Source organism: Homarus americanus, unplaced genomic scaffold, assembly GCF_018991925.1.
Source record: "Homarus americanus isolate GMGI-L3 unplaced genomic scaffold, GMGI_Hamer_2.0 scaffold18547, whole genome shotgun sequence".
Taxonomy (NCBI): domain Eukaryota; kingdom Metazoa; phylum Arthropoda; class Malacostraca; order Decapoda; family Nephropidae; genus Homarus; species Homarus americanus.
The window spans coordinates 1,004-145,182 of NW_024725521.1; the positions used below are offsets into that span (position 1 = coordinate 1,004).

The window sequence follows — 144,179 nt, forward strand, 5'->3', positions numbered from 1 at the left end:
TTTTCATGAACCTAACTTCTGTGGTTGGCAAGAGACTATTGATTTAATTAATTTGTTGATTTGTTTGAACTGTTTAATGATCTTTGTGTTTTGAATTGCAGGAATGGTGTTCCAGGTTGTTCCAGAATTTATTAAATTGTCTTTGTCGTATATTCTAATGCTGTACTGTATATATTGTATCTGCTGACAACTTAGTACTGGTGGTGGAGAGGCTATGGAGAAATTAAAATAGAAGGTTGAAATGGAGTCAAAGGGTTTTAAAATGAATGGCAAAAGAAAAAGTATTGATTAACGAAATAGGTGAGAGACCTATGATGGAAAGTGGAAAAGGGCCATGTGCTGTCTGTATGAAAGGTGTTGGCAGTTACTCAATAATGTACAGCTAGTGTAGAAGATCATGGATACACAACAGGTGCAGGGTGTCAATGGCTGACTTTTAAGTACAGGAGTGTATTTAATATTTGCATGTGGACTTATACCAAGGCTGCAGAAATGTCTTTCCAGAGTGAATTACCATAAGTTGCTCAAGGGTGGTTTTCTATATACAGGTATCTTATTTTACCTGTTTCATCCCCATACAAACCAGGAATGTAGTAATGTTTATGAATAATTTAAGAAATATCCACCTAGTGCCACAATAAAACATGACCTAATCTTGTGTGTGTCCACCAGGTTGGAGGGTCAGTCTTACATTCAATATCGGGCACTCCTCATCTCGCTTGGCCTCCACCTCTTTCTACTCATGTTTGGTAGTACTTGCTGCGGACAATTTGGAAAACCAGCGCCATGCCTGGGTTTCTGTCTTTGCTCCACTCATCCTCATTTCAATTGTGTCCATTGCAGCATGTATTTGGGCTGTGAAACATGATCGTTCTTTTGAGGTAAGTGTAAAGATATGTCTACACTTCTGTAAGATGGTTTGAGTTAACTATTGGCCAGGCATCATTAATATCAATAATTCAGCTGTACTTTACAGCACAGTATTAGAAAACAGTACAGTGGTCCCTCGGTTAAAGAACGGTTCGATTAACGAATTGGTTTACTTAATTAGCTCCATAAGGATCTTCAATTCGGTTAATGAACAAAATTTCGATTAACGAAATCCTTACAACAAAACACGCTTGTTGTGAGCATCAGCTGATCACCGATCGCTAGTCCGCCATCACAGTAATCTGGGATCTTAAACCCAACTTAACAGCACGCTTTTAAGCTTTATCTTATATACATCATAGACCAAAGTAGAGAATATAATTTGCATTGCTGGAACTTGCAAGACAAGTAATAATTTGGAATATAAACATCATATATTATGCAAAAAGATAAAAATTTTAGCACACTAGTGTACTGTAGTACATTTTAATGTATAGCTCCTCCCCACTTACGACGGGTTAGGGATCCAAATCCAGGTTGTAAGTTGAAATGGTCTAAGTCTAAAATACTTAAATAATACATACAGCAGAAAAATCTAAAATGGGTGTCTTTTTCTTCTCAGCACCACAAAACTCTCACTTTTAAGCTTGCCAGCCATTTTAAAGTGAATTTCAACAAAATTTGTCAGTACACAAGCCAATCACTGACGTTGGGACAAAAATAATGATTTGACAAAATTTTGGTACGACTGCGCGGTCGATGTCCGGGTGATCGAAGTCGGGAGGAGCTGTACAGTTTTCAACTGTATTTTTTGGGTAGTTTTACATAAATTTCTACATTTATTTTTATTCATTTACATGCACACCATACTAAAAAGAGACGAAAAGAACTAAATGACCTATGCAAAACTCTGTACTTATATACTAAATGATTACGGTACTAAAATTTTAAGGTCTATTGCAAATTATAGCTTGTTTATATTCAAATTAATCAATATCTTACAAGAATACAGCAATAAATTAAATTCCCAGGTCATTTAACTGGCATTTTATAAGAGAAAAGCCTAGTCACTCTAAGGACTGATACAAACACACATGAGACCTTCGCTCCAACTGTCAAACATATCACCACTTCCCCCATCTGCCCAGCCAGTTTTAGGCTTACAGTTTGTATCTTATATAATATCATTTGCATTGCTGGAATCCTTGCAAGACAACGAATAATTTGAATATAAACGTCATATATTTTGCACAAGAGATAAGAATTAATCACCTGTATCACATTACAGTTTAAAGAGTTCTAGTGTATATGTATATATATATATATATATATATATATATATATATATATATATATATATATATATATATATATATATATATATATATATATATATATATATATATATATATATATATATATATATATATATATATATATATATATATATATATATATATATATATATATATATATATATATATATATATATATATATATATATATATATATATATATATATATATATATATATATATATATATATATATATACTGTATAGTGATTTAAGGGCAATTTAGGGGAATTTTAGGAGTGTTTCTGACTTTATGCATTTTTTGGCTTTACTTTGTATGTACTTTTCTGTGAGCTGGAACCAATTACCCAATACCCCATTGAAATAATGGATTCGGTTAACGAATGACTCTGTTGAACGAATTGTGTTCGTTAACTGAGGGACCACTGTACAGTAGTATAAAAGTACAAGTACTCATGATACACATTATATTGTCATTGAGTGACCTATGAGGCATCTACCAGAACACCCCATGCCAGTGCCTACCATGGTTAGGAGGCTTTACATGTTTCATTGGCAGGCTGCACCATCCATTTTTTTTTTTTTCACATATCTCCATTTGCCAGATCTACACTTATTCTAGTTGATCATTCTTGAAATAATTAGTGTTTCTGCACACTTGGTTTATATCATAAGGTAAATGTAATCTGTTTGTGACAATGAAGTGAGAGACCAAGATAATGTTTTGGTGGGTGAATCATTTTTATCTTCAAGTCAGACTTCAACTTGTTACTGATCATATGAGGTGTGGATATAGCGATGACCTTGTCATGCATGTGAAAGTCTGTTTTCTTTGGTAACAATATCTTCAGAGTCTGTAGAAGAGAATGAACAATATAGTATCCCAAGATGCCAGGCCATCATCAGTACTGTAAAATTAGATTTACATTATTTGAAGGGATATATATTGGATGAGTACTGGTGGTCTTAGTGTTGGTTGGCCAGATATCAGTTTTGACCTGGGGAGGTAGCTGGAACAATCAGCGTAGCGTGGGCCCTATGTCAGCCAAACTTTCTTTCCTTCTCTCCCACATCTAGTCCAGTAAACATTGCACATCATTTTGAAGACTGCTCTTCACATGCTTCATTATTTATGCAGATTGATTATTACTTTATAGTGATCTTGTTCATTCTCTTCTACAGACTCTGGGGGCATTATTACCACAGAAAATGAGTTTTCACATACACTTAGAGATCGTCAATGACATCCACAGTGCCTTATATTAGCTGATGTTAATGTTTTGTGTTCCACCATAAACTCCTGTTTATTATTTTTTCAGCTTGAGCTCTTCTGCTCGGTGAATCTGTTACAATTCATTTTCATCGCTCTTCGGCTGGATGAATACATCAGATGGCCATGGGAGGTGAGTTTTCATGATATTTGTTTAACTCAATAAGTTTGTTTGGAATGCCCTCATCATTACAGTTTAGGGTAATTTAAGTCCGCTTTGTTATATATTTTTGTAGTAATTGTGGGAAGTAATTTCCACCTTTATCCTCCAGGTCCTTGAAGTATCGTAGTAGTCGATCTTGTGTGTTACCGGACTTGGAATATCAATCCAATGTGGTATATGTAAATACCCGTAAGTTGATAATTAATTAATGATTTAATTAACTAGTTAGGTTAGGGAAATAATTACACGGAGTGTACAAAAATTAGTGGTAAAAACACTATTTGGCACCCGCAAGACGGATTACTTCACGGGAAGTAGTGCTGTATTCCTCTTTCTCTGTGGATCACATTAATATTGTTTAATTTACACGATATCGGTGGTAGTAGTTAACTAAAAAATGTAAATATGTATTTCTATTAAAAAATAGTATTTTAAAGAAAAATAATAATTAATATTTAGTTCTTGTTTATGTATCACCGCACGAATTATTATTATTATTATTATTATTATTATTATTATTATTATTACAATTACCCCCCAGGCCTCAATGTGGGTCAGTGACTTGTGCCTGTGGCTAAAAAAAAAACATTCTGAAAACCGAAAAATTCCGAAATGCCTCTGGTCCCAAGGATTTCGGATAAGGGATTGTCAACCTGTAATAATAATCATAATAATAATAATAATAATAATAATAATAATAATAATAATAATAATAATAATAATAATAAAGAACCATAAGAAATACAAAAATGAAAAAAAAGATCAAAAGTGAGAAACAATATACTGTACTGTATGTATGTTGTGTTGTCAACAGTAAGAGAAACAATTGAGACCCTGCAATTGTATGTAAATGAGGCAGAAAGTCAGATCAGCAACCTGGGACTTGGTCACAATTTACCTACATCTAATTTTTTTAAAATAACATTAAAAATAAAGATTCAAGGCAATGAACTCTTTAATGTTTTCAATATTGCACTCTACTAGGAAGCTCCCCAAAGAGAGAGTGGCCATAACAAAAGAACTTCTAGGCTGATCAAATCTTTACATACAGTATCTCTCAATTTCTCTCAGGCCCTTCTTCTCTTATCACCCTCTACCATTCTTCCCCTTTTTTTTCCTATTACTGTATTCTTCCCAGTGCATCTACTAAATTATCTCCTGATATCCTTTTCATGTGCCCATACCATCTCTGAGAAGCTCACTTTACCCATTCCACTCTGCAGTTTACATCATCTGTCCTCTTGGCTATTCCAGAGAACCCATACATTTCTTTACTTTTCATCCTTTCCGATCTGTTAACTCTTGATGCATTCTTCAGGTAACTCATTTCTGTATCTTGAAAGGCTGGTAAATAGATATAATGTATATAGTACCTGAGGTTTGTACGTCTTTTATCTAAATGGTTTCACCATTTACCTTTCATTCTGAGTCCCACAGAGTATTACAGTTCTGTATTTTATAATATTCAGTACAATACAAATACAAAATGTTATACTCTCTTTAAAGCTAGTCATTTCTGTCTCAATTTTTCAGATAGTGTTTGTCCCAGCATGGATCCTGATGTGTGTGTCTGTGGTTGCAGTGCTTTACTCCATCATATTTGCGGGACTCCTGCTGAGAATGCCTGATGTCAACCCAGATCGTCGTCGCACTTCCATGAACTCTGCAATTGGTTACACCTGCTTGGTTGCACCACTTCTTATTTTTCTTGTGAGAAATTTAAAAAAAGTTTTAGAAGATAAACATATAGTACAAGATACAGTATACAGTATACTGTACTGTATATACATGAGTACAGTTCAAGTTTTTATGATCAAATTTTTATGCAAAAAGTAGGGGGCTGAACTATATACGCATTATATTTTTAAGGGGTTAAAATTCATGTACAGTGTTTCCATTGCTCATTTACAGTGAACCATAGCTACCAGTAAGCTCCTTGATCTTGTGCTTGCCTACCATATCCCAAGAATCTTTCTTTATGTTGCTGCATGAAGAGCAGAACCTCAGGCACTATATATGCCACTTTAAACCTACAAATACTCATCACTAGCCACATCCCTCCAGTCCTGTAGTTACCAGGCTGAGCTGTGATGTATTATGGTTATTTTTCAACTGACAATAGTTTTGTCCTTTTTCATGCATCCAGAATTTGATTTCCAGTCAAACCCCTTGTGATTTACCTAATATTTGGAAGGTACATTTAATTACAATATATATAAAACAAATAACTCGAAATATAGCTTCATTTGTCAAATACTTAATAGTTTTGTTTATTGTGTCACCATTAAGCACATGTAATACAGTACACTTAATACGGCATTTGTCAATTTCATTATTTGTTTCAGTACAGATTTGCAAACACTGAAATATGCAGAGATGGTATTTTTATATACTGTACTAATTTTATACTCCATCTTTCAGATCACACTGGCCAGCAAGATGAATGGTAACACATCAGCAACATACACATCAGTGGTGTCACCCCTCTACATATCTTATGTCACACTAATATTAATGTCTTTCACCACCAAACGTGCCAACCAATGTAAGTATTGATGTGAGCTGCAGGTCATGTATGTAAGCACTTGAGAGTGGAAGATTATTATGAGACATTTTGAAGTACAAATGAGGCGCTCCGCATTACAAGGGGGAAAAGCGCCACCTCGGGCAAAATTCGTTTTTTTATGGATATCACTATTTTCACCCTTCCTCTACATGTTGGTGTTGGGTGTAACCCCCAAGGTAGACTAGAAATATGGTTGAAAGTCATTCAAAAATAGGGTGTTTGTTTTTGGTGATCATTAACTTGTTTTACAGTATTAGCTCACAATAATAAGAAAATTTTGCAGAAAAACGTGATTATTGTTGGTTTGAAGATCAAACGACCATACATGACGGGTAGTTATTCTCATTCAACTCGCGATAAAATAATAACTATTCACAGTACTAACTTCTAGTTTTTACTGTTCACTAGGAGAGGGATTGAGCTGCACGAAAAATAACTGAACTTCCGAACTTAAAAAACAACAAAGTTATGATTGTTTGAACTTCGAAAAACTTTAAACGCGTTTTTCTCCGCTTTTTAAAATTGGCTCTTCACCCCTTTGTAATGTGTAGCGCCTCAATTGATTCACAAAAATTCATGAGGTCAGGGACTGAACAATACTTGTACTACAAATATGCAAAATTTCAAATTCCTAAATTAAAGATTTATGGAGAAATTTGGTTATGGACCAGAAGGTTTAAAATTATCACGTGAACCTTCCCAAGCCATATTAAACACCAAAAATTCTGGGAAATGATTAAATGATTGAATAAAAATGAATTAGATATAAAGCCATGCTCTATTGAACATAAGGGCATTTTAGTAAGCCCTTGATTTACAATATGGTAAAGAACGTTTTTACAATTTGTATACAGTGTTATCTTCATTAACTGGAACTATTGGTGCAAAACACTTCCAGGATTGAGAGATTTCTGGGTAACGAGACGACTCTCAAAGCCGGAAAAAATCCCTCATCTCCAGAATTTTCCGGGTACCAAGAAATTTTTTTCTGAAATTCCAGAAATTGCTCATTACATTATCTTTGGAACCCAGAAAGAAATCTTCCAACCTCGGAATTTTCTCGTAATTTTCCAGAATGTTACATTATTTCATCTTTCAAATAGGAAAAAATCCCCCATCCCTGGTATTTTTCAGAAATTTCCGGGTAGAGTAGAATGTCGATTTAACGCGATTCAAATTAAGATTATTGGTTTAAAGTGACACCCACAATTAAGGACAATGCTTTAATTTAAAGCGAATCTTTCCTATTTTGCACGAGTCAATCTGACGCATCATATTTTAAAATTTGCGCCTAATGTTTCTCTGGGCACGCTACACTGTCCTAAGGGCAAAGCTGTACTGTACATGTAATCAAAATAATGTACTAAATTATTGCAAAAATTTTTGTCTAGTGCAAACTATAGCATGGTTACTTTCAAATTAATCACTATCTTATAAGTATTCCAGTAATGGAAATTATATTCTCCCCAGTCACTTCTATGACATTTTATAAGCAAAAAACAAAAACTCAATCTAAAGGACATAAATAAACAAATAAATACTTCACTAGACCTTCGGTGCCAACTGTCAAACATATCACTTTTTTCTCCCTTCCCTTCCTCCCTCCTCCCAGCCAGGGTTTGGTGGTTATACAGTACGCTTTAAGCTTTTATCTTATATAATATCATAGACTAAAGTTAGGAGAATATAATTTGGATTGCTAGAATCCTTGCAAGACAGCAAATAATTTTAATATAAACATCATAAATTTTGCACAAAAGATAAAAATTTTAGCCATTTGTAATTAGAACTAAAATTTGTATGTCTAATGCAAACTATAGCATGTATATATTCAAACTAATCACTAACTTATAAGAATTGCGTTATATCGACATTCTACTGTTCCGGAATATTTTTCTCAGAATTCCGGAAAATGACCCTGATTTTCATCTCTCAAACCCAGAAAAAAAATCCCCCATCCCTAGAATTTTCCAGGTACTGGGAAAGTTTTCTCAGAATTTTCCAGAAAATGTGCCCTTCAAAAAATTATTCCCAAAGCTGTAATTTTCCGGAAAGTTTCGGCTTTGGGAACGATTTTCTGGGAAAATTTCAATTCCAGCTGTCATGGAGTTCAGGTTAAGAGGGATTCTAGCTAATGGAAATATTATATTTAGGGTTCATTATGAAAAAAAAATTATGAAAAAATTATAATGTAATTGATATAAATTTAATATATTTAACCCCGATCAACAAAATTTACAAGAAATTGTTATAGAGAATATTGTACATTCACTGGAGGTTTTTATACAGTAGTCCTGCTTCAGTGTGATACTATCTTTCAACTCCCATATAGCTTCATGTCTTACTGAGTGGAACTTGACCATCACAGTTTGTTATTTCATAGTAGCAAAGGAAAATTTTATATACTTCAGCAGGTTGTATGGTTTGTATGTCTGTGGCAGGTTGACAAAGACCAGGCACTTACCGAGTAACAGATGTTTTAGCCATAGCTACTGCTGTCCATTTATTATAAGTACAACAAAACTTCCCAAGGTTAGACTATGTATACTGTATAGGGATTAAGCCAGTCCTATTTCACCAAAAGTCCGACTTAGTGATAATAACCTCTCTTGGTGCCCCTAATGTCAAACACAAAAACACAACCACACAACACAGCCATACACAAAAAAAAAAACACTTCTACAAAACTCAACCATAAAACACAAGGAACTAAACATATATGATAAGGTACCGGGTATATACAAGATCATGCCCAAAGCAAGAAATACTGTACAGTAATAAGTTTTGTTTTTATTTTAGTCTTAGAAGCTTATATTGGTACTTTTATGTACAAAATTTTATGCAAAGTAAATGCCACGAGAAATGTTTTTAGATAAAAGAAAATAGTTCACTCTTAAGATTTACAGGTACAGTATTTCATCATAATGGTTGGAATCAAGACCAGGCACATTTAATCATTCTTTCACAAAAATACTCCTAAAACTTCACATAACCTACTGCAGTGTATAGGTAGTTGTTTTGAATATTTGTGTTATATGGTTGTGTAGTTTGGTTGTTTTTTGTGTATTGTTGTGTTTTATGTGTATTGGTTGAGTTTTGAGTATTGTAGTGTTGTGTGCTTGTTTTGAGTATTGTAGTGTTGTGTGCTTGTTTTGAGTATTGTAGTGTTGTGTGCTTGTTTTGAGTATGGTTGTATTTTTTGTAACTGTGTTTTGTGGCTGTTTTATATGTATGGTTGTGTTTTATGTGTACCTTTATGGTTGAGTTTTGTAAAGGTGTTTGTGTATGTATGGCTGTGTTGTGTAGTTATCCATACCTGTACAGTAAATGGAAAAGGAATTCCATATCTGTATTTTCTTTTGATTCTTTCCACTTTACAATAAGCAAGAAAAGGCTTGAAAAAAGAGAACAAAATTCTTTGGTTCTACTTTTCTTTTCTCTGTTATGTGTTTAAACTCTCACTTTCGCCTCAACTGTAATACCTGTACCTGAACCAATTGTTTTTCAACAGGGTGGTTTGGTCTAAGGAAAGACCTGTGCCAGTTTCTCCTGGGAGTGTGTCCATTGCTCCAGGAGTATGCCAACATCTCGTACAGTATACCTCACATGGAGGAGGGTCAGACAGATGGTCGCACTTCACAGTCAACAGAGACTGGAGTCATCACCTCAGAAAAGAGGGATGTTGTAGCTTCCTCTCGCAGGCTTGAACATCGTGTAGTTGTGCCGGCCGTCAGTCTGGAGGTACCAGATTAGATGAAAGGATCCTCCAATTTTTAGTATGACAAAGTAATTGATGAGTCTCACTTTATAATTCAATTTTTGTGTTAGTATATACAGTACAGTAGTAATATTAAATATGGCTTATATGTTCACAGAAATATGTGCAATTTAAGTTTTATGAACAGTAATTCAATTTTATTTAATAGAAACTACATGTACAGTACTCATTTTTAAAGGTAAGAAATAATTCAATGATATATATATATATATATATATATATATATATATATATATATATATATATATATATATATATATATATATATATATATATATATATATATATATATATATATATATATATATATATATATATATAATGATTAATCTTCATTATTATTTATGGATGGTCAATCCATAATCAAGTTTTGTGTCTGTTTATCAGTAAATAGGGATAACATGGATGAAATGACACTTCTCAGGTTAAGATAAGGTGTACAGTAGTCAACTGATTATCTGTCTTGACAGTGTACATCATTTAACACACTACTGTAGCATGAATATGGAGGAAGGACACCACCAAGACTTTTTCTCAGCACATTCATTGCACATCTTAGCATGATATCAACACACTGAATCATTGACATAAAAAATTCTTCAGGTTTAATTAATATCATTAAACCAACACCTTTTATTGCACTTGAAGAAATAGAGTTAACATTCTAGTCACCATCTCTGACATTTGCTTTGGATGGCATCCTGGGTTGAGAATAATGACCATAGTGTTGGATTTAATATCTTAATATTACAGTGGCCACCTGGCCTTCTCTGTGGACTAACATACTGCTCCACCAACTTTGCCTTGCTGTGAGATCAAGCTTGTAGGTCAGTGAGTTAATGGAAATCTATATTTTTATGATGAGGATGCCAAGATAAACATCTGTCAACACAGGGCAGACATATTCAGCCCTCAGTTTTATGTAACATGTTGACCTGACTTTCTCTCCCTGCAATCAGAACTTCAGTTCCACATTTACAGCTCAATAACTTATGAAATATCTTCCCAACTTTGACCAGTTGTCATCTCAGTTTTTGCATTTTAACTATTCATTTTTTTTATATCAACCCTTTTAATTGAGAGTAGAGGAAGGTTGATAGATTACCAGTAATAGATACATTGTATAGATGGATTGACAGATTACCAGATTAATAGGGGATATTACACTATTAGGACCACACAGAAATAAGCTCAAACATTGACCTTTTGGCAGTTACAGTATAAAGGAAGGTGGTGGTCACAACAAACTAAATTATGCCTAACCCTCTCAGCAGCAGGTCTCTCTACATTCTTGTGTAACTCTTAAAACATTGAAAAATTTTATCTATGGTTTAAATGTGACAAGTGAAAGTGTCTGGTCATTACTTTTTACTTGTTAACTAATACAGTCTATTTATACATTTGTTAATAGCAGGGGAAATTTTTACTATAACTTCTAATTATGCAACTTGGTTCTGAAGTCAACACTGATACTGTAATTGAAAACTGCAGATATTAGATGGAAAATATTTGAAACTTAGATAGAGGAAGGTCTTTATCAGCTTCAGGAGCCATCAAAGTAATGGATGCTTAGATTTGATGTTGCAAGTTGCAAGAGGCTACACCTTATTGTAACAATTGTAGGGAAGCACACCACAAATCCTAACACAGTGGCAACACCTCATAAACTGAAACTAGTCTTGAGAAAGATATGGGCATTTATGTTGACAATGAATTGAACTTCTTGGATCAGATGTAAATTAACTTGAAGGACCTATACAAAGATCTTGCTTATACTTTGACAGTCAGTCTTGGCTTTTGAAAAGTGTAGTGCTTTCTCACTTGGGGTACTTTCATTCCCTGAGAAACACTAAAGACTGCCAATTGATTGAGAACATCCAAAAAGGGGCCACTAAATAGGTGCCAATACTCATATACCTCACGTACCAAGAGAGAGTAGAATGTCTTCAGTTGACTAGTTTATAGAAGAGCAAGGGGCAATTTGATAGGAAATTATATGCCCTTGAAATGGCATTATTCAGACACATGTACATATCTGGAGTTAGTGGATGGCCACCCCAGTGGAGGTCTCAGTCTCAGGTTATTGAAGTTATAAGTACATAAAATTGTCAGAGCTAACTTCTAAAGGATAAGAGTTGTAAACTTTTGGAACACTGTCAGAGTGTATTGTGACAGTATGAAGTGTGAGCTCCTTTAAGTCCAGACTTGACCAGTGGCACGTGTTCATGTATACTCAAGCGCCAGTACATGCCTAGTACTTCCCAACATTGTGTAACAGAGAATTAACCTACTGCCTGACCAACTAGAAAGCAGACAAGTTGCGAAGAAAATAAAGTTAAGTGAGGTCCTCAGGACTCGGTGTTTGGTCTCTGCCTTGGGGATTTGTCTTGTAGACTTTGTTTCAATATGTATCAAAACCTTATTATTTTTGTTTAAAATCTGAGCTTACATGTGTTTATTTGAATTAATCTTATATAAGAGGATGCATCATTTTTGATAACCATTAAACCTCATAATTGTACAAACACTCATGTAAGGTCACCAAGAGCTTATCCGATAACATTTTGCAAGATGTACTGTCTCGTTCAAGATTCTTCGAACACTGCTGAAAACAGCTGGCAACTCAAGGCCGTTTGTTTACTATAGTACGTAGTATAATATAGTAATATGAAACAACAAAGCCCAACCATTAATTAAGCAACGGGGAACTAAGTAAACGATCACCGATCACTTTTACATTTATTCACAATTTTTACTACGTATTGTACTGTACTACATATAGTAAACAAACATCCTTGAGTTGCCAGCTGTCTCCAGCAGTGTTCGAAGAATTTTGAACAAGACTGTACCTTGTGTTTCACTGTTAGTAAGTTAAAGTTTTCATTTCAGACTTAATTTCATATTTGTTGGTTTAAATTTGTTTTTCAGAATCATTTATTTCATATGTGTATTCAATTATCTCTTTTCATTTATACACATACTGCTTCTCTGTTATTTAGTTATGTAGATATTTTGAAAGTAGGATTTTGTACAGTAAAGTGTGTGTCAACCAAAAATCTTCATGAAGTACAGTAAGCTATGTTATTGTTCAAATTGTAATTTTGGTTAGATATACATAAGTTCTTTTTTTATAATTACTCATATATATGCACACATAATCATTCATACAAAATTTGCCCAAAAATTTAAATAAAAAATTAATTGTCATAAAGGTAAAAAATATACAGGGAATAAACATTTCTTCGTGCCAGCTCTGGACTGTTATGGTTATTTTTCAACATAATTTTGGGTAGAGATATTAATTTTGTTTTGTTTTTAAATCTGTTACTTACACACACAATCATTCATACAGAAAGTTAAAAAATAATATAAAATAATAATAAACAATTATCATAAAGTAAAAAATATAAAGGAAATGAAAATTTCTTACATGCACGGGAGATAGCCCACAGAGTGGGGGAGGTGAAGCAGCGAGGTGGATTCTTCAGCTGTCTGTCTCGTATCCCATGAAACAATTGCCAGTACACAGTACAGTACTGTATACACATGACACAGTTCAGTCGGGCAGCCACCAAGCTGACTCAAGAGACATACAGTATGTGGCTACTGCCTGTATGCCAAGACTTTACATGAGGGGAGGGAGAGTATGGTTGGCCACAGTTACAGCTCACTGCCTTAATACATATGTTCACTTCCCACACATACTGTACACACCCATGCTCTTTATTTTTCTTATCTTTATAGTTTTATATTATATTTTCTTTATTTCTAAGCCACATTAGAGTATTGTAATGATGTGCACTTGGGGCACAGTAATGATGTGCATTTGGGGCACAGTAATGATGTGCTCTTGAGGCACAGTAATGATGTGCACTTGAAGCACAGAAGCCCCAGTTTTTCCGACTTCCCTCCCAAATTTTTCCCAGGGAGTCAAACATCATTAAACTAAAAATTGACCATTGTTAAACAAGAAAGGATGATAGAAATTGTATATCGCTAAACCGAAATATTGCTAAGTGAATGATCGTTCAACGGGGGATACCTGTAATCTTTTTTATTAAAAATGTGAGCATCCTTTATATGAAATTTTAAGAATACTGTACCTGCATAGAATAATTTTCTTTAATATATTTAATTTTCCACTACGAATGAGATTAAATGAGCAGAAATTGGACAATCAGGCAACTGGCTGAGTGTCTGTGTGTGTGGTGGTGTGAGTGACAAGTTTACTTGTCATCCTGTGAGTAAGGAGTAAGTTATATGGTGAGTGTAAAAGAATGATGACACTTAACATAGAGAGTGTAAGAGAATAATGAAGAAGTTAGTGTACAGGTACGTATTTGTAGAAACTAATGATATAACCAAGTGACACAAGTTTGTACTATGGTTTATTACATTATCAACTTTATCTAATTATCCAATTACAGAAGTCTCTTGGTTCCAAACTTTTTGGTTGACAGATACTTTGCTGAAGTTAATACAGTAATTAGAAATTTGTAAACTAGTTTTCCATATCTATTTAAAATGACAATGTGAATTAAAAGATATTCAAAGACAAAAGTATGCAAAGCAATGCCTTTGTCAAAACATTTTACAAATGATCTAATAAAAGTTTTGTGTACAATACGATGTAGTATTTTTATTTATTACTTTTATAAGATATACTGTACTGTACATGTACAGTACTGTATTCTTATTTTCTAACTAAATTTATAGAGATTTGAATACAGTAAGCATCCATTAAAGTAGAATAACTGGGAGGAAGGTTGGTAAACATGTAAAACTGGATTTTCTGAGGAATGTCACCCAGCACTGTATACAGTATAGTATACTGTAGTATTATGACTATTTAACAAAAATTTAATCTACTTTGCATTCATATTAGATTATACATGAAAAAGAAATGTATTTATGAAACTTTACCTTCAGGTGAAAAACAAAATGAAAATGATGAGCTACAATGAGTGAAGTCACAGCCTCCGTAATTTACCAGAAATGCTTGAATGCTTGTCTTGAGTACTCCTTTTGGCCTTCCATCATCATTATTTTTATTTATGTTCATGATGATGATGAAATAGGGAGTACAGTACTGTACTGTACATATTATTGTACTACACACACACACACACACACACACACGTCACAAATAGTTCCACTATACTCAACCTTTAGACTGCAGTGATTCCCAAACTGTATTTCACAGAAGCCATTGGTTCTGCAAAGGGTTACCAAGGATTTTGCTGGACAGCACACCCAAGAACCGGATCATGAGTGGCAAACTACAAATACTGTAGATGAATTGGGGAATACAGGTGTAATATTTTTTTATTAGTTTTTGGTGATATCTCATAAAAAAATATATATATTTCTTGATTTATTTATCATTTCACCAAATACCAGCTTACTAGCCATTTGGGCAGTTGGTCTATCCAGCATTAAAACAGGAGGCAACTGAAGTCTGGTCAACCTGTGATGCTTGGTAGGGTCACACTGGATACACCCTTCTCATGTCTCCAGGCAAAGCAAGACTCAAACCTTTGACATCTTTGTGAGAGATACGCACATTACCCACATTACCGCTGTACCACTAACACTGGCATGATTAATATTTTTTTTAATAAAATTCAATTCAATTAACTTGGCATCACTGGTCACCCACATGGTGACACTGCAACGATCAGTGTAGCCATAGGCTTAGTATTACACACTGCAGTCTGTAGTATAAGAACACAGGTTTTCCTGTGTCCGGTGTCCTGCTGTTCTAATACTGGACAATGAAGGATAAACTGATCAAGAACAATTTGGGAATTAAACAAGCCACCAGCTTCCTGTCCCTTAAATTAACTTTACCTTACTTTATGCTCTTTGCCACTGATGGGCCTGCATGTGTATCTTCATATGCAACAGTTTGTTGACTGAAATAAAGTTTAAATTAATTAAAAGACCAGAACAATGATGGATATATGCACAAAATTATTGTTTTTGCTTGAAATTTGAAGAGAATGGTGAGTCCTATTGGCTAGAGATAGATTTGACAAAAGAGAGAACAGGAAAGGAGACTGGCTTAGCAATATTCAGCCTAATTCAATAACTCTGTGATCTCTTATCTCAAACCATTCCCGTGATTTACATAATACGTACAACGATAACAGTCATGTCATAAATAGAGATAATACAGAACAGTACTTTGTTTCAGCTTTAGATAAACCTTATGCAAGTGTTGGGCATACAAGTGCAGTGCTACTGTACTGTATTGCGTTTTATATCTACACAAACTTATTACTTAATTAAATCCATTGCCATTATGTGTAATTTAATATATGTAAGCCATCATATTGATCTTTACCAATATTTAATTTTATATACATCTTCATACTGTTCATACGCGCAAGATAGCATGAACCACATGGACGAATGGTGATGAAATTAACATATCTGAGTCATAAGAGTAGTAAAAGACGAAAGCGTATATATTTAATACGTATTGCAGATAGATTAATGTATAAATGTTGATCTTGGTTAAATTTAGAAGTATGAGTCATTATATTATATAAAAACCGTCGGAGTAACATATTTGCTTCAATTGAGTATTTTCTCCCATGACAAACGAAGGTACTGGTAAGCTTCCACCACATGCATTAGGAGTAAAAAAATAAAACATGAACATAATTAAAAAATGTGAAATATTAGTTTAGTTTTGTTATGGAGATATGAATCGTCAATATTTTGTAAGGTTAGTGATATCGTTGTTTAGTATAGAAAAAAAAGTTTGGAAGGGAACCCAGGCTGATGCAACACCGTATTCCTCCGCCATGGCCAACGCCTGTTTAAAATATATACAATTTCTTATTTAATACTTAATTTAACTTATATCCTAAGAGTTAATAATTAAAACTTATTAAAATACTAATTATCAGGAAAATATTAATAAATGTTGGGGTATTCTAAAACAAATTTGGAGAACTAGTTGTAGGCGCGGAGTGTGGGGTGATTAGGCTAATGTAAAGATGACGGACTACAGTTAAGACTATCAGCGTTAAAATGGCTCCTAAACCAAGTATTTCTTTCCTTCTCAGTGGCTACAGGATGTCCAATATAGTGATTGAAGATATTCACGCTTGTCAGTGTTATAATAAGGTGAAATATTATCAATTTTGGCACAAGAACTGTGAGGAGTGTGGTGCAAGAGGAAGGGAGGAGATTAATATAATATTTTCTCGTGAGTGTGACGGCTGGCCTCCTCAACCTACCACTAATATCATTAAAACGGGTAAGGCTTAGATGTATATACACAATAATTCCCATTTTGTCGACTGGTTAATTGTCACTTCATTCGTCAACTCCAGAAGGATTTTATGGAATTGCACTAAATTTTTCAGATGTTGTTTGGATGATAGTATTAAAATCAAAACGACAATATTTTAGTTATTTTTTCTTCGTTTTAGCTTATCCTTCTATCATAAATTACTTGATAGTGGGCAGGGCATGAAAGAAGAGAGAAATAATGAGGGGTAAGTATTCGTCCATTGGCTGTCTTCAGGTTTTGATATATTTTTTTTTTCGAGGTGTATTAAGCTTTGTTTTACTCAAATCTGACCTTTATTTCTAGTGCAATTTAGTGACAAACCAACCAAACCTAACAACCATTTTATGAGCTTACCTGTTACTGGTGGAGTATACAGCTGGGCGATCAGGTACGCTCATGGTGGTAATTATATAGGACTAACCCGCGAGCGAAATTGATTGAAAACAATCATAAAAACGCCGGATTTTCATTGTTATATTATAGTGGACATTTGTAGTTTGTGGAAATATGTTAAAAAAAAGAAACGCTACTTAACATTTGTGGCTATGAAGAACAGACCTAACCAACCAAACCAAACAAACCTACCTAACCTTACTTAACTTCCCCGTTATATTAAACAGAAATTAGAGGAATTTCTGGACGTGAGATGATACGGCTGCATTGGTGCTATGCAGCCCCGGTGGGTTAGTCCTATATATTAACTTTTATGGTTATATACAAAAGAATTTCTGTCCTTTCTTAAAAGTAAACAAAGGACACAGTCCTAATGCTGGTAGGACACCATGATCTTGTAATATTTGGATTGCTCCATAGTCGTTCTCATAAACTCACAGAATAACAGCGAGATAAGGGAGAGAACACATATCACACGCCATCACGAGCCTTCAAAATTCGAAATTGTGTGGTGGAAGGCTGCTTCAAAATAATTGGCCAGCCAAGTCACATGGCACAATATTTGTAGGTCATGTCGCAACGGTGCTGGACAACTCATACTCAAGCAAATCGTACCCATCAGAACATGTCGAGTCGTACCCAATTACAAGATAACTCATACCCAATTTATATATATATATATATATATATATATATATATATATATATATATATATATATATATATATATATATATATATATATATATATATATATATATATATATATATATATATATATATATATATATATATATATATATATATATATATCAGGTACCATTTCTGGTTCCAACACGTGTCGGTGGTACAAGGTGACTCCTGCATATGCTGCAGGCATTGGAGCATCTACTGAAGAGTTACAAGGCTATTGTGCTCCACATGCAACAGATAGAGAACCCTGATGATCCCTCATACCACAAGGATTCATCCAGAAAAGCCTTGGGGGGGCCTCTCAGAGCTGTTCCAGCATGGTCAAACCAATATTTCTGCTATCGTGAATGAAATTCAGACTGCAGTTGATGTACTTAACAAATATTTGACTTGGCCAGTACCCAGCCTGAGAAGGATTATGGAAGGTGACACGACCAACTGTTCCAAGGAGAGAAGCTGAGTGGTAAAAGCAACGCCTTCAAGACTGTAAGGCGTGACATGCTGACATCACTGATTTCAAGTCTAAACAAAAGATTTATTGATATGGCCAGTATGATTCTCCAGAACACATGGATTCTGAATTTCAAATTGTGGGAATGAAGATTTGGGGGATAGCGCTGTGCAAGAGTTGGCCCAGGCTCTTGAGAAAACACTGATGGAGGCAGAGGTGAATCCTACTTTGGTAGAGGATGAATGGACTGTGCTCAAAAGTTACATTTACATGAGTAAGGCATCACTTGTTTCAAGAATGTCTTGGCAGCAAATCAACCACTCATACAGTGAAATGTGTGCCTCATTTCTCCATCTGGTTGACCTACTGCTTTCCATTCCAGCTAGCTCGGCTGATGCTGAACGTGGTTTTAGCCAGGTCAAACTCATTAAGACAGACTGGCGCAGTCGTCTCACTGATGACCACCTGACGGATCTCATGGTGGTTCAGTTGCAAACAGAGTGTGTTGGCAACTTCAATCCGGACAAAGCCATTGCCAGATTCCTAATAACTGGGGCCCACTGTGTGGATGGCTACACTCACACTGCTGGCTGCAGCACAGTGGAAGATCTGGACGACAACAATGAGTTGAACGAGGAGCATGTACAGGAAATGCTTGTTCAAATGCAATGAAAAATCTGTGCTCCATGCAATTAATTTAGTTATTCCAGTGTTGGTTTATGATTTCTACTGCTAAATAAATGTCACACAGTAAAGATGTGCTCCATGCAATTATTTTAGTTAATACCGGTATGTGAATATTCAGTGTTCACACTGTAAATCCGTGCTTCATGTTAATAATTTAGTTAATATGTGATTATTCCAGTGTTGGTTTATGATTTAACATGGTTTCTGCTACTAAATAAATGTCACAGTAAATAGAACTTTGTCTAAACCCGATAAGTGCCAATGTTTAAGTGTTATTAAAAATTTATAAGGACTAGTAAATTTTCAAATCTACTAGTCCTGCTAACGACTATGAAAAAATGGTGAATTTCTACCCCTGACTACAGTAGTTTGTTATGAGGTATATCTACATAGTTTACAAGATACAGTACACATTATCAGGACCTACTCTTTGGAATCTTGGATAAATCTGTGCATTTTAAGGTGTATCCAATTAATGCATGCATCACAGCCAGTACTTAGCATTATCATTCAAAGACAACTTGCATACACTGCAAAACCAGAGGAGAGGCTTTCATCGCTACACTGATTTCATTAGTGGTTACATGAGAGGTATATCTGGACCTTTCACAACTTATTGCCACTGATGACAACCGGACAGATAACTAACACCAGGTTGTGCTCGCTGTTTGTCCGACAACTGGACAAATTTCCACAGCATAGTTACTGTAATACTATAAAAGGTGTGCAAAACAAAATATATTTAAAAAGGGTCCCCTGACAGTTACAACTTGGATACCCAGTTGTGTTGACTTGTATATAACTTTCATGATGCAGTGTTGTGCTGCAATGTGTATCTTGTTGGCATATTGGCTCTTTAAGTGAATTATTGTAAATAATGCATTTTTATATGTTTTTAATTTCTTTGATTCATTGTAATCTGAGATCATTATGTAATCTTTTTCTTTGACTGGTTTTTACTTGAATTTTGCTCAATACCTAGGAACTGCAAGTCAAGATGAGTATGTGGATGGGGTCGCAGGCTGGTGGTTGGCCAGGAAGCACCAGGATGAACTATCACAGCAAAGTTCCCATTGTGCCACAGGTTAAGTTACAACTTGATGTTCATCCCCCAGTATTGGACACAGGTCAGAAGCAAATGCCAACAAAGACCTTTGGTAAGTCAAGTAAGATTATGTCTATTTGTTAACTAAGCCTAATGACATTGATTTTAAATTAGGGATATACTGTACTGTAATCTCGGTTGTTTCCTTCATATATTTACATATCTATTTTTAGAAAGAGATTAAACCTAGTAGACTCAAGGCTTTCAAATATACAGTATACTTAAATATTTACAAAAATGTACAGTCTCGTTCAAGATTCTTTGAACACTGCTGGAAACTCAAGGCCGTTTGTTTACTATAGTATGTAGTATAATATAATACGAAACAACAAGGCCTAACCATTAATTGAGCAACAGGGAACTAAGTAACCAATCACCAATAACCTTTTACATTCATTCATAATTTTTACTACATACTATTGTAAACAAACAGCCTCGAGTTGCCAGCTGTCTCCAGCAGTGTTTGAAGGATCTTGAATGACACTGTACAGTACAGTACATATACAGTACTGTACTGTGTTTCCCTTTGTTCAACACCCATTGTGGCTCTGCCACACAACACATTTCAACACATTCCTTATCATAGTACAGTAAATTAAGGGCCCATTATGAATGGTCCCCCAAGCTTATTGGTATATTGAAATTAGGTCTTAAGTTGTCATATTCCATTGACATTGGGTCTGTCTAGGACAGTATAGGGCTGTTGTATAGTAAAACACTGGACTGTACCACTGCAATTGAGCATTTTCATTCACTTGGCCAATTGCTTCTAGAGCTAATGGGTGTAGAAAAGCACACATTCTTGCCTTAATACATGTGTACATGCCTTCCAAGGAATTCAAAACTGATTTGTGTAAAAAGGGGATAACTTGATCATTGAGGTGCAACAAAACAAGTTTGTCAAAAGGATGTTTTCCATAAAAAAGAGTACAGCATAAGGTGAGTAACCCCCCAGACAGGTTAAAACTGGGAAAGCCTGATTTTTTTCTTTTTATTACAGGTGGAGGAATAGGAAAGCAAATACAAGGGGGAAGTGGTGGTCAGTTCTGGAAGTCTTTCCGCACCATGTATGAATCCCTGTGTTCCGGGACCCCTTTGACCTGGGTCAACCCAGATGCAGTTGGTCAACAACATCCTCCATATCAACTTTATCCTCAGGTCCAGTACCAGTGCAATGTGCAACCAGACATCATGTATGAGGACAGTAGTGGCCTGTGGTACCCAGCACCGCCTGCAGGTTCACGGATAGATTACATGGACCCTCTCATTATCTGGCAAGAGAGCCCTTGTCCTCTGTTCAACTTTCTACCTGAGTTTAATGGCACACAACTGCCACAAAAGGTAGAAGATAAAAAAGTGTGTCGGCCCCTGAACCCAGAGGCCAAGGAGTGGATACCCAAAGAGTACATTAAGGACTGTGAAGCATCAACCTCTTCCCCTAGAAAAGAAACCTCAGATGCAGATTGTTTTGAGACTAAATTGCCTTATATTCCAAATGGACTGCAGTACCCTGCTAATGAAGACGGGTTGTCTGATTTCTGTGAGATCACAGACACTGAAGTTTATGCTGTCCGAATAGGTGAAAGTGACAGTTTTAACAGTGTTCCAAAGGGAAGGGTGCCTCAGGTTACGAAGAAAAAACTAGGGGCAGAGAAGGAGGGATTTAAAGAAAAGACAGTCGCTATCCCTGTTCCTTCAGTAATAAAAGATGTACCTCCAGCTGAGGATCCATCCTCTTATGGCTGTAGGGATGTAGAGATTCATGTCTGTGATAATTTAGTTAAGGATAATAGACCTTCAAGCTATGCTAGTATTGTTGGTGGAACTGCAGCCTCACCAACACCCCAAACACATGTGTGTGGACATTCATTTGAGAAGAACTCAGCCAGCAGAATCAGTAGAGCAGCCTATACCTAAGATCTTTTTGAAAGACAAGAAATACCCCAAAGAAAAGGCTGCACCCTGTGTTGATGAAAAAAATATCTCTCCATTTAAAACTGCGACAAAAAATCAAAAGAGATGTAGTAGAAATTTTTTGAGAGAATTAAAAGAACTAAGTCCAATCAGAATTCAAGACAAAGAGTCCATGGGCAGTGAACCTAGCTTGGGATCACCCAACCCTGAACATTCATCACCTCCAAAAATTTATTCTACAAGGTCACCATTGTTGATGGACTCTCCACCAAAGGCTTCTCACAAGGGTAATCCTCCATGTCCTTTTGGTTCACCTCTACCAACCAACTTAAAGGCACAACGCTCTATAAGTGAGAGCAGTTCAGGCAGCTCCCGTGTTCGGACTGCAAGTGAATCGAGTATCACCAGTGTAGAAAGTGTAGATATTGAATTTGTAAGTGAAGATGAAGTGGACAGAAAATGTACTGGACTTAATGGGAATGTCTTAGCAGAAAATAGTGAACCCAATTGTGTTGCAAGTCCAAAGTATTCCAATAGTGTTCTTGCTCTTATTCTTGGCTGTGATGATTCAGAGAGTGAAGAATCTGATGATGAGTTAGAGGATTCAGATAGTGACTGGGATGATGTGTGTGTGGATAGTGCTGATAACATTATCCTTGATGATACCTGGGAAACATTTGGACTAGGTCTCACAATTTCAGAAGCTGGAAAAACACAAAAATCAAATGCAGCCTCTGAGCTAGAATGTACCATTCGTTCTCCTGTAAAGCCAATCTGTGATACTGCAAATGAAGAGGATCCTACATTTACAGGAGTTACTTTAGAAGACATTAACAAAAGATGGGAGGAGGAAATAGAGAAAGATGTTTTGGGTACTAGTTCGAGGAAGGTGAACTTTGGAGAAGCTATTGTTCACCCCATGATTGTCTGGTCCTATGCATACAAAACATCAAGAATGGGACCTTGGGAAATGTATGCCCGTGATAGAATGCGTTTCAGCCATCGCATTGCAGCCCTGGAATCAGTGATTTCTCCTGTATTGCAGGCAGACCACAGAGAGGCATTTTACCAGAAGCAGCGAGGCCTGGCATGTTGCCTCAGCTAACAGTACCTTATATCTAGTCCAAACAGATATTTAGATTATTCTTTGTTAGGGAAATGAGGATGGAGTTTTGGACTGGCAAAGTTTGATAGTTACTGATTTTATTCAGGAAAAGTAGTACAAGACAAATAACTGATAAACTAACTCAGTTGAATTGAGAGGATTTTGTTAATGCTACCTGGTATTAACTAGTTTACAACATGTTTTTTGTAGATGTGGTTGGTAATTATTTTAATGATGAAAATAATAGTTGGAGTCTTTCAAGTTCACATGAGACAGAACATACAAATTTATGATGTAATATGTGTAGGTGTTCCCATGGTTACAGCTGTGTTATCAGGGAAATCAACAGTTATCTTATTTTTACTGCCTGTATCTGTTGGAGTTGCTGTGTATGGGTGATCATGTGTCTGGTTTTCAGTTTCATCTGCAGTTTAAACAGAAGCTGATTTATACTTTAAAAGGTTTTTTTAGTCGAAACTATTTTGATAATTATTATTTCTCTTTTTTTGCAAATGAAACTTCTAGACAAATTCTCCCACTCAGGTTGGGATATAATGACTACCGAGTATATTTTAAAGGTATTCACATGAAACAACCTCATTATAAGATCCCAAAGGTTACCTGCAGGATTGTATTACTAATTTTGAGAATTTAGAGCATTTAACCCTCTAATTCTCCTGGCCATGATCGGAAACCTCACCCCCTTTCAGTCTTTCAACGCAGGTTGTGTCGGTAACAGGAATGGTTTTGCATTTTAATAAACATTAGGTAGAGCGATCCAGACCCAAATTGTACCCTTAAGAGATGCATCTACCAGCCCACAAGGCCAGTGGGAGGAACTTAGGTGGTTAAGAGGGCTGGTCCACTGTTCCAGCATTTATGCTTAAGGGGGAGGGGGGGTTCTCGGTGTGAGATTATGGCTGGGTGGGCCATGTCGGGCCAGCCCTGGCACACACTACATCGGAAGACCATGAAAGGGTTAAGTGTCTGAGGATACAGAGCGAAAGCTATTTATTGATTATAATTTTGGCATGAAGTGTAGTATTTTGTCTGTTGATGTACCCAGGATATATTTGTTATATTGTATGAGTGATTGTGTTGCTGATCTGGAGTAGAAGTTTTGATTGAATAATGAAAATTGGGTTTTGATGTGTTCGATCAGTCATTCTTCAAGAGATTTATTATGAATTATCATTCACTTCCTCATTTTAATTTAGAACACTGAAACTTGATAATGATATTGAAGTATCCATCCGAGTAACGTTAAAACCCACGTTTGATGTGTAATATTTTGGCAGTGTCATGGCAAACCTATGTATATGGACAGATTTTTAACAGGATTTAGATGCACTGTACAGATATATGTTCTAAAGAGGTAGGGGTGAATGTAATAAAACTAGTGAATCATTTAATTATTAGTTGAAAAGGAGCTAGAAATTTAAAATGCATTAGGCCTCCAACCTAGAAGTTTGACAGTGTAATAATGGGTTTTCTATTACTGTATTCGTCAAAGATTAAATCAATACTTCAGTTAACTTTCCCATACCTGAGTGGAGCTCTTGTTGTATGTCATTTGTCAAAATGACTCATTTGCTTTCAGTTAGCATTGTATTAATTCAGAGACATTTTTATTAGGTTATACAGTATATATATGGTATACCCTATATGAAGGTGTGCTTGGTATCTTTATCATTGTATGGCTGCAAATGATTATGTTATTGAGATTTATTTATGTTAATGCATTGGAGTACATCAGTTAGACTTTTACTTATTTATTTTAACAATTTATTAATTTTATCAGGTGCAGCAATTTTAATGAAAACTGCAGCGTCCACTGTATTTGCAAGACATTCATTTCCTTGATCTTTGTTTTTGTGAGAAGTTATATTTGTAAAGCTATATTTACTTTAAATTATTATTTGGTGGAAAAGGGTGAATGATTAAATTTGTCATGTATGAAACCATTCATGTGGGGGTAGTTTTGTTAAGTTCATTGAATGTTGAAAATGGTAGTTGTTACTTGTCAAGAAGACCCTGGGTAGTATTACACTGTGGGAGGCTCACTTCATAAGCATCTTTGATGGCAAGCTAAACAAGTCCCAGTCTTCACCTAACTTTTATCATAGGAGCCACTAGGACTGGGACTCACATGATCAGTTATTGTGCAGTCCAAAAATTATTGGGAATCTGGATTCAATATAGTTATTAAACTGATTTAGACCTTTTGTTTACTTAATTGAAATGATAACAGATTTGGCTTTTTGAGAATTTGGAACAATGCGAGGGAATATATCTCGTGGTGCTCTTTGAAGGTGGACTCCTCTCAGGGTAAACTCTTGGCCTTGGTCCATTCTCCATCCTCATGTGGGTTAAGTGAAGTTTTATCACAATGTTTCCACTGTATTTATGCTCTCAGGAAAACTACAACCTTTGGATAAGAGAGTAAATAAAACATTTTATATATGAAAGTATTTGACCGAATATTGGTATTTGTTAATAAAATTTAGACATCTTTTATGTATTTTGTATATTCCATTACGTACTGCATAAGCTTGTTCATGTGAAGAACCTGAAATCTTCATAAATCCATATTTTATAATTTGACATTCATTAGTTCGAATATTTTTGGAGATTTCAAACCTCAATGATATACTGTACTGTACAATATTTTGAATTACAGAGTATGAAAAATAACTTATGAAACATGCTACATGGTGTGTAGTGTCTTCTTGCCATGATGCTGGTAGTCAGCCTCCATCAACTAGCAGGAGTACAGTCCATCTCTCTTGACAACTTTTTTTCTCCTTTGGAAGCCGTAAGTGTATAATATTGTAATGTCTCCTAACAAAGGTCCTAGCACATATAGCTGTTAAGAAAATTGTATCAAAACCAAAATGAAAAAAAAAGTTAATCCATACTAAGTTGAAAGTGCTGGCTGCTCACTCCACAAAATGTGATGAGTTCAAGATAAGCACAAGTACTTCATGTAACCTACCTTAATGGCTGAATTAACCCTTTAGGGGCCAGCAGTGCACTTAGGTACAGAATTTTATTCAATTGAGAAAAACCCATGTCGTCTAAAGGGTTAAAACTTATCTTGATTAATCATTGTTGTTAAGCACTAATACTGCATGCAAAGCACTTGATAAAAATAGGTACTGTACAGTAAATTTTGCACTGACTTTGTCAGCTGTGTCATACACAATTGATCAATATTTGGAATTTGCCTTTAATTGGGGCTCTAATTACTCTGAATTATGGAGGTAATTTTGGGGCAACAATATTGTTCTCACAAAATGTTTGTACTGTACAGTACTGGGCATAGGATCTATATAATATTGTATGCTGATTAAAGATTTGGCATCAGATTATTTCATGGTTAAAAAAACTCCTAACAGTCTGGCAGACATGTAACAGACATTGATCCTACACTAATTAAATTATAACAAAAACAATACTCACCACATTAATAATAAGCCACTTAACTATGTCCAACTTCATCTCCAGAGAAACAGTCTTCCTCAAAGCCTTGCCGAGCCATTTTTAAAGTTGCAGTTACTTTACACTGATCACTTACGTCACCAAAACATAGCAAAATCTGAGCGATAATGTTTTCCTCTCCCCAATAACAGCAAAGTATCACAGCGATCACAAGGTTACGCAACAATTAAAAACGATAACATTTGTTACATGAGCTAGGGCAGATGCGATCACCTTGAAAAAAAAAAAACGTGAGACAGTAGGTCACATGGATTTTGCGTAACGTAAATCGCGATGGGGTGCTAAAACCAAAATGTAAATTAGACTATCGTAAATCGGGGATACCTGTATTAAGATTTTGTCTATACAGCTGCTCCTCGACTTACGATGGGGTTAGGGACCCAAATCTAGGTCGTAAGTCGAAAATGCTTAAATAATACATAGAAAATCTAAATGGGTCTCTTTTTCTTCTCGACACCACAAAAATCTCACTTTTAAGCTTGCCAGCCATTTTATAGTGAATTACAAACGAAAATTTTGTCAGTACACAGCGCAATCGCTAACGTTGGGACTCAAAAATACGTAATTTGACAAAATTTGGGTATGACTGAGGCGGTTGTGTGTCCGGGTGGTCGTAGGTCGAGGATGTCGAGGAGTAGCTCTACTGACATAGATAAACTGGTGCTAGAACAGAAGGCAGCAAGTGTTCAAACTTGGCTGAGACTGCCAAGTTCCCGAGCCTAAGACAATGTACGCATGCAGTGACGTTATGTTTCACACTGCCTTTTTTATTAACAGATGTTACACTTGTTATTGTGCTCACCATTGATGCATGTTTTCTTGCCCCTTTGAGATATTCCAAGTCTACAGATAATGATAATTAATCAACCATGTTTTGTATATCATTACAGTAATATGCTGAGAATTTCTAAATCAACCAATTACAATGAGAGCTGAGCTACATCCTCATCTGGCAGAATTTTCACCTTTAAACTACAGTACTTCAATAGTGTGTCTGTGTACAAAAGTTGTTTAATAGTGTGTATATACTGTACAGTATATGTGTATAGAGATGTTAATAGTGTGTGTATGTGTGTACAAAAGATGTTAGTAGTGTGAACAGAGATGTTAATTGTGCGTGTGTACAAAAGACATTAATAGTGTGTACAGGCATGCTTACATATTTCACAAACTTATTTTATTATTCTCTATCTGACAATGTGGCATCATTCTCCCAAAATCATCACATAACTTACTCCTCAGTCTTACTGGGGACCGGTAGACTCATCTCCACTGTACAGTATTCTGTATTCTTAAGTTTCATGTGGTAATTCTGTTCAATAAAGGTGTCGAGTTGAAGAAAAGTTTGGAGGTGTGGATATTGCCGGCAACACAGAGCGAGAGTGTAACGTCATCTGATTGAGAGCAGCATTTGCACAATGGAAACAAAGCAGCGGGATTTTAGGATGGCACAGTAACTCATCAGAGGTAGTGTGAGTGGTATTTTTTTCATAAAAAACATATGTACAATTATACTGTATATGAACATACAGTTTGCTTATTAAACAATGCTTCTTGTACTGTATTGCAAATGAATCAAAACCCATAATATGGGTTTCAATTCCAACAATATGATTCTCATTATTTATAAAATGAATAGGTTTAAGAACCTATTGCGTGGAAAGAAACAAATATGTAGAATGTGCACAGGTCATAGACCCATGACTGGATAGTAAAGGTTAAAAAAATGACATTGAAGCCTATATTTAAGGTACTAAAATCCCCGATATGAGGCTCCGTTGTTTATTGACAATTTAAGCGAGACTGGTATTAGATTTTATTTGTTTACACATGCCGACAGGCCAGAATTGTCGATTGAATATTTATAATAAATATTAAATTTCTTTGCATACAAAGCACATAGAAATTGATTGTTATATGCTATTTTTTATTAACCTCACCTTTCATGCCCTGTAGATAGAGATAAAGGAAAAATAAAATACTTAGTAAAATAAAGTCATATCGCTTTTATTAGTTAATATCATCCAAAAACTGTGTGGAAAGGTATTATTGCTGTTTCGGCCAATACACAGCCGACTGTTTTAACCATACCCCCACCCTTTAGATCTCCTTATTTGGAGTATTTCAACCATGGGACAAAAAATAATAATGTCAGAAATGAGTTTTAAAGTTTTTCCATACTTTTTATTTAGGGGGGGGGGAGTAACTCTAAAACGGGTACTTTACCCTGGAAATAAAGGTCAAATTCGATTAAATCACATCAAAATACACAGGATAAACTAATTTCTAAACTACTAGGGCATATTGGCCGAAACTGCAATTTTACCGTGGAAAATATGAACAAAATATATAAACACATTCGGTTGCTAATTGTCTGCTCCATTTTACCCTCAGTTGGCTTACTTACCTCTCAGCAGCCGCTATCTGCTTCTCTCTGTACCTCTGATTCATCCAACATTTCCTCAGTTCCTCGACCGTCCTAGGCACCAATACTATCCTTGTTTCAGCATTAAACAATAAAGTAATCCTCTCCCAAGATTTTCTCTTTTCGTCCAGACTGTGTGCCTTAATATCTCGACACTTCAACACATTTCTATCCCTGTCAATAAGCGAAAAAAGCAAAATTTTCTCGTGTTCACTGAAATTCCGCCTCTTGGATACGTTGGACCTCATGTCGGCCATTGTTTGTTTACAAATTGTCAGCTGTACACATTGTTTTGGTCTTTCGAGACGCTGATTGGCTAGCGGGAAAGACAGTGGATAGTGATTGGCTGATGGGGGAGATAGCTTGGATGGTGTTTGCGTGATGCTCTGACGTGGGAATATGTTTAAATTTTTTTATTATTAATTATCAATTTAGTAGCCGTTCGGGCGGTTGGTCTGTTCGTTACTGTGTTATGAACTTTATTGTCTTGTGATAGTACAGAAGGAAACCTGCAATGTTTGGTAGGGTATGTGTCCCGGACTTGTGAACCCAGGACTTTAAATGAAAGATACCTGTTACCGCTGTTGCTATACCTACACTTATCAGTTTACTAGCCACTCGGGGAGTTTTTTTTTTTATATATATACAACCAGGGGCGGATCTAGGAATATCAAAAGAGGGAGGATCCAAGAAGTTGTGGGTGTGGGTGGAGGAACATGGTGAGCGCAGCAAGCCCTCCCAGTTGGGAGGTTTTTGGGGGGCGCTGTAAGCCCCCCACCCCCAGATCTTTATTATATTTTTTTTTTAAATTGACCAATATCATGGGGATTTTGAAGCCATGCGCACTTGATATCAGGAGATATTGTGAGGTCAATAGAAAATTGTGACCAAGTCCCAGGTTACTGTGTTTTGTGTTTTATCCTCTTCGCCACTGATCGGCTTGTTAGCCGCCTGGGCGATCGGTCACGTCTCTGATTACTTTTCCTTTTCATATATCTTCTTCACCAAAAGATCGGCTCGCTCGCCACCCGGGCGATCGGTCATGTCCCTGTCACGCACTGTTGGCAAATACTGGGCATGCACCGGCTCCTGAATGTACCTGAACCCACTCCAGTGTTGGTCAAGTCTTCTCTTGAAAGAGCTTGTAGTGGACTTCTCCCCTACAACTGCGTAGCCGCAGCCACCAGCTGCTACCATCTTCCCTAGCAACCAAACTAGCGGCCCAGGCAGCGGCGTCACCAGATGCCGCAGTATCTTAGCAACGGAACCAAAGACCGGCGACTTTCTCGGGTTTTCCCAACATGACTCATAGATGACTCACGGCTGCTGGGTATATAAGCTCTGTCTCTCCATTGAGATTCATTCTGGCCAAACTTCCTGAACAAGCAACACCTCCTCCTTCGCCGCTGCCTGGCGGCCCTCGCCTGCCTGGCGGTCCTCGCTCCCGCCAGCGAGCATGGCGACCCACCAGCTGTCCTTCTCTGAGCGTCCTCACCAACCAGCCCTTTCATTCTGGCCCATCTTCCTGAACACGCAACACCTACTCCAGCAAGCTCCTCGCTGTCCAGCATTCATTCAACCAGGAGGCCAGCAACAGGCAACATCTTCTCTAACAAAGCTCCTGCACATCTACCTCCTTCAACACGCTACTCACCGAACGTCTCAACTGAGCAGCTCCTCACCACACGGCACCTCCAGCACCAGACTGTCTATCATATAACTTATATTATATAAGAAAACCACCTTAGAGTTTCCATCCATCCTGAGTGCTAGACAACATTATACCATGAACACCTACAAGCTCACACTCGGTGCCGTCACAACACTCTCTGGTAGATTGTTCCAAGAGTTTACGACCCTCACTCCGAAAAAGTTTGCCCACACAGTTTTCTGGACTTTCGGCTTCTTCAATCTTGAGCTGTGACCCCTTGTGGGGCGAGCGTCCGCCAGCTCCAAGTAAGGACACTCAATTGAGTAGTGCCCTCTGAGATGCTTATACACCTCAACTAGGTCCCCCCCTTGCCCGTCTGAAGTATAAGCTAGGCAAGTTCAGGCGCTCCAATCTCTCAGGGTAGCTGAGGTGCCGAAGTGCAGGCACCAGTCTGGTGGCCCTGCTTTGAACATTTTCAACCAACTGACAGTCCCTAGCATATCTCGGGGACCAGATGGGGTGACAGTACTCCCGATGGGGAAGCACTTCACTCCTGAAGATCGTTACGAGGGACGGACCGCCTAGATATCTGAACGACCTTCTTATAAGACCCAATGATTTATTTGCCTGATGTACCTTCCGCTCGCTGACCTGACTTTCTGCCTCATTTACACACAATTGCAGGGTCTCAATTGTTTCTCAGACTTTGACAGCACTACTTATATCTATTGCTTCTCACTATTGATTTTTCTTAAATTTTACAATAATTATGGTTCTTTATTATTATTATTATTATTATTATTATTATTATTATTATTATTATTATTATTATTATTATTATATATCTTCGCCCCTAGGCCCTGATGTGGGTCATTGAACTGTGCCCGTGTGGGCTAATCCCCTTAAAAAAACCTTTTACTATACTAAAATGCCTGGGTACATTACTGCATTAAAGAAAGAGTATTTGAATTTTCTGGTGATAAGGGGGGATCCGGACCCCCCTGGATCCGCCCCTGACAACATTCACTGTCCAGGAGAATTCCAGAGAAAACCTGCGATGTTTGAACGATTTAAGTCACATTGGACCCGGGCCTTATAGAGGATTGAACCCAGGACGCAAAATGAGAGGTACGACCTGTGTTCTGTAAAGTATTCAGTAAAATTGTCGTACTCTTTGGCTTCCATAAGAGGTTTTTGAGACCTCTCCTCAAAAGGTATATGAGAAGTGATGTGAGACGTCTATGGGAAGTGGACAAGAGATGTTTTAATTTCAAGAGTAATTTAACGAGCCACAAAAATTCATCGCCATATTAGTAGTTATCTGTATAATTCAAGTGTGCAATAATCTGTCTCGGCAGGAGGACTATTGCTGACCTGTGTACCCACGTGTAGTATCAGTGAGTGAGGAGAGTGGAGGCCACGCTGCAACTGTGTTGGGAACACTAACACCTGCCCACTGTTACCAAGGCCAACTGTCACAATGAACAGTGATACAGGGCGCACTCTTCCTGCCTGCGATAAACAGAAATAACTACCTTTTTAAAATAAAAATTTCCGTTGGAGTCTTTAAACTTATAATCAGGCTGTTTTATATCTTTGTAAATATATTTATTTTCCATTTTTTGTATTCAGTGAGGCGAGGCAGTTAGGGCGTGAGAGTATTACTGTACTTGCCCCCTTCACGATTTCCATCAGGACGATCACTTGTTTTATGCGATTTAACCTAACCTAATCGTCTTGTGGAAGGGAAAATATCGCATAAAACAGACGATCGTTTATAACTACGATGGAAATCGTCCGAGTAGGATGACACAGTGTGAGGGAGGAGGTGTGGTGGTGGAGGAGGGCAGGTGTGTCACTCCCACACCCGCCTCACTACTTAAACCAAAATCATAAACAACTACGAGCTACACAGGTGAGAACTCGTTCACAGGTCTACTTAAATTCTGGACCATACCTGTGTCTATATACAGTATCTACTTTTACATAAATGCCATGTGAGTTGGGAGAGTGATCAAACTATCTATGGTGGAAAGTGTTGCTTGTTATATCGTGTTCTCACAAGCACACAGTCGTGTTGGTGACAAGGCCTATTAGTGGGAAGGTGAGGATCACCTACAGTCCTACACAGATTGATTAAAGGTGTTTGTCATATTTACTGTAAAACTAGCAACTCATTTGTTGCGTTTTAGTTACTTCCTTTCCAATTAGATATTACAGTTAGTTTTTACAGATCATACTTTAATTCGTGCGCATGAAAGTCTATCAACAGCACACTCACAACAGTACCAAGTTTACCAACAATAACAGTGCAACAATAACAGGGATTAGTGATACTTGGAGTAGTAACTAATGAAAGTATAAAGTTTCAATTATATTTCTGACCGTGTTGATCATCAGAGCAAGAAGAGTGAGACAAGACACTTAACGGGACTATGAAGGTGCTGCTACTAGTCGGGGTACTGCTTGCTGCCCACGTCTACTGCCTCCTGGCTGACCCTTACATATACAGGTCAGCACCTTTATGTCACTAAGTCAACTTTTCATTCACTCAGTTTATTAAAATGTGAATTGGTAGTAAGCAGCTATCAAACAGGGAGGTACTACCGCCTGGGAAGATATTGGAAGCATAATGTGTTGTCTAATGGTAGACACTGCTGCCATATGGCATCACGAAAATTGTGACCAAGTCCCAGGTTGCTGATCTGACTTTCTGCTTCATTTACACACAATTGCAAGGTCTCAATTGTTTCTCTTACTTTGACAATACAACGTACATAATGTTTATCATTTCTCATTCTTGATTTATGTTTTCGATTTTGTATTTATTTATGATTATGATTGTTTAATATATTTTTTTTTAGTATTTTGTTATTAATATTTATTAATTATTATTATAATAATAATAGTTATTATTATTATTATTATTATTATTATTATTATTATTATTATTATTATTATTATTATTATTATTATTATTATTATTATTATTATTATTATATTTTCGCCCCCCAGGCCCTGATGTGGGTCAGTGACCTGTGCCCGGGTGGGCTTATCCCCAAAAAAAAAAGGTGGGAAACCGAAGGAGGTAGAGTCCACTGGTGGGCACTGGGCACATTGCATCACTGTGTTCCGAAGGCTTTACGTATACGTGCTGGAAGACCTATGGAACTCACTATCCCTTTTTTCCTGGTACCTAAGGTTTTGGTATCAACCATGTGTCAGTTTCCTCATATCCCGATACTCCTTGTAACTGATGTCTCTAGCCTGTCGGGTACTAAGTCAATATCCGTGAGTAGTAATTATTATTATTATTATTATTATTATTATTATTATTATTATTATTATTATTATTATTATTTTACAGTGTTGAAGAAATCTATGAGGTCGACTACTTTGACTATGAGGAAGACGATGCAGAGGCAGAGGAGGAGTGGCGGGTGGAGGACCTGGACGAAGAAAGTGTCGGCTGGATTGGTAACATCATCAGGGACGCCATTATAGATATACTGGAGGATATAAGGTAAGCAAGGACGCCATTATAGAGATACAAGAGCACATTATACCTTTATAAACACACTGTGGGCCTCAACGTCAGTTCCTATTGGTCAGAGAAATTCCAACAGTATTTGTTCATGCACACACACACACACAACACACACACACATATATACCGTATATATATATATATATATATATATATATATATATATATATATATATATATATATATATATATATATATATATATATATATATATATATATATATATATATATATATGTATATATAATTGCCAGGATTGTTTTTCTTCAGTAATGTCTTTTGTTATTATAAGTTAAATTGGTATCATAGCAAAAATACGTAAGTCTCGGGAATAAAGTCGAATTATGAGAATAAGGAATAAAATGTATGAATCACAGGAGCAGAGTATAATTCTAACAATTAGCTGAAGTAGTGATTTTCAGGTTGTAAACTTATAAGTCACAACTAAGGAGTAACTATAGGATAGGAAGAAAAAATAGACCTCAATAAAGAGAAGGAAAACAAAATGTAGTAACCAGGGGAAGAATAAAGTGTAATTAGGATAACTACGAGGACTAAGGAGAAACATATTATACACTGTGTCTGTGTGTGTCTCAGGGAGGGGATGGTGACGGGCTTCCCTGAGTTGGGCATCCCTCCTCTTGACCCTCTGGTGATTGACTCCATCCCTTACAATGTCTCCTGGGATAATAATACGTGAGTATCTCTGCCCCCTCACACCTCACCTGTGCCTCCACCTCCTCACCTCTGTACCTCTTGCACCTCCCTTGTACCTCCACCTTCTCGCCTCTGTACATCATGCACCCAACTCTTCACCTCACCTGTATCTCCTCACACCCCACACCTCACCTCACCTCACCTCATTTTCATCTTCCTTACCAGTACAGTATATGACATCATTTACTTGACGGTCATGTAAGTAAAAGGGATTTGGCCTTTTAAACATTTACTGTATTCAAAAAGATTATTTTTAATTATAATTCTTGTTTCATTTTCTTATTCTGATACAATCTGGAATGAAAGCATTCGGATATGACCAACTGTAGACGAATCACAAATATGACTCACATGTACTGTAAATTTGGTCACATATATATCATAATATGTACCAACTTCTCTTGTTTGTTCCCCGTGTAGTACTCAACCATGTCACGTGTTAACACCAGTATTCTTGTTACAGGGTGTACGGGAACATGTCAGGCTCCGAGTTAGTGGACCTGGCCACCTTCCAGACAGCCAAGGTAAATAATAACAACACAATTTATGGTACACCTGAGAATGATATCTTCGGTCAACATTCACATTTTTGTTGGTGTCATTTTAAGTTTAGCAAATGTCAAAGGTAATTATTGTATGAATTTATTTTATTTTATTACAGTGGTGAACTTTAATTTTTTGGCCAATATAAAGAGTTTTATATTGATTTTGTTATTACTTTATATATATGTGTGTGTGTGTGTGTGTGTGTGTGTGTGTGTGTGTGTGTGTGTGTGTGTGTGAGTGTGTGTGTGTGTGTGTGTGTGTGTGTGTGTGTGTGAGTAAACAAGAACTACATGTAAACGTAAAACATAATGAAGTGTTTCCCTGCGACAGGTGTTGGTGAATGTATTTGGCCTCAGTGTAGACATCGGCCTCCTGCTGGACGCCCTTGAGCTGCATGGGGCTTATGTCATGGACGGCCGCGCCCTCGACCTCCACGTGTTTGGTGATGGTGCCTATCAGTACGTAGACCCAGTACTATGACACACACACACACATCCAACTTCCTCAGAATTATCATTTAAATTAAGGTTAGATTTGGGTATGAAAGATTACACAAGGTTAGATTAAGCCGGGATAGGTCAGGTTAGGTCAGGTCATGTCACCACCATCCCACTTTCTTTATCTCACACCACCAACTCATATTTTCTGTATCTTCTCCTTCCTCATAATCACCTCGAGGCCTCACCTTCACCACCTTCCCTCCACAGTATCAAGCTGAATGAGATCACCCTCTCCTTCTTTATGAAACTTGGACTGGGGAAGTACGTGTCTGTGAAGGAAATGACAGCTGACTTCACACTTAAGAGCTCTAAAGTAAGTTTATTGGCTGACTTCACACTTAAGAGCTCTAAAGTAAGTTTATTGGCTGACTTCACACATAAGAACTCTAAAGTATAATGGCTGATTTTACACTTAAGAACTCTAAAGTAAGTATATTGTCTGACTTTGTACTCATGAACTCTAATGTAAGTGTGTTGACTGACTTCACACTTATAAACTCTAATATATGGTGACACCGATATTACACTTACATTGTGGACTCGAACAATGCTTTCTGCTCACTCACCTTCGAATGAGTCAACAGATTTAAATTTCTTCAAAGGAGCAATTTCTGGGTCGAGAGTGCCCAAAGCAAGTACTGTTATCTAATCACTATCTTTGAAATAGTTGAAATGTTACGATGTTAAATAGGCAAAATGCACACACACACACACACACACAGCGAAAACTAACAGCCCAAGGAGACACATACCTCAGAGAACCCACGTAACGGAGGTGTGGTGGTGGTCGCAGGTACAGTTCGAGCACCTGATGAACGGCGGCATCACCGGGGCGCTGATCAACGAGGCACTAAGTGTGGAGCTGCCCAAGGTGCTGGGGGTGATGGAGAACTTGGTGATACCTCCGCTGATGGACCTCCTTCAGAACCGCACCAACGAGTTCCTCCGCCAGTACCCCATCATCCCGGACTTCAACATCACCGACATCTACACTGATTAACTTGATGGTGGTATACGGTACACACGACACCATCCAAGGTACAGATAAAGAGTCGTTCTACCTCTCTTTCTCTGTACCTTGACACCTTTATGGTAGATTAAATCCAGGTCAAAAGATTTAGTTGTGTTTAGGGATGGATAAGTTTTACTTTAGGAAATAAATATGTGAAAAGTAACATCATTAACGCATAAACTAGCCTATTGTTAGTTGTTACAGTCTCCATTAATTGTATATAATATATTCTTTATTGGTCAAGATCAATTTAGTCGAGTAGAGGTTAAAACAGTCCACTGTACTTTGTGAAATGAATAAAATAAATGAATAGAAACATCACCAGGATAATGACTGACTAACCCTATACTGTTCTCATTGGTGACCAATCCCTAAGGGTGTGAGCTACCGTTACCAGTTGTTACGACCGTGTCGAATTTTTTCTATTTTTTTTATATATAACATGCTCCCATGTTCCATATTATTCCTGTAATGATGTTAAATTTACTACTATATATTCTAGTCACCTTACCCTGTGCTGTTAAGGTTTTAACTGTCATTATTTGTTCAAGCCCATCTTATTTCTTTATTTTGTATTGTAACCAGCATTCTTTGTTCTCTAACGACCATCTGCATCGTTAAACGACCCACCGGCGGGTCGCGTGGCGGGAGCCGACCTTATATATAGGACCCACCAACTGACTTGAGTTAGTTCAGTCCTCTTGTCATACAGTCCACATCCTTTGAGTGTTACTTGTTACTTATACTTAATTTATTTGTGTTGTTCCTGTCGCCACCAATGTGGTATATCTATGTGAGTACCTATTTATGTCTCTGTTTGTGTCCATCAGTATTTGCTTAGTTGTATTCAAGTAATTCAGTGTTGTTTCACGTTAGTTAATTTCAGTGATAGTTTTTATATGTTTATGCAGTGTTAACGTAATCCAATGCTTTATTTTTATTCTTTTGATGTTTCGATGTTTTGTATCACTTGTGTCTTAAAAGTTTCGATGGTGAATCAATTTGTTGTGACAGCCTACGAGGCTCTTTATTGTGTTAATATTTAATCAATTAAATTCTTAAAGGTTTACTTTATTTATTTTTATTCTCTTTTAATTTACTTCACTTTTTGTTTGGTTACGCCTAGAACCTGGATATTTAAGTAAATTAAGAGACGGCGTAACATATATATATATATATATATATATATATATATATATATATATATATATATATATATATATATATATATATATATATATATATATATATTTCATGTAAATCCACAATGAAAACGTGGATAAGATAAATCTTGATTTTATCAAGATATATATATATATATATATATATATATATATATATATATATATATATATATATATATATATATATATATATATATATATATATATCTCCAGCATATTACAGTATTGTAAGGTCAGGATTGGTGCCTATTAGGACTGGGTTAGATATGGGGCCTCTTAGGGATCGACTGGGAACCACGCGACAGCAGAAACTGGGTCGCTTGCCTTGACTTAACAGCTTTACTTATGGTGTTCTGTTGGCGGTGTGCACACTAGCAGCGGTCGTCGTCGGTGAGGTGAAGATGAGGAGGAAGGGAAGATGTGTAAGAATAGGAAGGGGGAGGAAGAGGAGTTGGCGCATGTCCTCGGCTACCTGGCTGCTCTACAGTAGTGGTGCTTCCTCCCTGTCACTAGCCATTGATTGATTGGTTGATGTTTAAATGGCTTCTGACTGGCAACATTTTAAAGTCTTCCACAGCCTCTCATCCTCGTGATCACTGGCGACTGCACTGTTGGCGTTGGTTTGTGTTGAAGCCTGTACAGCTGCTACTACTACTACTACTATTGCTGTTGTTACGATTACTATTGTTGTTATCAAGGTCTAAAATATTATTTTATCCTTGGTTGTTACTAGTACTATTGTTGTTACTTCTACTATTGTTGTTACTTGTACTACTATTGTTGTTACTTGCACTACTATTGTTGTTACTTGTACTACTATTGTCATTGTTACTACTACTACTACTACTATTGTCATTGTTACTGCTAATACAATTTGCTGGTGGTGCTGTTGTCAAATGCTGTTAATGGATAGAGAAAGAATTGTTTGATATTATTGGCTAGGTGGTTAAGTGTTAACATTATTTCGTGCTCGACTATAAATCAGAACCCGGATTCCGAGATTCGTTTGTCATTTTTTCTTTAACTAGAGATATATGAATACGCGTCATTACAGTAGAGTCTCAGTTGAGAGCGACACCATTTTATCTGATAATTTTGTTTGGTAGCTCAAGTTAGTCCGTTAAACGTGTTTCCACAGCCCTAAGTTACGTATGAGTGTTTGACATTGGGCAGTGAGCTCGTTGACTTTAAAATGTTATTACCGAGCTTCAACAGCTAAGGTCTTTAAGCGCGTACCGGTACATAAGGTTTTTTTTTTTTATTACATCAGTCCGTCAACAAAAGATGACCTCTCGTACGTCTATGGGAAAGGGTCGCGGAAAGGGGACGTGATTGCTGCCCGTATCATCATTGGCTATGACTTTGCTTGGGAGATTGGCATCCCCGCATCCCCTGAGCAACGCTCTTGTGCATTATGCAGAAGACCCGACAGCCGCACCCTTATCCACTACCTCCTAAGATGTCCCCACACACAACGCTTCCATGACGCCTGCTGGACCACCACTCCACGACCCCCTGACGGAGACACGATGATCCTCCCCATACTGGCCAGATATGTAAATAACATTAATTATGTGTTAAAGGAATATCCATCCTTCCTTAGGCTTTAATAAGCCCTTTATAATATTTATACTGTATATACTTGTGACACTTGCCAGATGCTTCTGGTGTTATTGTACAGGGGTACATAGTGACAGCACTAGGATCCCGCTTCCTCTATCAAGGAATAAACAATTGAAATTGAAATTGAAAAATTGAACAAAAGATGGTGATGTACTGTAGATTCGTGGCCACTCATATGATTAAGTTTTAATTGTGAAAATGCACTCTTACCCCATCTGTTGACAACTAACACAGACAGCCATAAATCATTTAAACCAGTTAATACTAACGCCATCTGTTGTAATGTAAACAAAATCTGCAACGGAAATTCATAAGGCAGGGTAGCTGTGTTGACCCAGCAATATGACGTCATCAGCGGGCGGAGTTTTGACATGGCCAAACAACCTTCTAACAAGTTACAACCTATCTACATGTACGGGGCCCCGCCCACTGAACCATATTTGCGGTTGGCAAAGAGCCGTTTTCTGTCAGTCACTAGCGGTGACAACACAGAGAATTGAACACTAAAAATATTTCATTTTTATTTGTATCTTGTATGTTGAGTGAAATGTTAAAATGAGAGACTAAAATGGATTTTCATTGATAACAAACTGGTCTAAATTGGGATATTTGTATAGTTAGTGAAATATTGTAGTATTATACCGAGATAATTTCTACTTTGAGGGATAGTTTTTTACAGAAAGCGAGACCACGTTGAACAAGAGAGACAGAGCCGTGAGACAGACACCGTTGACTATACACAGCAGTCATCATCAGATACAACTAAAACCAACACCATACACACAAGCATGGCAGCAGACCACCTATTATAACATCAACAACCTCGCCCTACCCTAACGATAACACTAAGTCTCTACGTTGAGGTTGGGTTAGGTAGTAGCTGGTAGTTAACACGTAACCTATTGTGGAATAAATTACGTAAACCGAACAAAAATTAAGTCTATTTTTACAATGTTTTAATGTTGATTTGATTTAATTGTTACAACATGTAAAAAAGCGAGGTCGTGAAATATACTGTACTGTACTAGGTTCCGGACTTAACTTTGGCAGCATTAGGTAACGATCAGCGTTATATACTGTACTGCAGGGAGTATAGTACAGTACGGTATTTCGTATGAGTTTTATTTAATGTTGGACTAATGTGATTATGAACGTAATTACGCCTCTCTCTTTCTCTCTCTCTCGCTCTCTCTCTCTGCTACATCATCAAACAAACGCGAAGACTTCACTTTAATATCTTGAAGGGGTTCCTTCTCATTATAAGTGTTCCAGTTGGTCAAGTGTAGCCTTTACCTTCTATTCTGCCACACATAATTTTGTTAGCCATCCTGTTGTTATCAGCCATCTCAGACAATATGACTATACCACACTCGATAGAATGAGCTGACCAGTGTCTAGTCTCAATGTAAAAGTGTGTCGTCTTCTCCAGTGATGTTCTTGAATTGTAAAACACATTCTGTCTAATATTTGGATCGGCGTCCAGGTGTCGCAGCCATACAACGCAACAGGTTATCAACACATTGTAGCTATATTCTTAATTTAATTGAAATGATATGTTTCTTCTTGTGATTTTTGTATTCAGCCATACACTCTTCCACTTGTAGATGCAACCGTGTAAAATGTACAATCACCAGTTAATAAGAACGAGTAGAATATAGTTTTAAAAATCATCAAAACTGTTGGAACATAATGTAGCTACAGTCAATATGAACCGAGACCCGTGAAGGTTAGTGCAGTAGCAGTTTATTATTGAGTTATCTTATGGAACATGTGGTTGTAGAGGGAAAACAGAAACTAAGCTCAAGGCAAATATTCTATCTCTCCACTTAACTGATATTATTTCTTCCAATATATAAATAAAGAAAAGTCTCTGTGGTCTTCAACACTGGAGGAGTAAAGTGAGGTGTTCAGTGAGAAAGAAGCCACGTTGGATGTGCTGTAGGTGTGAAAAGAATGATTGTACTTTAGGCTGAAATTTATGAAGATGTAATTAATTTTCAGGACTTTCGATTCCGTAATAGTTTAGGGTGGAAGGGGGTACGAGGGGCACTAGGGGGGAGTGGGTCATACAATACAGCTTTAAGAAAGAAGACTACTGTGCCTAACGTGGTGGTCCCCCCTTTAGATAATATAAGCCCCAGCTTGACTCAAATATTCAGCAAAACAATCCAAGAGCTTATTTGTTTATAGAGTAAAAAAAAACACCGTCCGGCGGGAAGTGGCGCCTCATCTAGTTTTTGTTTGTTTACACCAAACGTCATGGGGAGAGGAACACTCTACTGCCCCATCCTTCTCTTTTGGCCCGAATTCATTGTCATATTAGTATTCAAAACCTCGGATGTGGTGTAACAACGGCGAGAGGATTGTTGGGGGATGTCCCGGGTAGTTGTGGACAAGGGACCCAACAGTGGCAGGCCTCTCCTGCTCGACACAAGTGATTTTACACGTTGCCTCACAGCTAAGGGCAAGACCTGCCCGGGAATATCCTCTACCAGGAGAGGTGGCTTCAGCAGGTGTCTCCTGCTCTTCTATGCTTCGTCTAGTCACTCTAGTGCTTACGTTTGTGGGTCTTCCTGGGCGTGAGGGTCATATCCCCAGGCTCGCCACACTCCTCGCCGCTCTTAGCACCCCCTGCTGTTCGGCTGACCTACACTGTTCTCTGGTTTTCTGTAGTTTGTGTTAATAAGGTTTCGAAAAATGGCTTCTTGTGAGACAGCAGCAGAGGCAGCGAACATTTCTTGAGTTCCGCATCACCACCTGCTGTTAGGGGAGGCGGGTACAGCAGATGCAGGGAGTGATCAACCAGGGGTGGAGAGCACCTATGACTCAGTGGTTCACTGAGATCATCCCCACCAAGGAAAGTATCCATTCCGTTGTCCCTTTTCTCGTGCGTTTCCGGAATAACATGACTTAAAATGATTATAGAATTATTCTCCCCCTAGAAAACAAGATTCATGTGCCTTCACGTGCATACTTTCTTGGTACCGCACAGTGATCAGTGAGGAGGGCTGAGCTTGTTGTTATCATGCCGAACTATAAAAATGTATAAAATACACTTGTTGGGTAAATAATAAATATCAGAAAAAACTGAATATTTTGAACATATTAAAGTTGAGGGCTAATCAGTTGGCATAATATTAATTTAGTCCTTTAGGCACAGTTTGAACGTTAAAGTTACACAAATTCACTCACTCGCAAGTTGTAAAGACAGTATCGTGTCAAATGTGAACCCCTAATATGATCCCTTAAAGATACTGTAGGTATAAATAAAATCTCTTCCTTGGCTGGTGAGTGTTTATCACACCCCGTCACCGTAGTCGTCCTTGTCGCTGTCAGCAATAGATATTCACTTCTGTTGTTTAAGTTCTCAAGGGGTCATACTTGGGTATCCCCCCTCCCTCCCCCCCAACAGGTGATTCTTGGTCCCCCCCTTCCTCCCCCCCCAACAGGTGATTCTTGGTCCCCCCTCCCCCCCCAACAGGTGATTCTTGGTCCCCCTCCTTCCTCCCCCCCAACAGGTGATTCTTGGTCCCCCCTCCCTCTTACAGGGGATTTTTGGGTACACTAACAGGTAATTATATAAGAGGAACTACATATTACTGTGGGTGACTGTGTGGTGTGAGTGACTGTGTGGTGTGAGTGACTGTGTGGTGTGAGTGACTGTGGTGTGGATCATTGCGGGGTCCTCACGCACCTCAAGAATCTCGGACTACATGACCTTACTTAGCATGCAAGAATTATTATGGCTGCATAGTACTAGACTTGTCTCCGTAAGCATGTGTACCCTGAATGTGCGTGTGTGTTTGACTGTCTAAGTGTGTGTCTGGCTTTGTGTGTGTGTGTGTATTGTGTCAGTGGGGGTAGTGATGATAGTTGTAGTAGTAGTGGTGGTGGTAGTGGTAGTAGTAGTGGTGTTGGTAGTGGTAGTAGTGGAGGTATTGTTGGTAGTAGTATAGTAGTAGTGGTGAAGCCGTAGACAGGTGATGGTGACCTTGGCCAGCCTCTGCCCTCACCTGTTGGTGCTCCCCAGTGCTGTGTATAACCTCAGCTCTTCTATAACGTTTATCTCCCTCTGTATTAATATCTGATACCTGACCCTGTATATTCTACGAGAACATGAAACACCCCATATTACCCTCTTCTTATATTTTGTAGAAGTCATTTATTCTCCAAAATAATCAATATCCTAAGAACTACAAATATTTAATTTAAATCTCTCTCTCTCTCTCTCTCTCTCTCTCTCTCTCTCTCTATATATATATATATATATATATATATATATATATATATATATATATATATATATATATATATACCGGTACCAGGGCTTGAAGTGTAAAAAAATCTGAACCACCATTGTCAGTGGCGAGGGTAGAGGGCCCATACAGCTTTAGGGATATTTTGAGGCCATATATATGCACTGGATATTAGGACAGACAGTATTCTAAGATTAGGGATGGAATGTTTCCAATATCATAAGTGTGATTATCAATACGGACTTGTACCAAACTGTCCTGGTCCAGACATTACAAGGGGCCTCAGAACCTTCAAGGGGACAGACACCCTCTGTATTCACCTATGCTGCAGGTGCATACAGCGCTGAAGTACCGTGCTGAGTGCTTCCCCTTTGTAAGCCATTTTAGTATACTGGTTTGGACTGAACTGAGCTAATGGAGGTTGTCATTATATCCACTATTTTTTTTTAGGATTATTGAGGTCTTGAAATTTGAACCGGAACATTTGGGGCATTAACCCGAACCACCACTGAGTTAATAGTGTTCCAATGTGCTTTAAGACCTGACCGGTACAGAATATCCTGCCAGACAAGTGTTGATCTCCTGATGTTTAGTATTCAATAACTTACCTTGCCTTACACTATTACTCGTAACGTACACAAGGGGTTTGTATTGCACACTGACTGCATTTCGGCCCTGCGTCTGCCTGAAACACTAGTGAACATTTAAGGCGATGTGTGCCAGAATGGTGAGTGGTTAAGTGGCTTCACTTCCAAGAGGCCAAAACGTAACTCAAACATTAAGAGTTGAGGCCCAACCTTAATAAGCCTCAAGCTAATTAAATATAACTTATCAGAAAAAGGGGCCCAGTTTACTGCAATAGGTTACTGTAGGTTAAGTTGGTATCTTTCATAAACAGATAACGTATGCTAGTCGGTGGTGTGGATGAGGAAAGAATGTACCCAGACAGAAGACTTACATACACACACTACTTCCGTGTTGCCCCGCACCCTGGCCTAAATAATACACCACACAGCCGCCTCACAGGGTCACCACTAAAACCCATCAAGGAACCTCTAACAGACCCCGAGCCTTCACGTTGTAAATAAAGAAGTTATATGTCAACTTGATTTTTCCGATACTTAAGATATTTACACTGGATAGGGTGATCATTATTCACATACTGTACAATGAAACTGAATAAGAAGGGAATTATCGGATCACCTGAAGATTAGACACCCCCGATTATTTTACTCCATTTTTTTTACAGGATTAGCCCACCAGGGCACAGGTCAATGACCCACAGCAGGACCTGGGGGCGAAAATATAAAACAGTAATAATAATAATAATAATAATAATAATAATAATTAATAAAAACTCATAAAAAATCATAAAATAATATTAAATAAAAATATAATAATAATAATAATAATAATAATAGACCATAAAAAATAAAAAAAAGATCAATAGTGAGAAACCATATGCTAAGTACTGTATGTTGTGTTGACAATAAGAGAAACAATTGAGACCCTGCAGTTGTGTGTAAATGAGGCAGAAAGTCAGATCAGCAACCTAGGACTTGGTCACAATTTTCGTGAAGCCATATGGCAGCAGGGTCTACCATTAGACAATACATCTTTACAGACTCCCAGTTTGGATTTAGAGCTAGAAGGTCGACTGAGAGTGCTCTGCTATCCTTGACTAATGACATCTTAAATTCCTTTGATGACAGTCAGTTCACAGTCGGAATATTCTTAGACCTCTCTAAAGCCTTCGATACTGTCGACCATACCATCCTCCTTTCAAAGCGTGAACATTACGGCGTTAGGGGCCTATCCCACAATTGGTTTTCCTCATCTGTCCAACAGGATGCAGTATGTCTGCTATAATAATCACCAATCTGACTCCTCGCCAATCTTGTATGGCGTCCCCCAAGGTTCCATTCTCGGTCCAGTACTGTTTTTGTTGTACATAAACGACATAGTCCACGCCAGCACACTCATAAAATACAACTTATTTGCAGATGATAGTAATTTCTATGCCAGCAACTCAGACCTCCATTCCTTGATGAGAACTATGAACACTGAATTGACTAAAGTCAGGACTGGGTAATACGTATTAAACTGACCTTAAACCTTGAGAAAACCCACTACACGATCTTTCACAGAAGAAAAAGTTTACCCCCAGACTTGAACCTCTGTACCTTGGGAATACAGTCCTCAAACGCTAACAAAATACTAAATTCCTCGGAGTTATTGTTGACGAGAAACTTAACTGGAGAAACCACATACAAGCCATTCACAGTAAAGTCAATAAACAGTGCTGTATCATGTATCACACTCGACAGTCACTCACTCTCACAGCAATGAAAGAAATCTATCATGATCTTGTTTACCAACACCTGATACACTGTCACACACTATGGGGGCCTCTGGCTCTTCAAAAACACAATTCCTCGTTACTGCACAAAAGAGAGTTGTACGGACAATGACCTACTTGAAAAAAAAATCACACAAACGAAAAATTGCTAAATTGAAAATGCTAAAATTCGAAGATATTAACACCTACTGCTGTGCCCTCTTTGTTTACAAATCTATCAATCATTTGCTTGACAATAATTATTTCCAGTTCCGGAATAATCAGAGATACAACTTGAGGCACCCAGAGCTACTAAGACCACCCCCATGCGCTCCTCTCAGTCCCAGACCTCCATAAAATATCACAGTGTGGAACAACTTACCCCCACCCATCCGAGCAAAGACTACGCTCCCTTCCTTTAAATCATCTCTTAAAAAATATCTATTGTCTAAGTAGTAATATTTCTTGTAATACCTACTATATTTTTAGTTTGGTTGGGTTGGGTTTGATTAGGTTGAGCTAGGTTGGGTTAGGTTGAGCTGAGCTGGGTTAGGTTAAGGTAGGTTGGGTTAGATTAGGTTAGGTTTGATTCTGTTAAGTAAAACTAGGTTGGGTTGGGTTGGGTTGGGTTACATTAGGGCCTATAGATACACTAGTGAAGCCCACATGACCAATCTCCAGTTAGAGCCAGTGAGCATCTGAGTGGCAAAAGGCTTAGGGACGAGCTCCAAGTTTAGCCTATACGTGAAGGTAATCGCTGTGTAATCCACCCACTGGGAGGCCTTACACGTACTACGGCTTTACTATACAATGAACGGAAATTTCTACACTTCCTTAGCCTATGGTGATTGGTCAAATGGGCCCCAGTTCCATTAGACACCCCACCCCCCTAACTGAATCTATTACTACCTATTAAGATTGGGTCTCTCAATCCTAATGGTCCTCTCAAATATTAATAGACCCAGTTACAATGGTGCTATTAACCTGAATGGTGTCTACTAGGAATGGAGTCTATTAAGAACAGGGCATATTTTTTTCACCCATAACTGAAGATACTAGACACGTGCAGGAGGAAGGAGGGGGGACAGTAAGAAGCCCCAAATGCGGTGTTGGGTGATATAAGTTCTGTGTGTAGCTATAACATGTGGCGCCCCTCAGTATCTTGTAGCGAAAAAAAAAAATATGAAGCGTAGAAATGTCCCTCGTAATTACCCTCCCATTGATTCACCACAGATTCAAAGTGAAGAAAAGTGTCATCTACATATCGCTTGTTACACGTCAAGAAGTCAGGGAACATTGTACGTCGGTTTATAGAAGACCTAGTACGTATAGGCCTACAGGATTAACTACCAGATACCACTCCCTCGTACAAGTGTCCTGTACAAAAGGAACCTAATATCCGCCTTAGTCACGAGGGCTTACAATATTGGCTCATGTTATTGTCAATTTCATCTTGAAGTAAAATATTAAATCTCAATGGCTTCCCGCTTAACTTTGTTGATACTTATAGGGAAACAACTCTCTAATTCACTCAAACCTCACACTCAGCCACCAATGCCAGCAAAGCCTTAGTATATTATCCAGTACAGTACCAAAGACCTTGTAGCTATGGTAGTTGCTAATTATGAGTGGCACTGAGAGGTGTTCTGTATAGCTTAAGTTGTCAATTCGGATTCAGTAAGTTATCTTAAACATACTGTCCAATGTTTCTGCATATATTTTCTTTTCAGGAGGACTTTTGATAAATTCATTGTTTCAAACTTGTTCCGAAACTATTACACAAAAATATGCCAACATATGATTCAACTCTTTTTAAATTTCTAAGTTTGTAGGTGAAAACACAGGTCCAGGGTGGTCAAACCTAGTGTATATACAGGGAGGGAGGGCTGTGTTGTTTGGGGAGTGGAGAAGCAGCTCCACACACCAACTTGTGGCCACTAACAGGCTTAGCGCCACAACTCACGATTCTTTGGCAGGTTTCCCGTAATGTCGTCGGTGTTCTTTCACAAGTGTCACTGTTGTTGTATATTTACCAAGAGCTAATTTATGACCACAACTCACTGACGTTTGTATAAGTTTATATCTTCATGGTGGTATGGTATCATGTTTACTTGAAGGAGGGGGTTGACTTGCAGGTTTTGACCGCAGGTGTTGAGAGTGAACACGGAAGCCAAGAACTAGGCAGTCCCCGGCGCGAGCACGGGGGAGGGGAGGGTGGTTGGAGGTGGATAGTGTACCGTGGGGCCTCCTTCACACAACGCCCTCAGTGTCGTCTCAGCTGCTGTATGAGCTGCTGTTTCATGCTAACACTGTGTGTACGCAAGTGATTCGTACGGGACACCAGCTTCATGTGGAACTATCATCACACGTGTGTACAGTGACCCTTCCTGGTGGCCTTTGCTCTCACTGGGCCATTTAATGTGGTCAGCCGTGTAGTGGTGTTGTGTGTCGTTCCCACACCCCCATACTGTGATAAAACAGTACACATGTCAGTGTGACTGGTACAGTTACCTTCAGTGTTGTGAGTGTGGGTGTTATGCCCTGGGAGCGTCCAGGGCGACACAGGTGCTGGAGTGTGTAGAAAACTCCACAGTGTGCTGGTGGTGGTCGCCTGCCCATGGCTACTGACCGACTACCCATATACACTGCTACTTAACATCTTCCTATCTTTCTTCTCCGTAAGTCATTGTATAACCTTTGCACGTCCTCATGTAGAAATAACTTTTAAACACGATGACGCGATCTACAGGCTACCAACCATCCACTCAAACATTTCATCCTTAGTCTCTGTTTTAGGTGTTAGGAAGATACAGTAGTGGCGGCGATAAGTCTCAGATTTGATTTAATATCTGTATCAGATTATAATTAACCACCAGGATAAGATCACAAGTACTGCAACAAGAGATTACCAATTTTATATTTTATCTAGTTATAGTTGGTCTATTGTTGGTGTAATAGTCAGCATGTTTCCCTCGCAAGCGAGCGGACCCGTGTTCGATCCCCGGGCAGGGTGAAACGCCATTTGCTTCTGTCTACCCAGCAGTAATGGGGACCTGGATGTTAACCATTACCCCGGATCGTGTTCCGGGGTAATGGTTAGCCAGTGCAGTTGGCGAGTTGTCCGGTCTTCTCGGACTATTCCTTGACACTGGGTCATGCAACTCGTTAACTCAAGGTGTGGTTGTGTTGGCGACAGCTTCTACACCTTAAACAAGTTCACACCTAGGTGGCCCTGGAGTTACCGTGAGAGGTGTTTGGTCAGAGAGATCTATTGTACGGTTCTATTTCGATTTATTGTCATACCAGTATTTGTAAATAAAATGGAGTCGCCAACAACTGATCAGCAGCGTTTATGACTGGGTGCAGGATAAGGATAAAAAAGCTATCAGTGTGTTAATCAATCAGTTAATGGTTTTAGTTTTGTGAATTAAACAAAGACAGTTTTCCAGGAATAATATGAACTACTCCAGACGCCAGAAGAATGGTGCCAGTTCGACCTGGGGCCAGATCGTGAGGATTGGCCACGGTTACCTGTACAGCGCAGCGCTCTCTTGATTGCGCTTCAGTAACGTTCCCTAACCTAACCTAACCTAACCTAACATTTGCTATTTAGTGTGTTGTGATGAAACATAACTATTCGTGAATATTATGACTTAAGTTGTGCTGCCTTAGTGCCAAATGGTTAAATGGGCCCCAGTGTTAATAGGCCCCAACCTAACCTAACCATTAGAGTCGGTGGCCAGACGTAATGGGCCCCAGCCTTAAAGGTAAAGTTAGACTAGGTTAGGGCCGGGGTCCACTTAACCTGTAACCCGTGGTGGTAGTGAGTAAATGAATCTACGTCTCCAAATTACTAAATCATTCACCTCGTGTTAGTTCAATATCTGTAAACTAACGAATATTTAAAACATTTGTTAGGCAGCAAACTGTCGTCAATGCGGGTAGACTGATTAGGTATATATTTTATTTACCATCTGTTGTCCGATAATAATAAGTTAGTTATGATAATAATAATAATAATAATAATAATAATAATAATAATAATAATAATAGTATAGGCACACCAGGAACACCACGTTAATTACAGATCTAAATATTTACATAACGGACATTATTCACCATGAAGTTACTTCCAAGTGATAACAGTGTAGGCCCTTAGGGTATGACGTCAGTGTCTCGTTCGGCTGACACTGACGTGGACGAGTGAAACAGTAGATGTTTTGTACTGAGGATGAAGGACCAATCAGGGCGCGTCTCGTGGAGTTCATTGACACCAATTAACATGAATGACAGTCACAAGTCAGTTTTTCCACAGGGTCATTATTGTATGTGACATCGCTCAGCCTTTCACACAGGTCTACCGTCCTCCAGGTACTGCCGACCAGTGGGTCACTAGGCCGAGACTGTGCCGTTAGCCAAAATAAACAGTTCGGACAATATTATTTTGGAGCTCGACCTCAAAGTTGTCCTTCAAATCAATTTTCGTGACACCTCTTTACAGTACTATTTTATACTACCATATGGAAGAGATGGCCGGGGGTAATTTTAAGAGCAAGTGAAGGGCACGTGTCAAGCAGTACAAGACTACTTCCCAAAGTCTCAGCACAACAACACGTCTAACACCTCAAGGATTTTACATTCTTCAAATTACAACGTTTCATTAGACTCCGTTCTTGGACTTCGACTATCTTTTACTCCTAACCAGTGACGTGACACAGTGTAATAAAATCCTCAACTGCAGCGACTCTCAAGCTGTGATTATATGAAGGTTGTCGTTATTGTATCTCTCAGTGGTTAAGTGCAGATGCAGAGCCTTCAGTGACCTGTATTGTTCATCTTCTCCTTGTGTGTTATGAGTGGAGGATCTGTTGCAGGGAATTCAATTGAGCTTTAACACATGACTATTTGGTAGCTTGCTTTCACTAAGCTTCATGGAAACAGGTGGCCATGAAAAAGTTGTCTGGTGAATAATAAACATTGAATATTAATGTATAAGGAGGCATAGATAACACAGGCCACAGTATGACTAATGCCCGGCTTATTGACACATTTCTGTACACATCTTGCAGGTCACATTGTTGCGAGGGTCTCTTGTTACTTTCCTTATCATTTCTTCTCTTCCAAGTTCAGCCAGTGCCAGTCAGTCTCTGATGTCTTGATTAACAGATTTTTGAAGGTCTTGTCTTTCATAAATTTAGGGAGTCTGTGAGCTAAATGGCGGTCAATAAAAAACCGCAGAGTCGGGAGGAAGTTATGCATTATACTGTACCTCCTGATTCAAGTTGTTTGCAACATCATGATTAGTTTACGCTGATTAGTTAAGGATAGGCTGGGCTAGTTTAGGGAAGGGGAGATTAGGGTATGTTTAATTATGAGGCAAAGTTTAATTATGTCGTGATGGCCAAGGACGCCTTATATGCGTGGTTATAAAAATGAAAAAAATACAAAAAACATTCGAAATAGTTTGTTCCATTTTAAGTTTTATTTCGGGTTTGACTATTAAGTATGACACAAGTGATGGCAGACGTCCTGGAGTGCCTGGTTTATTCAGGCAGCTGTATGACACTTGAATATTATTAAGACACTTGTGTATCTAGTAATATTTAGCTAAGTATTGGTAGCAGCTCAACAGTGAGGCCCCGCTGTGTATACTGGTGCATACAATATATTCTTGTCTTCTAATAACCTTTACGTAGCATCGTGGGTGATTGAGGGTAAAAACTAACGATAAATTGAGATAAAACAGCTGAATGAAGCACAGTCTACCCTCACCCATCGACTGACTAAATCATCGCCATCCACCAAGCCGTCCAGGAGCAGCTGACAGTTGGCAGATTAATGAAAAAAAAATTTAGATGATAAAATTTTATTAATAAATTATGAACAAAAACGACGATAAACAAAATCCGATGTACTGGTAAATGTTGACCCACGGGCCGGTATCATAGATTTTGAGCCGATCATCTAGAATCTATAGTATAAACAGGTCACGACGTCACTGATCTGAAAATAAATATGGAATTCTTGGTGAATCACATTATATAGCCTCGGCGGTGTAAGAGAGCAGCCATTGGAATTTTAAAGGCACGGACCTCGTTTTTCACAAAACCTATTAGTTGAATGACTACTGGCTGCCACGCCCGCCCGACACTCTGGGGCTTCCAGAGCGGATTAATAGGTGAGGGTCCTGACTGGCGGCTACACCTGCCGCCTGCACCACCACACTATACCACTATGTCTGACCCATATATCCAATATACGTACCATTATCCATAGGAATAAGTCAATAATAATAGTCTCTACACGTACAATGATTTTATAAGTGGTAAATTCAACACACATTTCTGGCACGGTGATCTCAGTACAGTACTCTGCGTGCTCAGACTGCAGAGGTAATTTCTGCACGCTACGCCGGCCCCTTAAAAATTCCATGCAGGAGCCAAGACAAAACGCATTCGCTAATACAGGTCCTACAGACGCTCTATCTTAGCCAGTTGTTCCAGTAATAACCGCGGAACTGGTCGTTAGTGAGTCACATTCAGAAATAGTGGGGGGGAGGGCACTATTTCTGAATGTATGTTTCCATCATGTACAATGAAAGACAAAATTCGTGTCGTGAAATTTGGTGAAAACATATGCCAAAGGGCAAAACTTTTGGCGGGCTCTGCCACAGAGCCACACCAGGTCCCGTCATCACTGTAAAAAGTAATCCACTATAGCATCATCATTATCATTGTTTTATCATAATTGTCAGTTATCATTATCATCGTTATCAATATCATTATCAGTTATCATTGTTATCAATATCATCATCATCTTCAGTTATCATTATCATCGTTATCAATATCATCATCATCATTAGTTATCATTTTCGTCGTTATCAATATCATTATCATCATCAGTTATCATAATTGTTATCAATATCATCTTCAGTTATCATTATCATCGTTATCAATCTCACTGAGTTCAGCGTTGTTTGCTTGGTTTGTCGCAATTCTGACTTGGTAAATTACTCAGAGCAGAAAATTACGGTTAATCTCATAATGATTTAGATTACTGGCCTTAATGTGAGTAAGTGAAACATGGCGTATAGGACACGCAGGTTACTCATCTTTTACGGTGATGATAAAAACCTCCTCCTTTCCTGCTTCCAACATCTGGTGTCTTTCTCATACCCCCGTTCTTTACACTTTGATAGTTCCATTGTCATCCAGGAAGTTGTTGAGAGTCAGGTCAACTTTCACTGTTATAACTGTAAAACTAACCAGCATTCTAGTCAGTGTCGAGAATTAAAACAATTCCTCAGTCCTTTAACACTGGAGTAATGGTCGGCGTCTATGATCAAGATGAGTTGGCAGACCTGTCCCGCCTTTAACCTGTACGAGCTTTGGCACGAGAACAGGAAGTTGACTACAATTGAATATTGTCTCATGAACCGCTTGCGGCTCACGAGGAACGGTTTCACCACCCCTGGATAGCCCGAAAGTTGTTGCCACACCATTTTGTAATTTTTTTGCGCCATTTATACTTGTTATTTTTAAATCAAGATCACAGTGTTGATAGTGATGTCCGGTGTTTAGTAATATACGATAACTTAACTACCTTTAATGAGTGGATATACATTAAGTATATGTTTCCTGTCACAGGTTGACGTCTGGGGCACCCTTAGTGTAGTCATTTGTGGATGGGTACCTGACCTTTGTAAGTGAGGAAGTAAAGAAGGTCGGCCACACTGCTCCGTATACTGGATCCGCACCGCCTGTAGTGGGCCGTCGGGCCAAATGTAACTTATACCTTCACATAACGGTGTTTATTATTAATTTAATATCACTTTACAGTCATGATTTTAATGTGAGGCATTAGCTGTTTAAAAATTCTTTGCAACTTTGATATTAATGTTTAATAATAATAATAATAATAATAATAATAATAATAATAATAATAATAATAATAATAATAATAATAATAATAAAAATATTATTATTATTAATATTATTATTATTATATTAGCTGCTTCCTTGGTATTTGATTATATTGTCGAACAGTTTAATTTTTTTTTTAAACTACTCTACTGTGTATTTTTTAACAACTTATTAGAGGCAATTTTTAAGGTAGTAGGTAGTAGGCAGCTACCAAACAGGGAGGAACTACCGCCTGGGAAGATATTGGAAGCATAATGTGTTGTCTAATGATAGACCCTGCTGCCATATGGCATCACGAAAATTGTGACCAAGTCCCAGGTTGCTGATCTGACTTTCTGCTTCATTTACACACAATTGCAGGGTCTCAATTGTTTCTCACTTATGATATTTTTTTTCTTCATTTTTGTATTTCTTCATTATTATTATTATTATTATTATTATTATTATTATTATTATTATTATTATTATTATTATTATTATTATTATTATTATTATTATTATTATTATTATTATTATTATTATTATTACATTTTCTCCCCCTCCCCCAGGCCCCGATGTGGGTCAGTGACCTGTGCCTGGGTGGGCTAATACACATTAAAAAAAATTATAATAATTAGTAAAGCATAATAAAGCTAGAGCTGTTGCCCTACAGGCTGAGCAAGATGGCTTACGAGGAAATGAGCAGATACCTGGACTTCCGGGCACTACTGGAGCCCGGGACCAGGTTCACCCTCACCCGTGTCATCGCCACCGGCACCTACGGCGAGATCTACGAGGCCACCGACACCGAGAATGGTGAGTAGACCAGCCCCGGGGTGATCATTATGAACTGCTCTAAACCAATCCACTCCCGGCTCAGTATACACTACCAGCTTGGCCTTATAACCCAGCAAGTAACAAATAACTTAATCACCCCAGATAGTTAAGGGGTGGGTTAGATTTGGGTTGTTACGATGTGGTTACGACATTACGATAATTTAATTTTTTTAAGAATTCTGGATAAAGAAAAACTCTCAGCTCGGAATATAACATTATTTTTATGTGGTCTAATTAGTGTAACGATTGTTTATACGTAAACAGTATAAATGAGGTTAGGTTAAGTTAGGTTAGGTTACGATGTGCTAGATTAGATTAGCTTAAGTTAAGTTAGGATGTGTTTGGTTTGGTTAGGTTAAATAAGTTTGGGAAAATTAGAATAGGTTTACTTAAGATAAGATTGAGAAATGTTAGGTTACTTTAGCTTAGGTAAGATTAAGTTACTGTAGATAAGGTTAACTTAGTTTAGTCTAAGTCAGGTTTGGGACCATTATATATTAAGTCATATTACTACTTAGAAACCTTAGGATGGCGTTAAGTTAAGGCAGTAGATTATGTTAACTAATTTGCTCTTAACAATATTGTGTAAGTAAGCGTGACAGTCGTGGACTACACCAACAGCAGTAGTGGTGGCTGGAGGCGCCTCACTTAGGCTTACATTTAACTAGGTCAAGCCTCTCACTGAACCGTTTACATAACGGTAAAAGTCCCAATTGGTAATATAATTTGTAGTGTAAATAATCGGTATTTGTTCGCTTGGTTCATAGTTTTCAATTTCTGGCTGTCCACTTCCCAGGTTAATCAAGGTTCACCTGGTCTCATGTCTTGTTCTTAGTCTGTGGTTGTTCATGTACTGTAGTCTTGCCGGGGAGGTTGTTGCTCTGGGGCTCTGGTTGTGTTGAAGCTCAGGAAGACCCTCACTAGGTGTTGAGTGTTTGGTTTAGTTATTTCTATTGACTGACAGTTTCGGAATGTTTATTTGTGTTAACCCACTTATGGTATTTCACTTGGCTGACGCTAGACGGTTTTATTCAGCTCAGAGGGGAGCCCGTACACAGTGGTCAATAATGATGTGTGGAGTTGATAATGGATTTGGTGAGGCGATGTAGTGTAGTGTTACGGTGTGTTGATTATATTAGGCCGTGTTAATGAAATAAATTGTTTAAACGTTTAAAGAAAAAATAGATGCATTTTTAATATAAATTTCCTTGATTTTTTTCATAACGTGAGACAAATGACACTAAATTGCATGGAAATATAATCAAATTTAAGCATCATAAAGCATGAGTCGTGTAGGTTTGGATCACTTGGCTCTTCAAATAATATGATCAGTTATGGTGTGGACTGTAGTTTGTCTGTCGTAGACGTTGTCATTTGCTCTAAGAACTTATAACCAATAATTCCATACCAAGTGCCGGCGAACAATGTCTGCAGCTTCTTCTGAATAAGTTAAAATAATACCAACTGTTGTGGGAGAAACGCAACAGGTAGTACAAGTGGGAAGAATGGTTTTTGTGTCCTTACTGACCCAGCAGCGAAACCCAGGTAGACGTGCATATTGTTGTTATATGCAAAGTATAAAATGACTAGAGCGAGGAGATGTGTTCAGTGAATACATCTCCTCGCTCTGTTCGCAATTAACGAGAACAATGTCGAAGGTTATGACAGCTCTTTTGTAGTTGGTGACAATGAACGAACTACTGTTGTATCGCCAGGAACCAGAGTAAATGCAGAATTTCTTTATTCTTTTCTTAAATACTTCTCTGATGATTTATATTTCTCTATTTCTGTTATTCCTGTTGTATTATGTAAGGTATCTTATTATGCTATTCTCATTATTATGATAAGTAATTTATTTTGTCTGTTTACCTTTTTTCTTCTGTCCACCGAGGGCGAGGAACAGCTCTAGGAGCCACCCGGGGAGTAGTATGGGAATTATATAAAGGCAGTAGGCGATTTAAAGCATTTGGTGGGCTTCTTCAAACCCAGCTAGGGAAGCCACTGGTGTCATTCCTCCCTCTTTCCCCACATGGAGCACCGAGCGAGGTAACAGGTGTGTGTGGGGGCGGCGATATGGTCGAGGTATATAAATGGAAGTCAGGGCTAAATAAATGTGATATAGCAAAGGTACTCAAACTATCCAACTAGGAGCGAACTCGTAGCAACGGTTTTAAATTAGACAAATTTAGATTTAGGCGCGAAATAGGTAAACACTGGTTTGTAATTATAGTAGAGGATAAGTGGAACAAGTTACCAAACATTATCATTAACTCGAATACGCTGGATAGCTTCAAACATAGGTTGGATGGGTATATGAGCAAGAGGGGTTGGGTGTAAATGGGACTGCCCAGTATTGGCCAATAGGCCCGCTGCAGTTTCCTCCGTTCTTATGTTCTTATGTGTGTGTATGTGCGTGTGTGTGTGTGTGTGATAATAATAATAATAATAATAATAATAATAATTAGCGGTTTATTGAAAAAATTCTGCAGCCCAAAGACTGAAAATATACATAAATGACTTATTACATACATTGGTGTGGGGAAGCTAACATAGGCAATCATTAGAGAAAAGAAAAGGGACATACAGTGAACATACAATTTAATGTTTACAGTGGAGGTCACTTGAGCTGAGGTGTTGAATTGCAAACAAGTACTGTAGTAATTCCCTCACAGATGGTGTTATGTGGGGCCTCACGTGGTGCAGTAATTCCCTCACAGATGGTGTTGTGAGGGGCCTCATGTGTGTGTGTGTGTGTGTGTGTGTGTGTGTGTGTGTGTGTGTGTGTGTGTGTGGGAGGGTTTGTGTTTGTGTATGTTTGTGCATGTGATCAACTCGGAATAAAAAACAGTCAATCAGGCGTTGTAAGGGTTTTATAAGCATCTGACTATTTTACGAGACACGAGTTCAGTGGAGAAACTTCTGTCAGTAGTTAAGTTGTCTCTCTGGCCCTGTGACTTAACTCTGACTGGCCCAGGCTTCAGACAGTTGAAATACGTACAGTAGAGTAGTAACTTTTTGATAGCGTCTGGTTCAAAACTTCAACTGTGGACACGAAGATAAACAATGTGGTTGTTATGATTAAAAAAATAACACGTAATTGGATGTCGCTTTTTAAGTATTGTAGGTATGAGAAAAATAATGACCCCCAAAAATTGACTCATAAAAGGGATGGTCTAATACCTTGACGACAATGAATTTAGTCCAGTGAGCGAAGAAAATTTAACAATGACCGACTAATTGCTTTCCTATTTGGCAGATAATCGTAAGGTGGCGGTGAAGATTATCGACAACATCAAGGAGAACTTGGAGGAGATCGAGGAAGAATTTCGCGTTCTCGCCGAGCTCTCCCTCCACGAGAACTTTCCACAGTTCGCCGGCATATTCCTCAAGAAGTCCAGCAACCTCGAGGACCACCAAATATGGTTCGTCATGGAGGTGAGGAGGACCTTTGTGGTGAGGAGAACCTGGTGGTGAGGGGGACCTGGTGGTGAGGGGGGACCTGGTGGTGAGGAGTACCTGGTGGTGAGGAGTACCTGGTGGTGAGGAGTACCTGGTGGTGAGGGGGACCTGGTGGTGAGGAGTACCTGGTGGTGAGGAGTACCTGGTGGTGGCTGTGACAAGGAGGGGAAAGGAAAAACACCTGATGAACGTTTTTTTCATGTAATCATACACACCAATACATGTATATGAGAATATTAATAGGTCATTACTCCACAGTTGATGACACACGGATCAGTGTCGGAGTTGGCCCGCGCCTACAAGAAAAGGGAGGAGAGGATGTCCGAGAGCCTCATTGCCTACATCCTGAAAGAGATTTTAACGGTCAGTACCTCCATGTGTTGACAGTGTGTGTGAGGGGTGGGTGGTATATGTAAGGAGCAGGCAGTGTGTGCTAGACGAAGGAACATTTTTGTAGGGAAAGAGAATGTACAAGTTGTGCATGTAGGTCCTAGTATTCATCTTAACAAAGCCACGTTGAAACCCACATATATCCTGTATAGAGCTTATCTTATGACCAAACAGCAGAGACAAGTTTTACAAATAACACCCTACTAGTGGTGCTCCTCTTCCAGGCGGTGCAGCATCTCCATCAGGCTCACGTAATGCACAGAGACGTGAAGGGGATGAACGTCCTCATCACCGACGAGGGCAAGATCAAGCTCGTCGATTTTGGTAAGTGATTCTGCCGGACTTTGAAAACTGGTTCCCTGTTGTTGACGTACTACATTCTTTCCTGCCTTACTAAGTCTTAACGTAATTACTATTTCTATTTTCACAAGTGAGCCTTTACCTAAGATACAGTGTAGCCAGAATCAAGAACAACACTGTAACGTGTGTGTTCTAGTGTGGAGTTCCACTTGTAAAACACATCCACTTACTTTAGGGTCCAGGAATAAAGTAAGTAAGTGCGCATGTGTTGCAGGTCAGTGTGGCCACCTGGACTCGACAATGGCCAAGCGGAACACGGCGGTGGGGACCCCTTACTGGATGGCTCCTGAGGTGATCGAGTGTGAGCAGAAGGCAGACCAGGAGTACGACAACCGCTGTGATGTGTGGGCCCTCGGTGAGTGACGCCCAGTATGTGTGATGGTGGTGAGTGACCACCACTGTGTCTGACAGTGTTGAATAACAGGAACGATAAGTTTTGGTGTACAGTAGGTGACGTGTGTGGTTAATGAAGGTGTTTACTGACGTGTAGTGCCTGATATCCCGACACAGGCATCACGGCCATCGAGCTTGCTGACGGTGACCCGCCCTACGCTGACATCCACCCGGTGCGCGCCCTCTTCCAGATCGTAAGGAACCCTCCTCCTGTCTTAAAGAGATCTTCCGACTGGTCTCAGGACTTCATCGATTTTATATCAGAGTAAGTGGTCATGCTTCTTGGTTCTGAGTAAATTTCTCTTTACATAGTTCCCTTGATATACAGAAGTTTTTAATGAAAATTTTGACACATGGCGGGTTCAAGCATGATTTCTTTTACTAATTTTTCTTGGTTTGGGGGAAAAATTTAACCCATACTTCATGATTTCAAGCAACATTTTTAACCAGGATTGATAGTTTCGAGTATTTTTCTGTTTATATGAGAGAGCTAGGTTTATCCATGTCAAATCTGTCTGTGTGTCGTGTTTACCAAACGCTTTTGGGGTCCGAAATAGGCCCAGAGTCGGGTATTTCGTAGGGGTCAAAAATTTCATATATATGTTTGTCAGGTGGGAAAGAACACATTGTATAGTGGGATGGTGGTGATGAGGCAAGAAATTATTTGGTGGTGATGGGATGATGAGTTGTGTAATGGTGACGGGGATACGGGAGTAATGTAGTGGGGATGGTGATTGGGGGAGACAGGCACTAAGAGGTGTTGGTGATGGTATACAGATGCTTGGTGAAGACGCCCGACCACCGGCCCGTCTTGATAGAAGTGATGGAGCATCCCTTTATCACCTCAGTGCCCGAGGACCTTACCGAGGTCAGTCCGGTCATCCACTACCCTACGTCCTAAAGGATGAAACTATATGTGTCTGTCTGTCTGTATTTAAATCTATCTTGTAATAGTTAAAGTAGAATAGCTTACGGTTTTACTACTCACCATCGTTGTGTACTTGCACTGGCTAGACACATAGGAAACTGTATACTCCTAAGGTGAATGCTCAAACTGAACTGTATACCTGCATAGTGTACTGTATATACATGCTTATAGTCGATTTTATACTGCTTCTTTGAATGCGATTTTACATTGGTAATCTCTGGGACTCTAAGCACAGGGCTGTACTGATTATATTTACAATAGTATGTTAGTGTAGTTCCTTCGCCTTTGTTGTCATTAGTTTTGGGTTGTTTCTTTAAATAAGACATATCAATGCCTTTTTACACGCTTATGTTATGCTTTTACATAAGGTGTACCTGGAAGAAGCGGTGTTATTATTACGAGAAAGGAAAATTGTAACGTGTGTGTGCCTCTTTTAATAACTAGCCTCTGGTAATAACATACTAGCCTTTGGTAGTAACATACTTGCCTCTGGTAATAACATACTAGCCTCTGGTAATAACTATTAGCCTCTGGTAATAACTACTAGCCTCTGGTAATAACATACTAGCCTCTGGTAATAACTAAGAGCCTATGGTAATAACTACTAACGTCTCGTAATAAGTACTAGCCTTTAGTAATAACGCTTAGCGTCTGGTAATAAATATTAACCTCTGGTAATGACTACTAGCGTCTGGTAATAACTACTAATATAGCGTCTGGTAATAACTACTAGCGTTTGGTAAAAACTACTCGCATCTGGTAATAAATATTAGCCTTTGGTATTAACTATTAACCTCAGGTAATGTTATCCCAGGTGCTCATTAACTAGGTATTGTGTTACAGGTGAGGAAGACTCTGTTGGAGGAGCGAGCGAGGGTCCTGGGTGGGGGCTACGTGCCAGAGCGACCCTTGACTGCCATCGCTCGCCAGGGCTACCTCAAGGTGATCATCTATTGCCAGACACCCCTCCTCCTTCTCCACTTCCTTTTCCTCCCCTTCCTCGTTCTTACTCTTCTTCCTCCTCCTTCTCTTCCTGTCCTTTCTCTACTTTACTCGCTACCTCTTACTTTTCCTCTTATCCTTTACCACAGTGTTCCTTCTTCAGCATGTTCCAATAAAGGGACTGTCATAATCTTTTTATTTTTTTTAATTATTATTTTCCATATAAATCTCATTTATAATTTTATGCATCATTATAATTATTGTTGTTGCTGTTATTATTATCAATGTTATTATTATTAATAATATTATTATTTTATTGGTTTCAAAGCAGATGATTAAATAAAACCAAATTTAAAATTAATGAACTATAATAACCCCAAGATTGTTAGGTTGCGTTTCTTACCCATTTTATAATGTTTTCTTCATTTTAGTGTCGAAATTATTGTTTGTCTTTGTTTTTATGTTTTGTGCAGTGTGTGACAGGTTAAGGTGTAGTGTGTGGCAGGTTAAGGTGTAGTGTGTGCCAGATTAATGTACAGTGTGTGGCAGGTTAAGGTGTAGTGTGTGGCAGGTTAATGTACAGTGTGTGGCAGGTTAAGGTACAGTGTGTGGCAGGTTAAGGTGTAGTGTGTGGCAGGGTACAGGTTAAGGTGTAGTGTGTGCCAGGTTAATGTACAGTGTGTGGCAGGTTAAGCGTAGTGTGTGGCAGGTTAATGTACAGTGTGTGGCAGGTTAAGGTACAGTGTGTGGCAGGTTAAGGTGTAGTGTGTGGCAGGTTAATGTACAGTGTGTGGCAGGTTAAGGTGTAGTGTGTGCCAGGTTAATGTACAGTGTGTGGCAGGGGGTGTAGTGTGTGCCAGGTTAATGTACAGTGTGTGGCAGGTTAAGGTGTAGTGTGTGGCAGGTGTAAGGTTGTACAGTGTGTGGCAGGTTAAGGTGTAGTGTGTGGCAGGTTAAGGTACAGTGTGTGGCAGGTTAAGGTGTAGTGTGTGGCAGGTTAATGTACAGTGTGTGGCAGGTTAAGGTGTAGTGTGTGGCAGGTTAATGTACAGTGTGTGGCAGGTTAAGGTACAGTGTGTGGCAGGTTAAGGTGTAGTGTGTGGCAGGTTAAGGTACAGTGTGTGGCAGGTTAAGGTACAGTGTGTGGCAGGTTAAGGTACAGTGTGTGGCAGGTTAAGGTGCAGTGTGAGTCAGGTTAAGGTGCAGTGTGAGTCAGGTTAAGGTACAGTGTGAGTCAGGTTAAGGTGCAGTGTGAGTCAGGTTAAGGTACAGTGTGAGTCAGGTTAAGGTGCAGTGTGAGTCAGGTTAAACAGTACTAACTTGTTGTCCCCTTACAGACTGAGCGTCGAGGGAAACCCCAGAAGATGGTCACCGACGACCTCGCCTCTCTTGAGTTCTTCAACGATGAGGTAAGTCGTCCTCCTCCTCCCTCTACACATTCCTCTAACTCAGACCTTACACTCATTATCTTACTTATATCTCCTCACACCCGTCATCTTACAAAGGCATCCTTACACCCCATCATCTTAAACATTACTTCCTCATACTCATACTCACCTTAATCATTACTTCCTCATACCCATACTCACCTTAATCATTACTTCCTCATACTTATCTTACTCACACCTCCTCATACTCATCTACTTATAAATCCTCACACTCAGCTCGTTGTCATTTATAACCTTGTCTATGGTATATAATTTGTTTGTACTTTGTCTAACTTTGGGTGTTTACTCTGGCCAGTTGGTGGTGGAGACGCTTTACTCGAGGTGGACAAAAGGCAAGATCTATACGTGGGTGGCTGATGTGCTCTTGGCCGTCAATCCCTTCTCTGAAAAGTGCAAGTACGACGAAGAGGTAAGTCTGGAGGAGGAGGGGGGGGGTGATTGTGGGGAAGAGGGGGTGGTGGGAACTAGAGTGGTTGTGGGGAAGGTGGATGAGAGGTTTGGGGTGATGAGGAAGTTTGGGGTAGTGGTGGAGAGGATTAATGTTATGTGGAGTAAAGTGATGTTGGGGGGGGGGAGGATTAGTGTGTTGATGGTGGTGAGGATTAGATTGGTTAGGAGTAATGATGGCTAGGAGGGTTAGCATAGGGAGGAGGATGAGGGATGATGTAGCCTCTTCCTTTGTCTTACCCTCCACCTTCTCCCTCCCACATTGTCTGCTACATTTTCCTTCTCTCTCTTTAATTTCTTCTAACATTCTTTTTCATAATCTCCTCCTCCTCTTCTTGCATCCTCGTACCGTTAACACCAACGACTCAATACCTGTCACTCACCACTTCTTCGTTTCCGCAGGTTCAGGTGAAGTACAAGTCCAAGTCCCGGAGTCAGAACGACCCTCACATATTCGCCCTGGCTGACAGGGCCCACCAGGACATGATGCATCACAAGGAACACCAGACTATCGTCCTCACCGGAGAGTCCGGCAGCGGCAAGACATACAACTTCCATCAACTCATCAATCAACTCTGTTACATTGGTTGTGTAAGTTAAAGATGGATGCCCCTTACTCCCTTACATTGGTCAATGATGATGATAGACACTCCTTCCCGGGTCTTTTTGTTTAAGATTAAGCTATCTGGAGGAACTGTGCTTAAATGTTACAACCTTCATAGCTCAGTGGCTAGAACGCTGGTCTAGTTAACCAGAGGCCAGGTGTTCGATCCTCCCTGAAGGTACAGTGGAAATAACATAATTTTAGAGGTGCAGTGGCGAAGTTGATATAGCACTTGCCTCATAATCCAACGGTTGCCATTAATGAGCATGTTAGTCAGCTCTAGGAGCGACCACCAAGGGTCTTAAAGCACCCAAGTCAAGCCTGACGCCTCCCCCCCCCCCAAAAAAAAAATATATATATTATAAAAAAGATGTCAAAGAGTGTGTATTAACGGGCTTAACTCACCATGTACTCCAGTCATAATTCACTGGCTGAGTGCAAAAAGGGCCAATGTCAAAAAATGTCTGGGTTTTATGGGCCAAAGTCTATATTGACATTTTATGACATTGGCCCTTTTTGCACTCAACCAGAGAATTGGCATTCCACAGGGAATTGTCCTGGTCCCCTTTCTGCTTACTTTATTTATTAATGACTTGCCCAAGATCGTAGATTCAGAAGTTTACATTTTTCTTGATGATACTAATTAAATAGGAAAATCAAAGATGAAGAAGGTTCTGTAACCTATAATGTAGAGAGACTTAGATAAGCTGAAAGAATAAGCAAAGAAATGGATATTATGATGCCATCCCGATAAATATAAATTTATGGTTGTGTTGATCCGGCAGAGTAACCCGGGTCTCATCGACAAGATCAAGAAGGTGTGCATCGTACTGGACGCATTTGGTAATGCCGTCACCCAGCTCAACCCAGACTCCACCCGCCACACCCGATACTTCGACCTCACCTTCTCCAAGACAGGCAAAGTCTCTGGTGCCATCGTCTGGCTCCTCATGCTCGACAAGTTTCGCGTCACCGAGAGGCCCAGGTGGGTGACAAGGGAGTTATGGGGTCTGGTGTGAGGCTCATTTAGGGGTCATGTATGGGCTGTAAGGTCATGTATGGGCTGTAGGGTCATGTATGGGCTGTAGGGTCATGTATGGGCTGTAGGGTCATGTATGGGCTGTAGGGTCATGTATGGGCTGTAGGGTCATGTATGGGCTGTAGGGTGTATGTATGGGCTGTAGGGTCATGTATGGGCTGGGTCATGTAAGGGTCATGTATGGGCTGTAGGGTCATGTATGGGCTGTAAGGTCATGTATGGGCTGTAGGGTCATGTATGGGCTGTAGGGTCATGTATGGGCTGTAGGGTCATGTATGGGCTGTAGGGTCATGTAGCGTGAGTGTAAAATGTTTTGTTCGGGTTGAGATCATGTGGGCCTTTGTATGTTTCAGTAAGCACAAGGGCATCAGAGTCAATTTAGATGTGTAGGGTTATAGTTAATGCATTCAAGGTTATTTAAGTGCTGGCAAATGGTAGCAGCGTTATTTTCTGCAAAAGTTAAAATATTTTAACTATTGTTGGTATGGGTTATTAACATGGTGGTGTAATAGGAGGGATGATTAACTATTCCTTCCTACTGAAATTTATTGTAGTGTAGGAGAGCGTCTGTTAATGAGCTTCCAAGTCGTCTCCTTTTTCATCTCACGCTATCTACCCTCTTCTTTTTTCTCTTCTATTTATTCCTTCTCACTTTTCTCTTTCCTCCCCCCTCAAGTTTTGTCTTCCCATCCTGGTATCGCTATTAGATTACCTTCCTGGTGTCTTGTCTACCATGACACTAATTCAGGCTAGGCATTTTATTTGATATGTTTTTAATAATGGAATGTATTGTTTATTGGCCTTTACAGTTTGAAAGAAAGAATTTTATCTTTTAAGTGCAAGTGAACTCGTATGTTTCTGAATCTTTAAAATTCATGAGTTATGGTTTTGTGGTGAGGCAGTGGTTTAATAGGCCCCAGTCATGATAAACCACAAAAAAAATAAACTAATAGGGCCCAGTGCAAATTGACTCTAGTCTTACCAACCCATTAGGATTAGGGCCCAATAGGCCCCCAATCCTAGTAGTGAGATTGGGTTAGGCTAGAGTCCTTAGGGACTGTGCTCATATGGATTGCATCCACGGTGCTGATGGTTATTGTGATAACCAACAGGTCCGAGGGCAACTTTCACATGTTCTACTATTTGTACGATGGCCTCTCCCAGAGCTCCCGGCTAGCCCGCTATGGCCTCAAGCTGGGCAGGAAATACTATTACTTGGGCAAACACCCCTACGACAACGAGGTCACCAATGCTCAGAGGTTCACCAAGGTCGAGGAGGCCCTTCAGGTGGGTGTTGGAAGGCCCTTCAGGTGAGATTTACAAAGTAAAACTAATATGCACAAATGGTAATATTTACCAAATCCTTTGAAATATACAGCACATTCAAATTTTCTTCAAGCCTTTCCTCGCTTAGGACTTAGCAGCCAGAATTAACAGCAAATACACACACAGTCCTCCTTCATTCGTTGTCTTTCACTTATTTTATTATTGCAATAGATGTGTTATAGTACAGTACTCATCTCACAAAACAATGCACCAGTTATATATCTGGTTTACCTCTTTTGCAGACGATTGGTTTCACGGAACGGGAGATACACACCATCTACCTGGTGTTAGCTGCCATCCTTAACCTGGGTAACATTGACTTCACGGGAGACAAAGAAGCGTCCATTGTGGACATGGAGCCTGTCAAGGAAGGTAGGTGCTGTTCAGTGCGAATATAGGTATTTTCGAAGTTTTAGAATGTACTGTTTATCACAAATAGACAAAATAGGCAAAATCCGATACAAAAATTGAGTTCAGTGACTAAGAAGACCCTAGTTTCTTCATAAACTTCAAAATATGTCTGATGATTTCAACCTTGGAAAGTATAGCACTCGCTAGAGTACAGAAAGGTGAACATATTCATTATGTTAATACAAAAAATTAAGCTCATCTGCCAATGAAACATCAACAAATATTACAAATACTATATATGATGTAATTCTACAATCTAATATAAAGGAACACAATTTGAACACCCATTATTACCACACATGCATATCTACCCCACTGGTGCCATACGCACATATCTCCCTTAACACAAACTGATGCCATATAAGTACAGCAAATTTCCCTTAAGACTTACTAGTGCCACACATACATATGTTTTACCCCTCACACATAAACCATACAGTGTGTCGGCTGCTGGACGTGGAGGAGAAGAAGCTGTGCTGGGCGCTGTGTAACTTCTGCCGGGTAAAGGACGACCAAACGGTAGAGTCTGCCAAGAGGTCGCAGGATGAGGCTGAACTAAGCAAAGATGCTTTGGCCAGGACCCTCTACTCCCGCATCATGGACTTCATCGTCAACTTGATCAACACAAAGCTCTCCGTCACCAGGCTCGTCTTGTGAGTCACTCACCACACATTTTATACCATGATAGTACAAATATTGGATGACACTCTATCACCTTTTGTTTTTAATGTAAAGTTCGTCAGGATTTTCTGTCGAAAATTGGTCACCCCGCTTGTCTTATAACACCACCACTGAAATTTTATGCAATGAAACATGAACATTTAATTTACACAAAATGCTACTAAGGTTTATACTTTTTTGTCTTTTTAACTGGACTTTTTATAACGTACTCTTTTACGTCACAGTCATTGGAGTCAGAAGGGTAATTTCATGACCCAGGCTGTCTGAAGCCATTTACTGTGTCAATTGTTTCTATGTTATTTATTTTTGTCTTCATAATTTCTTCTAAACAAAGACAAATAACCCCAAACCTACATGTTTTAGGAATCTCCATAACCATTAGATGTGCTGTACATAATTTATATATTTCTATTTTTGGTATCCATTACTTAACGTTTAACTATTTTGTCTGCTTCACTTCTCTTAAATGAATATAGGTTAACTGGAGAACTATATATATTTAATCCCCGTGATCCTTAGATGTTCCTCTCAAAAATGATAGGAGTTGGGGTCCCTCTGATTTACATAGGCCTATTCCTTAATCCTCAACAACAGAGAAGTAATCCAGGTTTTTTGAAGGCCTGATTTTTCTACAGTACTACCTGCAGTTTAAGTGTTAATGATACATTACTGCTCACCATGCTACTTCCCTCTAAAAAAAATATGGGGTAAGACAAACCTTAACTTAACTTAACCTGACCTGACTTAACATAACTTCACCGACTGCCCAACCAACAAATTTAGTCATCTTGTGGGAAGGTGGCGGCAATGCCTCACAGAGCAAAGTTTTTTTGTGGTAAGATTTCCATCTCCCATTTAATCAATTTTCTCTTAGTAAAAATAAAACCTCAGGCTGTGAACACCTTATAATATGTCTTCTCTCCCTCTCCATCCTCCAGCGGTGACCCCTTTGCTATAGGAATACTGGACATGTTTGGTTTCGAGGCAAATGACCACAACACCTTGGAGAATCTGCTTGTGAATGTAGCCAACGAGCAGGTTCAGTACTTCTACAATCAGTACGTCTTCAGCTGGGAAATGGTGAGTTAAGATGCATGGTACTGCTCTCGCCCACCTTCACTTCCCCAAGATGTAAACTTGGGTACCTATTTACATATTGTGCGTATGTTTAGATCTGATGGTGTTGTGTATCCTACAGCAAGACTACTCAGACGAGGGCATCCCTGTGAAGAACTTCACATTCCCCGACAACCGACACATACTGGAACTGTTCCTTGCCAAGAGCAGTGGCTTCTTCTCCATCTTGGAGGACGAGAGTCGCGAGAGTATTGGCAGTGATACCTCCCTGTCTTGTAAGTTAAAGAGGGAGCTCTAATAGTGTCTAAGGTGAAACTATTTTATTGCCGCAATCTAAAAAATACTCCCACTTCTTGGTGCTAAAAATCTACCCTCTTAGATTCTTTTCCTTTTTTCTGCTTCCTCTCTCTCTATCTCCACTATCTTCTTATTTCCCCTAAGGTTCCTATGGATGAACATTACAGGTTGGTGCCCATGCTTGGCTAGTAACAATCATTAATGTAGTTCATGACCCTTCCCTCTCTTAGAAAATCATAGGTAACTCGCATTTCAGGGTAATGACATAGTTTTGGGAGTACTTTTTGTTAATTATCATTTGATTTCCTTGGAATTTTTACTACAATTCTCAGGGTAATTCATAGAATACAAATTCAGTGGCAGAACATGAAATACAACCAATTTTTCTCGGAACCTGTAGTGTAATTTGACACGTCACCAAATTGAACAAACTGCTGTATTACAAATGTATGTCTGATATTAGCAGCAACGAACTACAGTATTAGAAAATATATGGAAATTAATGTTCATCAGTTTGCTAAGGAACCAAAAGTGCACAGATCACTTTAATTTAATTTTTTTTAAAGCAAATCCACAGTCGACTTTTCTTTGCTCCGCCACCAGAATTGTTCAGTGCATTAAACAAGCATTTTGATGAAAATACCGAACAGATCAAACCATTATTGACATGATTACCACAGACTACATCATATCCATTCTGTCTGGGTTGTAGGCCGAAAGATGTGTTTTGCTATGTTGTTTCCCCTCCTTGACACTGCCCCAAGATTTGTACCAGGTTTACTTCCATCACTTTAAGCAACCCAGCATCATCAGATGTATTGCTATCTATCACTCTATCTATCTGTCTGACTGTCTGTCTAATTTATATCCTTCCACCTCTCTCTTATATTATCTAGCCATCCATCCATCCATCGATCCATCTATGATCTCATTGCTTCTACATTTATGCGGGCTGGATCAAGGGATGCAGACACCAAGCTTCAACCTATTTTTAGAGTATGGACCTTTCTGCTGTGTCACATTCAATTGTTTTACAGACAAACTGAAGCAAGGGGTCAACCAGAAGCAGATGATACAGGTGTCGGAGTTCACGTACGCCATCTCACACTATGTCGGACGTGTCAAGTACGATCTCCATGGCTTTGTCTACAAAAACCGTGACCACATATCTGCTGGTGAGTCCAACTGGTTGTTGTGTGTTTACTCATGGTAACAATTAGCTAGTCACTTACATTTCACTCAATTACACATAGAACACAAGAGATAAAAGACATGCATTGATTATTTTACTGAAGGATATATATATATATATATATATATATATATATATATATATATATATATATATATATATATATATATATATATATATATATATATATATATATATATATATATATATATATATATATATATGAAGGGGCAAGTAAATATTCATCTCTTTCCTACAGAATTGGTTCAGACGATGCGCAAGTCAGCCAACGACCACATCCGTGGTATGTTCTGCAACAAGTTAACTAAAACTGGCAACGTGACGGCGGAGACGGAGGAGCATCAACAGAAGAAGATGAAGGACAAAGGAGGAGCAGGCAAAACCGGCAGGAAGGATTCCAGAGTGAGTAGTAGAGCTTAAGGTGACCAGTGTAGAAATCATGACAGGATTATCATAGATTAAATATACACTGATCAAACACATGGCAGAATAGATAAATCGCTTGAAATTTGTATTGATAATGAGTATCTTATTAATTATCATAAAAACACATACCAGAATGACTTGCTGAGTTTCAGGTATTCACTATAGAAATCATGACATGGTTACTGTAGATTAGATATAGAATGGTCAAAGACAAGTGATCAGTAGTAGTACTCTTTCTGACTAGTACAGTATTCGTTTCCATCCTACAGCCAGGGTAGTCTTTAGTCCCTCTTACTCTTGGTACCAACCTGGTTTCAGCGCTCAATAGGTGCCGCCGCCAGTGACTGTAATCATGTTTTAAATCTGCATGATCCAAATCTGAAAATTACCAAAGTATAATGTATAAAAGAGTACAATACATAGAAGGGATTAATACTCCTCTAATATTTAGTAAGACTTGAACATAAGTAGAATGTAAAATATTGTGAATACTTTGCTACAACAGAAAAGTGAAAACCTCGAGTTTTCAGAAAGAATCAAGTGTGGTATAACTTTATAAATTTGTTAAAGTTATAGCTAATTATTTATTTTCTGTGAATATTCTGGAGTTCGTTCTCTTACTTTAAGACAGGGGTAACAATGCCAAGTTTGATCACGTTTATTCTTACTGGTCATTACAAACCAGATCTGTGAAGCCCTTGGTGTTATCACATACAGTACTGAAATGGGGCAAATTTAAGTTCAAGCACTTTTTTATTAACTTACAACAAAGAAATACATACTAAACTTCTCTCATTATTTTTCATTTCATTATTTTCATTACTTAAATTTACTACTGTGAAGTGACAAGTAGGCCGTGGTCTTCATGCCTTCGGTGACCTGACTAAAAATCACTCGACAATGTTTGATTTGAGCGAGTCCGAGCAACTGAACAATATAAAGTGCTGGTGGTACAGCGGTAATGCGCATAACTCTCACTAATATGTCAAGGGTTCGAGCCTCGGCCCGGACACACGTGAGAAGGGTGATATCCAGTGTGGCCCTACCAAACACCACAGGTTTCCCAGTCCCCGGTTTCCTCCTGTACTAACACTGGATACACCGCCCAAACGGTTCGTAAGCTGATAAGTGGCGAATATATTAAAAAAAAGAATGACAGAACTCATTGGTTCATTCCTGCTGTTTTTGTCAGCTTGCTAAAGGCACGAAGATTACAGGATTTGCAGACTACTGTACAGTACTTGGCAAAAAGCACAACCTGGAATGAAGAAAAAAAATCATCAGTAAATTTGTTATCTTTTTACACATTTGCTCAAATAGGTCTTAATCACTTGAGCTGTCAATTTTGAATTATTTTGCAGAGGTTCAACACTAAGTCGAAGGGTCGCATGTCTCAAACGCGCCACGTACAGACACTGGGCATGAACTTCCGGTATTCGCTGATTGAGTTGCTCTACAAACTAACCAATTCTCAGCCACACTTCCTCCGCTGCATCCGCTCCAATATGGATAACTCCAGCTCCGTCTTCGACCGTGACATGATCAAGCACCAGGTTAAATACCATGCCATCTGCGACACCATCAGGATTCGCCAGCAAGGATTCTCTCACAGGATCCCTTATCAGGAGTTCCTTCGAAGGTTAGTTGACATATATCATTTAAGTTCTTCTTTTAAGCAGAATCAAAATTATAATACAAATGATATGATGCTTTCTTATTTACAAATGTGTATGGCCAGAATTAGTAAAAATTGTAATAAAGAATTTTTTCACTGCTTGTGAAGATATCAATTCCTGGCATTTGACTTCGATGAGATAGTAGAGGTGACAAAGGACAACGCGAGGCTGCTGCTGCTACGACTCAAGATGGAGGGCTGGGCCATCGGCAAGGACAAGGTCTTCATTAAATACTATAATGAGGAATTCCTCTCCAGGTACTCCACAACCTTTCTCTCACTCAACCTCCATAATGTGTTTGTTTTTTACCAGTAAGTTTAATCTTTAAATGATGTACACTCAGAATACTGTACTTGTATACCTTTGCGTATTTGTCATATCCCCTTACTTATTTGATTATTTAATAAGGTTTGTTGAAAGAAAGAAGGTATAGAAAGTGCAAGTACTGTATAGTCCTGTATTTCATGAAAATGGTTTGTGCAGGACATAAGTAAGAATGACAGGAAAAGGAGATATTGATAGAAAAAGGATAAAGAAATTAGGTTAGGGAAACCTGATATGATCCAGCCAGGGTAGAGAGCGAAGAAGAAGGTGGAAAGGAAGGGAACACTGATATTGTCACGAATTAGAATTTGCTTCCTAGCAACAGTACAGTGCGGGCCTTTTTTTATTTTTGTTGGACGAATCACCCTTGCGGATCGGGTCGGGTCGGGTCGGGTCGGGTCGCGTCTCGTCTCGTCTCTATAACAAAGCGTGTTTGGCACTCGGGCCTTCGTCGTTGAGTGGCAGAAATTGGACAGTGATTACATAAGATCATCAAGATCGTCTTAGTAATGTGAAAGTGTAACTCGATGTAGGATTTTTAATGCTAGACGCGATTGTATATTTGAAAACTCAATCTCCACCGGTTTGGAGGTACAGCCCAGGTCAGGAGGCCTACAACCACAAAATCATTGCCATATGACAAAACTTTATTTTATTTTCTTATTTTTTACTGACTTGTGGTCACGGCTTGATTGACCACCCAAAGGCCAACCAGGGAGTGTAGTACTGTGCCTTTAGTTAAATCGGTTCATAGTGTAATCAGTGACCACGGAAGAGGTTGTAAATAACTAAAAGTGAATACAAATTGGCAAGCAGGCTGGTAAGGCACCACTGTCAGCAGAAACCAAGTCGTATTATTGTTCTCACAGAGACTTTTATTTAAATTTTGTTTGTGTTCTCTCTCAAGGACTGAAACTGTGCCTACAATCCACCATTCATAGGGAGATACGTAAAATGTACACAGTGATAGCACAAAGAGATATATTCGTTGATGAGAACTGGAAAAGAAAGGATAAGGAAAGAATAGTTAAAAAAAAATCAACAAGCTTGGCTGTCCTGAAAGACATTCTATTACCGCCCCAAAGAAAGTATTTTTTTTCTTCTGTGTTTCTAAAGGACTGAGTGGGTGTATATCATCCGTTATTCATAGCAAAATACAGTGTACATAGAGATACCACATAAATACCGACAAATCGCCGAGGTGAACTGAAAACAGAAGAAGAAAAACAGAAGACAACTCTAAAGGCAACACAGGACACAGTGTACCCAGGAGGCTAGAACACCAACAGGAGGCAGCTAGGTTTTATTTGTTTATTTTTTCTCTTTCTTATAAAATAACACTGAATTGCCATAAGGGGCCGATCACCTCCATATCTCACTTTACTTAGACATCAATTAGTAGATGTGATAATTAAGGAAGTCATCCCACTGGGAGGTATATCTCTTGCTCAGATGAATTAAATTATGCTAGCCCCGTGGATGACACTAGCCATAACGGCCTATACCCAGGCAGCGGAAGGGGGCTTTTAAAGGGACCTTGACGCTAAGGCCTTGCTGCCAGGACACATTAAAAGTCAAAATTAAAAACGCGAGTAGGAGTATCAGACCTGAGGCTTGAAGATGGCAGTTATGTAGATTCTGACCAGGATAAAGCTGTGGCATTGAACAGCTTCTTTTCCTCAGTGTTCACAAGAGAGGATGCAATTAACCTTCCTGCGTTTGAGGACAGACGGTTCGACACAGCACTGACCCACATTGTGTTCACAGAAGAGGGTATAAGAAATAAACTGTCAAAGCTAAAGGTCCATAAGAGTCCTGGCCCTGACATGGTGCATCCTACAGTGCTAAGAGAGTTGTACAACGAGCTTGCCGAGCCCCTGAAGATCCTGTTCTGTAAATGCCTGGATGAACAAAAGGTCCCCAGTGATTGGAAAATGGCTTATGTGAGTCCTATCTTTAAGAAGGACTATCGTCACTCCACGAACAACTATAGACAGGTGAGCCTAACCAGCAGAGTATTATCAGAGATGCCGCGATGGAACATTTACTTCGAAACAACCTTGAAAAGGATTGCCACCACGGTTTTATGCCGGAGCGCTCCTGCTTAACACAATTGCTCAAGGTATTTGATATTTGGACCCATATTCTGGAACGGGGTGGTAATATCGACAATATATACCAAGATTTTGCCAAGGCTTTCGACAGTTTACCCCATGAATGGCTGAAAATCAAGCTGAAAGGGTACGGAATTCGGGGAAATGTCCTAGCGTGGATAGAAGACTTTCTACATGACCACAAGCAGTATATGGTGATTAATGGCACGAAATCACTCATCTGTACCTGTCACAAGCGGGGTACCACAGGTCAGTGTATTGGGCCCGCTGTTGTTTGTTTGTTTCATAAATGACATGCCTGACGCTGTACACTCCTCCATACAAATGTTTGCAGATGACCTCCAAGCTATTTCGGGAAATCAAGAACCAAGAGGACTGTGAAGAGCTGCAGAAGGAGCTCTGTGAGCTCCAAGAATGGTCGAAGAAATGGCTTCTGAGATTCAATGTCACGAAGTGTAAGAGGATGCACCTGGGGCGTACCAACGGTAAGGAGGCGTATCATATGTCCCATCGGGATGAAGAAACTGCACTATTTAAGACTGAACGTGAGACGGACCTAGGTGTGTGTGTTGACAATGAGTTGAAGTTCTCGGGCCATTGCGAGAAGAAGGTAAATCAGGCAAATAAATTATTAGGTCTTATAAGAAGGTCGTTCAGATATCTAGACGGTCCGTCCCTCGTAACTATCTTCAGGAGTGAAGTGCTTCCCCATCTGGAGTACTGTCACCCCGTCTGGTCCCCGAGATATGCTAGGGACTGTCGGTTGGTTGAAAATGTTCAAAGGAGGGCCACCAGACTGGTGCCTGCACTTTGGCACCTCAACTACCCTGAGAGATTGGAGCGCCTGCAGTTGCCTAGCTTATACTACAGACGGGCAAGAGGCGACCTAATTGAGGTGTATATCTCAAGGGGCAATACTCAGTCGAGTGTCCTTACCTGGAACTGGCGGACTCTCGCCCCACAAGGAGTCACAGCTCAAGATTGAAGAAGCCGCAAGTCCAGAAAACTGTGAAGGCAAACTTTTTCGGAGTGAGAGTTGTGATCTCTTGGAACAATCTGCCAGAAAGTGTTGTGACGGCACCGAGTGTGAGCTCTTTCAACAGCAGACTTGACCAATACTGGAGCAGGTTTAGATACGTTCAGGAGCCGGTGCATGTCCAGTACTTGCCAACAGTGCGTAACAGAGACGTGACCGATAGCCCAAGCGGCTAACGAGCCGATCAGTGGTGAAGAGAGTAAAAGTAAAAAGCAGTGTATTTGTCCAAGGTAGACGATCAAACACTACCTGCATGCCTAAAGTTTGTTCAGTCCTCTGTTGTGTTTAGAATTCAGAAAGTTTTTTGTGTATCTATTTGGAAATTAAAGTCTAATGATAGACAAATTATCCATGTGTGTGTATATTGGTAATACATTAGTATATTTTATAGTACCTGTACATAGCTGGGAAGTAAAAAACCATGAGCCATTTGTGTTTGTTGATGAATGATTACTGTGGCACCTGCCAGGTTGTACGAGTCGAGTGTAAAGAAGATCGTAAAGATTCAGGCCATGATGAGAGCCTACATGCAGAGGAAGAAGAAGAAAGCTGGCCAGCTCAAACCTACAGAGAGTAAGTCAGGTCCCTTCAACTGGTTTGTCTTTAATTTAAATGTGCATCAGTTTTTTCTTTAATATTTTTTTACATATGCAATACAGTACTGGATGGCTAAACTTAAACGTTTAATGTACAATATTTTCATGACTGTTTCTCATATACAGTACACTTGACTCTTAATTTGTAAAGATCATTTGTTCCAACTTATGCTAAACAAACAGCTAGACCTACATGAATGACTTTCTTGTTTTTCAGTTATTTTTTTTTCTTTTATTAGTAATTATCTTAATGTATCAACAGTAAGTGAAAGGTTATCAAAGTAATCAGGAGAGAGTGATTAAAAATATGATTAGTGATTGGAACTTGGATGTCGTTGTTAAACATAAAATATAACTGAAGAATAAAGTAGAGGTGAGTTGGAAAGAAGTGAAGGAAGTGACAGGGAGATGAAAAGTGAAAAGAGTGATGATGTTGTTCAGTATATGTACACCAGGGAATGAGAAGAGTGAGGAGGGACAATAACTGTTCTGGGAAGACCTGACTAAATGAAATGGAAGCTTTAGTGCGAGTGATGGTTTTTACCGAGGGAGGATTTAAAAGTAAATGGTAATGACGGGAAAATGAAAGGGATTTTGAATACCAGGATTGAATGGATATGTAGAGGTATTAATAGGAGTCTGTGTTGAAATAGTGATAAGAGTGGTAAATACTGTACTTGGTTAGATAATGAGATTCATAAATATATACAGGATAATGGAAAAGATAGAGGATTGTTAGAAATGTTTTGGTGGATAAAAGAATGAGATGTTGATTGATATAAATGGAGTGTCTGTCTGTAGGAGCGTGAGTGATGGCAAAGGGGAGGATAAGAGTGAAGTGAAGGGTAAACCAGAGTCGGGCTCTCGTGGAAGGGGACCGGCAGCAGTCTGAATGATGAATGGCAGTGAATGAAGGAAGTATGTGTGTTATTTGCTCTTGTTTCCCCTCACCCTATATTTAACAGGAAACTTGAAGACGTAAGAGAATATAATATTGTTTCACTGACTCCATACTTAGTGCATTTATCATTTTTTTTATTTTTCATTTATATGTATAATTAAATGGGTCTCCATAAAATGATTAATAAATTTACATATAAATTATACATTATTGGGTAACCGATTTTTTTACTAAGAAATTACAGATCTAGGTCTGGCTCTCAATACATTTCTACTTGAGAGCCAAATACCTGGATCTAGTAGAAATCAATTAAAAGCCAGAATTAGATCGGTGTATCCAAAGCTTATTTATTTTATATTTACTGTATTTTGTTATATTACAAGTGAAATGTGTTACTAAAATATGTGGGTGAGTCGTAGGTTGTGGTACACTTATGGTTATTGTGACCGTGTGTCAGCTTTACTGTTTACTTCCATGTACAGGTATGTATTGGTGTATGTTGGTAGTATAGTGTAGTGATCTTACACACACACACACACCTATGATTAGGTGGGGTTGGGATCTCTAAGGACTTGAGCCATTTTGATTTAAAAGTAATTCACCTTAAATATCAACTGCAACTAGTAAGTAATTTACACATTGTGACGGTGATAACAACATGGACCGTGAGAATGACGACCACGACAGAACCTGGTGAAAACAACAAGAAAACGTTGATGTTCACATGACAAAAAATATGATAGAGATAACAACGAGACGTAATTGACGTACTCACAACAGAGAATGGTAATAGTAAGAATAACGTTAGAAACACACATTAGCAGTAATAAAGAAAACACTACGACACATAATATTAACAGTAATGGACGTAATGGCTAGTAAGGAGAACTATCATTAGACAGTAATGAATGTAATAGTAAACATTGGGAACCATTGTTACTATTAACAGCAGCAGCTTGATGAGGTGTAGATATCTGTAGGTGTAGTAAGTCAGTGTGTTCAGTCATAGAGCACAGTACTGTACGTAGTTCGAGTACTACAAAAAGTTCCGCACGCGTACTTATTGTTGCCTCAGTACGAGTGTTGTAACCCCTTTTTGATTATGTCTTTAACAATGTGGTGAAAAGAATTAACCCTCATGGTTAACAGACATTTAAACAACTGTACAGGTATATGATTTATGAACTGTATACAGTATTTTGGTATAACACTTAACATCTTGTTGTGGCAGTCAGCCTATATCCCTCACCAAATTATTTGAGGACATTGCAAGTTTCATGGCACAGTCAATTTTTAGTCAAAATATGGAATTTTAACACTGGCACTGAGGCAACGATTTACAAATTGTTTATGTTGCACACATGTACACAGTACACACCCCGACATGTGGACGTGTGATGACACCTCTGTAATTCGGTCCTGCACCATGGCAAGATGTCAGAATTGGCTTCATTTTAAGTGTTTGTTTGCAAAGTGCCATATGGGATATATGAGCTCTCAGGTCACGTGCATTATAATCTATCGCCAGCGGTCATGTTTTGATTCTTCTCCCAACGGGGCACTTTGATCAAATACTTGGAAAAAAGAAGACTTAAAGACCCTTAGGCTGATCAGGACAAACAAGCCAGGAGGACAAAGAAGCAGAGGCTTTATCTTTAAAGTATTGAAGGAAGTATTTAGAGAGAAGAGGTTTCAAGTGAACTGGATTCAGGAATTTAAGTGACAACAAAGAATATCGGACGAGGCATCGGTGCACACTGAATGAAAAAGCTGCTGGCAGTCCTAAAAAGGAAAATGGATTTCTAGTGATCGGCCAGTCATTACTGATCAGCTCAATTAAGACACATGAAGATTGGTGATAATGTTCTTATGGTGCAAACTGTAGCCCAAGAGAGAGAGTTGGGGCCTTCTACCAAAATGTGTTGCAAAGAATTCCTCACCAGTTCTAGAGGTACCTATGTTTACTGAGGGGAAAAATTACTTTGGGCTCGTGGAGTTCTATATTCAAGTCTAAGAAAATATTTGTCAGCAAGATCCCCAGAAATATTTGCAGGAGGGTTATGCACAACTTATCCTGACACTTCAAGAGATCAAATTGTACCCTCAAAATATATATTATTGTACCCGTAATATTAACCTAGAAAGAGCCCGTATAGCCCAGTAACAAACAGTAGTGGGAGACTTGTAAGTACCAGACTAGGTGTAGTAAGTACTAAGGTCAGTAGAGTATCAAGTGGCCTCCTTATAGATACTGTCACTCATAATAATGAGAGAAGCCACCTGAAGGCCACCAGTCTGTCTCACCTCCTGCATCTCCAGTATTTATAAAGAAAATTCCCCAGACTATTTTAGATTAGATGCTCTTAGTTTGTGTAGTAAGAGTACTCTACGCGTGATTTAAAGAGTTTATGGAAATTTGTGGCATGTTCTTTGCAGGTGTTCTTCATCCATAATATCAAATTTGTTCATTAAATTTCTTTATTAAGAATTGCATTAGAAAAGCTAAAATCCTATCATCAATAACTTGAAGATGCCATAAAGTAATAAAGACCTGACTACACAAACAGAATACTTAAACCCGATATATTTTTCAGTTATTACATTTGATGGTGACTGTATAATTGAGCATGGACAGTAAGAGGGAGAAGGGGGGACCAAGACGGTGGAAGGATGGGTTGAGGGACGCACTACAAGTGAGGTCGGTGGACATTCAGGAAGAATCAGTGCGAGTCAATAGTTCCCTTGATTTTTGTAGATGGACGTAATGTTGGCTTGTGTGAGGTGACAGGGATAGGGGTTTGTTGGGGAAGGGAAGGCCTAAAGCACAATAAATCTTTGACACAAGTGCTAATGAATGGAAGAGAAAAATATATTGTTCCAGTATATTTGCTATTTTCCGACCACCTTGCATTAAAGAAGTAGCAACGTGAGGCAGTCTTCACCAGTGCTACCTGTTTACAGTAACATCGCTACTGGTTCAATATTCACACAAACACAGTAATCCATTTGCGGGCAGGAATTGTTTATTGGTGATGCATGTTGTACACAGATATAAAGACACACTGCACTAAACCTTTCTTCACCCTAAAATGTATTATTGTATCATGATGTACTGTATAACGCCTGACAGACAAACAGACCAAAGCTTGAACATTCCATTTCTGCTACTATACAAAGTTTAAGCTTCGATTGTGTTATTACTCCACGCACACACACGCACGCACACACACACGCACGCACGCACGCACACACACAAGTCAAATTATAAAATATATTGCTTAACAAGTCGCTAAAGATTCCCTTTCATCGTAGTAATGGCTTTCAGTGTTTACATTTTTTATTCTGATAGAGCAGTGCCCAAAATAATTAAAATATACTGTACAATATAGTTGTTGCTCATGAATTTGCAATAGTCCTTTTTTATTCAGTTTCATTGTAAACTCTACATGTGATTTATTTTGTAGTTGATTGTAGGTTATGCATCTAAGTTACTGTGCCGAGTAGCAACCTTGTAAATAAGCTACTGTGCCGAGTAGCATTTATATATATAAATGCTACTCGGCACAGTAGCTTAGATGCATAACCTACATTGATATATGATATACTTGATATTTTCCATAGCTGAATCATAACCAACATGAATTATTCTATCGGTTTTTCAAAGGTTTAGATTTGAATTATTTTAAAGATATACAATGTGAGTGAATTATTTCATATTGATCGATAAATATAGTTTACAAATATGTGAATTATTCCATAACTGAAGGAGAAACCAAATGCACCTGAGAGGCTGCTGTGGGGCAGGATTGTACAAGTGTCTCGTGATATAGACAGTCCTGGTAACGATCAAATTCATTGTAACAAACAATGATTTTTCTTGGTGGAGTTTGATGATATTTTTCTTTTATTGTAAAACTGAAACACCTACCAGCCAGGTTTATTATATCTACAGAAGTCTTGACCATCAGTCACCTGGGTTTCAATATAGACCCACTACCAGTAGAAAGTTTTAATTATGAATACCCTCACATTCATAAAGATAAAGAGACATTTTTGTAGTTCTAGATTAGTGTTAAACACTTTGGAATTTTAGTAATGGAAATAGATGTTTATTGGCCGACTGTGTGTGTGTGTGTGTGTGTGTGTGTGTGTGTGTGTGTGTGTGTGTGTGTGTGTGTGTGTGTGGGTTGTTCTCAACACCATGTTCACCAGTCATCACACACTAATTTATTTTGTTTTTTATTTAGTCGCTATTGACGCTATTGTTATTGGCTGTGTCAATTCAGTTGACTGACAAATATTGTTGAAATATTTGTGCACAGTTGGATAAATAAATATATCAGTACGTATATAAATACTGTAGATAGGTAGATAGGGGATATAAATTATCTAATTAGATCATGCTGAAATTTTACGACATTGAATAAAAAAAACTTCTGGAGGCGTGGGAGTGATGTGTGTTTGTGTGTGTACGTGTAACTGTGTGTGCGAACGTTGTGTAATTTCACACGTTCAATAACCAGGTGATAAAGCCAGTTATCACCTGCATTGTGTAGGTCTCTCTCTCTCTCTCTCTCTCTCTCTCTCTCTCTCTCTCTCTCTCTCTCTCTCTCAGTAAGCGAGGTGTTTGGAGTATCAGAATCACACTGTTAACCCTTTATACACTATTAATGAAGCGATAGTGTAAATGATAATGTTAACATATTACAACAGTCCATATGTGGTAGGTCAACTTGGTCATCTATTCCCTTAGAGACAGATTATCGAGACACAATGATAATCATGTTTTGTTTTGTTTTTTATATAAGTGATTCAGTATCAAGGTCAATTTTTTGTTACAGTGATCTGGGAACTTAGTCATGTTGGGTCATGTAGTTAAATTTTTTGCTATTATGACAACCGAGATGCAATCAGAGAAACAGATTAACTTTGTCAAGGCCATCACGATCAGAGCCCCCATTTCAGCAGGGAATTATTGTGATGCTGTGTTCATATTTCACTGTGACGTAGCCGTGCAAGGATTCCATACGTTGATATAAATCTGTATTAAAACTACTGTATAATTATTAGCAGGGAGGAAGTTGAAACCCGCCTTGTGTGTCGCCTACCTCCTGCCAGGAAAGTCGACATGAATTTCAGTTATATCAGCAGTCATCTCACTCACCAGTTATATCAGCAGACATCTCACTCACCAGTTATATCAGCAGACATCTCACTCACCAGTTATATGAACTGTCATCTCACACACACTAGTTATATCAGCAGTCATCTCACTCACCAGTTATATCAGCAGTCATCTCACATACCATTTAGTTATATCTGTAGTCATCTCACTCACCAGTTATATCAACAGTCATCTCACATACCAGTTAGTTATATCAACAGTCATCTCACTCACCAGTTATATCAACAGTCATCTCACATACCAGTTAGTTATATCAACAGTCATCTCACTCACCAGTTATATCAACAGTCATCTCACTTGTTATAATTTGTTTAAAACGTGAAAAAAATGTAGTGTTAAGTACGTCAGCATACTGTATATGTAGAGTTTACAAAATGTGACTTGTAACATTATAGTTTCCCTCTGGCATTGTGTTGTGAAACATTTAACATAATCTAGTAAAAATGAACTGTTTTCATTCCTGCTCTAAATGTTACACATAACTATTTATACCTGTATAAACGTAGAGAAGCAACAAATTGTGTTGACAGTATATTATTTTTGTATTTCTCGGGACACCAACCAGCATCTATCTTGAAATATCATGAAGACAAATCACATGCGACCTATTTACAAAATAATTTGCGCCTCACGTTATATCGGATTTCACTTAGGTGAGGATGCCGGGTGATAATTTATTATACCGTGAGGGGCTTCCTTCATAGGGCTTCACTATGAGAGGGAGGCTGACAGCAGGCCATCATCAGTCGAGTTCCACACGGTGTGCATGACGACCCATGCCTTCCTGCACTGTGCCATACTGACTCACCCACCAACTACACATTCATCTCCAAGTTACCTTGTCTTCTGACTTGTTACGTGTGATAAAAGACGAGTTTTGTTTAACTACACATACACACGCACCTTAAGTGTGTGTGTGTGTGTTATTACCAGTTGTTACTTGTGACAAAAGACGAATTTGTGATTAGCGACAACATGGAGGACATAGACTCAGTAATGGAGGTTGATATGGAGGAGGTGGAAGACAGGGAGATGAAACATACTGCACCACACAGACCTGCTCCCCGCCTGGTCAGGACTAACACCCAGGAATCCCTCATCTCCTTGGACAAGAAGCATGAGACCACTGCTTCAAGCTCTGACAAAGAACAGATGTCTCTGGTAACAAAGATTAAGTCGGAGGATCATAAGGCTGAAGTACACCCAGCAAGCGAGAGGTCGGCAGTGATAAACTCCACAGTTAGCAAAAAGAGTGAGAGAGTCGACACTATTCCTTCTACATCTACAACATACAGTAATCTGAAGGCATCGGCCCAGTATAAGACCTCAGGGTATGGCTCTGAGGACCCACAGTATTCTTGTGTGTCAGGAGAATGCGTCCCTGACAACACGCTGGTACCATTCCAAGGTACAGGCTATGGCTATAACGATACGTCAATTCCCTTCAGAAGTAAATACTGTGACTGCAAGGCAAAGAGTGTAGATGACAAGGCAGACAGTAGTATCAGCAACACCTTCATGCTTCAGAGCGCCCTCAAAAACTTTGGTTTGTTGGCTGACGACCCTGATGCCAGCAAAGCTGACCTACAGACCACTCTTAAGGAAGTCCTTGACATGCAGCACAAAATTATCGCGCGTGTAGGACGGCTGGAGTGTAAAAATGGCATTGGTTAGTGTAACTATAAATAAGTTAAAGCAGCGCAACTCATCATACACTTAGTATTGATTAGAAAATTGTGCAGATGTCGCTGTAATGTAGTTTATATTTGTCAATATGCTCTTATTAATTATTTGTGGCTTCTAAATCTGTTGATATTATTATAGAGTAAGCATGCTATGTGGCCCAGACCTGATGCTTGCCTTGCGACGCTGTAACGTGACTTTTACTACGAGCCATCATCGAGATTCACAAGTGAGTGCTGGGCTTTGTGCGGCCGCTTTCTTGAGTAGCGCCATCAACACATAAAACTATAATCTGGCTTGATCTTACACGATTTCTAACTCGATCTTCCATTGCTTTTGTGCTAGAAACTAAGCCCAAGGGACCCATTAAGGAGATGACCCAGGAGGAAGCCGCCACAAAGATCCAAAGCAGTATGTTGTTCCTCTGTTCCCTAATTTGACATCAGACCAAGTTTACTATCTTTAATTTTTATTTGGCCACTTAATGAATATTGTTTTCATCATTCCATGATATTTTGTGTTATAAAATAATTTTTAAAGGCCATGACTATATTTTTGAAAAGATCTTTTGAATTTTCAATTTAATTTTTTTTGTGATATTTTCCTCACCTTCACCTTGGTTGGTAAAAAAACTCACTAGATGACTGTGACTCCCATGGTGGTAGTGTAGGCAGCTCTCCCGGGCATGGCTCTCACACAACCCAACCTGTGTCACATTTTCTCAATAAATAGAACTGTACTATATTTACTTCTATGGGTTACTTTTACAATGTTAATTTTCCACTTTTGATGAGCTCTTGGTCACAGATATTCAACATTGTTTATATTATATTTAACACGGGAGTAATACGGTATTCTAAATTACTTTTTATATTTTGAACATAATGGATGAGTAAAAATCTCCAAGTAATTTTTCTGTATTAGATTTATAGAAAAGTAATAATCTAGAAAATTTGTTGATATTTAACTAAATGAAAAAGTAGTATCTGGAGCACTCTTTAATGTTTAACGTTGGGAAGTCATTATTTTCCGTGCTTCTAACTTTTAAACCTATAGATCAGCTATATTTAGTACAACATCTTTAATCATTCTTAGTTGGGTGGGGAAATTTGCTCAGAACAGTTTAACATAACCAAGTGACCATCATCAGTCATCACTACAGTTTTGCTAATAACCAAGTCATTTTGCCTGAATGTACAGTAAATGTTACATGAGACAAGGGGAGTGTGAAGAGGACTCGTGTGTGTGTGTGTTTGTGGGAGACCTGCAGGAGAAGGAGCCAATTGTTTCAGTAGGATCTTACCCTCATTTTATTTTTTTAGTAGCATCTCACCCTCCTCCTCAGACTTCAGAGGGTATAAAGTCCGCCAGGAGAACCCAGAAATCGCCAATAAGATACGGGAGCGCCAGAAATTTGGTGAAAGTAAGTGAAAAAAGTAGTGATAGTAGAAGTAAGAGTGTAATTGGTACTCTGTCTTAATAGTCCCTACTTCTACCTAGCTCGGCCCCGTCGTAATGGCCCTCCCACTAAACCAACGTATTACGACGAGGGCCTAATTTAGCTTGCATCCAAAGTGTGGTAATGGCGATGTGTGGTGTAAAGTTGGGTCAGCCACACCACCTACTGATCACCAGTCACTCTTCATCTATCCCCCATCACCTATCACCAAGTATCTCTCACCTGTTACCTACCACTTACCATCTTTCACCTCTCACTTACAACCTGCCCCGCGGCTTATGTGAATTTTAATACTTGCTAATAAATATCCATAAACTTATCGTCTTCTGTCATCTATGATAATTGATCTTGTTGACTGGATTAATTGTCATTGTTAGTTATAATCTTATAGACTAAATTCTCGTGGTTTTGTTAAATATAATGCTGATAGTTTAAATGTATGTAAAATACTGTATGATTAATTACCTTGGCTGATGTAGCAATGAAAAGTTGATGTGTCTCATAAATTTACCGTTAATTAAAAATTGAGGACCAGAGTACATCTCTTTGCTTGCCGATCTAGACGTAGTTTTATGTGTACAGTATATGTGTGGGGTGATAGTCTAGTAGTGGTGGTTATTTACAGATAGTGGTGGTTGTGAGTCAGGTACATAGGTAGAGGTGGTTGTGACTCAGATATTACCAGATAGTGGTGGTTGTGAGTCAGGTACATAGGTAGAGGTGGTTGTGACTCAGATATTACCAGATAGTGGTGGTTGTGAGTCAGGTACATAGGTAGAGGTGGTTGTGACTCAGATATTACCAGATAGTGGTGGTTGTGAGCCACCTCCCTGGTAATGACGGTTGTGAATTAAATATCCCCAGATAGTGGCAGTTGTGAGTCGGGTATATAGGGTAGAGATGGTTGTGAGCCAATTCTCCCCTGGTAATGACGGTTGTGACTTAGATATCCTCAGATTGTGGGAGTTGTGATTCAAATATCCCCAGATAATAGTGGTTGTGAATAAAAAAAATCTCCAGATAATAGTGGTTGTGAGTTAAATATCCCCAGATAGTGGCAGTTGTGAGTCGGGTATATAGGGTAGAGGTGGTTGTGAGTCAAATATTCCTTGACATTGGTAGTTATGAGTCAAGTTTTGGTGGTTGTGAGTCATGACCCCGGTATTCTCAGGTACAGTACTCGCCTCCTTCACCCACCCTCAGAGACCTTAGAGGCAGAGGCGGCACGTTACGTCCAACACTACTTCAGGAGGTGGAAGATGAGGACCCTTTTTCAGCAGCTCCAGATCTACCGCGCAGACAAGACACAACATCTCGTCTACTTCTCCCAACAGGTGAGAAGACACTGTTAACTGTTTCACCAAGAGGATACAGTGCCATACCTGCCTGGGTACCATATATTACTTGTCTGTTTCACCAGGTAAGATCAAATATTACCTGTCTATTTAAGAACGTGTCAACATGCCTCAAAAGTATCCTATCCATATTGTCAATTTAATACTGAACAATTACAAAATAGTGAATTTACATAAACACCAGTTAATAAGTATAAAACATGTATGAATCTAATCCAGATTGGGAATTATGAAACTGCTCATTCATTAAGTAATGCGGTAATATACTTAAATAGATAATTAGAAATATGGGTGTAGTTCGGAATATGCTAAACGAAGCTAGATTGAACTAACGTCATGTGTACTGTAAGTAAGTGAAGCAAACTTAATTTACTCTACCATTTGTGTGTACCTGTATCTGGATAATGAAATCAAGTTATCACATTACCAACTTGAATTTATTCTTAGCATTTGTTTTGCAGGTTCACTTGTACGGGCAGGAGATGCAGGCGAGGCTGCAGCGGCTGAACCATCGGCTGGACCTGGGTAAGGTACGCAATGAGGCCCCAGGTGCTCACAAGACTATCCTGGTGAGGGAGAAGATTGCTCAGCCCAAGCTCGCCCTCGACCACATGCTCAATGCCTACTTTGACACCACCTTCCTCTGTGACCCCAGCAGGGCCAAGTTAGTACAGTACACTAAGTCTTTGTCTGGGCCAAGTTAGTACACGGCGACATATTATTTATTGGGCTTTAGACTGTTTAAAAGACTCTCACATCTTTTATTCTAAAGTGCTTTATCACTTTTATTATTTTCAAGTCATGCAAGAAAGAACATTGATTTGTACCTCTCCCTTCGTATGTCAGTTTTTCATTTCACCGAAGATTACACAATTTATTTAGCTTAGACCGATCGAGTTTTGTTTGATTTCATACATGCATAATTGAATAACATTATTTGATTTTAAAGTTGTTTTGTTTAATGTTTCCTCAGTTTATTTACTTTGACATTTTGATGAGTGGAAGCATACAGCATGTGTTCAACAAACACAACTCTCGACCCTCATTTATATTAATATGATTGGGTTTTTTTATTGCCTGGAGGAGGCTACTTGCAGCTACATTTGTTTCTTCCCTGACTGACAAAGTGATAAAGTTTTTATGAGGAAGGTTTCTCTTGAGAATGTTTTCTACTGGCATCTCCCTGCCAGCTTCCCCTTGCTGGTGTCCTCCAGACAACCTCAACACACCAGTGACCAGTTTACCTGTCAGTTTTGTTTCATTATTATTAAAGCTTCTGATTTGACAAGATGAATTAAATTTTTGCTAATTGATTTTGTTGTTGCAGGAAGGGGAGACAGCAAGATGACGACTGGGAGGCTCCCTTCAAGTCTCGTGCATCTGCTGCCCGCTCCGAAAACATGGGTCTAGAGGAAAAGTTGGGAAATAGTGGCCCCGGCAACAAAGAAATAGCAGACACACCCATGGATGTCCGCTCCAAGACCGCTTTGTTTGACCAGGGTCTGTTACCCCAGCAGAGTACAAGAGGGAGAGGGGGAAAGGTCTAGACATGTTATAGGCCAAATGGGTGCCATTTCTAATGGGTCACTCCCTAACATATCCATAATGATTGGACCCATCAGGATTGGTATCCATTAGGATTTGGTTGACATCCATTAGGAATGGAGCCTATTTGATCTGCAGGAGAATTAATCGAATTAGGGAAGAGTCTGGTTGGATAGCCAGTTTAAGTCACTGAAGGATTTGATGGGTGGGAGGGAAACACAGGAAGGAGCTAAATTTCTTTATTTCTCTAATGTTTCGGGTTACACAGGAAGAAGTCAGAGGCTTGTGTAAGCCAGGTGAACCTTGCCTCTCTAGATGCTCTGTCGTGTTGTAGCCTGATTGGCTGTCATTTACCGACCCCTCCCTGACTACTTTACTGCCTGGCGTCAATACTAGGTCCGCGGCATTCACTGACCAGTACATGAAACCCTCCATATGTTTTGTTACTTTATTTCTACAAATATATACTGCTACTAAGGCCTTTCTCATTCCCTTATCAGTGCTTATGCCATGGTTATGCTTATTAGGCTTCTGTCATAGTTATGCTTATTATGCCTATGCCATGATTATGCTTATTACACTTATGCCATGGTCATGCTTATTTATGGGGTGGGGGTAAATGACTGGTCATGCCAACACTATGGGGTAAATGACTGGTCATGCCAACACTATGGGGTAAATGACTGGTCATGCCAACACTATGGGGTAAATGACTGGTCATGCCAACACTATGGGGTAAATGACTGGTCATGCCAACACTATGGGGTAAATGACTGGTCATGCCAACACTATGGGGTAAATGAAAGAAAAAAGGCTAAAAATTCCTTCTGGCCATCCGCACCTCCCTACCAAATGTTAGAAGCCTATATTCAACACCGTGTGTATGTGTGTGTGTGTGTGAGGGAGAGTCTGTTTACAGTTATAAGTAATTTTATGTAACATGAGTATTTGTGTGTGTAACAGGTCAGAATGCCAACACATGCAGTGGTGTAGGTGGAGGATCATCGTCATACAACAGGTTTGCGGGCAGCAGCAGTAACAGGCCGGCTTCCAGCTACAATAAGTTTGCAGGATCGAGCTACGTCCCCCCTGCTCCCTCTTACAACAGCGGTAGCTATATCAAATCCCAAGCACCCAAGCCTTCCGTCGCCGTCAACTCCTGGAACGAGCGACAGCATAATGGTTACAGGTGAGATGCTTGTTATTATAATTTATTTTTATTTTACCTTAAGATACCTCAAAGTTTTGTGTGGCATGAATCAATAGGTAGAACATCTTATAGAAGAGAGGATATAACAGGAAAGAGTTGTGCAAGACAACGAAGACATCGACGGGAAATAGCCTCACACACTTGCTCGTATTCTCAACTTGCATATGCACTTATGCAGTCTACTGAATAAAAAGTGATAATTGATACTGAGTAATAATAGTGACATTAACGTGTGAGTGTTTTGTTACAGCGACAACATGGACCCAGAGGACCAGGGCACCCATGACTTTAGGAAGCATCTCCGCAAGACTAACCGCTCGGCCATATTGGAGATGGAGGCGAGGGCGGCGGCGTCCAGCGGTGGTGATGAGGGAAATCTCAACTTCCAGGTGAGTCTCGGGGCTCTCGTCTCACCTACCTCTACATTTACATTGACAGGTCAAATGGACCCCAGCCCGAACAATTAAGACGGGGTCCCATTCAAATAGTTAGGGTAAGTTGGATCAATTAGGACCCAATTGGCCCCAGTCTGACCATTAGGGTTGGGGCTCAGTCTTAATTCTAATGCACTACAAATCCAATGGAACAGGTATATGATAGTGTGGTTAGGTTGGAATTTACAAGGGCTGGCACATTTGACCTGCAGTTCTCTCCCACCTAGGGACAGGTGCAGGTTTCAAAAGTATTGTAATTTGTTTATAATAATTATAGTAATAATATTATTATTCCATAATTAGATCCATACATAGGATCCTCAGGAATGGCACAAATTCTAATACTAGTTTCAGAGATAATGTTCATGACCTCAGCAGTCCTGGCAACACAACCCTCTCCAACCATTACGGTAAACGGTAATGAACAATGTGTCCAGGCTGAAGGACCTAACGTTGATGTGATGAACGATGTGGACTTGCGTATTATTTGCTCCAGGATATTGTCTCTATACAGTCTGTCTTAAAATCAAACAATTGAGATTATGCATAGTTTCCTCTCAAACATAAAAGGAAAGCTGAATGTAAAGCTTTTCAGTGATTAGATTTTTAGATCAGCCCCATAATTGGTGGCCATCGCTGACGAATCAGATTTGATAAAATCTGAGTTGGAGCTTTAATGAAATAAACTCATGATATAGTCTACTGTCATGAGGAGATACACTGACTTATTTGAAACACCTGAGTAAAATTGCTGCATATATTGTAAGGGGTACAAATGTAAGCTAAGAATTACACATGTCATCATCACTATTTTGAAATGTAAAATTAGAACATTCTCTGGTGATAGAAACACTGTAACCATGTATATATTTACCAATACTGTATCCCATAGTAGGTTCCCCACAGTACTATAAATCCTAGAACTTGTTTTGACCTGTGAAATACCCATTTATTACAAATAGTGTAATAGTGTATTGTCAGTATATCATCATCAACCTGTAAAATTAATAACAAAACAAAACAAGATGTGCATTTTGTCTACATGATTAGACTTGTGCCCTCCTACCCCGACTCATTGTGAAGTATTTTTTCTGACAGAAGCATTTCTGAAACCTGTTTTGTAATGGTATCACCTGCCCTGCGAGCCTGCATTTAAAATCTGTTAAAGAGCTTCATTTGTTAGTTAGCATAAATTAATTATAGAGTCCAGATACAAACATCAACGAACAAATGATCAATGTAAGCAGAATCATTTACTGGTTGATGCTTGAGATTGGCTGTACTGTACTGTACTGTACTGTACTGTACTGTACTGTAGTTTTAACTCTTGGGAGAGTTATGGATTACTTATAAATGGTTTTAGTTGAGGGTTACTGTTATCACAGTTATAACTGAGTTTGCTTATATGTGTAGCTTTGTGACCATCCTGTACAGTGTCTTGACAATCATACAATTTGAACATCTATGAATCGACTCACTGTGTGAGGTGTATAAGCCAGACTTCACATCACACTAAATTTTTTCACAAAATAGGAACAAAGAGTAAGTTTACAGGAGTTGTTGTGTTACTTGTGTTGACTTGTAGTTTAAGGTGCAACGGGGTGCAGGAGGCGACCGTGGTCACACGCCTGACTCATCTGTGCCAACAGCGCTCAAGGTTGGTAACCACAAACGTTGCCACGCATTATGTTTTGTTTTTACGTTAATTTGGATTCCCCATAACTTGGAATGAAGGAACACATCTTTAAAGGGAAACCACTTTAACCGCTCTTTTGTCCAGGTTTAAATGACCCAGAAATGTGGTTCTCATACAGTACCTCTAGTTTTGGGGAATTATTAATGTATCTATTTTAGACCCCAACTTGTGTGGCAATTGTCAGTCCTCGTTTCACTGAAACATAAGCTTGTGCTTGTCTGAAACATAGTTTGAAAATATTGTGTTTGTAATGATAGTACTATAGAAACATGGATATCATGATGAAGAGTAATAAGGAGCCACACTCCTTGTAGATCTCACCGCTGGAGGACATGCAGGAGCGCATCAAAGGCATTGGTGCTGCGCCCTTCGAGAAAAATATCACAGATTTCAAGGTTTGACGCTGTTACTGCTGCTGCTACTGCCGCTGTTTCGCGTGTATATTATTTGTGCTGTATGGCAAGACAGGGAGGGACACACCCACCCAGGCGGCCTACTCGACCCTCACCAACACCCACCTGCACTACTAATTTTATCTTCAATCAAAACATCACTAAAGTCGCCTTTGACGCACTTGATTGGTTCTTAATGCGTGACATCACTAAGCCACACTGATGCCCTGCTGTCAACATTACACACACCACCACCATTACAACTAGCTTCTCGTCTGTATCTACATAATCTAACATTTCCATTTTTTAAGTTATTCCAAGTTGTAAGAACCAATCATGTGTCGATTATTGGCTGCACTGGTAATGTTGTTTGTAGAAAAAATATTGAACACATAGCCCAGTGGCGCTGTTTCTCAGTTACTGCTCCTGCTATCACTTTCGTGGGTAATATAGTGATGTGGGACAGTGAGCGTGGACAGACAGTAATCTTTTTTTCCTAAACCAGTCATTTTGTTGTGGAAAGAAATTGCGGTATAACCAAATCTCTCTTACCATATTCCAATCCTAACCTAATTCAAGGTAAATACGTAACCCAAGAGACATGTAAACATCCCTGGTAGATGAAACGGCTAACCTTAAACACATCATCATTTTATCTTCACTTAACTGGGTTAGAATAATGCTCATTAAGTAGTTCATATGGTTTCTGTTCTTCAATTTTATTAAAACAAATTGCTTCTACTACAGAATTACTGATTAAGGAAAGATTTTTGGGTCGACATGTGTGGTGAGTGTGGTCGGGGTGGCGAGTCTCTCCGCTTGAGCTACCTGCCTGCTGGCTCCGGGATACAGTGTAGTTTTTAGTTTTATTTGTAAACTCGTTTTTATGTTCTTTGCAAGGCAGGTTTTACTATATCCCCGAACGAGTTTACAGGATGTTATGTTATCATTGTCTTTTGTGTCCACGATATTAGACAAGATATGATTAAAATTGACAATTGGGTGGCCATTTTTATATTGTGTAATATAAAGGGCCAGACATGCTTAGCAGCATGCCCGTAAATTAATATGATATGGGCGTTCGGGGATATATTGCGTGCTTGAGTTAAGCAAACGTTAACACAGTCTTCTAGTTACACTTACAGTTAACAGATAAAAGTTTTTATATTGTGACTTGTTTTGTAGGTCCATATACTGGTATATATATTAGGTGCTTATTTCCAGGAGAGATAAAACGTTACCATCATATTTATATCAAAGTTTTAGTCGCAGGTAATTTACCTTACTTGACACAATGTGCAGGTTAGAGATGTAGTTTACAGGAATTGTTGTTACTTGTGGCGACTTGTAGGGTGAGGAGCGTGGGGGTGCAGGAGACGGCCGTGATGACCAACCTGTCCCATCTGAGCCCGAAGTCTGTGAGGTTGGTAACCACAAACGTAGCCACACATTAAAAAAAAAAAACTTTTATTTAAGTTCCTGGCAACTTAGGATGAGAGAACGCATCTGTTTACGTTATTGTCAGTGTAGTCATGGGCTGCATTGAAGATGTAGCTAACTTACAATAAGCTAATTAATACTGTGTCTGTGTATTTGTCAACTACGGTAATTCTTGTCTGTTCTATAACCTGGCAGCTAATTAATTACATTACATTCACGAGGTAATTTTATATCATATGCAGAGTGTTCCGTAAATACCTTTCATAAATTAGGCGTTGTATTCATGAAACTTAAATAAAGATAAATGATCAAGCTGTCAGTTCTCAATAGTTTCAGAGTTACAGCACATGACATGTTTGGTAGGAATGTGATGAAACCTATATGGGGTGTATATGAAATATCCAATACACTGTGCTAGTGACGTTTATTAACAATAATAATGCCATATGATTTGTATTGGTATTAACATTTAGAGAAAATGCTCAAATTCCGTCCCTCTTGCTCAATGCAGGCCTCAACCCGTTGGACTTGTGAGTGTCGCACACGTTCACAGACCCCAGGGGTGTTGCGAATGTTTGTCACACTGTCCTGTACACGGCGCACAATTTCTCACGGTTTGCGAATCTCGGTAACATAAACCTTGCTTTTTATGTGACCCCACAGGTAGAAATCAAGGGGATTTATGTCCGGTAACCATAGGTTTCATCACATTCTTACCAAACCTGTCATGTGCTGTAATTCAGAAACTTGAGAATTGACAATTTGGTCATTTAGTAATTTACATTTATGTCTCAGGAATATACCCCCTGAATTTGGAAAGGTATTTGCGGAACTCTGTATACAGTGTTTGACCACATGGTCAAGGTAGAGTGCTGTACTTCAAATTTTGCTGAACCTTTAAGGCCTTCCTGACCATGGCAATTTTAGTCCCCAGGTCTCTCTGGCCACCATCTTTGTGTCTTGACTTTGAAAGTCACCTCAAGTATTTCTTTTTACATTGCTATTGGTGGTGCTTTCCATGAACTGGTAAGAAGTTAAGGGTGGTATTAGAATAATTTCAAGGCCATTTTTAATCTTTGTGGTAGGTTTAAGTGACCTAGAAAGATGGGTTCTCACATCTCCAGTTTTTGGGAAAATATTTACGAATAAGTCATTGAAGATCTGGATCCTTAACTCATGTGGCAGTTGTCAGTTTTCGTCTCACTGAAACATAAGCTTCTGATTTTTTCTGAAACATAGTTTTAATATTGTGTTTGTAATGATAGTACTATAGAAACATGTATATCATGATGAAGAGTAATAAGGAGCCACACTCCTTGTAGATCTCACCGCTGGAGGACATGCAGGAGCGCATCAAAGGCATTGGTGCTGCGCCCTTCGAGAAAAATATCACAGATTTCAAGGTTTGACGCTGTTACTGCTGCGCTGCTGCTGCTATTGCCGCTGTTTCGCGTGTATATTATTTGTGCTGTATGGCAAGACAGGGAGGGACACACCCACCCAGGCAGCCTACTCAAACCCTCACCAACACCCACCTGCACTACTAATTTTTTTCTTGAATTTGAAACATCACTAAAGTCGCCTTTGACGCACTTGATTGGTTCTTAATGCGTGACATCACTAAGCCACACTGATGCCCTGCTGTCAACATTACACACACCACCACCATTACAACTAGCTTCTCGTCTGTATCTACAAAATCTAACATTTCCATTTTTTAAGTTATTCCAAGTTGTAAGAACCAATCATGTGTGGATTATTGGCTGCACTGGTAATGTTGTTTGTAGAAAAAATATTGAAACGAGTCCCTCAAAACATAGCCCACTTTCGTGGGTAATATAGAGTGATGTGGGACAGTGAGCATGGGTAGGCAGTAATCTTTTTTCTTAAACCAGAAATTTTGTTGTTGAAAGAAAGTGCGGGATAAAAACGAAACCTATCTTAGCTGATTTCAACCCTAACCTAACTCAAGTTCAGGACATACCGTGAGAGGATGTATATACCCCTGGTAGTTGAAACAGCTAAACTTAAACACATCATCTTACCCTCACTTAATTGGGTTTGAATATCGTTCATTAAGTAGTTCATTTAGTTGCTTTACTTTATTGTTTTTTTTTTTTGCTTCTACAAAATTTCTGCTAAAGGAAATTTTTTAGGGCTGACAGGTGTGTCGAGTGTCTTTCAAGCTTAAGCTTCCTGCCTGCTGGCTCCAGAATACAGTGATTGGTCTTACGCACAAAGTAGTTTTTTTTTTGCCATCTGTATTGTATTTTTCTTATATTTGTCAATAATTTCTTCATTTTATTATTCACAGTTTCAGATATATATGTGTGACCACAACAACAAATTGATGAACCGTAGTTATCCCTCCAACAATATTTGGCTCCTTCAGTTCTAAAAGAAAAGGGTTTCCAAATGATTACAAAGTTGCCATTCAAAGCAGAAGGATCACTGCACCTTAATACTGTAGTTTTCTCTCTAGGTAAATCATTCTCCACTTTACCCGATCTCAGAAAGTAAGACCAAAATTCATTCTTCGTCAGATTTCACCACTGTCCACCATTTTTGTCAGACCTGCTGCTCAGGTGGCTGTATATGCTCTTCATTTATCTTAAAGTCTTCCCTTGCCAAGGAAGAAGGCAAGATTAGTGTAGTGTACTGAGAAGTACTGTATGCTACAGCTTCCTAACCATTCCTTCCATACGTCTAGACTATACTTTACACTTTCGGTCCAGATTACAATGCAAACAGAAGACTTGTGATATCCTTAACGTTGACTGATCGGCAGCTTCCTCAATTTATGAATAACTGTAACACATTTCTGGCAGGATTTTCCATCAATGAACTACTAGAGGATTTGTTTAATGAGGCAGTGAAACCATGTCCATTTGAAAACATGGAACAGTACTTTACTTCAGACAACCAAGGGTGAATGGCAACAGTTATATCATTTGGAAACTTTTCATTCAGAACTCAGGTTCCCGATGTATGATGGAAAGTTAACTACAATCCGTGGTGTTTCTGCTGTGTCCACCATTATGTGATGGATATGATTGACCTGGTTAGTTTAACATAGTAAGGGATTGTCCGCTCTCCTCGTATCCTAGGAAGGGAGTCCACATTTATTCTCTCTCTTTTATATGGAGTTTGTAGTTTTATTTGTAAACGTATTTTTTATTTTTTTTTGGAAAGCAGGTTTTATTATATCCCCGAACGAGTTTACAGGATGTTATATTATCATTTAGTCTTTTGTGTCCACGACATGGCTCCTACTTCTTGTGAATGTGATAAGTTGCAAAACGAGTGTGATATCAGACAAGATATGATTAAAATTGACAATTAGGTGGCCATTTTTATATTGTGTAATATAAAGGGCCAGACATGCTTAGCAGCATGCCCTTAAATTAATGTGATATGGGCGTTCGGGGATATATTGAGTGCTTGAGTTTAAGCAAACGTTAACACAGTCTTCTAGTTACACTTACAGTTAACAGATAAAAGTTTTTATATTGTGACTTGTTTTGTAGGTCCATATACTGGTATATATATTAGGTGCTTATTTCCAGGAGAGATAAAACGTTACCATCATATTTATATCAATGTTTTAGTCGCAGGTAATTTACCTTACTTGACACAATGTGCAGGTTAGAGATGTAGTTTACAGGAATTGTTGTTACTTGTGGCGACTTGTAGGGTGAGGAGCGTGGGGGTGCAGGAGACGGCCGTGATGACCAACCTGCCCCATCTGAGCCCGAAGTCTGTGAGGTTGGTAACCACAAACGTAGCCACACATTAAAAAAAAAAAAACCTTTTATTTAAGTTCCTGGCAACTTAGGATGAGAGAACGCATCTGTTTACGTTATTGTCAGTGTAGTCATGGGCTGCATTGAAGATGTAGCTAACTTACAATAAGCTAATTAATACTGTGTCTGTGTATTTGTCAACTACGGTAATTCTTGTCTGTTCTATAACCTGGCAGCTAGTTAATTACATTCATGAGAGCTGGGTTACGTTTAAACCACTAGCTAATGTTATATCACGTATACAGTGCATAACAACATGGTCAAGTTACAGTGCTTCAAATTTTGCCGACTGTAATTAATTAAGCAGATAAAGTTGTTTCGATATACTGTACAGTACCTGTACTTACAGTGCCATAATTTATTAACTTTATGTAATATAAGTCTACATGGCAATTATGCAGTAAATATTACAGCTTCTGGTGGTTACCAAGATGCATTTTCTTTAAAAAAAGTAAAATAATACATTTGTCTCTCTGCTTTATGAACATTAATAAACTAAATTTTCTAAATTTCTGCAATATTATAACTTCTATACATGCATGATGATGGCAGGTTGAAATTATGAAATCTGATTTATTTACAAAATTATTGATATAACTGATGTGTCCTCCTTCAAATGGTGTTATGAGAGATGCGGTTGATTCATCGTTAATTATTGTAGCAGCTTCAATGTATTTTAGTAAGAAATTGTTGTTAAAAGCAAATTTGAAAGATATGCAAGTTGCTTTGAAAAGTATTTTTCCTCTTTAATTGTCTTTTTATTTGAATAAGTTAGATGCGTTCTCACATCACAAGATTAAGGTACAACTCATCTCAACAATATTTGTAAGCTTTATTGCTTGTGGTAACTCAGTTCTCGTCTCTGGAAAATTTGTGTAATTTTTTCTGGTTTGATGAGCCAATTCTGGATATCAAGTTTGTGGTACAGCAATAGTGCCTTAGAGACATGGGTGATGTGATTAAGTGGAGGTAATAAGAAGCTACACTTCTTTTAGATTTCGGCGGTGGAAGAACTACGAGAGTGCCTCAAAGGGATGGGTACAGTGCCCTACGAGGATAATACTGAGAATATCCAGGTGTGATGCCGTTGTTATTGCTGCTGGTGTTGCTTCATATGTACTGCATATTTTTAGTGCTGCACACTGCACAACGGGGACAGAAACACCCACCCAGGCCACCCACTAACAACACCTACACTGCTGTTTTTTTTCTCCAAACAGTGAATTCAGTGTTAAAACAATTAATTGGTTTTGAGATAATTGCCGCCGGTGATGCCGCCACCATGATGATCCTCTTTTTTACTTAACCTTTTGAGATCAAAAAGGTTAAGCCATGGTATTTAGAGGTTTAAACCATCGTTCTCAAAGGATTAACCAAACTGAATGTATGCAAGTAAATTTAAGAAGCTCGAGGTATTATTTAAAAATATATAAAATCTTCACATTGTGAGAACCAATTAAGTGCCCTAAAACTGGTTTCATTAAGTCAAGTATGTCATTTGTGGACATTAATCATACCCGTCTGGCCCCTCACAACTCCCAAGGTGAATACAGTGAGAGATGGGCTGGGAGAGTCCCGTGTGTCTGTCGTGGTGCGTGTCGCCGGGGTGAGGTGGGCCATCCCAACGTGACAAAGCTTCTTGCCTCCTTTTACAGGATAGTTTGTTTTTTGTTTTTTGTTTTTTGTTTTATACAGAGTTGATTATTACTTGTTTTATGTTTTCATTATATAATGTTTGCTAATGGTTTTTTTTTTTTGCATTCTTAAGCTTTATGTGCTGTATTTACTTTTTATTTGTGTATTTGTGTACCAAATCGGTTTTATTACACCGCGTACACAGAGTTTACCAACCTTAATTATATTTATTAACTTAAAATTGAGTGCTTTTATTTTTAATGTGCCTGAGTTGTAGCAGGAACTTTGATTTTTGTCTGTATTGATAAAATCTTTATAACTTATTTGTCTGTGATGCTGTATATTTAAATCATGGATGCGAATGTTTAGTAAATAGCCTATCAAGTTTATTATGATGACCAAGAATAAAATTGATTGAAATATGTTGACCTTAAAGTACTGTACGTTGTTGATGTTCATCTCTTGATGCACAATTCACCAGTACAGTACTGTCACAACACACAGATACTGATCACCAACAACTGATGGTCCCGCCCACCTTCCACTATCGGACAACTGAGGTCTATCTTGTGCTGCTTTGTTTACTTCCACTCCTGACTCACACACACACACACACACACTAACATCTGATGCTGTCTTATCACACTGTAGTTCTTTGCATAGTTTGTAGTATTGACTTCGTAGTAATATGGTAGAAACACACTTTTTTTGTCAGTGTTTAATGTTAAGGTGATAAGGTCCTCCATTACTACCTTAGCAATCTGTTCATGTTGTCTTAACTGTCACAGTTGTTAGGGACACTCAAAAGTGGCTGGAGCCACTTGTTACTATAGTCATGAAAATAAGACAATAAGTCCTATAACAAAAGAAAAACTTTAAACTTGACCAGCATGACTACACCATCACCACTTTTTTTTATGCGGAGAATAGCCCACTCGGGCACAGTTCATTGACCCACAACGGCGCCCAAGGGGCAAACAAATTAGAGAAAAAAGAAATTAAAAACAGAAAAGAAAAAGATTATATTAATCTACACCACGAAGATGCCGGAAAACCAGCTTTTTGAAGTGAGCTTGATTGTATGAGTATGGAAACACAGAAGAAGGCACAACATTCCACAGTTTGGCTGTGTGAGGAAAGAAGGATGGACTATAACGGGTTATTCTATTGTGACCGACATCCACTGACAAACGGAGGGCAAGACGTGTGTTACGAGCCCACGGCCTTGCCGGCGGTACACAGGATGCCAAATCCACCGAGCATTGCCCGTTAAAGTACCAGTAAAAGAGAGAGAGTGAAGCAACATTGCGGCCAAGAGAAAGGGAAGAGAGATTATCAACTAAAGGAGGAGAGTTAATAAGATGAAATGCCTTTGATTCCACCCTATCTAACAGTTGGACAGAAGAAGAGCCACCCCAGATATGAGAGCAGTACTCCAAGTTAGGACAAATGAATCCCTTATAAACTTTAAGCAACTGTTCAGGAGGGAAGTAGCTACGTCATCTGTACAGAATTCCCAGCTTTCGGGAGGCAGCTTTAGCAATGTTGAAATTAGAGGAAATGGTGAGGCCTAGCATATCTATTCTAGAATGTGGCAGAATGATTGCGTCCTAAAATGTGATTGGTGGAAGATCATCTAATTTGGAAAGTGTAATTGGTAAATACTGAATTTTATTACGATTGAATTTAACCAAGTTTCTGCCATCCCCATTCGGAGATGCTGCACAGATCCGCATTGATAGATGTAATGATACCAGCTCTAGAAACAGATCTAGTTTGAGAATTAGAGGGAAGGGGAAAATGTGAAGAAGGGTGAAGAGTAGAATCATCAGCGTAAGAATGGATATAATTAGTCATAGTGTGAAGTAAATCATTGATAAAAAGAAGGGAGAGAGTAGGTGAAAGAACTTCTGTTCTTTCACCTACTCTGTGGGACACCACTATTGGTAGAGAAAGAGCGAGAGATTGATCCTTCTACAACAACTGCCAGGGATCGGTTCTCAAGGAAGCTAGAAATTTGAGAACAAAGTGGGGGAGAGAAACCATAAGAGGAAAGTTTAGAAAGCAAAGACTTGTGCCATACCCTGTCAAATGCTTTGGAGATGTCGAGGGCCACGACGAAAGTTCCCCCATAATCCCCAGTAGATCTCACCTGGCGAAAGCCGTACTGGTGATCTGACAAATGAGAATGGCATTTAAGGTGACGGAGAAAATGAGAGTTTAAGTTAGTTTAAAAAATCTTAGAGAGGGATGTAGTTAGGGCAATGGGGCTATAGTTAGAGGGTTTGGAATGGTCACCCTTCTTCGTGATGGGCTGAACCGAGGTATGCTTCCAAGAACAAGGAGGAGTTTGAGTTTTGAGGCAAAGGCGAAAGATGCGAGCAAGCACAGGGGCCAGAACTTCAGTCCACACCCTCAGAACACGAGGGGGTATTCCGTCCGGTCCCTGCGCCTTACTCACATCCAACCTGGATGTCCTCTCCTCCTGACCTCAAACTTCGCCTCTTGTCCATTCTAACTTGTTACTCATCTTAAGCCTCCTATCTCATTGATCATTTTATCTGCTAAAATGAAATGATACAGCAGTTTTTATGTTATATTTGAGAGATCTAATTAATGTTTATACTATGATATAATTTTTCTATTTAACTACTGTAACACATGACCTGTAGTGTAGGCCCTATGTAAATGCCAAAGACGAGCTGTTTTGGTTTGTCATCAGTATGATGGGGCATGAATGGTGTATCTTCACTGTCTCCATTGCTAGAGGCACACACGAGTGGATGGAGCTTGATCAGTAGTTCAGTTTTTGCACTACTTGAAAATAATGATTATTCCTATGTGCAGGGTATATTGCGCAAGACGAGCCACTCCCGCGATAGCATGAAGAGGAACCAGGATGGAGCGTCCAGCTACGCCAATGGTGACCATGATATGCCCACCTCCCCCACCTTCTACGAGGAAACTGAGGAGGCCATGCTCTAGGATACTTATCCTCACACACACACACAGGAGTATCATGCCAGGGCTGTGTTGTATCTAATAGAGCAGAACCTGGAGACTGTGTCATTACAAGGTCAAAGGAATCTAGATGTGAAATAATATCAAGGAAACATTTTTCACTATGAAATTGAGGACCGAGAGGCCATGTTATAACAAGAATAGGAGAAGTAGGAGGTCTTGCTGTAACAAAGATAGTAGGGATGGGAGGCAATGGTATAAGAAGGATCGTCAGATGAGAAACAAATTGTTTTGAGGTGGAGGAGAGTGAAGGGCGACTTACATTAAAGTTGACCCATTTTCATTCTGGCATGAAAAAGGGAACACAGTAACTTGTTCAGTAGGGTGAGTTTGATGATATGTTTAGAAAGTCTGTTTTATGACTGATCGATTGACAGGTTATGATAGTAATTGGCAGGCAGGATCAATTTGTATATAAGAATTGTTACACGCATGACACAGTATAGTCATGGCCCTTGGAAGCGTGAAATTTTCATATCTACTTACTTGTGTCATAACAGCGAGGTTGTTGAAACCAGTGTGATTCATGACTTGTAAATGAGAGGCTACTAGGTCGATAATTTTTGTGATCAGTAAACAAAGCACCAAGAAATATAGCCTCTGGTATATATGTAGCCCATATTATGTACCTAAAGTAAAGAATCCCCTAATCTAAACCAACTTAACCAAGGTACAACTAGCTACAGTAAGATACATTGGTTGGCATTCTTATTTGGACGCTTCATTACCCAGGGTATAGATTTTAGGGTGGCATGTGGCATTTTTACCAAGGGCCTTCTTGTTCGGCATTTTCTTTTCAGTGGCCTTATGACCGGCACCCTATGACAGCAAAGAATTTAGGAAGAAAAATGTATTAATAATAGCACCTGTATGTTCCAGCATGAACAAGTGATAATAACAATGTGTTAGAGGTAAATAGTTAAGTAAGGTGGATAAGGAGAATTTCATCTTTATTTTACCCTTCACCTCAGATTACAATTAAGAGCTTTTGCTAGATACTGTACTTCAAGTGATACAAAGTTAGTTGCTTAACAAATAGGGAAAAAATTTTCATAAATGAATTATGGTTTTGGATAGTGATCAATCTCATTCGTTATTTGGAAGAATTATATAATCTTCATCAGTCTCAAAAAGTTAAGATACACGTAAGATTAAGTTAAAGACAATATAAGATACAACACCGGATTAAGGAACACAGGACTCCAGTGATATTTTATCCTTTTCAATCGGAGCTGACAGATCAAATGGACCCCAATCCCAATAGATACCACCTCAACCTAACTATTTGGATTAGGGTTCATTAGCCCTGGGCCTAATCTGAATAATTAGGTTAGACTGGGGTCAATTAAGACTGGGACCCATTTGACTTAAAATCATAAACCGTGTAACCTTGTTTGCGAGTGCCACTGTACAACACCTGTAGTAAGACACATGATGTACCATTGTCTTTGAGGGGCTGGATCTGCTTATTGTGTTTTGTATTGACACAGTAGTTTCACATCCAGATCATTTATTAAGAAACAACTGTATAAATACATTGATTTACTTATTTATGTATATAAAGGCTTTCAAGTAGCAGAGTATTTGAAGAAGTTTAACTTACAAAGGAATAGAGAATAAATGTTTATAATACTGTATTATATTCATAACAATCATAATTGTGAAACAGATTAATAAGACAACGAAAACCAGGAGAATTTATACAGTTGTACTCACAAAATTATAACTAATATACAGGGTATTTAATAGCTGTGGGTATATTTCATGGGTTTAGACAATTATTTCACAGTTTATATGTACTGTATTCTCTGTTAATATAGCAAATTTCTGTATTATTCTGCAAAGTAGATATTTATATTGTGAAGGAAATTAGAAAAATTATTATAGATTTTTATTTTAAATAATTTATTTACTTAGACATATAATACTTAGAGACACAGGAAGAATTATTATATGTACTTATGCTGTATTTTTCATTATATATTAACCTGTAAAAATATACTATTACCTGGAATTTATATTTTTACTGATAGCATTTAATTGTTGTATAAGGTAGAATAAGTACACTACAATATACTGTTCCTAATAGGTAGCCCAATTTTAGTCTTGGATAATGTGGTGGCAGAGACAGTAACCTTTAGTGACTGACATATGTAAGAAACAGACTCCACACTTTTGTATTAATGCAGTGCAGTACTGTATTCACATTAATATTTCTTTGCTGATAATTTCGGAATAGACAATATATGTTGCTGATAGTATAGCAAGATCAACTTATTTTTGCTGGTGTTACTGCAAGGTAAACATACTGTATATAACTGGCACTGAGACCAACATCATTGCTAGTAATAACTGAAGATGAACTTGAAATACAGTACAGTACTTGTATGTCATTAACAACATTTGTTTCCCTGTAGTGTCCGCAGCTTGACACATTTTGCTGGTCAAGATATTTATCGTTTCAATTATTCCATCATAACATAATGTAAATGTTGTGCTGTTATTATTGCTCCTTGTAGATAAGATTATTTTATTGTTATGAATTTAAAAATCAAATTACTTTTGTAACATTAAGCTCTGCTTACGTGTAATTAAAGTACAGTACTGTATAAGCAGAAGCAGATAGAAGTACGAGTACTGTTTACTGATGTTAATACAAGGTACTGTACAGATATTTTAGTTCTGTATTACCTTATACTGTATCAGTGTTTGTATACAATATATATTGTTATTATACAATGAATGGATTGTTGTTGTCTTATGATCAGCAATATGTTTAGTTATAGTACTGTAATAAAACGTTTATATAATTGATAGTGTATACTGCACTGTGAAAAGAAGTACGTATAGTAATATAGTATGTCCTCACACACATATAATGTAATTGTATTACTGAAGTGAGTTCTGTATATGAAAACTAAATTTAGAATATGATTAGCAATCGGTTGCCAGTGAATTTTGCATTCACAATACTGTAATCTTTCACAAGGCTCCTAGCATTACTGTTAACCTGCCATAAAGATCCCTTCTTACAAGGATTATTCCTTGTAACACAAGATGTAAGAACACAAATACAGGGTATGTTGTCCAAAATTGCATCAAATTTACATTTAAGATTGCTATATATTGATTAAAGGTAGGAAATGAAATTAAAGAAGGGAACATTTCCCAAGCGATTCTGTACTGTACTTTGAGTTTATCTCCCAGTTGGTGTTATGTGAATGTATAAGGTAAGGTAGAGCTTTACGGTAGTGGAAATTCGATGGTGTTTTTGGATGTTGGCTTTGAATTTGAGTCAAACAGTCGGGTACATGACTAATATTCATTGCAGGAAGATTTGTTAATATAGGCCTTGTCTTTAGCTGCTTCATTTTAAACCACTTAAGTTTTATGTGAACAGTATGTGTTCATAATGCTAATGTAGGTTGATTGTAGACCAAGTCTCTTGTTGAAATATTGATGATAATGTGTCTTTAAACTTGCTAAATGATCTATTCATAGGTATTATACTTACACACCGTGAACTTTATTTAATACTAAATTTTGATAATACAGTTAAACTGCAGTTTTCACTTAGTGCAGTTTGGCAGTAAGTTTTTATGGATGTGTTCATTTCTGTCATCAAATAGGGTATTGATAATAAATCCAAGAAGGACATGCCATCCTTATACGACTTTGTGAAGGCGGTGCCCCGCATATACAGTGGCAGTGTACAAGTTTTAAATGATCAATGGAGAGACTTAGATGTGATTGCTATACCACCCGAGATTAAGGACAGCAGTGGCATAGTGGACGTTTATACAAAACTGGGGGAACTTAAGGACGGTGTAGGTGTTTCCCAATTTAAGGACCTTTGTACATTTGCTTTGCAGGTATTGTCTCTTCCAACATCCAATGCAGATGCAGAGAGACTATTTTCGAAATTGAATTTAATGAAAACAAAATCCAGAAACGCTCTGCAAACTCCCTCTATTAATTCATTAATAGCCTTGTCTGAGGCTGTGAAATTCCAGGGTGGATGTATAAATTTTACACCAAATCAGAGGATGCTAACTTCTATTTGATATTTTTTGTTCAATTAGTGTTTAATGTTCCCATGTTATGTTATAATATTATATGGTTGTAGGGTTTTTGTATGTGCATATTTATAGTTTGCCAAGACATTACAATAGTTATACCTAATATTCATGCTTTTTAATGTCCATTAATACCCAGCGAAAACGTGAGGAAAAATGACGTCATAGAGTTGAGGAATAAACGTCAGCGCTCCGATGGGACTCCGTCAGTTGGACGATGACGTCAGTGTGTGAAGACTTTACTTTAGTTGACTGGTACGTTTTTCAATGCGTTTTGGAGAACGAAGCCGCAGCCCTTGACATCTTTGGGCTCACAGTGATCTCGTTTCGTCAGTAAAGTGTCCGAGAGATGTGATTCTAAAGTGTCAGTACCGTGTAGATCGCCATGGGTGGTACTGTGGTTAGCGACGGACGTTGACGAAGAGAGCTGGACATCACTATCCTCCTACATCTTTTAATTAAGGTAAGCTGCTGACACACAGGGGGGGGGGGTCCACCTCATGGCCAGGAAGTTAAAGGCAGGTAGTTAAATTTTTAATCACCCCATAACTGTTCTTGAATAAGTTAGGTTTGGTTTCGTATGTTTTTTGCGTTTTACTCTCCATTTTTTAAATATCCATAACTTCATTTCTGACGGCAATGAAGGTAATATTCGTATATAACGTGATGAATTACGCCATAAAAATCTATTTTCAATAGTAAGTTAGGTGTTGCCAACTAAATATTTACAGGAACACCAGTAACAGGCATCTTCCATATTATCATCTGGTTATCGAAGTCGGTATTGTATGAGAACACCGCTACTACCAAAAGGAGTTGCTCGATTTCGTTATTTTTTTCCACATGTTATTAACATTATAGTAAGTATTTTAAAAGAGGTGACATTTACTGGAAGCTGACCTAACCAACCAAACCTACCAGCCTTAACTAACTTCATTGCCCGGGGGTTATTCTCCCTGGACCCTCACTATAAACAGAATGTGGTAATTATATAGGACTAACCCGGATTTTCATTGTTATATTATGGTGGACCACTTGTAGTTTGTGGAAATATGTAAAAAAAAAAAAATAAAAAGCAACTTAACATTTGTGGCTATGAAGAACAGACCTAACCAACCAAACCAAACAAACCTACCTAACCTTATCTAACTTCCCTGGTAATTTAAACAGAAAGAACTTACTATGTTATGGTGAGATTTGAGATGATACGGCCGCATCGGCGCTATGCAGCCCGGCGGTTAAGTCCTATATATTAACCCAGAAAGTACTTCTTTTGATATCTGGTACCAATGAAAGCAACTTTGATAAAGCGTCATGGTGTGATTTACGTATTTTTGTGGACGTGAGAGTATGCTAAGACCAAGTTGGTCGGATGCAGGTGACACTCGCAAATTTTTCGGAGGCGTATTTACGGTAAATAATTAATTTCTTCACGTACAAAGCAAGTAGAGACATCATTTTAGTGTCGCAATCAGTTTTGCTCCGTATTTTACACCGTAATTTCCCCTCATCCTTTTGCTTTACTCCGCAATTTTCCTCACCCTTCATGCCCTGCCCACTGCAGGAGATTTTGGCCGTAGATATAAAATACTTATAATTAAAAAGAAGAGTTGTAGCCTGTTTTAAAATACTTAATATAAACGATAAGAACATGTGGAAATAAAGAACGAAATCGAACAACTTGTGGTAGTGATGTTTTATAAATTACCTCAATCTTCAGCGTGTGAAAGAATAAAACAGCCACCAGATTCTATGACAAGGTGTATTCATGATCCGTTTTTGAGTTTAAGAATTTTCTGGAGACCCGACTTCAACTGTTGACATGAACTGTACGTACAATTGTAATACATCAAGAGGTAATAGTGGATAACGGTTAACACCAGAAGGAATTTATAGAAATGGTTATTTTTTTCAAAGATGTTGTAAAAACGACACAAGTTTCTCGTTTAATTGGAAATTTATAATGTATATTTTTCATTCTTATTTACCTTTACCCATAAACATTTGATAGAGCGCCTGTATGCCGATCTGAAATACTAGAATATAAATGGAACTTAAATTCGTATTTCGTGTCCGTGTATGAGCGTTTCATTCCGAACATATCAAGTCTTAAATCAAAATATTTGGCGAGTTAAAACTTTAATATTGGTAAAAATAAAAGTTTTGCTTGTTACTACATCGATTCACTGATTAATATACGATGATAGGCTGTGACTGTAAGGAGTAATATTGGCAGATAGATTGTATATGTTATGAAGTGTGTTCCCGAAAACCTTGAAACACTCCATAATTAAATCAGTTGACTATATACGGTACATGTTTAAGTTGTTAGAATTATATATTTCAAAGTAGTCTATGGAAAAATATACTTTTGGGGATAATAAGCATGGCAGGGTAACACGACCTGCTCCATGATTTGGTTCGTGTACAGTATTCCATATAAATTCAAGCATTTCCTGGTATATAGGAGGTGTCTCGTTGAAATATCAGCAACAGCAGTTGTTGTTACACTTAGGGGGATGTTGCTCTTAGACGAAATAATACAACACATCGGATTTTGTAATACCACACACACTAAAATTGTTGGAAAGTTATGTTTAATTACCCAAAACAGTTCCAGGGAATTATGTATAATTTTAGTTATGAATAAGAAATTATGACCTAATTGTTACCATGATTGTTAAAATATCGTTTTTTTTTCAATCCAACATGAGTCAGTGATGCAATAGCAACATGTAAGTCATAAATGTCAATTTATGATTTGTTATTGAAATTCATTTTGTTGGAAAAAATGACGGAGACTGAGAATGATTAGAATATTGGTGGAGCATAAGCTTTAAAACTTAAATTTTCAGGTAATGTCATTATCATTTCCATTTTTATATTTTACGGGGAATAGCCCACCTGGGCACAGGTTATCGACCCACAACTAGGCCTGGGGGGTATAAAAGTAAAAATAAATTTATAGTTTATTACAACTACAGTCTAGTTTATACGTCACCCTTTAAATAGTGTACTATAGTGCCTTTGTCCCAGCTTGAGAAGAGATGCCCCTACCCCTTCTCAAGAGTTACATCTGATTGGCTGTTGCAAATCTGTCCGATTTCGTCCTGAAGTACTGATGTATTTCTAAATGAATATATTCATAATCGTTGGGATGACTGTTTCTGACGAGAAAGATATTTAGCTCAATTATATAAAGATACATTCATTATTTCAAACATGAGCACGTAGGAAGTTTACCAGAAATCTTATACATGGATAATATTAACTGATAGCAAATTCACGCTTTCGGAGGACGCATTATAATACAGTGGTCCCTCGGTTAACGAGCACAATCCGTTCCAGCAGGTTGCTCCTTAACCGAAAAACTCGTTAACCGAAACCATTGTTTCAATGGGTTTTTGGGTAATTGGTTCCAGCTCACCGAAAATTGCCTAAATTCAACAAAAAAGGTAAAGTACACTTACTTTGAGGTGTGTATGTAGAAGGTTCCTGGATGATGATGATGGGAATTAGAATGGGGGTGGAGGAGAAGGGAGAAGAGAAGGCATTGGGGTGGAAGAGAAGTCACCCCATGGCACCATTTCACCCATAAAATTTTAGTTCTCTTGGTGTAATTCAAGATTATTTTCTTTAAATCAACACTGCACTGCATTATATATTGTCAATATGCAAAATAAATTTCAAAATGACCAATAATTTGCTTGGAAACAGAAAAAAAGCGTTTAGTTGAAGAGAGTCTCAAGCAAGATGTTACCCCACTGAAAACAGAGAGACTAACGCCTGTCTGGTGTGTTAACATGCTGGATGGCACGTCAGAAATTAGTTTCTTTACCTTCAATTATGTTCAATAATTGTTAAAATGACTAAAAAAGTTAATATTAAACTTTTAAAATTATTGAATAGTATAAACTTCTTAATATTTACTAAAATAGTAAGGAATTTAAGCCCTAAAACCGATTACTGTATTGGCTGACTAATACTGCAGCTGGTGGACCGCCAAATGCAAGCAAAAACATGTTGAAGTCGGCTTGTAAAAAACTCGTTAACTCGTTAACCGAGGCTCTCGTTAACCGAGGGATCACGACCGTTAGCAGAGGCCGTGTAATATTTGAACGTGATTCTGATCTTTTAAAATATTAATGTAGTATTACTGATGTTTGATTTGTATTAGTATGTCTTATTATGGGTAAAAATAAGTATATATTAAATGCGTCCTCCGAAAGCGTGAATTCTCTACCAGAGTTTAACAGTTAAATATTCATGTATGAGATTTCTGATAAACTTCCTATGTGGTCATGTTTGAAATAATGAATGTATGTATCTTTATATAATTTAGTTAAATATCTTTCTCGTCAGAAACGGTCATCCCAACGATTACGAAACTGTTCATTTAGAAATACATCATTACTTATTGACGAATCAGACAGACTTGCAACAGTCTTCAGGTGCAACTCTTGAAGAGGTGGTGGGGCATCTCTTCTCAGCTGGGAAAACCCACTATAGTAGATAACAAATTTATTAAGTTGCTTATTAAAAACAGAGTTTTATAAACATGTTTTTGCATACATATTGCGATAGATACAGTATTGTGTTAGTTTGGCCTAGGTGAGGGTAGATTGACTTTGGCTGGAATGTTTAGGTTAGTTTGGAAGTATTTCACGAACTGGGCAATGTCATAAACAGGAGGAACGCCACTAGCTTCTCGGTGATGGTGGGTTGTTAATAGTTAGATATCACCTCCCCAAGATATAATGACAAGTTTAATTGGATGTATCAGTCCACTTGAAAAGCCTTTATTTAGAATTTGAACTTTTTTTTTCTTTTTAACGGGGATTAGCCCACCAGGACACAGGTCACTGACCCACATCGGGGCCTGGGGGGCGAAAATGTAATAATAATAATAATAATTCATAAATAAAATTTAGAATACAATTGAAAATAAAAATAATAAAATAATAATAATATTAATAATAACATTATGTTAATAATAATGGAAATAATAAAGAAACATAAAAAATACAAAAATTAAATAAAGATCAAAAGTGAGAAACAATATATGTATGTTGTGTTGTCAATAGGAAGAGAAACAATTGAGACCCTGCAATTGTGTGTAAATGAGGCAGAAAGTCAGATCAGCAACCTGGGACTTGGTCACAATTTTTGTGATGCCATATAGACAGCAGGGTCTACCATGAGACAACACATTATGCTATCAGTATCTTCCCAGGCGGTAGTAAATATAACTAAATTGAAAATCAAATTTTTAGGGTAGGATACACCAGCCTCACTTTCCTCGCCCACTCTCTCCAGGTACTGCCTTAAAAAAATATATACAATATTCAGAGTGTTTATACAGTCCTTCACTATCACAATTATTTAAAACATCGACAGTTTGCTTTGAAAAGTCCTTCAGTAGCCTTTACTGCCACTCTCTCCTATTTCGACTTAGATAATGTAACTACAAACTCGTCCTTGACCCATTGTTCTTTGTCCCCCACCATTGCAGCTGGCAGCCTCCGTGGTCACTTTCCCGGTAACATTCATAGTGCAGCTGCAATGTGGATCGAGGTGAACATGGCCGATCTCTCACCATGGGGTCAACATTATGCTACGTTATTTGTCTGGCTGGACACGTGTGGTCATATAGGAGCTCGGCTATGCGGTAGTTTATTATCAGTGTCTCAGCTGGTAGTCGGGCGTGGCGGGGATGAGGTTGAGTGTTGGAACATGGCGATCATCATCTGTTAGTGACTGGAGGGATGATGAGCTTTGGGCCGAGATGAGGGTGTGAGAAGATCTGAGGCGGCTCTGTTTGTCAGTCCGCGGCTTAGAGATGTCCTCCTTTAAGATGTGCTGTTTATCTATCTTATTCACCCGGTTCCTGTCACCCGCCTCTACTCCCCGTCTCTGGAATTATTATATTGTTCTAGTGGGGTATAATAGAACATACCGAGGACCACTTTGTCATACGTTATCTCGCGTTAATGGAAACGATAATGTACAGTACAGGAGACAAATGGTGTGGACTCAGATTTTGTTTGTATTTTTAGTGTTTTTCATGTTATCCGGTGATTTATTACGAAATCATCGTTCATCTATATATCAATCACATACAGGGGTATATACCCACTTGTAAATATCAGATACTGCCAACAGTCCACTTTGGCCATTGTTGTTCACGCTGTAAGTTCACACACACACACACACACACACACACACACACACACACACACACACACACACACACACACACACCAATATGTAGTTCTTAATTGGCCTATATAATGATGGCGTCTGTAGAACGACCTAAATAATACTGTTTTCTTATTTTTTTTTACAAAACAAAAGAAACGTTACCCCAAAATAGTTAGTGATGGTTTAATCAACTAGGTTACATCAATAATGGGTTACTATGGCAATCTCTGACCCAGTCCCCCAACTTAAAGGATACCGCCGGGTACCCTAAAACTCCCCTAATGATTTTTGGTTGACGTTTGTTTAAATCTCATAATTATTTTTGAAACGCTCGTCCCTTACGAGAGTCGGGCCTCACCTTGTAGAAGTACTCGGAGCAAAGGCTGACGAGGCCACACATAAATCCGCATCCCAGAACCGTGAAGGACCCCAGCATGTCTAGGAAGCCCAGGGCCTGTAAAAGAGAGTTGTCCCGTTAGTGATTTGTGTGTGTGTGTTGTGCGTGCCATGTTACCCGCATGGACGACAGTAGACTGCCAAAGCAGCTACTTTACAGTCGCCTAACGGATAGTAAACGTAACGCCGGCGGGCAATTGAAAAGGTATAAAGATAGTCTTAAGACAAACCTGAAAAAGTGCCAAATCGACCCTCTCACATGGAAGTCGATTACTCCACATCGTAACGCTTGGAGGAGCATCACACGAAAAGGTGTCAATACTTTCGAGTTAGCCCGACTGCAAACCGAGGCAGACAAGCCCCCCCACATGTGCAACGAATGTGAACGACGCTGCGGGTCCCGTATCGGTCTCTTTAGTCACCTCAAAACTGACTAACCTAGGTGATATCCCCAATACCTCATATCATTGTATCATAGCTGGATGATCGCCATACTCGATTCCAAGTGACAGCAAAGTAGTAGTAGTGTGTGTGTCGATTTATATTTATAGTCAGTCGATTTATATATGAATATGTTTATTTGTGTGTATGTGTTTGCCCGTCTGTTTGATCGGCATTATACACAATTCTGGAAGAGTAAAGACAAACAGACAGACAGAATGGCGGGTAGACTGACCTTGGTTTTGGATTTCTTTCCCCCGCTGGTGCAGACGTTTGGTTTGGGCCAGTACTTGAGCTTCCACTTGCGGAGAAGTCCCGTCTGTTGCATCCTGATAAACCTGGCAAGACACACACACAAGGACTTAAATAACCTGACCTTTGTAAGACGGATTGATTAATTTTTTCGCTTTAAAAGACTCTCTTCTCAGATGAATTTCTGTACACTCACTCGTTCACTCAGTCTTAGAGGACTTTTTTACTCTTCCTCACTCGTGTATTTATCACACCCTCTGCCACCGTCCCTTCCAGATCACCGTTCATAATCCAAACTTTTCTGAGTAATACATTTTCATCTCTAACCAGCTTCTGTTCAGTATACTGTACATCACAAATGACTAAATCATTGTCCTTTATCCTCTACGCCCCTAATAATTTCTTCCCCTCCAGTCTCCTCACTTTCCCTATCTCCCATATCCCTCATTTCACTCCATCCCATCTGTCCTCCACGCCATCCTCATCCTTGTCCCCACGCCTCGACCCTCTTAGACGTGGATCTCCTCTTTTAACATAACTGGCTAGTCATATGGACGCCCCTGAAACATCTTGACTTCATGAGTCATAAATAAGCTAAGATAAATGTGATTGGGTTAGGTTAGATTTAGTAAACTGAGTTAGGCTTAACCCGGAGCAAAGTGTGTAGTTACTCACTCTCTGTTGAGGAGTTGGCCGATGGTGTTGTCCTTTTGGTGTATCCAGCCGAAGCCCGCGGGAAAGAATTCGGTTGGGGCGATGTCCAGGTTGCACTTGCCTGTCTTGCGGAAATCTTCCTCAAGCACGAAATCCAGGAAGGACCGCTCCTGAAGTAGGCGAGGCACCACAACACGTGAAGGAGAAATACTCTTGTTAACCTCATGAGAACGATGACTTAACCCCTTGAGTACATTATCAACATACTCCAGGAAATATGGCATCGTATTCAAAGGGTTAAAGTCTTTTGTTATTAAAGTAGGTGGGATTTGTTATGGTGGGTGTCGTTGATGTAGGGCAGGTGGTGGTTGTAGCAGGTGATAGTGATACTTGTGATTGTGATTATTATGGTTGTAAGTGATGGTGGTAACTCTGATGTGTAGGCTAGACTTTGGTTGGTGGTGGAGTTTGTTGTGGATGCATTAGATGGTGGTTGATGGGGTTGCGAGTGGTGGTGGCAGTTGTTGTTATCGCAGTGGTTAGGTGGTATTTTCATGTATGCAGGTAGGATTAGTGGTGGTGTTTCCTGTGGGTGTAGTAGGTGGACGTTTTTATGGTTGCAGTGGGTGGTGGTGCCTGTCATGGTTGCAGTGGGTGGTGGTGCATGTCATGGTTGCAGTGGGTGGTGGTGCTTGTCATGGTTGCAGGTGGTGGTGCTTGTCATGGTTGCAGTGGGTGGTGGTGCTTGTCATGGTTGCAGTGGGTGGTGGTGCATGTCATGGTTGCAGTGGGTGGTGGTGCTTGTCATGGTTGCAGTGGGTGGTGGTGGGGGTTGCAGTACAATACCTACCTTGATGTAGACGTGCGTACCCTGCAGGACCTGATCGATGGCTTTTTGGTTCGTGGTGACCAGGTCGCTCATGTCCTCAAGGAAGGGCGCGCCTATTGTCTTGTAGATCTGTTCCGCTCCGTCACCCTGCAAGAGTGTGGTAAAACGTAGACTCTCTCTCTCTCTCTCTCTCTCTCTCTCTCTCTCTCTCTAGTCATCCAAAACACTCACCAGAAAGAGAGATTCGTGGGCTGACCCCTTCATAAAAGTCCACTGGTAATTTTTCTGCTTGGGCAGGTCGTAAAGGGAGCTAATTGCCCGCTCTGTCTTTGGTACCGTCAGGAAGGAGATGAGGACCCCCGTGTAGGCGCAGGAGAGTGCAATGACCGCGGTGATCCAAGTCCCAAACACTACTCGTGACGGTGAATTCATGGGGTAATCCACACCTGGGGAGAGGAGAGGAGTGTGAGTGAGGAGGGTGGGGAGGAGAGTGTGGGAGTCGAATTGGTGTAGTGAGAGTGAATTGGAGGAAAGAGCGGGGAGGGTGAGTGGGAAAAGAGGTGGGGGTGAGTGGGAAAAGGAGGTGAGGGTGAGTGGGAGAAGGAGGTGAGGGTGAGTGGGAAAAGGAGGTGAGGGTGAGTGGGAGAAGGAGGTGAGGGTGAGTGGGAAAAAGAGGTGAGGGTGAGTGGGAAAAGGAGGTGAGGGTGAGTGGGAAAAAGAGGTGAAGATGAGTGGGGAAAAAGAGGTGAGGGATAACTTTGCACTCCCTTGTCCTCTGTTGTTTACACTTTTCAACTTTAAATTATGCAATCGTCAATCACAACCAGGAAACATATGAAATGAGAGGCGAGTCTTGTAAAATATCCACTGTACTGTTAGCTAGTGACACGTGTCGAATACCTGATAATAGAATTCAAAGTTCTCATAATTTTTTATAGTTGACAGATTAGTGTAATTACTAATGTTCTTTAGTGCTTAAAGACCTTACTTAGTTGTTGAAGCGTAGACCATTTCATTGTTTATACGTCTGGGTGTTTGTATCAAGAGATATTTTCAGATGGTTTAAATCTTTGAGGACGATGGTTTAAACCTTTGAGGACGATGGTTTAAACCTTTGAGGACGATGGTTTAAACCTTTGAGGACGATGGTTTAAACCTTTGAGGACGATGGTTTAAACCTTTGAGGACGATGGTTTAACCTTTTGAGGACGATGGTTTAAACCTTTGAGGATGATGGTTTAAACCTTTGAGGACGATGGTTTAACCTTTTGAGGACGATGGTTTAACCCTTTGAGGACGATGGTTTAACCCTTTGAGGATGATTGCAAACTATGTATAATCCTAAAGAGTTTAACCCATAGTTCTTAAGCGGTTAAACCATTGTCGTCAAAGGGTTAAACCATTGTCGTCAAAGGGTTAAACCACCGTCCCCCAAAACCTCAGTAAAATTGATCTTCGAAACAGTTTTGGAGTTGTGTTGGGAAGTTAAACATGTAAGAACCTTGATCCTATCTGGTTATCACATGATTTTCCACCTTGGCGTCTGTAAGAAAGTTTTTAAGAACTCAAAAACTATTTAATTTACAGATGGGATTTATAATATTATTTATTTATTTGTTTATTTATTTTTTACTCGGCAACTCCAGCAGAGTTTGGTGATGAGTGTTGGTATCCCAGTAGTAGTTTTTCCTTTAAGTTTTAAATACCTCTTTTATCCTCTTCCTCTTTCTCTTCTCATCTTTTTCCTATTAATCTTTACTCCTGTTTTTATCTCCTCCATCTGTCTTAATTCACCTCTTCTCCTTTTTTTCCGTATTGTTTTTTTTTGCCGTTTTCTCTAAAATCATATTCATCGTAATTTCTTTTACTTCTCTAACATCGTTTGCTTCCCCTTCTACCGATTTTTCTCACTTGACATACTAAAAAAATCGGAACTGTTTAAATTTCCATGATTCAATACATTATAAAAGTTCTTCGGCCTTGGTTTAATATCACTCGTATTAAACCGATGAATAAAACTTAAAAAAAATGCTTTAATACGGAACTGCTAACACCCGTCACTGTGTAGATAACTGTGCGGCCAATCCGATCAAAGACTTGAGCGAGAAATTCAAATTTGTAGTAAACACGGAATTAATTTTACCGTCTAGCCCTAGAGGCAATTATAGGCGCGAGGTGGTGACATTATTATTATTATTATTATTATTATTATTATTAATACTAAAATAGTCCATGCCCGTAGCGAATATGTAGACAGTAGGAGTAATTATGATAATTCTATTCCTTCATTAAGGCCGGGTAATATATAAAAAAAATAAATAATAATAATAAAATATGGGCCTCCCTTCAGCAGCCTAATTAGTATAGTCCACTTGTTGGCGCAGAGGCCGTTAATAATGAACAATTTATGCTTGATGATACAGTGTTATAATTACAGACCTCCTACAGGGTAAAATCACCATAAATCATGAGGGAGACGTCTTAGATGGTTGGCCACCTCCCGGAGTGATGAATGATTGACTTAAGGAAAAGCACAATATTAACATACGAAATACCGTGAGAAATATACTTAGACTAACTTAAAAAGATATACTTTCTTTTAATACCAGTTAGGAGAGAACATTAAGGAGATTTGAGATGTTTCATAACTTGTCCCCGGTACCAAGGAGACCAGAGTAGTGTTTCCGCCAGGCTAATGATTGACACTGATATGACGGCTGATGTCCGTGTAACAGTAACACATCACCTCCATGTTGACCTTTCCTTGACCCACCCTGCTGGAGGAGAGACTCGCACCCCTCCCCCTTGCCCCGGTGACCCACCTTGTCGGACGAAGGAAGCGTACAGTATCCAGTAGTGGCCGGAGAGGGTGATGGGCGAGGTGGCCACATGAGTGTTGTCGTGCGGGTAGAAGAAAGTGAGCCATTGGATCCTGGCCATGAGGTACATCACCGGCCCCAGCATCACCATCGTTATCAGGATGACCACCCACACCTGCAACACCGTAAAGAAACACACAGGGTCAGAAATGGATGGTACTTGAGCTGTAGTGAACATCTGCAGTGTATCATAAAGAGAATATCAGGATAACACATATACCTGGTAGAGGGGAGCTGAGTGACCCCCTGCCCCCTCTCGTCTCCCCTGTGCAGATTTATAGCGTTTTTAACGGAAACAAATAATGGATTAATTCCGACCCATTTGCTGAATATCATCAAGATTAGTCGACCCGCTTTTTGAGATGTTCTTAGATAAATAGACAGACCGAAACATAAGACTAACCTTCGTGTCCTGAAATCGATTGAATTTTAAATTAAGAGAAGCTATCAAATATGAATACTACGCATTTTTTATTATTAGATCTTATACAAGAATCCTGCCCAGTTGAGTGATTTGGAAATATGACAGTAATTAGGAATTCAGACAAACAAGTGAAAGAGAGAATCAGAACGAACCACATTCAGAATTCGACAACATCTGGACTAGACTAGCACGATCAGAATGTTGAGAATGATTGATATGTGTGTATATGAAAGGCTGAGCTGCCGTATAATTCATCGGGAGGAAATAATGACGGGAGATGAGTGTAACTGGGTCAGTGCCCTCTTACTTCTCTACCTTAACCCCCTGAGGATGATCGATGACTTAACCTCCTTGAGCTCGATGACGACAACCCTATGAGCATGAAACTTGAGATTGATAAACCCAGGAGCATGATGACTTGAGCATAATATCAACCCCATGAGCACCATAACTTAACCCCTTGAGTACGATGATTTAAGCTTTGGTACTTAATGAGCTTATCCATTGGGGGTCAGGGCATCGACGTCCTTACTTGGATATCGTACTCATTGTGGTAAAATGTACTCTGGGCCTATTCACTGTACTCAGACATCGTATTCAAGAGAGAGAGAGAGAGAGATTGTGGTACCTTGTAGTGGAAGGGGTCAAGGAAGGCCGTGATCTTCCTGGTTTGTCGGGTGACGGGGGTGAGGATGGACGAAGGCTCCACGTAGAACGGGAAGGTGAACTCGATAGCTTGTGCTCGCTCTAGTGTGATGGTGAAGGGCGCCACTCCCAGGTCTGCCTCCTGACACACACACACACAACATGTACGGATAATTAGAACCATTGATTTATATATGTTTTCAATTGGGATTTTTTTCGTAAACATTACTAAATTCTGCTTAACTCAACCTAACTTGTCCTCATGCATTGGTTTTTTATATCAGTTAGAGTATGTTATATGTTATTTTCTTTTTGTATGGGATTGTATACCTAAATTACGCTATTTTTGTGGGTGTATTAGTACAGTATGTCCAGTATACACAATGTAAAGACTTATTATAAACTGGAGTAACATATAGTTGTCAGGTTATATGGAAAGGAAAATATTTTATAGTATAGAGACCAAGTTAATTTTTTAAATCATATGGAAATGTTATATAAAGTTCACTCGTCAATGTAGATATAAATGTTATTAAACTATTCCTAACAAAACTAAAGCTCTGATATTTTGCATCCCTGAGTGGAAGACACGATGGGTCGTGGAGTATAGGGCTGACTCACCCTCCTGTACACCATGCCCACCATGCCGTTCCAGGTGCCATTAGGGAGTTTAGTGCCCCAGTTGCCGTCGTAGGGTAGTGCCACTTTATACCTGTCGGGGGAGAGACAATGTTACACTCATGTTTACCTTGAGGAACAATACTACACACACACACACACACACACACACACACACACACACACACACACACTCTGTCCCGTGAGGAGCCATAAATACTACACGTGCAGTCAAGTAAGTTTAATTAATTTTGCCAGTTGCACTGTGTTCCTAGTTCATTCCAGTTTACACCATTAGTGTTTTAGTTTGAGTGTGAGGGATTAAAACACACGCAGAGGTGTGGTAAAAATCCTTACTTGAAGCCCAGTTTACTCTGCAGTTGGCTGAGCATCTCAAAGGCGAACCCTGACTGACTTATGATGTTGCCCGCCGAGTCCGTCTTTAGGAAGACGAATGGCGGCCGCTGTGGGTAAGACGGGGTGGGGGAGAGGGGGTTAGTTGTTGTTGTTGTGAGGGAGGGAAGGGTGTACACACAGTAAAGTACCGCACAGATTATGTGTGAAACAATATGACACCACAGACGAGGGTTAGTGGAATATGTGTATTGGTCCTATATTATGGTGGTAGCTCTGCTTTCCTTGCCTGAGGGTGTCCTCACGTATCTGTTGCTAACGACATATCCTGCCGTATATTGTATATACAGTAGGTAGGTGGAAACTTTTACCATAAAGGCACGTATACCAACCCTCCCGCCACGAAAGAGGTGCGCTGTCGCAACGCCACTAAAGAGGTACTCGTTCCCGTTGCTACAAAACTGGTGAGCGGTCGCAATGCTACGAAAGATATGACCGGTCGTAACAATATACACAAAAAATTCCTATTTTTATTATCGATCCATATCACAAACGTGGCCCGTGGGTCACAGGCACCATAAAGTACAAAAGCTTTTGTATTTTATGGGAACTAACTACAAGTATGACTCGCCCAGATTAACAGCACACGCACTGAGGTCAATTCAAAATTTTACCATTCAGAAATAAAATATTGAAGTTGGAATTTCTAAATATAGTAAAACTCTAGCTCAGTTCATTACTGTAGTGACGAGGGAGTGATGGTTGATGGTTTTATATGTAGTGATGACGGATGGTGGTGTATGTAGTGATGATGGATGGTGTTAGGTATAGTGATGATGGATGGTGTTATATGTAGTAATAATGGATGATGTTATGTAGTGATGCCATTCAGTTAACTAATGTGGATGACCCTGCCCGGTCTACCGACAAGCGACGGAAAACGTTTGGCACACTCGGTTCGGCTGGAGACATGTCCTGACTAGCCGAATTCTGCTCGGCGCATTTTGCTCGTTCGGTTCGTTTGGGCTAAAATGCTCAAGTGAAGACGCACCCTCTATAAATTTTTACTCGCTGTCGTTTGGGTAAATTTCTGATGTTTGAACTCCGCATTTACAGGCGTCAGACACTACTAGAATAAATATACAACGTTGATTTACCCCCCCGTGATTTCCTGAGAGAAGAGTGATGTCATTAATATGGATTTTTGAAAGTGAGTTTTGGAAAGCCTAACGATGTTGACACTCTTTTTATCTATGCAGGACGCCCGGGATCAGTCAGGTTTATTTTATTTATTTTTTATTCATCTTTCATTTGCTGTGATTATTAAGTAGGTTTCCTATGACCGTCTGTCTGTCCGTCTCAAATTACACCTTGTAGACGCCCACAGTTTTCAGCATAAGGTTCAGAAACACTCGAGAAGGGTAGTGGCTACAGGTGTTTAATGTGGGTCAAGTTTTACCGAATGTGGGCTGAGTTAATGTCTCAAAGGGAATGTGGTAATGTAGGAATTAAGACGTTTTAGTATCTGGTCCAGTTTACTTAAGTGTACTCGCACGCGGTGAAGTTCATGGCTTAATTTAGTTTACTCACGAAAATTTTACTGAAACTTTAATTTTTTCATATCAAGTTATACTATACTGTATATCACCATAAACATGGACTAATGTTTACATTGTGGTGGTGTAGTGTACATTGTGATGGTGTTCAGGTGTACTGTATACTGTGGTTTAGTGTTTTCTAGGATGGTGTTGTGTACATATATTGTGATGGTGTACTAAGACATACTTGGTACAGGTACTCACGTGTATGGTGACGACGGAGATTGTCTTGCCCTTGATGTTCCTGCGGGAGCGGTACAGGTTGCCCACCTCCTGGTTACCCGCACACTGGAACATCAGGTCCTGCGCTCTGTAGGTACACCATGGCGACACCTTACAACCGGAAATTATATATAAAATACATCCAGCACCAAGCACACTATACTACCAGCACCAGCACCTAGCACTGCCAGCACCAAGCACACTATATTGCCAGCACCAAGCACACTATATTGCCAGCAGCAAGCACACTATACTACCAGCACCAGCACCTAACACTGCCAGCACAAAGCACACTATATTGCCAGCACCAAGCACACTATATTGCCAGCACCAAGCACACTATATTGCCAGCACCAAGCACTATACCAGCACCAGCACTCTATTGCCAGCACCAAGCACACTATACTACCAGCACCAAGCACACTATACTACCAGCACCAAGCACACTATACTACCAGCACCAAGCACACTATACTACCAGCACCAAGCACACTATGCTGCCAGCACCAGCACACAACACTGCCAGCACACAACACTACCTGCACACAACACTACCTGCACACAACACTGCCAGCACCAGCACACAACACTGCCAGCACCAGCACACAACACTGCCAGCACCAGCACACAACACTGCTAGCATCAGCACTCGACAGGCCATTTTTGGCCAGCCGAGGGTCTCAGGGTGGCCCGCAACCATTCTTGAGTTCAGTGGGTTTTTTTATCTTTAAGGGGAGAGTCAGGGGGCGGGGTATTGAGTTTATCGATAGATTTGGATGAAATTTAGAGGCTATACAGAATATACTTACTTATAAGACTAACTTATAATAGCGCAACTGTATTGGGATGGTGTTCCAATACCCATTAAATCTGCATAGATTATTATTAAAACTGAAAATAATAAGGTGATCCCGGAAGAACTTTTAGATTTAAAAATTTCCATCTGGCCCTCCGACCTCCAAAGTCTCCCCATCTCTCCTGTAACACGACACAAACACTGTGGGCGTTGAGTTAATTTCTCGGCAAGACATTCCTGTCGTCGACTAATTTCCGCCAAAGAATTTTTTTAATTAGTTTGTGGTTGTAGGGATTTAATTAAGGTTTGTAATCATTATGTGGAAATATGTCGATGACGACAATTTCATGGTGATGAATGTGGGGGAAGAGTTGACCCTGATAAAATTTACTAAAGAGCGACTCGAGTCTTTGCATCTTGGGAGCACCGGGCGACGACGGTAGTTTGTTGGTGTATCAAAACAATGTTTTTGATAATGCCTTTTAGAGTAAACAATTTTTTTTCTTCAGAAGTCGTAAATAACCCATTTCACAGCTGTCTACTCTCTTGAACTCTCTTCCCTTATCAAACTTTTCGGTTTTTCGTTAGGGGAGTCAAATATGGTATGAAGATTGAACAGTTTCCGATAGGCTACGCGGTCTTCAATGTGGCGCCTTCAGGAGTTACTGTTGGATGTACTCGCATAAAAGATGCAATATTAACATCAGCTGTTTATTGTGTGTGTTTTCTGCTCAATGGCGTTGGTGTAGATTAACCCAATGGAAGGTGTAGGAAAAATTCACGTGATACTAGCAGAAAGGGTGTGGATAGATTGACAGGGGAGTGTGGCAGGAGCGGAGACTCAGGTGTATACGGAGATTCACATGAGACTCAACAGAAGGCGTATAGGGAGACTCACATGAAGGACTGGGGGCCGCCGTGGGTCACATTGAAGTGGTTGAAGGGGGTGATGGCGGCAAGGAAGGAATTCTTTATCCACACGCTCACCACCCACGTCAAGCAGTTGAACCTGTTGTCGAACTGCAGGGCAGGGAAAGTGATACCACCACGTTAAAGTTAAGTTAACACTACTCACCAATACACCAGTAATACCACACCAGGTTTTTTTTGTCAAACTAGATCTATGAGGTTAGTTACTGAATCAAGTCGGTCATCACAAGTTACTGCAATACAAAGTTACATGGTCAAGTTAGATGCCACACTGGATATTTGATCAAGTTACTGTGTGTCAAGCGTGATTTTCACATCGTTACCTTAGCTAAATATCATAACAAGATAGCAAGTTAGATAATTACAATGAGTTACTGTAACAGGGAAATAATTACACCTATGTACTTTATCAAGCTTACCTATCATATGATTCTCCTTGTTTTTCGTTTTCTCTCTCCCACCTCCCTCCTTCTCTTCCTCTATTTATCTTCCCTTCCCCCCTTTCTATTTCCCTACCTTGCCCTCTTCTCCCCCCTCCTCCGTTGTTCCCTCCCTTGGCTTCACCTTAAAGCTCACCTTGACGTCGTTGAGGATGACGGTGTTGTATGATGGGAGGTGAAGGCCATAGCAGGTGTTCCAGGCGACCAAGAGGAACGGCATCTCCAGGAGGCCCACGTCACTGGCCACCACGCGCTGTGCCCTACACCCGCCTAGCGACACCAGGCCCGACCATGGCCAACTAGCTGTCCACAACACACCAGGGGGAGGGGGGGGGGTTAGTCCGTACCTGGGTCGTGCTCGATGCGCCCCCCCCCCTCCTTCACACACACACACAAAACTAATATATAACGTTTGTTCACTCCTTGCCAGTTTGGACATTCGTATTGTAACTGCTTAAATACAATATTAAATGACTCTCTCTCCTTTGTTGTTATATATTACATATGTAAACAGTAGCTAAAACAACTATCTGTGCAGGTGGGGGTCGATATGCTCCGAAATTTTACCTGTGACTAGTGACAGCCCTCATATACCAAAATGTATCGTCCATGGTCTCATATTGTTTCCCACAAAGTATGAACAGATAGTTGTTTTAGCTGCTGGTACCACTTGTTTTCACCCTGTGGTTACTGTATTTAATAAATCGTTTATTATTATTACTACTACTTCTACGATTATTATTACATTATTTCTATCTATCTATTTCACACACAACAGAACATAATGGGTTGGTAAGTTTGTGGTGAGGAAGAAAACTTAATGCCTGAGAGGGAGGAACACAAAGTTACAGAGGAAGCTGCCTCTACTTACCTCGGCGAGTTGACCGCTTGTGTGTGTGTGGTCCTGTGCATGTATGCATGTGTGCATGCATGTGTGTGTGTATGCGTGTGTGTATGTATGCATCTGTGTGTGTGTGTGTGTGTGAGTGTGTGTAAAAATAATAATTAACGGTTTATTGAAAGAGCATGGCAGCCGGAAGGCTGGAAATATACAGTTGCATAATTGGGGAATGGGTCTCTTGATTTACAAATAATATACAAGTAATATAAGTGATACAAATATGATATATAATAACTGTGTGTCTGTGTGTGTGCTACCTATGAACTGAAATTGGCAATTAAATCTCACTTTGGTGGTCGCTTTTGAAATTATATACAATATCGGGGCAAAAAAGTTATACATATGTCCGTCAAACTGATTGTAGGAATTCTTGTCATTAGCATTGTCAACGATTTACAATCACAGTAAATTCAGAAATGCTGATGGTCAGATTTGTACAAATTAGAGTAGAGTTTGACTTGGATTCTCAAACATTCATTGGCCAAAAAACAAACTAAAAGACAATCCGTCTCATGGTAGGTTAAGCTACGTCACTAAGCGTGGAGCATTTGTCTAGATACTTTAGAAATATACATCACTGAACCCACCACGTGTGCTGGGTAAAGAATAACCATGTGAATCTTTGGAACTTTGGATCCAGGCATCTCGTGCAGACTTCTCGTCAACAAGTTGCTAATTGCCGAGAATTGGTTTTGCCCGAAGTTAGTTGTCTTCCTGTGTGGCTGAGAGGCCCAGCTAACTTGTTTTCCCGCGGGCGTTGATGTGACCATGCAGTTTTAGTCTGGATTGTGTTAGTTACAGGGTGTTACAGCAGGTGTGTTGCGGGCAGCGTTGTGTTACAGTAGGGGTTACAGACAGCGTTATATTACAGTGGGGATGTTACAGGCAGCGTTGTGTTACAGTGGGGGTTAATGGCAGCGTTTTATTACAGAGGGGGTGTTAGGTCCGTGTTACAGGCAGCGTTGTGTTACACAATCAAAAAGTATATTCACGGAAGTTCCGATGAATTTCAAAATTAAAACTGTACTGGTACTCCTGTTTTCTTGATAGGGCTGTCAGAATCCTTCGTCTGTTGTCATATTGTTTAACAGAAAATTGTAAAGATGTTTTTATTTTTTTGGTTGTGTGGACGGTATACATGCCACTGGCTCTTGAGATTGCAGTGTAAAAGGCAATATGAAAATTAATGGACTTGTCAGTCATCACAAATGAGTTGGAAGGTGGTTCCCGTCTCACTGTTACTGAGGAGGGTAGAGAGGCGGGCTGCTGGATGGTGGTGGACGGGGATGGTGTAGAACCTGACGGAGGGGTGGACAGCGGTGACCTCCTCCAGCACCAGCTTCACCATGAGGTCGTGGTAGAGGGCGCCACCGTCCGTGTACCAGTTGTCGTGTACCACAGCTGATGGAACATAACAGTGTGTGAGAGTACAGTACTTAAACACAAAATCAATGTACCAATTTACTCCTTTCCGTCCGTCTGTCTGGAGGCACAGTATATAATGCATAACAGTGCAGAAAAAGTGGCGCTTCGTCTTTGAGGCTGAAGTGTAAGGAAATGAAATACGAAGCAATATGAAACATAAAGTGTGGCTTATTATGATGATGACAGGACAGTGCATGTTTCCAGGCTTCAGGAAGGTTGAAGTTATAGTATTCTGGGAGTCCAAAACAAACTGTACTGCCGGTATGGATTAAATAATTCACATGAGGATGTAGCGCTCATTGAAACATTTCCAGGAAAACGACCACGTTTTTTATTGACGTATTTCATCAGCCGTTTTCTTGTGTGGAATTTAATGAAAAAATATAACATCTTATTAAATGTTGTTTTTCCTTCTCTGCCCTGTTCTTGTTTTGATTATTCTCTCATCTACCATCACTACTTTATATTACTTCCCAAATACACAGAATTTTCCGTGTGTTGCCCACCATACTTTATATTTCACGATTTATTTTTAATATGGAAACAAACATTCCTTCTGTGACAGCGTTAACTTTTTAAGAGGTTAGGTCATCGTAGTCAAGGTGTTAGGTCATCGTAGTCAAGGTGTTAGGTCATCGTAGTCAAGGTGTTAGGTCATCGTAGTCAAGGTGTTAAAGAACGCAATAAAGACGCTGTGTTGTCTAAGTCATCTTTTGACGTCACAAGAGAAGCACCAGGGTCCAAACTCTGGAGAAGTTTATACGAAGAATATTCCTCTTAATTAAAGATCTCTTCAAAACACATCTAATTTCATTGCTAGTGCAAAAAAGGAAGGTGTAAAAAATAACAAAAGCACACTTCGAGTCTACCTTAATTAGATGCGTTCATTTACCACCGATACTACTACTATTTTTTTTAACGTGACCTCCAGCCTCCCCCAATAGCCACACCTTCGCCGCCATTTTATTACCTTAAAATTAAATATCCTAATATAAAAGTAGCTACCCTAACTGTGTTGAGTTAGTCGAGCCGTATTCAGTGACTTGCCTCATAGTCAATATCTGCGACCGTTATCGGCTTTTGGGCCGATGATCTCGTTCCCTGAGGCAAAGAAATGCAGACCTAAGCAGAGAGAAGGACAGTCGACATCTCAACCAGGTTGCAACGTGGCCTCCGGGCTGTTGCTTCTGCTCAGACAACACCTCCGCCAGTCTTGCGTAGAAGCGTCTTGCACTTGGTCCCATCCCGCCAGAGGTTGTGGACACCAGAGGAGTGAAGCTGCTCTGATCCACACTCTGAATTCTCTCGCCATATGCCCTGCCCTAATCATGTCGTTCTCGTTCACTATTACTACGACTGCTACTACCACTACTAATATGTCCAAGGATTTAATGGATAACCATTAGTTCTTATTTTACATTGTACAAAACGACGTAGTTGCGTGATAAGATTGAATTGTTCACTTTGTATCATAAACTATATAGATATGAAAAAGTTGATGAAGTCAAGATATTAATATTGAGTAGATGTTTAAGGGGAGTCGAGGCGTATGTATTGATGCAATAGTTGTGGTGGCGTACACAGCCAGGGTATGTCTTAATATTATTCCAGTTGAAAATCTTCATAGTAAACTGACGTGTGTGTGTGTGTGTGTGTGTGTGTGTGTGTGTTGAGGGTTTCCAGGTCGGGGATGTATCATGTTTTCGACTTTAGGCGAGGGCATATATATAGGCGGCGTCCGGTTTTTATAACATTATTTATACTTGTCATAGTGCCACGCTAGGCTTGGTGTGTCAGGTACGTGTCCAAATGTTTGTTGTGGATGTTTATTGTAGCACTAGGGGTTCTTATTGTAGTTCCGGCTTAGTGTAAACACCTGGTGTACGTGACGCTGCCTCGTGTCTCTTCACTGTCAGAATGTTTATCGCCCCTAATATATATACACTATAATGTATTACTTATAAAGTTTATTGTACTGTATAGCATATAAGAAACTCGTGTGTGGGGTATGAATGAATTCCGGAATTTTCAAGTGCGCGAATACTTATTGGTGTGTGTGTGTGTGTGATTGTCTGCCTTTACATATGTGTATGTTTGTTTGTGTTTCTGCTGCGTATACTGTACGTACAGACCTTCACACGATCATAAACTGACGTGTGTGTTAAGACAGAAAGTGAATGTGTGAGGTGCAGGTTAAATGAAGGAGGCTTCGTACTGGTGAAACGTGGCTAATTCCAGACTCTTACCTCGTTGTGGTTGTCAGTGAAGGCCGAGTACCACTGGAAACTGTGGGTTAATCTCTTGTAAGGGTCGATTGATATAACCGTCCTCAAAAATCATAACATGAACAAGCTTCCGGCGGGTACCAGTATCTCATCACCTTGAACTGATACCGTGTGACAGATATTGATGAGCCTGATGCTGCGTCATTATCAGAGTTTGCCCTTGGCCTACTCTTCTGCTGTCAGGGATCAAAATAAAGTAGCGTTGGCGTGGATGTGGTGTTACCTCAAACTGTTCGTGTTCATTAGGTTATATGTGTACATTATTAACATCATCGTCACTGACATTAAATGGATAGTTAGTTAGTTACGTCTATATATCTTCGATGTTTTTTAAGGGGGTCACGTTAAGTATTCACAGATGGTGCGTGAGTGAAGGTCATCCATGTTATCTTAAGGTGGTGGTTGGTTATACTGGGGCAGCGTTGAACACAAGTCTCTTCAGATATGATCAGCTCTTGCCATTCTGCTAAATATTGATCACGTGTGTAATAGGTGTAGGTATGCCTGCCGGACACCACCTTCCCCTCTGGCTGAAGAACCGGTCTCTTCATAAATATACAGGAACCTTATACTGTAATGCACAATATATTTCTCCGTCTTTCTGTAATTCGGCGTCCGCTTTATAAATTCGTAACTAAAAGATACCGTAATTAATGTTGGATTTCCTCGAGGTGTGAGTCAGAACGCTGGGTTGAGTGTTAACCATTTTCATTAAGGCCTCTATACATTCATGTCACTAACACAAGAATAACAAGAACTTATCGCTATATTGAGTTTAATTAGAAGTTTAAGCAATTTTATTTTAAACAAGTTTTCTTTCATTAGTATCAGAGTATTGTTTGGGTTACTATTATATACCATTGTTTAATTAGCTGTAGTTAAACCATGAATGTATGCGACAAATAATATCTTCTTTTGTTAGTTTACTTAGAATTAAAGGTTAAAAAACGTACGTGCTAGTAGAACAGTCATTCACCAGGGTGGGGGGAAGGATAGCAGTCTACCAGGGCTGACACAGACCAGCTTCTAAGAATATCATTTAACCCGCTTTCCTGGTACACCCTTTTAGGATTTATCGCATATCACATGTGCTGTAATAACTTGCTTGGTGAGGCTGTGTGCCTTTGGTTCTGGGTGTGATGTAGTCTTGTCTCTAATGAGTAACGATAATAACACGCGTTGTATCTCTGAACACCCACCTATACTTACACAACCTTTGAAATTGATAGTTAAATACCCAATTTTAATCGATTTGTCACTTATTAACTCATCCACGGCCTTGGGGAGGGGGGGTCCATATAAAGATTCTGAAAAAAAATCAATGAGCCCTTCCGAGAGTTACAGTGTTTACATTAAGCCTGCAGCGGCCCCGAGCAATTTCACAATGTCCTGCAAACTCATGATGGTGTTATGATGGTAATACTAAATTATTAAAAATACTGCTAATAATAATGAGGATAAATTTAAGTGAGAATTATACCCTTGTTTGACAATAATTCTAATTAACTATAGTAACTTCATGGATAATAGTTTTGACACCGTGATATCAGCTGTCCCTCGAGCAGCACCTGTCCTTACCGCTGGTGATTAGGTTGGGGCCTATTAGAAAGGTTATTTTCTTACGGATTAGTTCGACTCGGGCCTATTACAATTAACTACCTATCAAGACTGCGTCCTCTTAGGGGATTGAAACCTAAGAACACTGTGAGGCCTCAGAGGTTTACTATAAATACAGCCATGAAGTGAGGCGTGAAGGCTATTTTGTTTGTGTAAAGTATTAGGTCTCCAGAATCAATCTTTTCCAGTTAAATCCGTCTGAATATTTCATGAAGGGGTTGACAGCACCGCGACGGCCAGCTGACGACATTATATAAGTTACAGGAGAAGGTGAACGAACATCCCCCCCCCCCCAGGACATCCGCACCTCCCTACCAAATATCAAGTCTATTATCTTTAAAATTTGTGGCAGTGGATAGGAACATATATACATACAGTATACATATGTTGCACACTATATATACAGTAGGTATTGTAGCGTGTTGATGTTATTGTCACTTAATTTTATTGTTTATATTAATTATATATTTTTTTATTGTTCTTAGTAGGCGTCAATTATTTTATTGTTAAGGTATTAATTATTGTTATTAAAATAAATATTGTTCTATTATTATTATTATTATTATTATTATTAGTGGTGGTAGTAGTAGTACAGTAGTAGTTGTAGTACAGTAGTATTATTACTATTGTTGGTACCGCCCCCCCGTGGAAAGCTGTACTGGAGTGGCCGTGTTCGTCTCCCAACACAATAACTCAAATATTAATGCGCTGTATTTCGACCACCAGTGTAGGACGATTTATCACATGAGGATCAGAGGAACTCGATAACCATTATTGTCCAGAGTTTTGTCACCTTGGCCTTTGTAGTGGCGTAATGGGTTGCCTTGAGGAGAGACATGCTTTGTATCAAGATGACTGTGGGGATCGTTTTTCGTAGTAATGTAATAGTAGAAGTAGTGTAATAGTAAAAGAGTAGTACCGGTAGTAATAATAGTAGTAGTACATTAGTAGTATAGCTCTAGTTGTAGTAGTGTAATTACTATTATTAGTTGCGGCAGTAGTTTGGTCTCCCTCTACTTTCGCTTTCAGTTGTAAAGAGGTTCAGGAGTGTGAGCTTGTGTGTGGATCTCTGGGATGTAATCTACAGGTGTTTTTCCTTTAGTCTCTGAGAGTCGGTGGGTACCTTCAGGGCCTCGGTACCAAGTGTGGAGATAGGAGAGCCACGGGAAAACTCTTTTGACTGAAAACACTGAACACTGAATTAATTCATATTTTGCTCTTGATATTTTCTCTTTTTCACCTTTTTATTACCTTTTCCTTTACGAACTGTTTTTATTTGTTTGTGAATATATTTTATGTACATCCTCAACCTAGGTGAATTTTGCTGCTTGTTTAGTGATCTTTTTGAAACTTCCCATTTGTCATGACAATTGTACAGTAAACTCTAGGTCTATAGAACAACACACACACACACTTAGCATTTCCTGTATACACACACGTTATTACTGTCTTGTACGCACTTAGACGCACTATTATCATCTGCTGTACATACTTAATACACTATCATTTATTAACGTCTTATGTAAACACACACACCTACACACACACACACACACACACACACACACACACACACCTACACACACACACACACACACACACACACACACACACACACACATTATTTATGTCTCCTATACACGTACAGAGCTTTCAAGACATACCTGAATCCACTCTTAAGCAAACCTAACAATCAGCCATTACTATTGTGGTCAGTTTTACCCGGGGTCCATTGAATGTGGCTGTATTCATGAGGACTGTGCTCATTAGAACTGGATTCCATAAGGTTGGAGCACCATTAGGATTGAACCTATTATCATTGGGGGTGCTTTAGGACATGAGGGTTCAGTTGACCTAGCAGTCTCTTAGGTGAGGTGCCTGTCCATGGCGAGTTCTTACCAGCCGACATTGAGAGCCGTCCACCGCAACGCTTCCCACCCTCTCTCCTGAATACCGCTTCATCTTGTTAAATAGACGGAACTATGCGCGAGGATGACGTGTGTTGTGAAGGCTGTGTGGGTTGGCACTGACTTGTCATCACGGGGTCCTCTGCTATTTGTTAGTTTAGGTTGGGACCTGTTAAGATTGAGGCCCATTTTATTTGCTACTCCGAGACAGACAACCACCGGACACTACACCTGCGCCCTCAGCTGGTAGTGAACTTTGTTAATTTTGCGCTTTAACAATCACCTTAGTTTTTCTGTGACGGAAATGTATACAGTACACTTTGTTCCAGGTTGTGTCCTCAAGAGTGGGCAAAGTTTCACTGGAATCTGTCTAATTGTTTTAATTGTTCCTGGATGACTTACATACAGACACACGGGCATGAACACCCAGCCGGTCATTAAATGTTTCTTCGACGTAGCTTGAATGATTTTATAGTGTGTGCCATCACGAGTCCCTTACAATGGAGTATTTCACGGACGGTTGCTTCAGTTACACCACGTAGTCTTCAGTAAATCAATAACTACACTTTCGCTGTCGTAACTGTCGAGGCAATTTGAGGGAATATAGATGTTTGTGGTCGGCCATCATGATGATCTCAGCTTACCTCACTGTACAGTTACTATATTATTATGTAGTGATGCAAGACGAACACACAAGCTGTTATGACACGAGTGACTGTGTGTACACTCGGGATGTGCAGTTAATGGTGATGGCGCAGTTTACGCCATAGTTGTATACGAGTTCTTACCTATGTGGTGGATGTTTGCCTGTGTGTATGGTGGCAGGGTGGTGGTGGTGGCCATGACGAGGGACAGGAACCAGCACACCTGCATCACTGTGAACCTTCTCGGGCGTGGCCACACGATGTACACTGGTGGGGTGCGCCGCGCTGGCCACTATCAGTACGTAAACACTCTCGCACCTTACTGACTGCTGACCAATGGCGCCCTCCCCCCCCCCCTGCCGCCTCTCACACTGATGCCATGTTTGTCTTACTCAACATTTAAATTCGTTTGTTCTAACCCACGAAAGTCATTTGTTCTTTCATTCCCGACTATATTGAAAATTTAAACACCTGTATCTGTTCATAGGTGAAGGTGTAGTGCACTATTACTGAAGGCTTCTGGTGTTGTGTGTTAAAGCTGAATGATCAGACAATACTTCATTAAGAGCGTTCTTCATTCTCATGGCAGACACTACATTTACTGTAGTAGATAGCTCAAACATGGATGGATGCACATTAACACTTGCCGAGCCCCGTCTATTCTTTTTACACTGTTAGCACCACGCACTACACCTGTGACCTGCAGTGTCCCCGTCATAGATGAGAGCGGAAGGCGTTTGTCGTCCCCACCTGTACTGGGTACTCTCACTGTTGAGATGAACTCCTCCGTGAAAGTTGTCATAGGCATAGGTGAGAGATACGGTGTTACCATTGTATTATGAGTCTTGGCATAGATTGTTTGTGCTTTACCGTCGTTGAAACTTATGGTAGGCAAACATATTTTATTTACATTAAATTTCTTTACACAGTTTTTAGTAACACATGAGGTGGGCACAGTGGCATGACCACACACTGTGACGTAGCTGACGCTATCCCCAGTACTGTACTTCAGGAAATAAAACTAGAATTTTATTTGCAGTAAGATACACCGTCTTATATAAAGTTGCCAATAAAACAGGACAAGTCCCCGCCTCAACACAGTGACCTACAGGGCCGTAACTCTGGATCATGTTGACTGAGAACCCTGATTATTGAACCTGCTCGAGATCTTGTGGTATGAATGCACAGCGACGACCTGTGGTGTAATGGTCAGCATTCTCGCCTCGCAAGCGAACGTACCCGGGTTCGATCCCCGGGCAGGGTGAAACTATGGGCAAGTTTCTTTACGCCATATGCCTCTGTCTACCCAGCAGTAATTGGGAACCTGGATGTTAATCGATTTGCTGATCGCATTCCAGGGTAATGGTTAGTCAGTGCAGTTGGCGAGCTGTCCGTTCTTCTCTGACTATTTCTTGACACTGAGTCATGCAGCTCGTTAACTTAGGGTGTGGTTGTGGTGTTGGCGACAGCATCTACACCTTAAACACATTCACGCCTAGGTGGCCTTTGGGCCGGCCATCCTCGTCCACGAGGGGCAGCCATTATATATACACACTAAGTTTGATTAAAAACATCACTGTTTGGCCAGGTTATCGTGCTCTCAACTCTTGGGTGCCCGCATTCCTGTGACGCCCTGCCTGGACCACGGGGAGAAGTGTCTGTGCAGAGAGGAACTTGTGCTGGCTTAAGGCAAGAAAGTTAAAGTGGGGTTGAAGGAGGAGGATGGTGTGTTTGATGTTGTTACACTGTGTCGATATCAAGCGGTGTAGTAGCGGATAGATCGCCTGAGATTGTGGTTTAAATGTCACTTTGACTTTGACCTACCCATGAGGAGTCAAAGGTTAAACACAGTATACGGTAGCCCACAATTTTTACCGTAACATGACTAATAAAGACGTGACAAAAGATACGCTGCGACAATCTCCACTCATCAAAATAATAAAGAGTAGTTTGAAATTCGTCCTTATTTATTTGCTTGATAGGGACTACAACGAGAGACAGTTATTAGGAGAGGTAAAAATATAATAATGGCTGTTAAGACTTAGGGTAGGATGTAAGGCCAAGGGTGTTGCTGAAGGCGTGTACCTCAGGACTTTCCGGTACAAACAAAAAGTCTTCCCTACCCCCAGGTGCGGCCCGCGTGATGGTCTGGTACAGTGTTTCGTGTGGATCCTCTCGCTTGAACCCACATTGCTTGTTTGCTATTATTTTATATCAACACCATCCTATCACTCCACAGTCAGCCCTCCTCACCTCCCTATCACACCACAGTCAGTCCTCCTCACCTCCCTATCACACCACAGTCAGCCCTCCTCACCTCCCTATTACTCCACAGTCAGCCCTCCTCACCTCCCTATCACTCCACAGTCAGCCCTCCTCACCTCCCTATCACTCCACAGTCAGCCCTCCTCACCTCCCTATCACACCACAGTCAGCCCTCCTCACCTCCCTATCACTCCACAGTCAGCCCTCCTCACCTCCCTATCACTCCACAGTTAACCCCTTCAACTCCCTCACTCCACAGTTAACCCCCTCAACTCCCTCACTCCACAGTTAACCCCCTCAACTCCCTCACTCCACAGTTAGCCCCCTCACTCCCTCACTCCACCGTCAACTCCCTCACTCCACAGTCAATCCCGTCACTCCCTCACTCCACGGTCAATAATAAAGGTTAGGTCTCACCAACAGTAAGAGAAATGCGTTGTATTGCACTGGGAAAACTAGCCGTAATCACCAACTAACGTACGTATATAATTATGGACAGTACGTGGAATAATAAGCAGCGTTTACCAGGTTTTCAGAAACATTACAGGAAGGACAGGGAGGCAGGTACTCTGTGATGTAATTAGGAGTAACAGCATGACGTCAGGCTGTTCTAAATCGGGCTGTTGCGAGGTCGTCGGCTTTTTGATGAATTAATTTTTTTATTTGATGGGTACCGGTGTTTGAAGTTCTCAGAGGGTAACCTTTGTGAGTAAATATACATCTGTGCGCAAAAAGACGCTTTGAGCTTAGTGTATGTTTTAGAAGTAAGAATATTGCATCAAAGAATTAGTCGGAAAGGAACGCAAGCTGTGATCCAGTATTTTAGTTATTATTGTCACCTGATGTTATTTTTCACTTTAGTTGTGATTCGTTACGAAGGTGTTTGTATACACTCTTGATAAAATCACAAGGGATTTCCGTTTTCCCGTGTGATTTTCAAGATTTATCTTATCCACGTTTTCATTGTGGATTTACATATATATATATATATATATATATATATATATATATATATATATATATATATATATATATATATATATATATATATATATATATATATATATATATATATATATATATATATATATATATATATATATATATATATATATATATATATCGTCTTTAGGGGCAGGGAGGAAGCTGGCAATACAAGTTCGTCTGAGTCACCAGACGGTATTGTTGGCCTGTGTAGTCTCTCTACTAAACGTACATCGAAAAGTGAGAGGACTGTGCACCGCCCTTCTGTTTAATGGTCCGAGAGGGCAGCAAACATCGCCCAACAGACAAACAAACACGCCCTCATAAACACCTCCGTTAAAGTGAAATAAAATCTATCCTAGTGTGGAAACTTTTGACTCTTGCTTCACAGGGTAAATATAAAGCTAAATTAAAAGGAAGCCAAATTTATATCCTTTCTGGTTCTGGAAATTGGTTTGTGACTCGCGTTATTGAGTCGTTTGAAATAACGCCACCTGCCACGGGTCTGGTCTTCGCCTTGTTAGTGCTCGTCCCTTGATCTCTCATGTTTACTGTAGCTGGTGGAGGAGACCCTGTGGCTGAGTGTGTTAGTCAATGATACTGATATTTATTGATACTGAAACAGTTTATTTAGCCAGAAGAACACAGATACAAGAGTCGATAAAAATCATAATATTAATATGGCTGAGCCAGTTCAGAGCCTGAGCTCTCTTGTAGGCACCTGATACATACTATACATTTATCTCAAGGAAGTATTATGTACCATCTGGAATCGTACATATAGCATGGTGGTAATAAGAACATATCAGAATGTTACCACGGTTATCACTTCAATATTCATTTATTTTTATATTTTTTTGCATTATATCATAAATATTTACATACTTTACAGTGGAGTTGATATACATAAATATGATAAGGGAGGGAAGCAGTACAACATGGGTTGTATTAAGGTGGAACAAGAGGACAGAGCTGTCAGTATTATGTCTAGTTGGCAAATATATTTATTGCAATGGTAATTTCTGCATCTACATGATAATTTCTGATAAAACTTTTTTGTGGTACAATAAAAGCAGATATAGAAAGTAGGTATTACAAAAAAATATTAGTACTTGTACAATAGATATTTTTTACGAAATGATTATTTTAAAGGAAGGGAGCGTCGTAGTCTTTGCTCGGATGGGTGGGGGTAAGTTGTTCCACACTGATATTTTATGGAGGTCTGGGACTGAGAGGAGCTCATGGGGGGTGGTCTTAGTAGGTCTGGGTGCCTTAAGTTGTATCTCTGATTATTCCGGAACTGGAAATAATTATTGTCAAGCAAGTGATTGACAGATTTGTAAGCAAATAGGCACAACAGTAGGTGTTAATATCCTCGAATTTTAACATTTTCAATTTAGCAAATTGTTCGTTAGTGTGATCAGTTCTTTTTAAGTAGGGGTGAAGTGAGTGTAAATGAGTGTGTGAGTGAATAAGTAGAGTGTGGGATTGAGTAAATAAAGAGTGTGAATAGCGTGTGAGTAATTGGAGTGTGTGGGTGAGTAATTGGAGTGTGTGGGTGAGTAATTGGAGTGTGTGGGTGAATAATTGGAGTGTGTGGGTGAGTAATTGGAGTGTGTGGGTGAGTAATTGGAGTGAATGAGTGAACAGTTGGAGTGTGTGAATGGCGTGTGAGTGTATGCGAATAAATATCTACTGTGAGTGTCTCTGTGTGTGTATAGTATATCAAGTAGCCTGGCAGTTAGTGTAAGACGTAATGGCGCGTTTAGAGAGCCTCCTCCCACCCTCCGTCTCTCTCTGTTCGCTGCTACTTTTGAACCAGACTTTGGTAGGAGGAGAATCTGTGGTTCATGGCACGTTAACATCATAAGGATCAATATGCTTTGAAATATAGATGAGAGAACTCGTTGTTTAGCCACGGATGATTGCCAAATGACGTCACAATTATCAGTCGGGTTTGGTATTAATAAATAAACTTGGTGTGGTTAGGTTAGGTCAGGTCCTCTTCCACACATTCGATTTTGATATTAATTTCGTTACACATTTTTCGAAGATATTGTGTAGAATTTCGCAACTGTGCGTTTTGGCCGAAATAAAATAGATTTACAGAAAGTGAAGGCACACACACACACACACACACACACACACACACACACACACACACACACACACACACACACACACACACACACACACACACACACTATTAACACCAGACAACTTGTGCGATATGTTATACTGGTCCCGTCCGCCTGGTGGGGCAGGGGCTGTCCTCTTTGTGGACACGATTCTTAAATAAAATAATAATTACCCCAGTCTCCCATCATCGACACACTGTAGTACACCATACGGGTCTCTTAGGTTAGGTTACGTTACGTTAGGTTAGAATAGGTTACGTTAGGTTGTTGTGAATTAAGGTGGCTCCTGCAAATTTGGATCTGCTGCTTGTTGGATGTGTTGAGACCACAAGTAATATTAAAGGTAAAAGCAGTTTGGGAGGTAAGCAGGAGGTAGAGGATGCGCCATTTTCAGATGTTTCTGTTTGAGTCTGTTGGCATTCAAACATGGTTGTGTGCGAACGTAGAATTTAACAATATATATATAGAAATATTATTTTATTTTATTTACCGTATACAGGTATATATTTTTTTTTAAGTAATTCAGGGGTAAAATATTACGTCGGGACCCAGGACCATTACTAGAGGATGGTCGATCCCCAAGAAGTACAGAAAGCAACTCTCTGTCGGTAAGATCAGGGCTTCGATTTTCTGGGATGCTAAAGGGATACTGCTGATTGTATACCTGATGCATAAAACACTGATAACCGATGATCTATAATAACTTAATGTTAAATGTGCACTACACTATTCAGGAGAAATGACGGGGATTATTCACTAGGGGTGTACTCACGACAATGTGACCATCCATAGATCCTGTGTTGTAGAAATGTTGATCGACGACTTTGCTTCGAGTAACTCAACACCCTCCCTACAGCCCAGATCTGACCCCCAGGCGACTATTATAATTCGAAGTCTGAAGTTCTATCTCCGAGGGTGCCGCTGTCAAGATGATAGGGAGCGGGTGGAGGCTACTGAACTATTGTTTGGGCAGTAGTTGGAAGACTTGTGGATCAGGGGAGATATAGTGAGTGGTGAAATAGGGATGTTTATTATTATTATTATTATTATTATTATTATTATTATTATTATCATTATTATTATCATTATTATTATTATTATTATTATTATTACTACTACTACTACTACTACTACTACTACTACTACTACTACTACTACTACATTATACGCCTTGTTTTTGCAACTGTTTGATTGCTGCTTGTACTTCTATTTGCGTAATTACTGTCTTGTTCCTTGAGAGGGCGAGTGGGAGACATACCTGTATTACGTAATTTACTGAACATTTCTTTTTATTTTGTGGTTCGGTACAGTAATGCGAGGCGAACTCCTATCATTCAGTCTATATGTTTATCGCCCTCACTCTCAATACAGTTACTTATCGTGGCTAGGGAGGGAGTCCACGTATGAATGGTGCACTAGGTGGCCCTCTATCACACTGGACTTAATGGTGCCAATCAAACATTTCCGCCGAGAGTAGCTGAGTCCTATCATCACTGTGGGTGTCTAGCAGTTTAAAGACTTCGACATCTTTTGAACTGCCCTCTCGAGAGAGCCAGCCATGGTTGCCACCCCATCCCTAGACAGATGCAGCCCATCCCTAGCGTAAAGGTCCCTTCTGCCGTAAAATTTGTCCCAGTTTTCAATGAATGGGACTGATATTGACTTGCACACTGGCTTCTGTACCAACAAAAGGGCCTCAGCTGAGATCACGTTATTAAAATTCTATATCAAGGCGTCTGAACTGGCACAATGCTTTTCTTGGAGGTGTGCTTATCCATCAATACCCAGAATATATCTACCCGTACACATACAATAAACTTTGTGTCTAGACATACACACACACACACAGTTCTAAAGTATTGTGTCAACTTTGAACCTCCTGATATGACGCCTAAAACGATAACTCTACTGTATATAGGAAGGTCGCATCCTATAAACCATCTTCATATTTGTAAGGTCTTGTCGCTACTCACTCCAACAGTACAGGGCCGCTTGAGTAGGGCGGCTAGTGCTGTCTGTCTCTGTCACCACCTTAGGTAATGAGAGGCCACGGTCATGACTGTGAAGGGGGGTACACCTGCACTGATGTCACTAATATGTGCAAGGTCTCTCTCTCTCTCTCTCTCTCTCAAAAGTAATTCCTGATCGTAACCACTTCTCATATTTCACTAAACTCTTGCCAAAAAAAATAAAAATCAATGAATCATAAAGGATAAATAGGAATAAGGTTTCTATTGAATTCTTGGTGTGAGGAATGGGGTCATGTTCCTGTTATTTCTCATCAAATAGTTATTAACGCTGGTCCTCTGTACCTCTCTGGCCACGAGCGCTGGAGGGCGCTTGCTTGATGTTTGATGAAACTTGTCTGTTGCAGTGTATGGCTGATGGGGTGACGAGAGAGAGAGAGAGAGAGAGAGAGAGAGAGAGAGAGAGAGAGAGCAGTATAAGGGTAGGGGATCGGGGGAGACAGTGTAAGAGGAAGGTATTAAGGAGAGTATAAGGGAACGGTTGAGGGAAGATGGTATAACGAGAAGACTACAACTTGTCCGTTCCCTTCGCAAACTGACGTTATCGCTCCTCCTGTGGTGAAGGAAACACAGAAAACTGTTACCTCTGACGTTGTCGACCCGCTCTTTGGCAGGGAGACGATGCTATATGGAATGAAATCGATAGATACAATGATATTTAGTAATAATCCTGATAGAAATTCACACTGATTCAGCATAAAGAGTAATACCTGTAGATATATAAACATTAGGAGATATACTGTACAGTAAATAGTCGATTCAATGAAGGATGTCCCAAGAAGGTCTTAAAGTCCTCGTAAATTTGAACTTACAGATAGATTCTCAAAGGGTCGTATGGATCACCTGAAGATTGGGCACTTTAGGCATAGCACCTGATGATCAAACAACCTAACGCAAGCCTAACCTAACCTAACACAACCTAACTCAAGCCTAACCTAACCTAACACAACCTAACCTAACCTAACCTAACCTAACCTAACCTAACCTAACCTAACGCAAGCCTAACCTTTCCTGATACCCTTTAGGTGTCTAATAAGCTGGGGTGACTAATATTTAGGTGATCCGTTATGAGAAACATTAATCGTGCCAATATGAGATAATTTTGCCTGTGTGTGTCTTGTCGAACCATCCGAGTCGAACCATCCGAGTCGAACCATCCGAGTCGAACCATCCGAGTCTAGCCATCCGCGAACTCGTTGTATCCAAGTATGTGTCGATGCTTTTGATCTCTGTTGAACTTTTACGGAAACAATAAAAATTCCTTGAAACTCATTGTAAAGGTGATTGAACCATCTGCCCGCGTTTACTGCCCCCAATACCCGTCTCTTTTGATATTGGTTTTGCATAAATGGTGAATTTCTTTTTACAACTGCCTAGTTATTGGTCGTCTTTGACTTTTTCTTCAATTTTATACTTGACAGAATACTTTTGGCTGTGATAATTGTTAGAAGGATTCAAGAAGTACAGTAGCTAAAACAACTATCTGTGCAGGTGGGGGTCGATATGCTCCGAAATTTTACCTGTGACTAGTGACAGCCCTCATATACCAAAATGTATCGTCCATGGTCTCATATTGTTTCCCACAAAGTATGTACAGATAGTTGTTTTAGCTACTGTACAAGTGTGTGGTTACCAGTTGTAAACAATAACGGTCAGCCGCTTAGGTAATATTTGCTAACCTAATACATAAACTAAATTTTTTGTAGTTACACTTAGCTCTACCACCACCATGACAACCATAATACAGGTTAATGACAGGTGTTATAATTATAGTAATCCTTTTATAAATTATTTAGACAAATGAGTTAAATAATCGTTGCCTTCGTAGGGTGATATTACTGTTGGTAGTAAACTTAAGAAGCTGCACCAGGTTAGCTTTAAAATTTTTCCAAGAGTGACGGTAACAGCCCCATGTATAGAGCTGTTGTCTCACCCAGTTTAGTTCCGTTTCATTGACTTTAGTCTCAGGTTACATGAAGTGGGTTTGGTTAGGTTTAGCAACTCATCACAACTAAATTTTCCCAACGTCATTGACTTCACTATTTGTGTTAAACATGTATAAAGCTGAGTAAAATTTGGTTTAGTTTAATCTTGAGTTTAACCTAAATGAATCTGGAAGGTCGGGTATGGGAGCCTACGTCAGGAAAATTATTCTTAAGAAAGATTGTTTTGTGTAGAAAGCATATTTTTCATTCATAAAACAACCCTTTTGAGGAACATATAGATTCTGCATCTAATATTGTTTTGTTTTACAGGATGAGAAGTCATTTATAAGCGGCCAAAGGGTTAAGGTAAGTGCGAGTTTACCAGTTTAGAAGCTTAACTGAAAACATTACAGTGTGGTGCAGTTCTAAAAGTCTGCACATCCAAAATTAAAGTTAATTAAATGTTTAGATGTATATATTATTGAATATGACTTTATACAGTATTGCCGGTCCATAAACCACAGCTTTGTGATGTGTTGACCCGTGAGCCTTGGTGTGTCAGGGGAGGACACTTGATGTTCTTTGCCTGCTATACTGTACACTACTAACACCTGCCCCGCCAGCACTGGATACGTATAACGGTGCCAACCTCAGGTGCTGAGACACACCAAAGGCTTGTTAAATGTTCAGCTTTAGGGATCAGTTCTACTAACACACATTTACAGTGCAGGTTGTAGTGTTTGTGTTGTAGTCAACACAGATGAGTAGTATGTTTATGTCACTTCATCTCAAGAAGACAAAGTGAAGAAACTGTACAAAAGTCTGGTGGTGGAAGAAAAAGGACAAACTGGTGACTTGAAGAATATTACCACCTGCCACCTCCGCTTCATACACACAAGGTAAACTATTACAGTATTTGTTTTGTGTTTACACTAGAAGGTTGAGGCATGTTTTCACTTAACTTGAGTCTGAACAGTTAAACGTGTCAGCCACCTTCATAGCTTTCACCTTAACCATATAAATTTACAGTCAATTAATATATTAAGATGAAAACTGGCTACAAACTTTTATTTAATACAACATTGTTACCAATCTCTGTGATTATATATATATATATATATATATATATATATATATATATATATATATATATATATATATATATATATATATATATATATATATATATATATATATATATATATATATATATATATATAGTAGAGGTAACTTTAATAAATTTTTATCTCTACTATATGTAAGTATTATATCCACTGCATAGTTTTATGTTACATTATTTGTAAAACGAAAATTCGTCAGGTGAATACGGGGTCACATAAGGAACTGTTTGTATTATATACAAATCAATCAATGAATCATCTCTTTAAGATCAATAACTATGATAAAACTTAAAATATTGGTAGTTTTAGGCACAGTTTCCTCCGCTTAGACTCTTGAGGCCTGAAGCGTTTTTGACTGACCTTAACAGTTGTCACTGTAAGATATGATATATTAAAAAAAAGATAACTTATTGCAAAAAAGAGAAAACTGTAAAATATGGAAACCTGCAATAAAGAAGTAAATTATCGTAAAATGCAACAATTTATTATACCACGTACAGTAACTCAGTTGACAAATAGTAAGTAAAGGTAAAAAAAAAAGAAAAAAAAAGAAAAAAATACTAATGGCAGTTGAAAAAATGTGGTAA

General features: G+C 39.2%; 5 protein-coding genes across 10 annotated transcripts; 4 read left to right on the forward strand and 1 right to left on the reverse strand.

The window, feature by feature from the left end:
• Positions 1-616: 616 nt before the first annotated feature.
• Positions 617-10,171, forward strand: LOC121865228 (transmembrane protein 185B-like; the record flags this gene model as incomplete). Its single annotated transcript, XM_042364583.1, is given in 6 exon segments — positions 617-748; positions 750-881; positions 3,505-3,588; positions 5,152-5,328; positions 6,040-6,163; positions 9,696-10,171. Coding segments are annotated over 6 exon segments (891 nt in total), but the record flags the coding sequence as incomplete, so codon positions are not given.
• A 6,771-nt stretch (positions 10,172-16,942) lies between these two features.
• Positions 16,943-26,130, forward strand: LOC121865185. Its single transcript, XM_042364495.1, has 3 exons — positions 16,943-17,232; positions 20,474-20,648; positions 21,597-26,130. Exons 2-3 carry the CDS (start codon positions 20,489-20,491, stop codon positions 22,511-22,513), a joined length of 1,077 nt encoding a protein of 358 aa, XP_042220429.1. The 5' UTR covers positions 16,943-17,232; positions 20,474-20,488; the 3' UTR covers positions 22,514-26,130.
• Positions 26,131-32,910: 6,780 nt separating this feature from the next.
• On the forward strand, positions 32,911-37,834 carry LOC121865186. Of its 5 annotated transcripts, none has more exons than XM_042364497.1 (8): positions 32,911-33,107; positions 33,593-33,704; positions 34,560-34,715; positions 35,336-35,434; positions 35,919-35,979; positions 36,332-36,459; positions 36,709-36,853; positions 37,295-37,834. In XM_042364497.1, the coding sequence occupies exons 2-8, from the start codon at positions 33,628-33,630 to the stop codon at positions 37,499-37,501; spliced, it is 873 nt and encodes a 290-aa protein (XP_042220431.1). In that variant the 5' UTR covers positions 32,911-33,107; positions 33,593-33,627; the 3' UTR covers positions 37,502-37,834. The 5 variants fall into 5 exon arrangements, with proteins under 5 accessions (XP_042220431.1, XP_042220430.1, XP_042220434.1 ...); XM_042364496.1 differs by having other exon boundaries at positions 33,104-33,189; XM_042364500.1 differs by having other exon boundaries at positions 33,104-33,189; positions 36,709-36,814.
• An 11,359-nt stretch (positions 37,835-49,193) lies between these two features.
• LOC121865188 (neither inactivation nor afterpotential protein C-like) lies at positions 49,194-106,782 on the forward strand. Of its 2 annotated transcripts, XM_042364501.1 has the most exons (31): positions 49,194-49,592; positions 55,489-55,631; positions 58,909-59,087; positions 59,370-59,474; positions 59,726-59,825; positions 60,076-60,216; positions 60,372-60,519; positions 61,032-61,122; positions 62,026-62,124; positions 63,462-63,533; positions 63,868-63,981; positions 64,422-64,610; positions 65,409-65,608; positions 66,775-66,949; positions 67,231-67,360; positions 67,839-68,052; positions 69,019-69,160; positions 69,279-69,432; positions 70,492-70,629; positions 70,906-71,069; positions 72,455-72,732; positions 72,877-73,026; positions 76,713-76,816; positions 84,954-85,019; positions 85,954-86,031; positions 87,271-87,401; positions 87,884-88,086; positions 88,750-88,922; positions 89,931-90,156; positions 90,428-90,566; positions 102,425-106,782. In XM_042364501.1, exons 2-31 carry the CDS (start codon positions 55,499-55,501, stop codon positions 102,560-102,562), a joined length of 4,374 nt encoding a protein of 1,457 aa, XP_042220435.1. In that variant the 5' UTR covers positions 49,194-49,592; positions 55,489-55,498; the 3' UTR covers positions 102,563-106,782. The 2 variants fall into 2 exon arrangements, with proteins under 2 accessions (XP_042220435.1, XP_042220436.1); XM_042364502.1 differs by lacking the exon at positions 84,954-85,019.
• A 5,571-nt stretch (positions 106,783-112,353) lies between these two features.
• Positions 112,354-115,540, reverse strand: LOC121865229. The gene is made up of 4 exons (XM_042364584.1): positions 115,469-115,540; positions 114,640-114,788; positions 113,948-114,050; positions 112,354-112,587 (listed from the first exon to the last, which is right to left on the reverse strand). The coding sequence occupies exons 1-4, from the start codon at positions 115,538-115,540 to the stop codon at positions 112,354-112,356; spliced, it is 558 nt and encodes a 185-aa protein (XP_042220518.1).
• Positions 115,541-144,179: the final 28,639 nt, after the last annotated feature.

Bases quoted from the DNA above. Each gene is read 5' to 3' on its own strand.
- LOC121865229 (XM_042364584.1), bottom strand. From the start codon at position 115,540: ATGAGCGACCTGGTCACCACGAACCAAAAAGCCATCGATCAGGTCCTG. The intron at 114,789-115,468 runs GTAGGTATTGTA...CGCCTACTTCAG, and splicing joins GTACGCACGTCTACATCAAG to GAGCGGTCCTTCCTGGATTT. The intron at 112,588-113,947 runs GTCAGTCTACCC...TAATAATTCCAG, and splicing joins GAAAGAAATCCAAAACCAAG to AGACGGGGAGTAGAGGCGGG.
- LOC121865185 (XM_042364495.1), top strand. From the start codon at position 20,489: ATGAGTATGTGGATGGGGTCGCAGGCTGGTGGTTGGCCAGGAAGCACC. The intron at 20,649-21,596 runs GTAAGTCAAGTA...TTTTTATTACAG, and splicing joins AATGCCAACAAAGACCTTTG to GTGGAGGAATAGGAAAGCAA.
- LOC121865188 (XM_042364501.1), top strand. From the start codon at position 55,499: ATGGCTTACGAGGAAATGAGCAGATACCTGGACTTCCGGGCACTACTG. The intron at 60,217-60,371 runs GTGAGTGACGCC...ATCCCGACACAG, and splicing joins CTGTGATGTGTGGGCCCTCG to GCATCACGGCCATCGAGCTT. The intron at 67,361-67,838 runs GTAGGTGCTGTT...TAAACCATACAG, and splicing joins CATGGAGCCTGTCAAGGAAG to TGTGTCGGCTGCTGGACGTG.
- LOC121865186 (XM_042364497.1), top strand. From the start codon at position 33,628: ATGAAGGTGCTGCTACTAGTCGGGGTACTGCTTGCTGCCCACGTCTAC. The intron at 33,705-34,559 runs GTCAGCACCTTT...ATTATTTTACAG, and splicing joins GCTGACCCTTACATATACAG to TGTTGAAGAAATCTATGAGG. The intron at 34,716-35,335 runs GTAAGCAAGGAC...TGTGTGTCTCAG, and splicing joins GATATACTGGAGGATATAAG to GGAGGGGATGGTGACGGGCT.